The 144,179-nt window shown below is 43.8% G+C and overlaps 1 protein-coding gene across 4 annotated transcripts; it reads left to right on the forward strand.

The window, feature by feature from the left end:
• The first annotated feature begins 5,782 nt into the window (after positions 1–5,782).
• LOC137545859 (signal transducer and activator of transcription 2-like) lies at positions 5,783–105,172 on the forward strand. 4 transcript variants are annotated; one of them, XM_068267579.1, is made up of 24 exons: positions 5,783–5,847; positions 14,991–15,141; positions 22,543–22,684; positions 30,860–30,955; positions 33,103–33,195; positions 36,504–36,582; positions 45,344–45,429; positions 47,524–47,672; positions 50,846–51,004; positions 55,626–55,718; positions 59,019–59,078; positions 62,653–62,673; positions 63,492–63,579; positions 68,593–68,649; positions 70,728–70,811; positions 71,385–71,486; positions 73,886–74,021; positions 80,083–80,132; positions 83,657–83,751; positions 85,354–85,490; positions 87,808–87,996; positions 92,386–92,440; positions 94,640–94,857; positions 104,375–105,172. In XM_068267579.1, exons 2-24 carry the CDS (start codon positions 15,011–15,013, stop codon positions 104,476–104,478), a joined length of 2,424 nt encoding a protein of 807 aa, XP_068123680.1. In that variant the 5' UTR covers positions 5,783–5,847; positions 14,991–15,010; the 3' UTR covers positions 104,479–105,172. The 4 variants fall into 4 exon arrangements, with proteins under 4 accessions (XP_068123680.1, XP_068123677.1, XP_068123679.1 ...); XM_068267576.1 differs by lacking the exon at positions 5,783–5,847 and adding an exon at positions 5,947–6,026; XM_068267578.1 differs by lacking the exon at positions 5,783–5,847 and adding an exon at positions 6,045–6,253.
• Positions 105,173–144,179: the final 39,007 nt, after the last annotated feature.

Genomic DNA, 144,179 nt, shown 5'->3' on the forward strand with positions numbered 1-144,179 from the left:
AACAGAACAGGTATACAGTGGCGGGTCCACTGAACAGAACAGGTATGCAGTGGCGGGTTCACTAAACAGAACAGGTATGCAGTGGCGGGTCCACTGAACAGAACAGGTATGCAGTGGCGGGTTCACTAAACAGAACAGGTATACAGTGGCGGTTCACTAAACAGAACAGGTATACAGTGGCGGTTCACTAAACAGAACAGGTATGCAGTGGCGGGTCCACTGAACAGAACAGGTATGCGCACTGATGCGGTGGGTTCACTGAACAGAACAGGTATGCAGTGGCGGGTTCACTAAACAGAACAGGTATACAGTGGCGGTTCACTAAACAGAACAGGTATACAGTGGCGGTTCACTAAACAGAACAGGTATGCAGTGGCGGGTCCACTGAACAGAACAGGTATGCGCACTGATGCGGTGGGTTCACTGAACAGAACAGGTATGCAGTGGCGGGTTCACTAAACAGAACAGGTATACAGTGGCAGGTCCACTGAACAGAACAGGTATGCAGTGGTGGGTTCACAGCACAGGTATGCAGTGGTGGGTTCACAGCACAGGTATGCAGTGGTGGGTTCACAGCACAGGTATGCAGTGGTGGGTTCAATGAACAGGTATACAGTGGCGGTTCCACTGAACAGAACAGGTATGCAGTGGTGGGTTCACAGCACAGGTATGCAGTGGTGGGTTCACAGCACAGGTATGCAGTGGTGGGTTCACAGAACAGGTATGCAGCCAGACAGGAACAAGCTAAGCCTAACTAATCTTTCCCTGAGAGACAGTCTGCAGCAGCTCGCCCTACTCTGACTAATGCAGGCACACGAGTGGCCTTAATGGCCGCCGCTGCCTGCCTTATATAAGGGGGGGTGGGGCTCCAGGGGCTAGTGTAGCCTAATTGGCTACACTGGGCCTGCTGACTGTGATGTAGAGGGTCAAAGTTGACCCTCCATGTGCATTATGGGGCGAACCGAACTTCCGCAAAGGTTCGCCTGCGGGACGCGAACGCGAACCACTGAAGTTCGCATGGAACCGTTCGCAGGCGAACCGTTCGGCCCAACTCTAGTCTGGTTTCCCTATGACCCAAATTTCACCGCTGCAGTCCGTTATGAATGTGGCAGCCAGAATTATCCACTCCTCCCATTGCTCCACCACAGCGGCTCCCCTCTGTGAATCCCTCCACTGGCTTCATATCCAGTCCAGAATCCGATTAATGATACTGTGTCTGGCCTACAAATCTGTCCACCAAACCTGTCCAACCTACATTTCTTACTCAGAGGTACACACCTAGCCGCGCACCCCGCTCCTCCAATTAACTGCCCCCGCATCACCCAATCCCATGCACGCCTCCAGGACTTCTCAAAAGATGCTCCAACACTATGGAAATCCCTGCCTCCCCATTAAGGTTTCCCCCTCCTTCAACATCTTCAAAAATGCCCTCAAAACCCACCTTTTTCCCTCTGGCCTACCCCCCCCCCCCCCCTCACTAGTGCTCTAAACCCGCATCTGAACTCTGGCCCCCTACCTTTTGTATCCCTACCCTCTCTCTCTCGATTGTAAGCCTTTGGGCAGGGCCCTCCTCCTTATGTCTCCTACCTGATCAAGCACATACATCACCGTATACCCATCCTATGGATCTGAGTGAACTCTTGAGTGAACTTGACTTGCCTAATCTCCATGCTCTCATCCAGTGACTGACTAAGCATTACCTTGTACTCACACTGTGCTGCGTGATCTGGTTTGCATGTATTCCTGTATTGTCTTATTGCTGTATGTCATTCTTAAAAATTGTCTGTAACCTTAACTAATGTATAGCGCTGCGTAATATGTTGGCGCTTTATAAATGCAATAAATAAATAAATGTCAATAATGATTGACAATGATCTCAAGATCAGAAAAATACACTTTTGTAATCCATGAGACTGGGCATGATTGCAAAATGACAGAAACCACTAGTTAGAACCCTGAATTGGAAACACTTCCTGTGAGGAAAAAAAATAGATAAACGGAACACAGGCCAGTTCGATGTAGGATTGGAACTGTACATACACATTTTACCCTTCATGTTGTATATGCCACTTCAGATGCCCTTTAAAGGGAAGGTTCAGGGAGGGTGGGGAAAAAATAAAAATCAATTTCCACTTACCTGGGGCTTCCTCCAGCCCGTGGCAGGCAGGAGGTGCCCTCGCCGCCGCTACGCAGGCTCCCGGTGGTCTCCGGTGGCCGACCCGACCTGGCCAGGCCGGCTGCCAGGTCGGGCTCTTCTGCGCTCCAAGTCCTTGTACTTCTGCGTCCCACGCCGGCGCTCTGACGTCATCGGACGTCCGCCGGGCTGTACTGCGCATGCGCAGTAGTTCTGCGCATGCGCAGTACAGCCCGGCGGACGTCCGATGACGTCAGAGCGCCGGCGTGGGACGCAGAAGTACAAGGACTTGGAGTGCAGAAGAGCCCACCCTCCCTGAACCTTCCCTTTAAATATACTGTACCTCTGGAGTGTCTGAACTATTATAGGATTTGAGACTCTGGCATACGTTCTCTCTGTTGTGGATGGGACGTATTTCAGCAAGCAAAATGACACTTTTACCTAAGCTGACTTATTACTTTAGGGTTTTGCTTTTAGCACTTAACAGGGGCTTGGACCCCTTGGCTTTCCAGTGGTGAATGATCAATGATTTGGTCACAATAGAGTCTATGGCTATTAGTGGTAAAATCAGTAATATGCAAATGTTCATTAAAGAGAACCAGAGATGAAGCACCCTCATGTATTTTATTACATTTATCAGTGGGAACATGACAGTAAACACCTACCCTGCTTTTAGTTTCATTGTTATCTGCTTAATTAGTCTATTAACAACTGTGATAAGAATCCACCAACTATTCAGTCGAGGTTTGACCTGGAATCATTATAGCTGAGTCACTCTTCTGTGGAGTCCTTTCAAGCCCAAGCCTTCCCCCTCCTGGCTTAGATCTTCTGCTTTGCATACTGAGAGCTGTGATGACTGGGAGGGGCTGCTGCTCCTGAGAGAGAAGCTCTGTGGCTGTAATATGATCCCTGTGTGCTCTAGATTCTCATAGGAATGAAACTGCAGTTATTATCAGTGACACTTCCTACAGGCAGATCATACCAATATGAAAGCACATAGATGAAAGGCTGCATTTAGCCTAGATAGCAGCCTAGTCTCATATAGCCTAGACAGCACATCCAGAACAACTCATATAACCCGGAAGGAGAAGGGATATGAGCCGGCGGCCATATTTGATTTTTCCTAGAGCAATAATGGATAAAAACACTAAAAAAGGCACACCAGAGCGGCAAAATTATCAGGTAGAGCATTTATTCTTTACAAGCTATCAACTGATATGTTTATTTTGTGTGAAACGTTCATCTCTGGTTCCCTTTAACCACTTTAGTACTTGGCGTCTCTGGGTCCTTATGGGCCAGACACTTTTTTCCCTCAAAAACGAGCTGTGATCCTTGTGATTGGCTCACAGTAATCATGGAGTCAGAAATCACTTAAATTAGCTCCTGTGCAAGATACGGAGCTCTGCTGTCAGCATGGAGGAAATTATGGCTGCACTTGTCACTTGGGGGAGATGATGGCTGCGTTTGTTATGTGGGGGTAACAATGATCGCACTTATTAAATGTAAATAATGATGGTTGCATTTGTTGTATGGTGGTTTTCATGCCTGTATATATTTATATATACCTGCACTTGTCATAGGTGTATACATGCCTGTACTTACAGTAGATTATGTTGCATGTGTGTGTACGGGCCACACCTGGGCAATAGCACAAAGCTGCTCATGCATGGAGAAAAAACAGTGCACGAGCGGCTTCATGCTATTCACAGGCACATGCACAGTACGCCTGCGCTCTTATATATCCCATATAATTGCATTGTTCCCTGGGCTGCTAGAAGAACTAACCAGTCCATACTTCAAGGACAACTGAAGAGAGAGGGATATGGAGGCTGCCATATATATTTCCCTTTAAGCAATACCAGTTGCCTGGCTGTCCTGCTGATCCACTGCCTCTAATACTTTTAGCCATAGACCCTGAACAAGCATGCAGCAGATCAGGTGTTTCTGACTGACTGGATTAGGTGCATGCTTGTTTCTGGTGTGATTCAGAGACTACTGCAGGCAAATATATCAGCAGGGCTGCCAGGCAACTGGTATTGTTTAACAGGAAATAAATATGGCAGCCTCCATATTGAGCCGCGTTAGACTGCTTGCACATGCTCAGAAATGTTGGGGAGGAGCGGAGAGCGGCCAGGCACATGGCTAATTAATATGCACTGCACGTTATGACGTGCAGTGTTTACTTCCTGGAGCAGCCGCTCTGTGCGGCGATTGGCCGGCGGGACCACGTGATGCCGCATGCGCACAAGAGTGCGCATCACGGCATCACTGACGCCAGAGTGAGCTGCACAACGCGGCTCACTCTGACGTCCAGATCTAGCACCACCAGGCGTTCCGTTAGGGGGACGTTATGCGACCTTAACGCCCCCTCTAACGCAACGTCCTGGTGTGAAATTAGCCTTATGCTTGGAAAAACTGAAGGCAAAAGAAGAGGATGACAGAGGCTAAGATGGATAGACATACGTGAAGCTATGAACATGCCTATGCAACAGCTGAAAGAAGCCGTGATTGACAAAGACATTTGGCATGCAGAAGTACATATGGTCACGGGTTAATACAAGCAAGTGCACGATACACGCGGTCCTGACAGCGTAGCATGCACTCTTAACTTACAAGCGATCCTTTGAAGTTCCATGCAATGTGTTGGTAGCATGATTATGACCGCGATACTTCAGAAAGTAGTTGTGGTAGTGGCCGCACTAGTGAAGTATCGCAATCATGCTACCATCACATAGCGTGGCACTTCAAAGGATTGCACGCAAGAGCACACGCTACCTCACAGGATCGCGCATAGCGTGTGCTCGCTTGTATTAGCCAGTGATGCTTGAGCGCGTTATCGTTAGTGAATCAAACCTCAAAGACTCGGGAGTCGATTGAACGAATGAGGAGTTGCAATGCAATTACAATGTCCATTGTGCCGTAACGCAATAGAAGCAGCGTAAAAGTACCCTAAAGAATAAGTAAAAATTATAAAAGTAAATCCATCTACAGTATCTTCCCTGCTAGAGATGCTCCAGTAAGAGTCCCCAGCACTGCGGTTGGTATGCATATTATGGTAACTAACATGATAAGTGAATACATCAATATGATTTGAAAGTGAAAATATGCTTTCTACTTCAGACTGCTTTAGTGGGAGGTAAGTCTTTTGAAATTATTTTTTTAAAAGGATGTCTGGCCAGCAGGGAGAGGCTGTACAGATACATCGCTAGCCTGCAGTCTAGCAACTTGTAGACTTGGTCATTTTAAGTCTGCAAGCATTTTGCCTCAAAATACAATAGACTCATAAAATTAGAATTTCATTGTCATTGATGTAAAAGTAAAACCAATGAGGCACAAAGAGAAGAGAATAAATCTGAATAGTTCTGCTGTTGCTTTGGTTTCCTAAGCCGCAAGACTGCAGACTAAATTTGAAAGATTGTTTTTAACTCATACAGCTACAAAATAGCTAGTCTAGTAAGTAACTATAAATATAATAGGTATCCCTTTCTCAGAACAACTCCAAGCTGACATGAAGTTCCGCGCAAGCGCTTTTCCTTGTTTGAACTCATGACAAATAAATCCCCAAATGACCGCCCACTTCGTGACATCACTCCGGGGAAATGGGCTCGTGAAGGCATCAGATCCCGCCTACTGCTTGATACAACATAGCAGTCTCCCTCTGCGTGTGTCTAGTTGCAGCTACCCAAAGGGGGCGGGTCTAGCTTACTTCTACGGTATGCCGTGCTGTTTATTGCACTATGGCTGTTTGTGTCAGATTGATTGACGCCTCTTGCAGCCAATCCCTGTGGAGTGTGGCTGCAGCTCTATGGAGAGGAAGCGCAGCTCAGCTGGTCTGGACTGGAGCTTGTGGGCATAGAGCTCGTGAACTGGGCACTTCTGACCAGTTGTGGCTGTGAGTTGTTGCTCGGATGGAATATAGTGCATAAAAGGCTGGATGAATGTGTCACGTGATCGCAGGACAGTGCAGTGATTATTATTTTTCTAAACGTTTGCAAGCTTGCTTTATGTGAGACCGATGTGCTGAGATGAACCTGTTCCTGATCCGTTCTCTTCTATAACATTGGAAGCACTGTTGCATTGCTGAGTATGGCAGTTTTGCATATTTATTTCTTTACCAAGGTGCTTTTAGCTTCTGTTGCAAAATAATCTATTCTTCACTTTTTATGATTTTTTTTTTTCATTTCTTTTCTTTTTTTTTTTTATTTCTGACATATAAAAGGTGTCTTGTACTACACAGTCATACACTGTCCTCTATGGCAAGTTGCAAAATATGATGGGTAGGAAAAAATTTTCACTACACCTGCACTGTGCAGATGTTGTTATTGGGCTATTTACTTTTATATATGTATAGTAATATGCATGCATAGCAAGAGGCCTTGTTTACAAGTTGTCCACTTCTGGTTTCTGCATGTCTCCTATCACCCCTGTTCACAGTGATCTGTTGTGTATCAGAATAATTCTGCATGTCAACCCACTGCCCATGCAATTCTATGAACCTGTTCATGTCTCCGCTTTGTAATGGATTATGTTATTTTAACCTGCTGCATGCAGGCTTTGTATTAAATTCTATGTTAAGTTTCCATCGACTCTTATTATAACTCCGTGCATTATGCAACGCGCACACTGTGAACCCAGCCTTAAATTAATATACACATGGGCCTAGTGCACACCAGAGCGTTTCGGCTGCGGTTTGCAATCCGCTTGCGGGTGCGGATCCGCTTGGGTAATGTATTTCAAAGGGCTGGTGCACACCAGAGCGGGAGGCGTTTTGCAGAAACGCATACTCCCGGGCTGCTGCAGATTTTGGATTGCGGATGCGTTTCTGCCTCAATGTTAAGTATAGGAAAAACGCAAACCGCTCTGAAAAACGACACTTCAGAGTGGTTTGCCAGGCGGTTTTTGTTACAGTAGCTGTTCAGTAACCGCTTTACTGTAACAATATATGAAATCTACTACACCAAAACCGCTACACAAAACCGCAAAATGCTAGCTGAAACGCTACAGAAAAAGAAGAAAAAGCGTTTCAAAATCTGCTAGCATTTTGCGGATCTGCTAGCGGTTTTTGGTGTGCACCAGGCCTAAGGGTCCGTTTCCACTACAGCGAATCTGCATGTGTTTTCTGCATGCAGATTCACATAACCCATTAAAAATATATGGGACTGTTTCCACTTGTGCGGGATTCTGTGCGGTTTGTCGTGCAGGAAAAATCTGCAAGACAGAACCATCAGAATTTGCACGCTGCACAACCGCACGCGAATCTTCGGTAATGTAACTAAATCGGAAAACCGCAAGCGTTTTAGTCTTGCGGTTTTCCCCGGCGTTTCCGCATACGTTTTCGCTGAAAAACCCATATCAATGCTTGCAGGCATTGACAAGGTTAAAATCGCATAGCCCAAATCGCGAGCAATTCTGCGTGAAAATCCGCATAGAAACGGCAACCGCATGCGGATTCGTTGCTGTGATTTTTCACGTCAAAAACGCAACGCACAAGTGAAAACGTACCCTTAGGCTGGTTTCACAGTGGGACGTGAAAGTCCCACGGTACAGCAGCCAGTAGCAGCCTAACTCACAGCACTGTAAAATCAATGGGCTGTTCACAGTGCACACGTTGCGTTACTATGAGCACATTTAAACAAAGTGCTGCATGCTGTACATTATACTGGGCTAAGCCAGGTTAGACTGCTTGCACATGCTCAGTAATGTTGGAGGAGGAGGTCTCCCCTCCTCTTCTGCGGCCAGCCACATGGCTAATTAATATTCACTGCACTGCAGAAACTCCTGGTAGGACTGTAGTGTTGTCCGGATCATGAACGAATCGTTCATTTGATCCGGATCTTTTTTGAGAGTCGAATCATCTGGATCATCACAATGAAAGATTCGGTTCACAGTGGATGTCTGTCCAGAAGAAACAGGAACATACAGAATTTACAGTGCAGGGAAAGTCCTGTCCTGCTAGTCATTTCACCCCCAGTCTGCTTCCCTAGTAAAATGATTCAAATGATTCGGTTCAAAGATCCGGATCTTTTCAATGATCCGAATCCTTAAAAAGATCTGGACTTCCTATTACTAACCTGGAGCAGCTGCTTACAGAGCTGCATAACGCAGCTCAATCTGACGTCCAACTTCAACACCACCATGTGTTGCGTTAGGGGTACGTTATGCGACTATAACGTCCCCTAAAACGCAACGTCTTGGTGGGAAAGTAGCCTTAAAGAATATCTGTAATTTTAAAAATGTAAAAAATCAAATACTTTGGGAGGGGGAAGCCTCTGGATCCTAAAGAGGTTTCGCAGTCCTCCTCAGGCTGGGATTTATAAAAGTACATTAACATGGAATATGTTGGTGCATTATTAAAGAGGGCTTGAATGCTTTCCTTGCATTGAAGGGCATCCGCGGCATATTTATTAGGTAATTCCCAGAAGAGTTGATCCAGGGATTTATCTGACTGCCATCTGGAGTCAGGAAGGAATTTTCCCAATTGGCCCAGGCCTTGTAAGGTTTTTCGCCTTCCCCAACATAAACTGGGATATGTGCAGGTTCAGGGTGGCGTTTTAAAAAAAAAAAATTCTGGTTGGACGTGATGGACCGTTGTGTTTTTTCAATCAAACTAACTATGAAACTATGTAAAAGAAAATGGTATTTCAAAGACGAATTACAATAAGTGATTTTTCATATACTTTAATATTTTGGAGTGCTCCTTTTAATATAAAAAAAAAGTACGACCACTAAAACTGCTTGCATCTATGTGTTAGGGCCCATTTCCACTTGTGATCGCTCTGCCCTAGGGGGTTAGGATGTTGCAGTGGGACAATTTAGTCACACAGGTGGAGAGCGATTGTGCACAGACGGCTGGCAATAGGGATGCACAACAGGCGATCAATACAGGTTTTAGGAAATTAGAACGACTGTACGAAAGGAAATCACGCCTTTGGTGGAATATAAAATACAACAAGGAATATATAGCAGACCATCATTCTCCTCTATGGTTGAGAGTTCAAATTTTTCCCCACAGAAAGAATTTAACAGCAGAATTTAAAAGGAAGTGGGAGGCTAATCTAGAGAATTGTGCGCATGTGTGCCTTTCTCTGATGAATGATTTAGACGAGGCAGATTTAACCCTAGTGGATGAGGAAATTAACAAAATTACAGCGGAGTTGAAGTCTCACTCTGGTGAGGATTTATATAAAAAACGGAACGAGCAATTAGAATTACACACCAAAAAATACAATAAGGATTTGGTATTTTTACGTGATAAAAAATTGTTCAACGATCGTCTGGCTTACAAGTTGGGCCAGGCATATCGTTGGGAAAGTAAGCCTACCCCCTCTAAACCTCGAGGGGTACGGCCTAAGCCTAACTCTAAACCTAAGAGTGTTGGGGCTGAGGATTCAGACTCCTCAGTAGTGAGTATCAGCTCCGCTACTTCAGAATCAAGCCAGGACTCTGTATCTCAAACCAAAAAAGGTAAATATCAGACTAGATCACAGGACAAAATAACCAAAAAGTCCAAACAACAGCAGGGATGTGGGGGTGGCGAGGGGACACCCGGCGCGTCGGGGCAGGCACAGCCTTCCTCATCATCATCGTCAGTTCCTTTTTTAGAGTAACTGAACCCAAATTATCAAAAAGAAATGACTGTTCTGTAGACATGTGCCTGCAGTCTCAAAATGATCTACAAGTGATTAATCTCACAGGGGAGACATTACCCGACAATGTCCAACAATTATTGGGCAAGGGTTTAGGCTTCTGTCCTCTACAACATATGGATAGGTTTGATTTTACCGTGGATTTGCATCTGTTCTGTAGGAAGCTTTTCCTCCAGTCCACGGTCACTAAAGCAAGAAATGTCTCCAATCCTTCCGGTGCTACCTCAATTGCCCCCTCTCTGATGTTGACTCAGGGGGATCAGGAGGCTCTTGAGGATCTCAATTTTCTACATGCTCTGAATCAGAGCGATGATGGGTTTGGTTTGGGGCCTGTCTCTGCTGCTGACGGCCCGGGTCCTCCGCCACCTCGCTACATCAGTGTCAATAGACAATTCAAAAGCCGGTCCACGCGGTTTCCACCCCTTTCCACAAATGTAGGGATTAGATGTTTCATCCAGGCAGTTGAAGGAGATGTTGCCAAATTGGATGTTGCCAATGATGGCGGGTCCGAGTTGATTGGCACTGATTGCGAGGCCTTTGATTTTTTGGCTTCTCACACTCACTGGGTTATTAAACCCTCTGATAAGGGGGGAAACGTTGTGGTTATGACCGTTCATGACTATAGGGCCATGTGTCTGGACCTTCTGGGTCAGCGGGGATGCTACGAGAGGGTCTCGGCGTCGAGGGTAGACCGCTGCCAGGGTGAGCTCTTTGACCTCATTGAGAATGCCCGCAGTACGGGTCTGATTGATGAGGAGGTGGCAGCTTATCTTAAGGTCAACGACCCCATTCTGCCCACCTTTTATGCGTTACCTAAAGTTCATAAACGTCTGCACAAACCCCCGGGACGCCCGATTATCTCGGGTAGGGGTTCCTTGACGGAAAAGATAAGTGTTTATGTGGACAAACACCTACAGCCTCATGTTCAGGGGTTGCCCTCGTACATAAAGGACACTACACATCTGTTACGGGTATTGGATGATATTACTGTCCCACCGAACACCATTTTGGTGTCCCTCGACGTCGAGTCCCTATATTCATGCATCCCCCATGGCCCCGGGGTCCAGGCGGTGGCCGGTTTCCTGGGTGAGCTGGGGGTGCAGGATGCTGCGCACAATTGTTTTGTCCTGGACTTATTAAAGTTCTTGTTAACTAACAACGTTTTTACTTTTGACGGTGACCGGTACCTCCAGGTGCAGGGTGCGGCGATGGGCACGACTTGTGCCCCGTCGTACGCAAACCTGTACCTGGGGGACTGGGAGCGACTCGTCTTTTCCGACGACGGTTTGTCGGGGTACCTGTGCCACGTGTTGACGTGGCACAGGTACATTGACGATATTTTGATTTTATGGACCGGTACGCCTGCGCAGGTGACAGATTTCGTCTCCAAGCTCAATTGTAACAACAAGAACCTCAGGTTCACATTAGAGGTTCAGTTGCGATCAATCGCATTTCTTGATATTTGTATTTCGATTGAACAGTGTGGACGGTTGTCTACGACCCTCCATCGTAAGGCCACAGCAACCAACGCGTTACTATGCGCGGATAGTTTCCATCCCGCGCATACTATTAGAGGTATACCAGTTGGCCAGTATTTACGAGTACGTCGGAATTGCTCGGGAGATGATTCTTTCCTTACCGAAGCAGGCGACCTACGACGTAGATTCAGATCCAGAGGATATGGTGACGGTTACCTGCGTAGGGCATTTAACCGTGCCTGGAGGAGTAGACGGGCTGATCTCCTTCGACCACGTAGAAAGCCACTTGGGGGTGCATCATCTGCACCACTACGTTTTTTTACTAGATACTGTGCGCAGCATCCTGCACTTAAGGGTATCCTCAGGAAACACTGGTACCTGCTACGGAATGATCCTGTGGTTGGTCCTTTGACACCGGCATCCCCCAGTCTCACGTTCCGGAGGGCTAGATCCCTTAGGGACGCGTTCGTTCAGAGCCACTTTACTGGCATTGCCCCCAAAAGACACTGCCTAACCACGGGGATTTATACCTGTGGCGGCTGTGACTTTTGTCAGTTTATACAGGTAGGCAGGGTTGTACCTATGCCTTATGGCAGGAGAATCACACTGTCCCACTTCTTTAATTGCAAGACTAAATTAGTTGTATATATTCTCTTATGCCATTGTGGCGCTTTTTATGTCGGTAAGACTAAGCGGCCACTTAGAGAACGTATGTCTGAGCATATTAAGAGTATTGAGAGTCGGGACGCAAGTTCTCCTGTCGCGAGGCATTTTGAGTTAGAACATGGTGGCAGTACTAGGGGCGTTAAATTTATGGCTCTTGATCGGATACACCCCACGATCAGAGGTGGCAATCCTGATAGACTCCTATTACGATGTGAATCCCGTTGGATTTATAATCTTCAGGCCTGCTCCACTCCTGGTCTAAATGAACAAATCAGCTATGCTCACTTTTTGCCCCTTTAGATCCTGGTTTCCGCGTTGATATGTGCATCCCTTTTGCCCTAGGCCTGAGTGTGTGACCTCTCTAACATGTGTTGGCGGGGTTGTTCTGTTGTAATGTTTCCCTTTTCCCTCTTTACTAGCCCTTTTGCCCTTTTGTATAGTGTCCTAGATTTTGGACAGTTACTTTTGGGCCTTTTTGGTTCTTATAAATAGATCTATCTGAGGCACCATCACGTCTCAGTTTATTGTATATGTATGGGCTATTTTTTCTGCGATCAATTTATCTAATTACAATTAGTTAATATAAATAACAATATTGTATGATCGCCACTAATATGGCGTATATGCTTTGAGTGCGGTGCATATGTGTGCGCTCGCGGTGAGCCTTTGCATATGGGCGCCTTTGCAGCGGTGTGCCAGTTGTGCTCCCCACGCAGTGTCTCTCTTCCCTTCCTTTTCCTCCCCCTTGGACCCAGTTTCTATTTTTGTCTGTTGAGGGGCTGGCTTTAGGTGGTACCAGCTCTGACACCTACGATGCAGTTTTTGGGATCTGCTCCATCCTCCTTGTTCCCTTATGTTTGTTCTTGTTTTCTTTTTTGTCCTTTGGATGGGATTGAGCCTGCGTGGCCAATACGGCCACCTTTTGGGCACACACACTGCGGTTGCAGTCTTTTGGTCCACCGCTGCTCGGCCGCCTGCATTGGCTTTCCCTCTCTGCGGTCGCGCACATTGCATACGTGTTGTCACGAATGGGTGGAGTAAGAGGCGTGTCTGTTGGTGATTTTTAGCTTAAGTAATGTCGGAACTCACGTGCTGGCAACCACGCCCCCTTGAGAAAGCCGGAAGCCGGCGAAACGTCGGGGGAGCCGTACGTTTCCTGCATGGGACGCCACGCCGTCCCAATCTCCACTCTGTCGAACTCCACCGGTCTGACTGAGGACCACTCTGCCAGGCTTTCTGCCCGGCTGAGCCAACCACCAGCCACATTGCTCGGACCTTGAGTACAGCTGTGCATTTACGGAGCTCATGAGGACTTTGTTCAACATCCGGCAATCAACCTTGGCTGATACCAGGAGTTCGCCACAGTTTTCAGGTTCATCCAGCAGACAGTCCATCCACAGTGAGCGTCCATGGATCTGGTGAGCTAAGTCTGGATTGACGGTATCAGTTTATCTCTGGCGCTTTTGATGCGCTTTTGCAGTGGGAGCCCTTGACGCTTGATGCTTGCTATATCTGCTTTCTATGCTCATGCTGTCGCTGTGATATACTCTGCTGCTGACATTGATACTGCTCCACACCAGCCTGCATATGTCTGTCAGCCCCCTCCCCTGATATCAACAGTCTGCATATCTGTGGTTTAAAGCACCGATGTTTTCTCCGTTTTCCATCTGAATTTTAGATGCCGGCGTGTAGCTGTGGTTGTATGTGGACTGCCTGAGTGGATGAGTTGTGACGGGGTGGCCATCCCATGTGTTTTTAATATTTCTAAACAAATTCTTTAATAAATTTGGATATGATTATTTGGTACACTAGTGTATTGTTTAGTGTTTATTCATAATTTCTTGAGTCTTCTCGAGCAACCTATGTCCTGCTCTTTCCAATTTCACTGCCACTCTATTGATTATTAAAAAATCAAATACTTTGGGAGGGGGAAGCCTCTGGATCCTAAAGAGGTTTCGCAGTCCTCCTCAGGCTGGGATTTATAAACGTACATTAACATGGAATATGTTGGTGCATTATTAAAGAGGGCTTGAATGCTTTCCTTGCATTGAAGGGCATCCGCGGCATATTTATTAGGTAATTCCCAGAAGAGTTGATCCAGGGATTTATCTGACTGCCATCTGGAGTCAGGAAGGAATTTTCCCAATTGGCCCAGGCCTTGTAAGGTTTTTCGCCTTCCCCAACATAAACTGGGATATGTGCAGGTTCAGGGTGGCGTTTTAAAAAAAAAAAAATTCTGGTTGGACGTGATGGACCGTTGTGTTTTTTCAATCAAACTAACTATGAAACTATGTAAAAGAAAATGGTATTTCAAAGACGAATTACAATAAGTGATTTTTCATATACTTTAATATTTTGGAGTGCTCCTTTTAATATAAAAAAAAAGTACGACCACTAAAACTGCTTGCATCTATGTGTTAGGGCCCATTTCCACTTGTGTGGTGCGAACTAGTTGCGGAAAACGCAAAAACGAATTCACACGTGCATGCGAATTTTACCACAAATTCGTGGGCGTTTCCGCAACCATGTCAGTGCCTGTGTGCTTTTACATTGATTTTATGCGAAAACGCCAGCGAATTCGTGGTAAAATTTGCATACAAAAACGCATGCGAAGTTCCTATTAAATACATTGTATGTGAATCGCACACCGCCTCTGCACAGAAAAACGCTCAGAAATCCTGATAAGTGGAAACAGTCCCATCCACTTGTATTGTCTATGCGAATCTGGCGCATGCGCCGTTTTCGTTCGATAGTATGCGTCAAAAAGTACGCATCACGTACGCATCAAGAGACGCATAATGCGGCTCTATATAACGTCCAACTTCAAAGCTAACATGCGTTGCGTTAGGGGCACGTTATGCGACCTTAACGTCTTGGTGTGAAAGAGCCCTTAGTCTTCTGTTGTCCCATGGGGTAGCTACACACATTGGGTAACCTGAGATTATGTGTGTGCAAAGACCCCATATTGAGTCTCAGAAGACATCCTAGGGTGGTGTACTTTTTGTACATTTTTTTTTTTGGTCAGATTTCATGGTTATAGTAATATTTTCTGGTCCCCTTGTGTAGGCATATTTCTAGATTGCACCATGAGCCAGTGGGAGGCGCTTTTGAAGCTAAATGGACAATCCCAGGAAAACCTTCTTGGCCTCTACAATGAAGACTTTCTACCAGTGGTGGTGCGACAGTACCTGGCGCCATGGATTGAATCACAGGACTGGTGAGACAGCACTCCTCTGATCAAAGGCTTACTCTTTAACAAAAATGTGTTTCCTTTTTTATCCAGTTAGCGTGTAACCTTGTTAACGTTAAGGGCTTAATCACACTGATGGTTGTTACAAATGCCTGGAAATCACTTGTGGTTGTTTCTTGGCATTGGTAAAACGATTTTCACTGGTTACGATTTGGTGGCTACACATAAGGGCTTGATTCACAAAAGGGTGCTAAGTGTTAGCACTCCTGTGCAAAGCCAGTTAGGACGCGAAAACGGCCGCTTCGCGTGTTAAAACGCGCCTAGCAAAAGTTTCCACACAAAGTTTTAAGTTTGATGCAATGTCGCATCAGGTGCGACCACAATGTCGCATTGGATGCCCCTAAAACGTCGCACCAGGTGCGCCCAAAACTGCCAAAACTTTACGCGAAGAAACTTTTTTTTTTTTACGCGATCTGTACCAGCTTTGGATGTGCAAACTACTTAGCACCCTAGTTTGCACGTCCAAAGCTTTTAGGCGTGCTAACTAGGTTGGCACCCTTTTGTGAATCAAGTCCTAGTTGTTTAGCTCCTCTCTACCAATACTTCTGCACATTTTATTCTCACCACTGCTGCTCTAGCTTTCACTTCAATATAATGCTTTGATTTATAAGGACGGTGGCTTACGGGCCAGAAAAACCTTCAGCTGAATTTTGGACGATGCCATTCCTATTTACTGAATAAGGCTGTGCAGTAATGCAGACTATCCCAGCCAGCAGAGGAGCTGTGTGTCAGGCCCAGATTTACAACACTGGAGCCTATAGGCACAGATGTCCTGGCACCCCAGATTTTGCTGTCCATGAACCTTCAAACACCTGCTGAACCACGCTGCAAGTGTTCTGGCTGGACCAGCTCTCACTTCTCCCTTAGTTCCCTTGCCTGTCACAGGTAGCTACAGGTGCCCCTCAGTATTGGTTAACCAGAGCTATCCTTGGTATTAGTATTAAATCCTTATCTAGAGGTTTCCCCAAGTATTAGGAAGCTAGAGGTGCCTCAGACTGAAGGGAGATCTGGTCAGTGGAATTCCAGGACCCGGGTGAGAACCTCACATTTACACTCTGCTTGGGACTTTGCATAGGGAAGCAGGGAGGGATACACTCGGGGAGGGGAGTGAGCTGCCTTTCCATCATCAGGCACCTATAGGCACGTGCCTACTGTGCCTTATGGTAAATCCAGCCCTATTTGTGCCACTCAGCATCCCAAATAGTTTGAGTGGCCATTAAAACTGAACTGAAGAACTAAACTGTGCTTATATCACTAGCAGACAGCAGAACAAAATGTTACCCCGCATATATTCAGTTTTCTTTCATGGTGAAAGTTGATTCTAAACAATAATATATTATTAACTAGCTGGCAGTGAAAATGGGGCCATGAATAAGAAAAGAAAGCAACATGAGACTGTAGGTACTCTTTGTCCCCCTACTTGGTAACCTTATCCATATTAGATGCATCAGGAAGATTATTATTGTGACTGATCGATTTGCAACATCTTCCTTCCTGCTAAACAAATGAATGGCCCATAACAATGACAACCCCTAATCATTCCCAGAGTCTACCTCAAAACCTTTGGAGCCAGAGCCTTCTATCATGTGGCCCCTACACTTTGGGTGTGGCAGATAGTTCCAATCAGGACATCTCCATCCCTGGAAGCATTTAACCAGCTGAGCGGTCTGGACGAGCTCAGCTCGTCCAACACCGCCAGCGGCTGCCGCTCAGGCCCTGCTGGGCCGATTTTGATGAAATAAAAAGCAGCACACGCAGCCGGCACTTTGCCAGCCGCGTGTGCTGCCTGATCGCCGCCGCTCTGCGGCGATTCGCCGCGAGCAGCGGCGAAAGAGGGCCCCCCTAGCCGCCTGAGCCCTGCGCAGCCGGAACAAAAAGTTCCGGCCAGCGCTAAGGGCTGGATCGGAGGCGGCTGACGTCAGGACGTCGGCTGACGTCGATGACGTCACTCCGCTCGTCGCTATGGCGACGATATAAGCAAAACAAGGAAGGCCGCTCATTGCGGCCTTCCTTGTTTATTCTGGGCGCCGGAGGCGATCGGAAGATCGCCTCCGGAGCGCCCTCTAGTGGGCTTTCATGCAGCCAACTTTCAGTTGGCTGCATGAAATAGTTTTTTTTTTATTTAAAAAAAACCCTCCCGCAGCCACCCTGGCGATTTAATCAGAACGCCAGGGTGGTTAAGTCCAAACTGAAAAGCCACCTATTTAATCTGGCATTTATGAACACCTGACTTTCCTCTGTAACACAGTCCAGCCTGCAACCCTTCATTGATCTGAGACATATCTATGCGCTTTGAGTCCTATGGGAGAAAAGCGCTTTACAAATGTTATTGTTATTGTATCGTACAATGTGATCCCTGCCTGTATGAGCTTATATTCTGTGGCTCCTATACTTATTTACTGCTATGGAAAGGACTTACAAGCATGTGTGGTTAGAACAATGTGTGTGATGCACATTTCATACCTGAGCCTGGGTGTATATATACAGTACGTATGGTACATTTGTCTGCTACGCATTTACTTTATTTTCTGGGGAAGTGTCTTATCTTTCTTCTCAAGGAAAGAGATTCCAATCAAGACGTACAAAATCATGTTTTACAACTGGAACATATTAATATCAACATTTCCTGACAAACCTGTCCCAGGAGGCACATGTTGCTTTATAATTTACACATATCCAAATTCACACAGCTTTGTCTTACTCATCTTCGTTTATGCAAATCATGGATGCAGATTGCTGCGCGCCATTCAGTGATGACCTGAGTATGCTCTAAAGCCTATATTACATAAGTTATTCCCTAGCATGAATACTGTGCCATTCAGTGATGACCTGCGTATGCTCCAAAGCCTATATTACATAAGTTATTCCCTAGCCCGAATACTGTGCCATTCAGTGATGACATGAGTATGCTCCAAAGCCTATATTACATAAGTTATTCCCTAGCATGAATACTGTGCCATTCAGTGATGACCTGTGTATGCTCTAAATCCTATATTACATAAGTTATTCCCTAGCCCGAATACTGTGCCATTCAGTGATGACATGAGTATGCTCCAAAGCCTATATTACATAAGTTATTCCCTAGCATGAATACTGTGCCATTCAGTGATGACCTGCGTATGCTCTAAAGCCTATATTACATAAGTTATTCCCTAGCACGAATACTGTGCCATTCAGTGATTACCTGCATATGCTCTAAAGCCTATATTACATAAGTTATTCCCTAGCCCGAATACTGTGCCATTCAGTGATTACATGAGCATGCTCTAAAGCCTATATTACATAAGTTATTCCCTAGCACGAATACTGTGCCATTCAGTGATTACATGAGCATGCTCTAAAGCCTATATTACATAAGTTATTCCCTAGCACGAATACTGTGCCATTCAGTGATTACCTGCATATGCTCTAAAGCAGGGGTCCCCAAACTTTTTTTAGTCAAGGTCCAATATAGTCAAGGTGATATAGAAAAATATTACATTGAACCTAGGTAGTAAAAACCGCCCCTGACACACAACCCCCCCACACGCCAAGCAATCAGTGTTCAAAATACATATTTTCAAAAGTCCCCCAAAACAACCCCCTTTCCCCAGTAATTGCAAGGACTGCAAATTTTCCACCCCTACACACACGCGCGAACACATGTCTTTTATATTACCTCTAAGTAGCCCACCACCACTACCACAATGTTTTTTGCGAACCAGACAGTGAAGCATACCCAGGTGACAACCTGCCATAAAATTGGACAGCTGTGCCACCTAATGTGGAATTGGATTGGAAGCCAGCGAATGACTTCTTCCTGGTTTCCATGTGGAAACATGGTGCCAGCACTGCTGCCGCATCTCTAAGTAATACATTTTGTGTGTGGAGGGCCAGTAAAAAAGCCTCGGGCCACATTTGGCCCGCAGGCCTTAGTTTGAGGACCACTGCTCTAAAGCATATGTTACAAAAGTTATTGCCTAGCCTGAATACTGTGCCATTCAATGATAACCTAAGGATGCTCTAATGCCTCCGTTACAAAAGTGATTGCCTAGCCTCAATGCCTTATAAATAAGCAAAGTAAATGATCAGCAAAACATTCCCTTAACATGCATGTTTTCAGCAATCCAGATATGGATGAGCAGCTGCCAATGAAATAGCTAGTTAATCAACAGCTAGACTCTTAGTTTAAAAGACCACTATCAAAATTTTTATAAAAATTAAACCAACCAATAACCTGTAACTTATACAAAAAATAGATACTTCGGGAGGGTGAAGCCTCTGGATCCTAATGATGCTTCCCCATCTTCCTCCAGCCCCGGTCCAGCGCTGAGAGCCCCGCACACAGTGAAACACTAATACCCATAGCCAATATCAGGTTTACTAGCGACACTCTGATCGGGCTCTGGCAGAAATAGCCAAGCCTGATCGGGCCTGGTGTACTGCACAGGCGCAGACCACTTGCACCTGCACACTAAAGCAGACCCAATCTGACTTGGCTATTTCTGCTGGAGCCCGTGGGAAAGCCACTAGTGCACCTGCGCAGAAGCGGGGACAAGTGGACTTTTGGGGGAGCCAGAACTGGATCCCCTCTGCTGAGGAGGAAGGGGGAATCCTCTTTAGAATACACTACACTTTTTACAATACATGTATATACATACTTCTAGTCATTGCTGGTTCCATTGGCAACAGGAAAGGGTCAGAAAGATGGTAGTAATTCAGTTGATGCAAATTTTATGATAATGAAATGTAGGGCCACTTCCGAGTCGCATAGAATTAGAACCAACTCTGAGAAATTGGCATCTTACTTTCCTTAACTACTAATATCAAAATGTTATGTGAACCCATCCAAAACGTTGCTGACCCTTCCTATAGAAGCACAAAATGGGTGAAGACACGGCTCAAGCACAGCAGCCACACACACAGCAGTGCAGACCACCACAAGTGTGAGAAGAGCAATTGTGTAGACCACAGCACTGTGGGGACGGTAACAAAATATGTAAATTGAATTAAACAGGAACAAAGCAGCTGAACTGTTAAGGTGCTTTGCGCGGCAACCATGTGGGACATGAATGAGGAAAAAGGAGCAGCTGGACTTGTAGCGGCCCGGCAGATTAGAGATTTTAGTGTACAGGTACTAGGGAGGGGGAAAGAAAAATCAGCATTTGGGGGAACAGCGAGTGGGGGTTCGGTTACATTCATCGCTTGTTCCGATATCGCACTGTTACTGATGCGCACCCGTTTGACCATGTTGGCCCGAGATTTTCCAGCTTGCCCAATTGATGCATTAGACTGATTGCGGGCTGAAATCTGTTGAATCGTTGATTGGGCATACCTGTTGCGTCAGCAGTTTTCATCCCAGACTGTAGCTTCAAGATGAGAGAAAAAAAAAAGAAAACACAGCAATTGATGATAAGGTTGAGAAATGATATACATATTATCCAAGAGCAAATAAAATACTGTCAAATTTTCAGATGCACAGGAACTGAACAAAATGTTCTTGTAGGTGTCTGAACATGTATGGTAAATAGTGTTCCTTGACGTACGTAATATGGGGTTGGTGTGCTAAATTTCCTAAGTTCCTTTTGGCTGGATTTACACTGAATCAGTTGCTGTCAGCTATAATGCAATGGATATCAGATGAGAAGGCATTTCCAGTGCTTCCTTATGGTTCAATTTGCATCTATGTTATAACGCATAAACTGACACATATAGAAGCATGGAAAATCATTAGTTGTCTGTTGCATTAGAGCTGACAGCGACTTCTTCAGTGTAAACCCAGCCTTACAAGGAAGTTTCTGTAGCGGCAATAGCTCTCAGACGAGGGTGATTCATCCTGCTGGATTGTTGAAAGGGAGGTTAAAAATGTCAAGTGATAGCTGTACATGTAATAGATGTTCAGCTATGACTATTGTGAACGATCATTTTGTTTGGGATTTGCTTTTTTTTTTTTTTTAGCTGCACAATAAGGGGAGAGAGAGAAAAAGAGGCATGCGCAGGATATATCGGAGGATTTGGTGGCTAGTGGAGTGATTTCTAATGACAGTGTTTCTCAAACCTGACCTCGTGACTCCCCAACGCTGCATGTTTTGCAGGTGTGGTAATTAGTGTCTCTGCTAGGTGGATTCCATGTAGCTGAGACACCGATTACCCCACCTGTGAATAGATGAGGTTGACTGCAAAACATGCATCGGGAAGTCACGAGAACAGGTTTGAGAAACACTGCTTATGAGATTCCATAGCCATTCTTACCCATAAAACAGACCCTACATATCAGCACATAAACCAAAGCAGACAGCACTGATAAATTAGCAATACAAAAACCGCTGGAAAAAATTCACATATTGGCCTCAGGTCACAAAAGGCAGTTCCTTAAAGTACTACTGTAGGGGAGTAGAGGGAAAAAGAGTTGAACTTACCTGGGTCTTCTAATAATTATTATTATTATTTATATAGCGCCAACATATTCCGCAGCGCTTTACAAAGCACAGTAAGACAACACGGGGAACATAGGTACAACCAAAAAATGTACAGCAGAGTCTCAAGCAGCACAAATATTGCAAAAAAACAGTAAACATTAGGAGGATGACCCTGCCCTTTCAAGCTTACAATCTAAAGGCATAGTCCCCCGCAGACATCCTGTGCCCGCGCAGCCACTCACCGATGCTCCGGTCCCGCCTCCGGTTCACTTTTGGAATATCTGACTTTAAAGTGGGAGAACCACTGCGCCTGCGCAGCCATGTCCTCGCTCCTGCTGATGTCAACCGGAGGCGGGGACCGGAGCATCGGTGAGTGGCTGCGTGGGCACAGGACGTCTGTGGGGGACCATTAGAAGCCCCGGGTAAGTTTAACTCTTTCTTCCCCCTACCCACCTACAGAAGTACTTTAAAATCATTTTGGTTGGTAAAATAGCCCATTCAGTATTTTACACTTTTTTTTTTCCAAACTCACTAAAACTCTCACAGAGAGAGTGAGCCATATGCTGGTAAGAGCTGGAGAAAAATACAAACACTTTTGCCTTGGTGAATTGTAATTTCTCAACATTTCTTCAGGCAATTACTGCACAAGTCCGTAATTTACCTCACTAGTCGGTAATTCAAATTTTCTGTGCGGAAATGGGTTTAGTGAATTGGAATTTGGGAAGGTGTTCGTGTAAAATCATCTGTTTTCTGCAGTGCCGAATGCGGTAATGCTTAGTGAATTGAGGCAATAGTGTTCTGTTTTCAGCTACGCATTCAGTCAAATATTTTCCAGCTGTGGCCGGCATAAAATTGGGTTGTGTGGGAAGGACTGCTTTGTAACTGCTCTTTCATGTGACTTGTACTGACTTCTGCCCATAAAAATGTTTGGAAACTAATCTGAATGTGTTTTATTTTGTATCACTCTTAGGAAACTGGCAGCACGAGATCGGTCACTGGCCTGTGTTCAGTTTCAGAACCTCCTGGAATATCTGGACATGCAATACTGCCGTTTTACTGAGGTGGAAATAGTGCATAAACACAACTTCCGCAAGTTCAAGTTCAGCGTACAGGTATTGACTTGCGGGGGTTTGGGGGGGTTTTCCACTTTCCGCCCTGTACACTTTTTGATACGTCATTGATGCTCAAAAATACAGACATTTATCAGGCTAATAAGGCAACGTACAAGACTTTATAACACCCAGTTAATGTATATCGTTTTCTCCTCTGACAGTTATTTTTAGTTTCTGTGTGTACATATTAGTTTTTTTTTTTTAATTATAAAAAAAACAAATATATATATATATATATATATATATATATATATATATATATATATATATATATATATATATATATATATATATATATATATATATATATATATATATATTTCAAACAGTGGCACTAACCTGGATTGCTTGTTGTGGTATGTTATCTGTTGTAAACTAAAGTTCAATGGCAAACATCAGACTGTTGTTCCTTTCCTTCTACGCTTCTTGTATAGTTGATGCATACAGATTGTAGGTAATGGTATACTTTATTTCAAGTTATGACTTTTTAAAGCACTTTATTAACCACTTGAGGACCGCCCCCAGCCGATGGGCGGCGGCAAAGTCCGGGCCCAAACGACCGCAATACGCCCATCGGCGGGGGCGGCTGCGGGAGTGGCTATGCGGCGATCGCGTCATTCGTGACGCGATCAGCCGCCGGGGACTGGCTCCGCCCACCGCTCGTAGTAACCCGCCGGCCGTTCGGAAGCGCCGGCGGGTTACTACCACCCGGATCGCCGCTGCACATATGTATAATAGGCTTTGTAATGTATACAAAGCCTATTATACTGGCTGCCTCCTGCCCTGGTGGTCCCAGTGTCCGAGGGACCACCAGGGCAGGCTGCAGCCACCCTAGTCTGCACCCAAGCACACTGATTTCCCCCCCCCTGCCCCCTGATCGCCCACAGCACCCCTCAGACCCCCCCCTGCCCACCCCCCAGACCACTGTTTGCACCCAGTCACCCCCCTAATCACCCATCAATCACTCCCTGTCACTATCTGTCAACGCTATTTTTTTTTTATCCCCCCCCCCCCCCTGCCCACTGCCCCCTCCTGATCACCCCCCCACCCCTCAGATTCTCCCCAGACCCCCCCCCAGACCCCCCCCCCCCCCCCCCGTGTACTATATGCATCTATCCCCCCTGATCACCTGTCAATCACCCGTCAATCACCTGTCAATCACCCGTCAATCACCCCCTGTCACTGCCACCCATCAATCAGCCCCTAACCTGCCCCTTGCGGGCAATCTGATCACCCCCCCACACCAATAGATCGCCCGCAGATCCGACATCAGATCACCTCCCAAATCCATTGTTTACATCTATTCTCTCCTCTAAACACCCACTAATTACCCATCAATCACCCATCAATCACCCCCTATCACCACCTGTCACTGTTACCCATCAGATTAGACCCTAATCTACCCCTTGCGGGCACCCAATCACCCGCCCACACGCTCAGATTGCCCTCAGACCCCCCCTTATCAATTCGCCAGTGCAATATTTACATCTGTTATTCCCTGTAATAACCCACTGATCACCTGTCAATCACCTATCAATCACCCCCTGTCACTGCCACCCATCAATCACCCCCTGTCACTGCCACCCATCAATCAGCCCCTAACCTGCCCCTTGCGGGCAATCTGATCACCCACCCACACCAATAGATCGCCCGCAGATCCGACATCAGATCACCTCCCAAATCCATTGTTTACATCTATTCTCTCCTCTAAACACCCACTAATTACCCATCAATCACCCATCAATCACCCCCTATCACCACCTGTCACTGTTACCCATCAGATTAGACCCTAATCTACCCCTTGCGGGCACCCAATCACCCGCCCACACGCTCAGATTGCCCTCAGACCCCCCCTTATCAATTCGCCAGTGCAATATTTACATCTGTTATTCCCTGTAATAACCCACTGATCACCTGTCAATCACCTATCAATCACCCCCTGTCACTGCCACCCATCAATCACCCCCTGTCACTGCCACCCATCAATCAGCCCCTAACCTGCCCCTTGCGGGCAATCTGATCACCCACCCACACCAATAGATCGCCCGCAGATCCGACATCAGATCACCTCCCAAGTGCAGTGTATACATCTCTTCTCTCCTCTAAACACCCACTAATTACCCATCAATCACCCCCTATCACCACCTGTCACTGTTACCCATCAGATTAGACCCTAATCTGCCCCTTGCGGGCACTCAATCACCCGCCCACACGCTCAGATTGCCCTCAGACCCCCCCTTATCAATTCGCCAGTGCAATATTTACATCTGTTATTCCCTGTAATAACCCACTGATCACCTGTCAATCACCTATCAATCACCCCCTGTCACTGCCACCCATCAATCACCCCCTGTCACTGCCACCCATCAATCACCCCCTGTCACTGCCACCCATCAATCAGCCCCTAACCTGCCCCTTGCGGGCAATCTGATCACCCACCCACACCAATAGATCGCCCGCAGATCCGACATCAGATCACCTCCCAAGTGCAGTGTTTACATCTCTTCTCTCCTCTAAACACCCACTAATTACCCATCAATCACCCCCTATCACCACCTGTCACGGTTACCCATCAGATTAGACCCTAATCTGCCCCTTGCGGGCACCCAATCACCCGCCCACACCTCAGAACGTCCTCAGACCCCAGCCCTGATCACCTCGCTAGTGCATTGCTTGCATCTATTTCCCCCCTCTAATCACACCTTGAGAAACCCATCAATCACCTCCTGTCACCCCCTAGCACACCTACCCATCAGATCAGGCCCTAATTTTCCCTGTGTGGGCTCCTGATCACTCGGCCAAACCCTCAGATCCCCCTCAGACCCCCTTCCGATCACCTCCCCAGTGCATTGATTGCATCTATTTTCCCCTCTAACCGCCCCCTGAGACACCCATCAATCACCTCCTGTCACCCCCCTAGCACTCCTATCCATCAGATCAGGCCCAAAACATCCTGTCATCTAAGAGGCCACCCTGCTTATGAAAGGTTCCACAAAATTTGCCCCCTCATAGACCACCTGTCATCAAAATTTGCAGATGCTTATACCCCTGAACAGTCATTTTGAGAAATTTGGTTTCCAGACTACTCACAGTTTTGGGCCCGTAAAATGCCAGGGCAGTATAGGAACCCCACAAGTGACCCCATTTTAGAAAGAAGACACCCCAAGGTATTCTGTTAGGTGTATGATGAGTTCATAGAAGATTTTATTTTTTGTCAAAAGTTAGCGGAAATTGGATTTTTATTGTTTTTTTCACAAAGTGTCATTTTTCACTAACTTGTGACAAAAAATAAAATCTTCTATGAACTCACCATACCCCTAACGGAATACCTTGGGGTGTCTTCTTTCTAAAATGGGGTCACTTGTGGGGTTCCTATACTGCCCTGGCATTTTAGGGGCCCTAAACCGTGAGGAGTAGTCTAGAAAACAAATGCCTCAAAATGACCTGTGAATAGGACGTTGGGCCCCTTAGCGCACCTAGGCTGCAAAAAAGTGTCACACATGTGGTATCGCCATACTCAGGAGAAGTAGTATAATGTGTTTTGTGGTGTATTTTTACACATATCCATGCTGGGTGGGAGAAATCTCTCTGTAAATGGACAATTGTGTGTAAAAAAAATCAAAAATGTGTCATTTACAGAGATATTTCTCCCACCCAGCATGGTTATATGTAAAAATACACCACAAAACACATTATACTACTTCTTCTGAGTACGGCGATACCACATGTGTGACACTTTTTTGCAGCCTAACTGTGCTAAGGGGCCCAAAGTCCAATGAGTACCTTTAGGATTTCACAGGTCATTTTGAGACATTTGGGTTCAAGACTACTCCTCACGGTTTAGGGCCCCTAAAATGCCAGGGCAGTATAGGAACCCCACAAGTGACCCCATTTTAGAAAGAAGACACCCAAGGTATTCTGTTAGGTGTATGATAAGTTCATAGAAGATTTTATTTTTTGTCACAAGTTAGCGGAAATTGATATGTATTGTTTTTTTTTTCACAAAGTGTCATTTTCCGCTAACTTGTGACAAAAAAAAAAATCTTCTATGAACTCACCATACTCCTAACAGAATACCTTGGGGTGTCTTCTTTCTAAAATGGGGTCACTTGTGGGGTTCCTATACTGCCCTGGCATTTTAGGGGCCCTAAACCGTGAGCAGTAGTCTAGAATCCAAATGCCTCAAAATGACCTGTGAATAGGACGTTAGGCCCCTTAGCGCACCTAGGTTGCAAAAAAGTGTCACACGTGTGGTATCGCCGTACTCAGAAGAAGTAGTATATTGTGTTTTGGGGTGTATTTTTACACATACCCATGCTGGGTGGGAGAAATCTCTCTGTAAATGGACAATTGTGTGTAAAAAAAAATCAAACAATTGTCATTTACAGAGATATTTCTCCCACCCAGCATGGGTATGTGTAAAAATACACCCCAAAACACATTATACTACTTCTCCTGAGTACGGCGGTACCACATGTGTGGCACTTTTTTGCACCCTAAGTGCGCTAAGAGGCCCAAAGTCCAATGAGTACCTTTAGGATTTCACAGGTCATTTTGCGACATTTGGTTTCAAGACTACTCCTCACGGTTTAGGGCCCCTAAAATGCCAGGGCAGTATAGGAACCCCACAAATGACCCCATTTTAGAAAGAAGACACCCCAAGGTATTCCGTTAGGAGTATGGTGAGTTCATAGAAGATTTTATTTTTTGTCACAAGTTAGCGGAAAATGACACTTTGTGAAAAAAAACAATTAAAATCAATTTCCGCTAACTTGTGACAAAAAAAAAAAATCTTCTATGAACTCACCATCCTCCTAACGGAATACCTTGGGGTGTCTTCTTTCTAAAATGGGGTAATTTGTGGGGTTCCTATACTGTCCTGGCATTTTAGGGGCCCTAAACCGTGAGGAGTAGTCTTGAAACGAAATTTCTCAAAATGACCTGTGAAATCCTAAAGGTACTCATTGAACTTTGGGCCCCTTAGCGCAGTTAGGGTGCAAAAAAGTGCCACACATGTGGTATCGCCGTACTCAGGAGAAGTAGTATAATGTGTTTTGGGGTGTATTTTTACACATACCCATGCTGAGTGGGAGAAATATCTCTATAAATAGACAATTGTGTGTAAAAAAAATTAAACAATTGTCATTTACGGAGATATTTCTCCCACCCAGCATGGGTATGTGTAAAAATACACCCCAAAACACATTATACTACTTCTCCTGAGTATGGCAATACCACATGTGTGGCACTTTTTTACAGCCTAACTGCGCTAAGGGGCCAAAAGTCCAATGAGCATCTTTAGGCTTTACAGGGGTGCTTACAATTAGGCACCCCCCAAAATGCCAGGACAGTGAACACACCCCACAAATGACCCCATTTTGGAAAGTAGACACTTCAAGGTATTCAGAGAGGAGCATAGTGAGTCTGTGGCAGATTTCATTTTTTTTTGTCGCAAGTTAGAAGAAATGGAAACTTTTTTTTTTTCTTTTTTTTGTCAGAAAGTGTCATTTTCCGCTAACTTGTGACAAAAAATAAAATCTTCTATGAACTCACCATGCCTCTCACTGAATACTTTGGGATGTCTTCTTTCCAAAATGGGGTCATTTGGGGGGTATTTGTACTATCCTGGAATTTTAGCCCCTCATGAAACCTGACAGGTGCGCAGAAAAGTCAGAGATGCTTGAAAATGGGAAAATTCACTTTTGGCACCATAGTTTGTAAACGCTATAACTTTTACCCAATCCAATAAATATACACTGAATGGTTTTTTTTTTATCAAAGACATGTAGCAGAATAACTTTCGCGCTCAAATGTATAGGAAATTTTACTTTATTTGAAAAATGTCAGCACAGCAAGTTAAAAAAGTCATTTTTTTGCCAAAATTCATGTCTTTTTTGATGAATATAATAAAAACTAAAACTCGCAGCAGCAAACAAATAGCAGCAAAAGAAAGCTGTATTAGTGACAAGAAAAGGAGGTAAAATTCATTTAGGTGGTAGGTTGTATGACCGAGCAATAAACCGTGAAAGCTGCAGTGGTCTGAATGGAGAAAAAGGCTCTGGTCCTTAAGGGGCGAAAAGACTGTGGTCCTGAAGTGGTTAAAGTGTACTTAGACCCACCTCTACCTTTCTCCCTGTTAGACATTCCAATGCCTCATTTCCTGATTTCTAGAGTTTAATCTTTGGTTTTGAACATTTATTGATATAAATTGTATGCCTAAGGGTCCTATCACTCTGCAGGGACCATAGAAACGATAAAAAATAAATTATGTAAATACAGTAATCAATGTAATAAGCAAGTTGAAATTATAAAACATATTGGCTGGGACATAACCTGGCCTGTAAGATGGTTTTATTATCCTAGATTTTATACCTGTTTAAGATGCTACCTACCACTTTCCTCAAGAAAGCCCTGGTCCCGCTCCAGGTGCATATTAATCGTTCTATCTGATAGGGTCAGAGCCCAGGTTCTTTGCAGGAGCAGGAGGGTATTGCCCTACCTAGCCTGTGGCATTATATTCTAGCTGCCAAACTCTGTCAAATTTTGGAATGGGGTCTTTCTGCTACCCCGCCTCCTTGATGGAGATTTGATGCTAGATCTATCTACCCCTTCTGCCTGTCCTCCGTAATCTCAGTTGTGAATAACTGATACCGCAACTGAATTATGAGTGGTGGAGGGACCAGAATCTCTTCATTGCCTCAAAATTCTGGCTGGGTGTCAGATTTATCTCCTTTCACCAATTTCATTTTTTCTAGGGAAATCCTCTATGGCACAGGTGTCGAGGAATGTGTTCTACCTGATGGACCACACCTTTCCTGACTCAGACCCATTCATTAATTTGAGCTGTATCAAAAAATGTGTGAAGACCCCTATGGGGAGGCCTTCCACTATTGCCAAATCAGGGACTTCTTTACCAAGCAATTCCCTTCTCCACCTGAAACTTGTGCTATGGTTTTACTAGAAAAAAGGGTGCCCTATCTCTTATGAATAATATGCTGGTTTATGTGAATAGTGAAGCCAAACATGAGAGCCTGGGAGCAGGACAGTCCCAGGAGCCTTCCTTGTCAATTGCATTTAAATGGAAGGCCCCAGACCTACACCTTCAGTTGTTTAAAGATAGACTTGATGTGGTCATGCTGACAGATAGGATTTTCTAAGCTGGCAAAACCTTGACAAAATGTATAAAGCCATATGGAAGAAATGAATTGCCTACAGTGGGATTTGACAGACTGTTGCTCTTTAATTTTCCCTACAGATTAAATAACATGACTGTTATTTAATCTGTATCTCCACACTTTGTGTATCTGTTCTTATTCGAAGGTCTTGCTGCCTGTTGTTGTTTGATCATCGTTGTTTTATCATTTTTATTAGTCTGACTGTATTATATAAATAATCTATCCATTCATAAAGTCAGACACGTAAAGCAACAGTGCAAAGTGAATGATTTAATGTACTGAGAGAGGAAGGAAAAAGAGAGTACAGCAAAGTCCCTGGGATCCGGCATCGGCGGGGATCACCTGATGCCGGATAAATGTGCTTGCCGGTTGCTTGAGTAACCAGCCAAAAAAAGCACAAAGCCAGAGTGTCAGCGGACCCACGTTGGGTCATGTGACTTGCTGATTTGCATGTACAGAAGCCGCTAGGAGCCCGGGAGGTGATGCGGGACGCTGCTGTAGGATCGGTGGAGGCTCTGTATTTTCTGGCCAGGAAAACGCCCCAGAACACCAAAAAAAAGGTCCTCATTATCCATCAGGCAGGCTGGTTAGTTGAGACGGTTTCCTGAATTCCAGATAATGGGGGTTCTGCTGTAGAAGTGTCTGTCTCCTGGGTGGGGAGATGGCGGGAAGACAATTGCCTTTCTTGGAAATCAATTTCCTGTTTGGGGAATCAATGTTACATTGTGATCTTATGATGCAATTTCTATTTCCTTATTCTTTGACTTTCTGTTATGAATGTAGACTAGAAAATTCGCCTCAACCTTCTGCTGTAATGTGGCCGTTAAGCTGTACAACCCTACACAGGTTCACTGTTATCATCTAGAACCCTGGAGACTGCATTTGTATTTTTATCCTACTCAGTTGCTGCCAAATTCAAAGGCATAATAACTAATTGTTACAATAAATTAATGAATGGCTTTGATCAATGATGTAATCATTCTGTTTTCTTTTCCTGCAGGAGAAGTACCAGGAAGAACCACAAAGACTAGCAGAACTAATCCGAGATATTCTACAGCAAGAGAGGCAGATTCTCTTAGAAGTCCAAGAAATGGAGGTTTGACATTAAATATGCTGTAGAAAAATACTAAATGGCTAAAATCTTCATGTTTTGTTTCTGCTAAATATCAGAAATGGGTTTGTACTTGTTATGCATGATTTGCACACCCTATTATTTACTGAACAATACAGACTAATATATTGGCTTCGTGATGATGAGTAGTAATGATGATAACGTGTAGTTGATGCCAGCTGAATCATGTGCCGGTTTTTATGCGTGAAAGAGACTGCATTGGTGAGAAACCCTGGTACCGACCAGTTGCCATGACCATTAGTCCTCTTTTCTATGAGCAGCTCAAAGCACCAGTTGTCAGCTGCTCCTGTTCACTGTCCGGGCAGTGGACAGACTAACCTTTCCCCCCATGTAATTACACCTGAGCATGCCGGTTGAGGCCCGGTTCACACTTGCGGTGGCCCTCCGGAATCGCCGTGCCGGAGCCGCACCGCTTGCAGAACGGACGGAACGGACGCACGGCATAGCAATGAAAGCCTATGCGTCCGTTCACATGCGTCCGTTCTGCCGAACCGGAGCCGGACCGGATCCGGGACGGATCCGGACTCCGGCCTCCGTTCCAACATGCGCTATTTTTTCATCCGGCTCCTCCGGCAGCCGTATCCGGGGCGGAGCCGGACTGCACCATCCGGCCAATACAAACCAATGGGAACCGGAGAGCGCACAACACACTGGCTGAGAAATCCGGATGTTCTACCCCACTTCCTATGGGGATTGTTGCGGCGATATTGGATGGGGACACATGGGCAAGCATTTTGGAGTGGAGCAGCACAGCTGGATCCGGATCCGGAGATGTTGGCAGCATGTCGCAGGTGGAGGTGAGTGCTAAACAGCAGAGGGCCTGATTCCACAGGTCCCCCTTCTGCTGACCTCCCAGACCCCAACATTTTTTTTGTTTTTAACGTTACTTTTGCCAAACGGATCCGGATCGCATCCTGATGGACACCTGATGCAACCTGACCGGATCCGGATCGGATCCGGATCAGAACCGCAAGTGTGAACGGGGCCTGAGGGAAAAAAAATGTCTAAACTCGCGTTTATAGTGAATATAACATTTTTAGTAAGTTGGTTTCCCAAGTGGTCTTCATTTACAATGCAGAAGACAAAACAAGACACAGAACATTTATATTGCCTTTTTCTCCTGGCGCACTCAAAGTGGGAGAGCTGCAGCCACTAGAAAGCACTCTATAGGCAGTAGCAGTGTTAGGGAGTCTTGCCCAAAGTCTCCTCACTGAATAGGTGATGGCTTACTGAACAGGAAGAGCTGAGATTAGAACCCTGGTTGCTTGTGTTAGAGGCAGAGCCCTTAACTAGTACACTATCCAGCCACTAACTGGAACTTCAGGATCATTGGCTCCTCCCATCTGGCCGTAAAGTGTCTGTCTTGGAGATGGTGAAAAGAAGAGAATGTAGGCGTGCTCCAGTAGTGTGACACAGTTTTATTATAATAAACACTTACTATTAAAAATGCATTTACTAGAAGTACCCGAATACATGCTTTGACAAGGGTGCAAGCCTGCTAGGTCACTCAGCAGGCTCCTGGAGTACTATCGCCAGCAGCGCTAGTGAACCCTTTTAAGGACCATCTGCCGCACGAGCTACGGCCCGTAACAACGGGGATCACCAGTGCTGCTGGCGGCAACATTCCGGGAGGCTGCAGAGAAACCTAGTGGGCTTGCACCCTTGTCAAAGTGTTTGTCAAAATACTTCATGTTTTTTCAAAATAGAACTGTGTCACACTATTTGGTTCCTTGCAAAGTAACCAAGGAACCCTGGTTGGTGTACTGTATATCCAGAGAGAAGAGTTGAGAACGATTGCAGAGGTTTCAGTGGTTCTGATCTTTGCCCTCTGTAAAGATGTGCCTGGTCATCTGATGGAGGTCTGGAGGCATGGAACAGTGACAGAAACAGGCATGCTCACCAGATGTTTAAGTATAATAACCTTACAGTGTACATAAGAACTCCTGTGACTTTGCCAAATCCCTGGTTACTTTATTTTAGTCTAGCTCTCCCAAGTTTGCAGTTTTGGATGGTAAGCGAATGCCATGTGGGTAATGCATCTGCATTGCTGATCTGTTTTTCCATGCATTGCTTTAATTTTAATTATTTACTTTTCCCCTCCTTCCTTACAGTCCCAAAATGAGCAACCAGTGCAGGTACCAGTGGGGCAAGCACAGCAGTATGAAATTGAGCTGCGTATTAATAAAATCAAAGAATGTATCCAGGTCAGTAATAATTACAGTATATTCTCTTTATGCAATTCTCTGTTAATCCACAATCAGACATTAATAACTACATGGTTTTAAAAAGAATATAATTCTCGAACTGAGATGAGCTGAATTTAATTTTTGGGGGGCTGAAAGGGCTTGTAACTGAACCCTGCACATGGTTTTTACCATTTCACAATAAATTGCAGCACAGTCTGCCAGATCCACAGTAGCACATTTAATGCCTGGTTTATAATTCAAGCATTTACTCATTCAGTACAAGAAGCATTTCACTTCTAGTTACTATTTACTATTGCCCTAATCTTTGAGGATGAGTTGCTCTTTGCCTCCAGCACACATACTTACTACCAGGCATGTAACAAAAGCTGGGGCTATCGGGGCCGCTCCTCCTGCTCTCCTTCCCCTTGCAGAGCGCAGTGGAGCTGTGTAAATATATTTACCTGCTCTTGTTGCGTCGAGTCTCCTCTTTCTTGCTCTTGGCAGCAATTTGTTCTGCTGCCACCTCCAGCTCCGGATCACATGACATGCATCGTGAGCCGGATGACACGTAGCAGAGTGCGTGGCACCGGGAGGAATAAAAGACCCAGCAAGAGCAGGTGAATGTATTTGCACAGCTCCACTGTACTCTGCAAGGGGAAAGGAGGAGGAGATGAAGAGCAGGCCTCCATAGCCCGGGTGTGGGTCTGTTTCCTGCAGGGGGGCCATGATGGTTGTGTTTGCTGTTGTGGGCCCAGAGGGGTGTAGTTACACTTACTGCCAGGGCTGGATTTGTACTTTTTAACACCCAAGGCCCGCTATCACTAGCTGCCCTCAGACCTACAGCATCCTATACACCCCAACATGGCTGTAGGCTACTCTGAGCACAATTAGTGAAGTGATGGCAGGGATTACATTATAAGCTTCTCTGAGGACAGTTAGTGACATGATGGCAGGTATTCGATTGTTAGCTCCTTGGCACGGCACATTCGGGGAGTGACAGGCAAGCTAAGAGATCATTGTAAGTTTGCTGCCCCTTCATTTCCCGAGTGCCAGATGCGGCTCTTGGCAGCCACCCACTGCTATGTGCAAACTTTTTGTAGCAGTATGAATGTTCGGCAAGCTAAATGCTACTGCCTCCCTGCCCCCCACAACTGCCCCTTGCTTTTCTGGTGTCCTAGGCCATGGCCTTTGTAGCCTTGCCAGAAATCCTGCCATGCTTACTGCACTAAATCTATGTGGCAATGGCTAAAGGCACGCCACACCAGAACATGCAGTGGAAGTCTTGTGAACCCTCTCTTTTTCTGTTATCTGTTTTCCATTTAAACCTAGAACTAAAACATTTAAATCCAATGAGTGCAAATAATGTATTACTTGCAGTAATTGGTGCCCCACCCCCCTTTGGGGCAAAAATAGCTGCAACTACAACACTGTATTCAGTTAGCTGTTTATCAGTCATGGACATTTGCTTAGAGGTATAATGATGGCTCATTCCTTCTTGCACAACAGCTTCAGCTCAAGGATGTTGGTCGTTTCCTCCCATAAATTGCTAATTTCAGGTGCTTTCCAAACCTGTCATTAGCCTTAAAGGACCACAATCACAAAACATTGTGAAATGCATGTGTATGCATATAATTGAAATGTACATTTGTTTCTGTGTAAAATGCTCTATAAATTGCTTTTTTTCTTACATCGCTGTCACTTACATAAGGCAGTAAAAATATCACACGTTTTGGATTAACCCATCTCTTTATGTGCGATTGTCATTCTTTCCGTTATTTTCAAAAGCACGAAGATTCGGTTCCCATAAAATCCATGCAGAGCAAGCCAGTTCTGTGTCAGCTCCGTTTTTATGTCACGTCCGGGGATGGTTGCGTTTTGCAACACAGCCGGTCGGGACTTCTAAACACTACAGTACACAGTAATGGTGGCCATACATGGTACATTTTTTTTTCATCCAATCTTACCATTTCTATGTAATATAAGGGGACTGCCTAAATTATCCTTTCAGTATATTCACTTAAAGGGACAGTGTAGGGTGGTCGGGGGAAAATGAGTTGAACTTACCCAGGGCTTCAAATGGTCCCCCGTAGACATCCTGTGCCTGCGCAGCCACTCACTGATGCTCTGGCCCCGCCTTCAGTTCACTTCTGGAATTTCAGACTTTAAAATCTGAAAACCACTGCGCCTGCGTTGCCGTGTCCTCGATCCCGCTGATGTCACCAGGAGCATACTGCACAGGCCCAGTATGGTCTGTGTCTGCGCAGTACGCTCCTGGTGACATCAGCGGGATTGAGGACATGGCAAAGCAGGCGCAGCGGTTTTCAGACTTTAAAGTCTGAAATTCCAGAAGTGGACTGGAGGCGGGGCTGGAGCATCGGTAAGTGGCTGCACGGGCACAGGATGTCTGCGGGGGACCGTTAGAAGCCCCGGGTAAGTTCTACTCATTTTCCCCCGACCCCCTACAGTATCCCTTTAATTTACCCTTATACTACATAGAAATGGTAAGATTTGATGAAAAAAGTGTACCATGTATGGCCACCATTAGAATATACAGGCTAAGCATGTCATTTATTATTGTAGACAAGGCAAAATCTTAAATCTGCACCAGAATCAGTAATGCCAGTATATTTCATTATCATTCAAAACCACAGTCTTTAAAGTGAACCAGAGACGAAGCACCCTTGTGTATTTTACCATAGAAATCAGTGGGAACATTAGAGAAAACATTTACCATGCTCTCTGTTCCATCCTCACTGCTAAAAGTGTCTGTTATCTAGCTGAGATAAGAATCCCGGACTGAGCATTGATTCTGGCTTTGCTATAATGACTCAGCTATAATGATTCCTGAGCAAAGCCAGCAGGGGGCAGGCTTGGACTTGAAGACAGCAAAGAACACAGTCTCAGCTATAATTATTCTGTAGCAAAGCCAGATCGACTGCTTAGTCAGGATTCTTATCTTAGAGGTGATAACAGGCAAATTAAACAGAGAACAATGTAACAAAGAGCAGATTAGGTGTTTACTGTCATGTTCCCACTGATTTATAAGGTAAAATACATGAGGTTGCTTCATCTCTGGTTCTCTTTAACAAGACTTGGGCACATAAAAGCTTTAACTGCAGCAGTGGTGCAACTGCCACAGCACCTTACTATAGAAAAATTGTATTCAAACGATCAGTGTTAAATTTAAGAAACCTCTGCAGGAAGATGGAACCAGCTACCTTTGACACTTTTACACTTTTAATTCATTGCACAAATTACATGGCAAGGGCAATACCAATTAGTGGTTGTGCATTATGTGACTTGCAATTTATGTATGTGTTTTTTAGTCTGTAGATCAAGAGGTGAAATTTTTAGAAGAGCAGCAAGAGATGTTTCACTTCAGATACAAGATGTTCCAAATGGAATGTAAGTATTGTGCACGCCCCCTCCCCCTTATGACAACACATTTTTGTTAAAAGCAGAGACAGGTTTTTTTTGCCTAAAGGCATTACTCTGTTCAACTCTTTAGCTGCTTACTATATTCTGCCAGTGGCATGCATCAAAAAAGGGCGCCTGGAAAAAAGGGCGCGGGATATAGCCGAAATTATAAGTTGTAATGTAAAACAATATTTTTCGTTTATAGCTTATAAACGAAAATGTAGTGCAAAATAGGTTGAATAAACGGAAACGAAACGGCAAAATACCGTCTATAACAATAAACGAATTCGGAAATTAAACATCAAATAGCACCTAGAACAAAAACGATATTTACACTTGTATTAAGCATAGTAATACAATGGTAGATTTTACAGGTATTTTACTGCAATTATACCTAACTGTAGGCCCACACAGATCTCTCCCTATCCCTAACCCCTAGACCCCCCTTTGTGTAAATATACATAATTTAATAAATTGTATATATTACAAATATTGTACTGTAACTATACCTAACCCTACTCTCACACAGAACCTTCCCTGTACCTATCCCTAATCCCTAGACCCCCCTGGCGGCGCCTAACCCTAACCACCCCCCCCCCCCCCCCCCGGTGGTGTATATTGTACTGTAACTATGTGCCTAATCCTAAATCTCCCCTGGTGGTGCCTAACCCTAACCATCCCCCTGGTGGTTCTTAACCCTAACCATCTCCACTGCACAAACACCCTTACACACATATAAACAATAATATATTTAACCTCCCTAGCAAGCTCCCGAGCTGAGCTCGTCCAGTGACGCCGATTTGAATAATTTTTCTTTGAAACACGCCGCTAGCGCCTCTGCGCTCACTTCTGCATTTAGACCCATTGAGTTATACTCCTGTTTGCCTGATGAAGCGGGACCACACCTGCGAAACACGTTGCACTAAGTGGAGTTAAATAAAATATTTGTATTGATATATTGTGACTCAATTGAGTTTTATATTTTCGAGGGAGGTAAGTCCACCTGAACATCCCCCTCTTTTAGACGGTTTTTAAACAATTTTATTCTACTCTGGCGCCTCTGTACACCAAGCCTTGCTGAAATCAGGTAGCTAGCGATAAGCTAGCTACATGATAAAAAAAAAAAAAAATTAGGTTTAAAAAAACCACGCGCGGCCATGCGGCTGTGCAGAATCATAACGCCAGGGAGGTTAATCCTTAAAATACTTCACTATAAATAACATGAATAGAATAATGTACATATTTGTAATAGAATAAATAGCCTTCAAATCACGTACACATTAACAATATTATAAATAGAAAAAGGTGTGTGTGTGTGTGTGTGTGTGTGTGTGTGTGTGTGTGTGTGTGTGTGTGTGTGTGTGTGTGTGTATGCGCACATCAGAGCCTAAGCGAGAGGCAGGAAGAGGTAGGGAGGACGGAAAACGCTGCAGAGCCCACGCAGCACAGATCTCTAAAACACAGCCCGGTCCTTAAGTGGACATATTGTATATGTGGTGTATATGTGGGGGATATATATGTATATATATATAGATAGATAGATAGATAGATAGATAGATAGATAGATAGATAGATAGATAGATAGATAGATAGATAGATAGATAGATAGATATAGATATAGATATAGATATAGATAGATAGATAGATATAGAGATAGATAGATAGATAGATATAGATAGATATAGAAAAGTAGATATATAGATATATACATATACAGTGGTGTGAAAAACTATTTGCCCCCTTCCTGATTTCTTATTCTTTTGCATGTTTGTCACACTTAAATGTTTCTGCTCATCAAAAACCGTTAACTATTAGTCAAAGATAACATAATTGAACACAAAATGCAGTTTTAAATGATGGTTTTTATTATTTAGTGAGAAAAAAACCTCAAAACCTACATGACCCTGTGTGAAAAAGAAATTTGCCCCCTGAACCTAAAAACTGGTTGGGCCACCCTTGGCAGCAATAACTGCAATCAAGCGTTTGTGATAACTTGCAACAAGTCTTTTACAGCGCTCTGGAGGAATTCTGGCCCACTCATCTTTGCAGAATTGTTGTAATTCAGGTTTATTTGAGGGTTTTCTAGCATGAACCGCCTTTTTAAGGTCATGCCACAACATCTCAATAGGATTCAGGTCAGGACTTTGACTAGGCCACTCCAAAGTCTTCATTTTGTTTTTCTTCAGCCATTCAGAGGTGAATTTGCTGGTGTGCTTTGGGTCATTGTCCCGCTGCAGCACCCAAGATCGCTTCAGCTTGAGTTGACGAACAGAAGGCCGGACATTCTCCTTCACGATTTTTTGGTAGACAGTAGAATTCATGGTTCCATCTATCACAGCAAGCCTTCCAGGTCCTGAAGCAGCAAAACAACCCCAGACCATCACACTACCACCACCATATTTTACTGTTGGTATGATGTTCTTTTGCTGAAATGCTGTGTTACTTCTACGCCAGATGTAATAGGACACGCACCTTCCAAAAAGTTCAACTTTTGTCTCGCCGGTCCACAAGGTATTTTCCCAAAAGTCTTGGCAATCATTAAGATGTTTTTTAGCAAAATTGAGACGAGCCTTAATGTTCTTTTTGCTTAAAAGTGGTTTGCACCTTGGATATCTGCCATGCAGGCCGTTTTTGCCCAGTCTCTTTCTTATGGTGGAGTCGTGAACACTGACCTTAACTGAGGCAAGTGAGGCCTGCAGTTCTTAGATGTTGTCCTGGGGTCTTTTGTGGCCTCTCGGATGAGTTTTCTTTGCGCTCTTGGGGTAATTTTGGTCGGCCGTCCACTCCTGGGAAGGTTCATCACTGTTCCATGTTTTTGCCATTTGTGGATAATGGCTCTCACTGTGGTTCGCTGGAGTCCCAAAGCTTTAGAAATGGCTTTATAACCTTTACCAGACTGATAGATCTCAATTACTTTTGTTTTCTCATTTGTTCCTGAATTTCTTTGGATCTTGGCATATATATATCTTGGTATATACAGTATATATATATATATATATATATATATATATATATATATATATATATATATATATATATATATATATATATATTAGATAGCCTTACAATCACGTACGCATTAAAAATCTTAAAATAGCGATAATATTAATAGCGATATATTAGTAAGTTAATAAAACTATAATCGACGCATTATACGTGTAAAAATTTTTTTTTAATACCACAAGCGATGTATTTCTAATAGAATAAGGTTGAAAACGATATTTAAGCAGTATACGTATGAAAATGAATTTTAACCACTTAAGCCTTCAGTCGTTTTCACTTTATGCATCCGAGCAATGTTCACCTCCCATTCATTAGCCTATAACTTTATCACTACTTATCACAATGAACTGATCTATATCTTGTTTTTTTCCGCCACCAATTAGGCTTTCTTTGGGTGGTACATTTTGCTAAGAGCTACCTTACTGTAAATGCATTTTAACAGTAAGAATAAGAAAAAAACTGAAAAAAATCATTATTTCTCAGTTTTCAAATAATGCATGCCTTCATAATTAAAACCCATGTATTGTATTTGCCCATTTGTCCCGGGTTTTTCACCGTTTAAATTATGTCCCTATCACAATGTATGGTGACAATATTTTATTTGGAAATAAAAGAGCATTTTTTCCGTTTTGCATTCATCACTATTCACAAGCTTATAAAAAAAAAATAAAAAAATAGAAATATTTCATCTTTACATAAATATTTAAAAAGTTTAGACCCTTAGGTAAATATTTGTGTTTTTTTTTTTATTGTAAGGTTTTATGTTTGTTTGTTTTGTTTTTTTAAATTATTAAACATTTTATGTGGCTATTTTTGGGAGGGTGGGATGTAAATAGTATTTGTTTGGGGTAAATATATGTGTATTTTTTTTATTTCTTTTTACATTTAGATGTAGTTTTACTTTTTAGCCACAAGATGGCAACCTTGAGTTTGTTTACATGACGTCACTCTAAGCATACAATGTATGCTTAGAGGGACATAGGAGGCAGAAAAAGCGAAGCTTCCGAGAGAAGCTGACGCTTTTTCTGCGGGGGAGAGAAATCAGTGTTCGGGCACCATGGCCCGATTAATTGATTCCTGGGCTAACAATCCGCGGCCGGGAGCGTGTGTGCACGCGCGTGATCGCACATGTCCTCCTTGACATAGAACTACATCAAGGAGGACAAAGTGGTTAAATGATAAAATAAGTGTAAACGAAAATTTACTTGTTACAGTTCTGAAATCGAAATTTAAAAACGGAAAAATAAGTGAGCTCCTATAAGCGAAATTTAAAAACGAAAAAAATAAGTAAACCACAAAGTCGAAACGAACTTGTAAACGATATTTGTAATAAACCTTATTCTGTAAATAAAAACTTTAATCACGATCCCTGAAACCACTATTTCTTGGGCGCCCAAATTTCCTGTCGGGTGCCCAATAGCCGATATTTTGCATTGCAGTCTATGGCTGCGCCCTTTTTGTCCATTAGCCATATGCACCCTTTTTTACTGCTTCCCTGCCAGTGAGTTGTCTTTAAGCATTGTACACATTGTTGTGCTGTCTGAGGAGACACGTTCTGTTAGGTACACTATTTTCAGGGGAAGCATAGGGGCACAGAAGTATGGTAATTCTTGGCACAACTTTTGGCTTAACTTTTCATTAGTAATTGGTTTCAGATTTCGTTGTTGTTGTTTCAAAGGGTTGATGTGAAGGAAAAGTGAAAGTTTGGTTTCACTTGCAAATACTGGAAGGCTAGGCATCAATAAGGGGATAGAGTATGAAAATATTAAGGTGCGCACTAATTGTACAATCATGATTGTAATATGAGGGTCTACCTAAAATATCCATTCAAAGTATGTTCACTCCATTTACCCTTCTACTACATGGATTTATTGAGATCGTGCGATCAATATTTTAATTATTAGTGGGCACCTTCAGTCTTCTCACCAAATAAAGGGATGAAGAAAAGGTCCATACACAAGCTGGATGGATGATGCCCGATTAGGGTCATGACCTGATCCCTCCGGTGACATCACTTGGCTGAGGCTGTACAGATGTGAAGTTAGCCTGGAGATTAACGACACATTCTGTTGCAATGTGGGAGGGGCGGAGGACCATCAGAGTGGCACCGATGTGGTGTTGAGCAGGGAGAGAAAAGCTATTGGCCATTGCTCAGCAGAATTGATCTGCCTGTCAGATAACTAGCAGATCGGGGGCTGCTGTACACATGTATGCTGGATTATTGTTAGTCGGTCATTATCGGCCGTCTCATCTGACTTTAATCCAGTGTATGTACAGGCTTTTATGCATTAAAGGAGAGTAAGGGCCCATTCACACCGGGTCGGTGCAGTATTTTTACCGCACCCCACCATCGGGCTATGAAAGTCTATGGAGACTTTCATACTTCTGCGGTACGTAGCGATGGAAGTGACGTTTTCTCCACATCCCCGACGCAGTTCAAAACTACGGTACCACGCAGCTTCTGCGTCAACTTGCGTCAATCTGCATCGGCCCGTCATGTTAGTCTATGACAATGTGTGGATTTTAAAATAATTACCAAGGCGGCGTTGTGGTGTGCATGCACAGAAGCGTATTTTTACAATACGCTTCTGTGAACTTCTGCATACCCCGAAGCAGGAAGTGACTGCAAGCGGGCATCCCTCTTGCTTGGCCAAGCGGGCATCACTTCCTGCTTGGCCAAGCGGGTATCGCTTCCTGCTTGGCCTAATGCCAGATGGGGAATACTGCGTAGAAAAGGAGAGCTACCGTTAGATGTCCATTAAGAAAGTTGGGCACCAGTAAGTTACGGGTGGGTGTCAGGAAGGCTAGTCACCAGTAAGGAGGATTACTGGTAGGCATCAATATGGAGCGCTGCGTAATATGTTGGCGCTTTATAAATACAATAAATAAATGGAGCTTTAGGCACTGGTAAAAAGGTCTACTGTTTAGGTGCTAATGAGGCTTTGGCTGAAAGTATAGGCTCCAGTAAAACTAGCCATACATTTGAGATTTGATTGATAATTATTTTTAATTAAAAAATATCTATCAAGAAGAAATCAATCAAAGCCCCACATCCTGGTAGCCATGTATGTTGGATTTCACCCAAATTATTAAATGAATGTGTTTCACACACTCAAAGTTGTAATGAGATCTATGTCAAAACATGTGGTCAGATACACTGAAAAAATATACAAACAATTAAAAACTCACAAAATTACAGCCGATTCCAATGTAATCGACTAAAATTCTCCCATCTGCTGAATCAACTGAATTTTGATTGAATATTGAGCCCAATACAAAAGTGTATTTTTATTCACCCTCAATTTGAGAATTGAATCTAAAGGTCAATGGAACATCAAAATGGATAAGTATATAGCTACCCTATTGCCTAGTACACACAATGAGATTTTTTTAGGCAGATCGATTATTTTCAACATGTCCGATTTGATTTCGATGGATTTTATGATGGATTTTCCGTTCACTTCTACGGAAAATCAATCGGAAAATTTTGATCGATTTTGTGATGGATTTTCCATTCACTTCTACGGAAAATCAATAGGAGAATTATTTGAAATCAGATCGCACATGTTGAAAATAGTCGATCTGGCAGGAAATGTGCCTGAAAATCTCTTTGTGTGTATTAGGCATTAGGGGAGTTACTGTTGGGTGTGGATAAGGAGCGTTACCATCAGGTATCAATACATAGGTTTAGGCACAGATAAGAAAGGCTACCATTAGGTGCTGATAAGGTTTAGACCCCAGTAAGGAGAAGTTACCAGGGGCCCATGCACTGGTCGATTTCAGCCATCGATTGCTCGATCAATTCCATGGAATCAATCAGAAATCGATTCTTTTAAATATATTGAATGATCGATGTGCGGCCGATTTTGAGTGATTTGATCTATCTGACAAGATAGAAAATCTAGGTCGATCTGATCGATGGCTCATAGTTTTACATTGGTATCTAATGGTCCAATAATGCATCTAGATCGATTTCCAATAGATTTCATTCTGAAATCTATTGGAAATCTGTTCCTAGTGTGTGGCACACATCAGATTCTCGTCAGATTTGAATTGACAGGCATCTGACAGAAATCTATCTGATGGTCGAATCTGCTGCAAATCTATGTGTATGGCCACCTTTAGGTGTTGTTAGGGCCCATTCACACTAGAAATCGTAAAACACTAGTGCACAGAGCGGTAGAATCACTGGACACTTCAGAACGATCGTGGTCAGCGCGTTGTAAGCACTATACAGTGATCGTTCCAGAATCACTCCAAACATGCTGCAGATAACGCGTTTGTGGTTAACGCTAATCGCCAATCTCTCGCCAATCGTCGTTGCCGCCAATCGCAGCAGTGAGAATGCTGCCATAGCGCTTTGGCGATTAGTGGGAATCACCCGCTAAGCGCCCTAGTGTGAATGGGTCATTAAGGAGGGCTAGGATTAGTCACCAATATCATATGACAAGAAAAGTGCAAAAACTTTTGCAGCTGGCATCAGAAAATTACATTCTCAGAGGACTGCTTGCACCTTTTTGAGAAATAAAAAAAAAAAGCTAAAAGGTGTTTATATATATATATATATATATATATATATATATATATATATATATATATATATATATATATATATATATATATATATATATATATATATATATATATATATATATATATATATATATATATATATATATATTATTATTATTTTTTTTTTTTTTTTTTTTTTTTTTTTTTTTTTTTTTTTTTTTAGATAGAAATACACCATACACTTTTGAAAATTTCTTTTCAATGCAAGAATTGCAATATATTTTTCTGATTAATTGTACAATTTCACAAATCCGATCAATGTGTGTGTTCAATTTTTCCTCAGTAATGAAGAAAAGATTGAAAACTCAGAAAAAAATGCTTGGGTCTATAAATCAAGAAATTGACAACTACACCATTCAATTTTCATAAAACATGATCAGAAAAATCCACCACTCTTTTTTTTTTTTTTTTTTTTTTTTTAAATTGTAATAAATTAAACATTTGATCGAATTTTTTTCGAAGACATTTAAAAAAAAAAAAAACATTTTCAGTTTTTCTGTATCACCGATCGTTTTTATTGAATTGCAGCAAAAATGTATACTTTTATTGCATCGTGTGTGGCCATTCCTGTCTCCTGGACAGGTGGTTACAGGACCACTACAGCGAAAAAAGAACCAACATGGTTTGGACTACGCCATTTCCTCATGTGTGATTCTCAGGGTTTTTTGTTTTTCAAAAGTATTTCCTGAATCGCAGTTGCTCATTCTGCCACAATAGTGTGCTTACTATTTTTGCAGTTATGCTGGATACACACAATGCGTTTTTTCGTCGATTTTTCTGTCCAATCAATTTCCAATTCAATTCTGTTATCTTTTCTTATCTATTTCCATTCACTCCTATGAGAAATCGATCAGAAAAACGATCGAAAAGAAGATCGGACATGTCAAATTATCTATCAACCCATCTATCTAACACAAAATTGTATGGTGTGTTCCTAGCATTAGACTGAGCAACTGCCGTTCAAGAATTGAAGAGATAGACTAGTCCAAAACCTGTTGGGTCTGTCAGATTTTAAATTTTAACTGCTTACTTTTTTTTGCTGTAGTGGTCCTCTAAGAAAAAAATTTCAACAGGGACACAGAACCTTTTTGGAGGTGCTAGGAATGTTTGTGCCCCCCCCCCCCCCCCTTCACTTGCTCGAAACATACACAACCTTTTTTTCCCCTCTTTACAGCCCCTGCAAATCAACCACCTAAAACTTTCCAGAAGAAAAAAGACGACCTCCAAACCCAACTGAATGATCTGGACCGAAAACGCAGGGTAATAAAGACATGAGCTGAAAGTCCAAATAAATACTTTTAGGATTTCATAATAATATGTAATCTGCTACAAACGATATTCTCCTCTCTTCCCCTCTAGTCACCTCTTCCCACTCCTGCCTACAAGACTTCTCTCAATCCTCTCCCCTCCTCTGGAACACCCTCAACACACCCACTACTCACCCAAACTTACCTTTTTTACGTGCAATCTCAAAACTCACCTCTTCAGGCAAGCATACTCTCTCTCTTAGGACACTCTGGCAACTGACCACTATTTTACCATCCCATACACAGCTTCCATTCACCTACTGTCTTATTCCTTAACCCCCTAGACTGTAATGCTGATTGGCCAGGGCTCTCTTTCTCTTTTGTCTCTTAATCCTGTGTAATGTGCATGCATATCTTCCACCATTATGTAAAAATCTGTTATTGATGTGTTCACTGCAATGGCTGTAAAACACCCTTGTCTTGTACTCATAACTGCAACTGTACATATTGTTTATATTGTATTGTTATACCTTTGATTCTGTTGAACAGGGCCACAGAAGATGCTGGCACTATATCAATCAATAATATATTCATATTCTAATGAAGCATATCACTAGGCAGCTGTGAAGTACAGATAATCCATCTACTCAAGCCAACAGTCAACCTTATGGTGCGCACACACTTCCAATTTAGATTTGCCAATGCCGGGCCAATTTACCTCCTTTATGTAGTTTGATAGCTTACCTAAACATCTGCTCAGACTAGTCAAAATATGTTGACCCTTCTACTACATGGAAATGGTAAAGTTGGCCAGTCATAACCCAATTAAAATTGGATGTGTATAAAACAAAACAAACAAACACAGAACAATTATATCGCGCTTTTCTCCTGGCGGACTCAAAGCACCAGAGCTGCAGCCACTAGGACATGCACTATAGGCAGCAGCAGTGTTAGGGAGACTTGCCCAAGGACTCTGTACTGAATAGGTGCTGGCTTACTGAACAGGCAGAGCCGAGATTCGAACCCAGATCTCCTGTGTCAGAGGCAGAGCCCTTAACCATTACACTATCCAGCACCCAAAATGACACTAATTATGTAAAAGTGTATGTGCCAGGCTAATGGTACGTATTGACCTTTTGATAAATGGTATAGGACCACCTCCTATATTTAATGATTGTTTCAACGTGACACTTATGAACCCTTTCTCATCTCTTGCTAACCGTTTTTTACATTCTGTCCAAAATATGCACCATTCCATTGCCCCCCCCCCCTCCTCAGGTATGGGTAGACCAAGGATTCCTGTGTAGTAGAGCTAGCCTTTCTGTGCTGGTCTGTGTACATACTCAGGGACTGCTTGGCTTCTTCAGTGCCCACTTAAAGTCGTCTTCATACACTAAGCTGCTTTTGCTTGTGTTCAATATTGGATCCTTTTGATGTACAGTTGTCTGCCTCAGCAGGTTGCTTAGTGTGAAGAAAATCACTGTGGTGGGGGACCCCAACGTCTTACCATCCCTCTCTACAGTAGAGGCACTCCCCTCCTAGAACAAGTGGTGTTATGGCCACACTTTTTATTGGTGAGGGGAGTCATGGGGGTCACACTTGTTAGGATGCCTGTCAGATAGTCATCCTGGTCATGAGGGTTACAAAAGAGAGAGACAAGTGAACTTGGGGAGGGGCGTGGGCAATTTATCTGGGGTCCTGCATGTTTTGTAGTGATGCCTCGGTTTTGCATCCTCCATACATGTTTGCTATAATGGGAGACACAAATGATCCATGGCACAGCCCTGTTTCTGACTGTAGAAGTTAACTTCAAAAGGTGGGTAGTTATGTCTATAGACAAATTGTTGGGATAACAGTACTTAAAAATTATACTTTTTTTTTGTTTTGAGGGGACTGAAATCTATAATATTTACATGGCTGGAAGTACTAAGTCGAATATTTTTACACGGAGGCTTTTTCAGTTTTTCACTTTTTAGCACTGTTTCTACATGTTTCTACTTCTTGCCTTAGTAGTAGCTCCCATACGTTTTGCCTCGTAATTGTATGAAATGTTCAGCCTACCCCTGATCATCCAATATCTTCTTCTTGCTATCGCCATGCACCACAGGAAATCTTGGATCAGATAAAGGAGCTGCTTGGGCTTTGTGAGACCCTTCTTGGTTTTCTTCTGCAAGAATTTACAGAATGGCTTCAGAGGCAAAAGTTGGCGTGCATTGGTGCTTCTACAGATACTAGTCTGGGAAAGATGGAAAGCTGGTAAGTCCATTGTGTACTGAGTGAATTTAAAAATGGATTTGTTTTTTACAGGGTCCTCTGTGAAGTCAGGCTGAAACAGAACCATTAAAATTGTATAAAGGTGCTTAAAAGATTTGTAAAATAAAACCTTGCTCTGTGAGTCTGTATGCCGGGTTCCTTTATTTTTTTGAAAAGCCAGGCATACTTGGTTATCTGTACATTTCTTTCTCCCTAAGTCCTAACCATAGAGTCACAGCAATTTATATCGAGGACAGTGTTCAAACTGTGCCTGAAACAGCTGTCTGCAAGGTGGATTATATTACTCTGTAAAAAATAATCTGCAATACACCACCAGTAGATGAATGCATAGTCTCTATCTGAGCAGAACTCTCACAATGGTGAGATTACATTTGTGCTTAAAGGACTACTGTAGGGGGGTGGGAAAGAGTTGAACTTACCCGGGGCTTCTAATGGTCCCCCCGCAGACATCCTGTGCCCGCGCAGCCACTCACCAATGCTCCGGTCCCCGCCGCCAGTTCACTTCTGGAATTTCTGACTTTAAAGTCGGAAAACCACTGCGCCTGCATGGCCGTGTCCTCGCTCCTGCTGATGTCACCAGGAGCGTACTGAGCAGGCCCAGACTGTACTGGGCCTGTGCTATACACTCCTGGTGACATCAGTGGGAGCGAGGGCGTGGCTGCGCAGGCACAGTGGTTTTCCGACTTTAATTCCAGAAGTGAACCAGAGGTGGGGACTGGAGCATCGGTGAATGGCTGCGTGGGCACAGGACGTCTGCGGGGGACCATTAGAAGCCCCAGGTAAGTGTGGCTGGATAGTGTACTGTGTGGCTGGATTGTGTAATGGTTAAGGGCTCTGCCTCTGACACAGGAGACCAGAGTTTGAATCTCGGCTCTGCCTGTTCAGTAAGCCAGCATCTATTCAGTAGGAGACCTTAGGCAAGTCTCCTTAACACTGCTACTGCCTATAGAGCGCTCCCTAGTGGCTGCAGCTCTGGCGCTTTGAGTCCGCCCGAAGAAAAGAGCAATATAAATGTTATTTGTCGTGTCTTGTCTTGTAAGTTTAACTCTTCCAGTACACCTTTTAAAGCAAACTTGAAGATGAATAAAAATAAGTTTCACCCACCTGGGGCTTCTGCCATCCTCCTGCAGCTTTCCTGTGCCCGCAACTTTATCAAACATTTGTCGGTTCCCCCACCGCAGCTTCTTTCGCTTCTGGCAGTCGCCGTCCACTGCGCCTCCACAGCCCTGGCCATGCACATCTTCATTCGCACTCTCGTAGCTGGTAGCGTACTGTGTAGAGATTTTCTCGTACTGCACCTGCGCAGGATGCTCCTGGTCACGAGAGCGCGTACGAGGATGCGTGTGTTCAGTCGCAGTGGACGTCAACTTACTAGTCAGCGTGAATGAAAGTGAGCTGCGGCAGGGGAATAGACGATCGTTTGAAAATGGCGTGGGCACAGTTAGGTTGCAGGGGGCTGGCATAGAGAAATGCCCCCTGTAAGTAATTAGAGATTTTAGCCTAATTTCCCCTCATTTGTGACTAAGCCCAAGTTGTAATTGGATCCCTCAGCTGTGTCAGCTGACTTTCACGGCAGAGATCTCATTTGTAAGCACAGGATGTTAATATGTCTGCTTCCATGAAAGTAGGAAGTGGAGAACTGCAGATTTATTATAAGATTTGTATAAGCTCTAACAAAGAAATGTTTTTTATGTAAAGGTTATTATGCTGTTGCCTATCTTTTAGTGAGAAAGTTTTGAGTTCAGGTCCGATTTAAAGGAATACTGTAGGGGGGTTGGGGGAAAATGAGTGAGGAGCGAGGACACGGCTGTGCAGGCGCAGTGGTTTTCAGACTTTAAATTCTGAAATTCCAGAAGTTAACTGGCAGCGGGGACCGGAGCATTGGTGAGTGGCTGCGTGGGCACAGGACGTCTGTGGGGGACCATTAGAAGCCCCGGGTAAGTTCAAACTCATTCCCCCCCACCCCCTACAGTATTCCTCTAAATAAGTACTCTGTAAATGGTCTACTTCCCAGTTCCTATTATTATCATTACTGTATGTATTTTATATAGTGCTGACATCTTCCGCAGCACTGTACAGAGTATATTGTCTTGTCAATTAACTGTCCCTAAGGGCTAGTTCACTCTCAGCACTTGGAGCACCGCTAGCCCGCGATCGCGTTCGGCTCTGCAATCGCGATTTTTAAACAAAATCTCGCGATTCAGCACGATTTGCGCTTGTAATTCCAGTTCAATAGAATGAGAGTCACAGCACAATCACCCCTGAAACGCTGCAAGCAGCGCGTTTGCGATTGATCGAGATCGCATCCGTGGCAGTGTGAATGTATCGATAGGGATACATTAGTAGCAGCGCTTTGCTGAAGAATCGCCAAGTGTGAACAGCCCTAAGAAAAAATCTATTACCTACCATAGCCATATGCATGTATCTGGTCTAGGGCCAATTTAGGGAGAAGCCAAATAACTTAACTATAGAGCCAAGTTAATTCTTGCCTTGCACTGATAACAGCTGACTCATTTCAGACACTTGTATGCCGCTCTATGCAGCTCAGGTGACTGAAAGCTGACTCTGCCTGCTACATCTTTGTTTCAAGTGTGTGCTGCAGGCACGGATCAGGACAGCCAACTAGCATTGTTTAAAAGGAAATCTGCATAGCTGCCTATATCACCCTCTCATTACTGTGTTCTAGTTCTACATGTGCTTCAGAAAACTTTGCCAAGATGATGATTCTATGCTGTCTTGCTCAATAATCTAGTGTGTGTACAGCACACAAGGTCCTTTAGCATTCTGCCACAGTGGATCACTGAGCAACAAAAAAAAAAAATGCATGCGTCTTAAAATCCTCCCACCCCCACAAAGGGATGCTGCTTACTTGTTCACAACTTGTTGCACCTCTCTCTCTCTCTTTTGAACTGTGCATGCTGCTTGGCTATAGCTGAACATTGTGTTTGTACAATGCTTACCGGTAATCTCCAAAATGTGCCTCTTAACAATTGGTCAACGATGGTTAAGGGTGACATTGGTTGACATTGTGTACATGGCTTTAGATGCCATGATTAAAATTGCCCAAAATATCCCCCCCCCGCTCCCCTTCCAAAATCGTAAGCAGCTAATGAAAACTTTAAGAAGTGATGCAGACCTTTTTTTTTTCTGTTTAGGGTTACAAGCACAGTGGGGGTGTTTTTCCTTCTAAGACATCACCTCTGTGTTCTTGCTGAGCTGTCAACTCAGGTGTCTTATGAAGGAGACCCTCTGAAGACTGACCTGCAGACGCTGCAGAATAAACTGAATGAAATGCTCTGTACTCTTCTGCACAAGTAAGTCTCCCCATTCTATTTGTCTTCTGCTTGCAATTCTTAAAGGATCACTGCCTAAAAATGTTTTGTGTACTAGTAAATGCTTATGAGTTGAGCCCTTATTAATAATATTATTATGATTAAACATTCTTTCATAAGATCCTGTTTTTTATAACCAGCTTTAGGCCAGAAACCCACTGGGAGCGATTTCTAATTGCTAGTGAGTTGAAAAAGCTTTTGCTAATGCAATGCTATGGGGATTTTTTATCAAATCAAATCGCTCAGGATCACACTCATAGCATTACATTAGCAAGAGTTTTCAAATCGCAAAACGCTCAGAAAATCGCTCCTAGTGGGTTTCTAGCCTCACATCAGCACAGACCAGTAGTTGTGGGTTTTTTTGGGGTTTATTTAAAAGGATGTTTAAAAATGAGTTGTGCATGTACTGTATTTTTTGCACTATAAGCTGCAGCTGATCAAAAGCCAATTTGTTCAATGTATATCACAATTTATTTAAAGAGACTCTGTAACATTAAAAACGTCCCCTGGGGGGTACTCACCTCGGGTGGGGGAAGCCTCCGGATCCTAATGAGGCTTCCCACGCCGTCCTCTGCCCCATGGGGGTCTCGCTGCAGCCCTCCGAACAGCCGGCGACAGGCCCGACTGTTCAATTCAATATTTACCTTTGCAGGCTCCAGCGGGGGCGCTGTGGCTGCTTTCGCTCCGAAGGAGGCGGAAATACCCGATCTCAGTCGGGTCCACTCTACTGCGCAGGTGCTGGAGACTTGCGCCTGCGCAGTAGAGCGGACCCGACGGCGATCGGGTATTTCCGCCTCCTTCGGAGCGAAAGCAGCCAGAGCGCCTGCGCAGGAGCCAGGAAGGTAAATATTACGTCACCGCTGTACGGAGGGCTACAGCAAGACCCCCGAGGGACGGCAGACGGCGTGGGAAGCCTCATTAGGATCCAGAGGCTTCCCCCATCCGAGGTGAGTACCCCCCAGGGGACGTTTTGTCGTTACAGATCCTCTTTTAAGGGACGTATCCAGTTAAACCCAATTTAAAAACTGCAGCAGAAGGAGATGGGTTTGTAATACTGAGTAATTTGATATGATAATGGTTCCAAAGAGCAGGGCTGTGGAGTCAGGAGTCAGAGCAATTTTGGGTACCTGGAGTCTGAGTCGGTGGTTTCCATAAACAGAGGAGTCGGATGATTTTTGAATGAAATCCATAGCCTTTGTAAAAATTAGACTAAGGAGTAGAGGAGTCGGAGTTGGAGCTATTTTGGATACCTGGAGTCTGTGGTTTCATTAACTGAGGAGTCTGAGGGTGCGTTTCCACTAGTGCGGTGGGGAATCACAGTGGATTCTCTGCAGACGAATTCGCATGCAGGAGCGAAATCGCATGCGGTTGTATGCAAATTTTACCGCAAATTCGCATACGATTTCGCATGGATGATGCTGTGTGCGAATTTAACCATGTCAGTGCCTGTGTGCTTTTTCATTGTTTTCATGCTAAATCGTATGCGAATTTGTATGAAAATTTGCATACAAAACCACCATGCTAATTCCCTATGAAATATATTGTATGCGAATCGCATGCGGTATGTGCGGTGTCCTAATTCGGATGGCTCTGCTGTGTAGATTTTTCCTGCACAAGAAAACGCTCCGTTTTCCTGACAAGTGGACACAGGCTCATTTACTTCTATTGGTTATGCGGGGAACGCATGCGAATTCGCATTAGTGGAAACGCACCCTGAGTCAGGGGATTTTTGTTCCGACTCCACAGCCCTGCCAAAGGGGGATAATGAAAAACAAATGCTGTATTATTATTATTATTATTATTAATATTATTTAGTATTTATATAGCACCAACATCTTCCGCAGCGCTGTACGGAGTATATTGACTTGTCACTTACCTGTCCCTCAGATGGGCTCACAATCTATTCCCTACCATAGTCCTATGTTTATGTATGTATCTGACAAATGGATATAGATAGGTAATCAAACAACACATATGCTGGATATATTATGGTAAAAAAAATCTCCACCTGGCATTCCAGAGAGCTAATAACACAATCTACTGCGCTCACATGTGCATCCAATCTTCTTGAATTGTGTAACTCAGAAAAAAGAAAAGACAGACCATCGCGTGATACTGCATTAAAACATTGCCTCTTCCCACAACACCCAGTGCTGCAAGCAATATCTTTTGTGTATCCACCACGACTCTCAGGGCCCGTTTCCACTTGTGCGGTGCGAATCGCCGCGGTTAAAATTCGCATGCGGATGCGAATTTCTCATGCGGCTGTATGCGAATTTTCGTGCGAATTCGCATGAAAATTCGCATGGATGACGCTATATGCGAATTTAACCATGGCAGTGCCGGTGTGTTTTTCCATTGATTTCCATGCGAATTCGCATGAAAATTCGCATGCCAAAGCCGCAGGCGATTTCCCTATTAAATACATTAGCGGCGATTTGCATGCATTCCACACGCAGGCGAATTCTGAGGGCTCTGCCGTGCAGAAAAATCCTGCACAGAAAAACGCTCAGGAAAACTGACAAGTGGAAACAGGCACATCCACTTGTATTGGCTGTGCGAATCTGCATGCAGGAAACGCATGCAGATTCGCGATAGTGGAAACGGGCCCACAGGGTTATACAGGTCCTCACCATGTGAAATAGCTGCCAAGCCACAGCACCTCCAAGTTTCTAACCATATACACTCTCCCAGATGCATGCAAATATCCACAGGAACATACGTGGCCTCTCACCTTATTCTCTGCCGTCCATATTATAAGACAGCAGAAGCGCTTAGTGTATCCACGTAGATATTTTCAGCCAATCCTCAGCAAGTAAATCACCACAGGAGCAGAACCTTCATATCAGCCTATCAACTGAAGGACTCCACATAGCGTAAAACCATACAATTTATTAAAATATATCAAAATCCAGTGCACTCACATGTTCAAAGTAAAAACAAGCATGTATCAGCATGAGCTCCACCACACCAGCTTCCTTCGCCTGTAGCTCCGTGGAGTGTGAGAGTGTATATGGTTAGAAACTTGGAGGTGCTGGTATTGCTGTCTGTGACCTGGCAGCTATTTCACATGGTGAGGACCTGTATGACCCTGTGAGTCGTGGTGGATACACAAAAGATATTGCTTGCAGCACTGGGTGGGGGAAGAGGCAATGTTTTAATGCAGTATGTCTGTTTTTTCTTTTTTTCTGAGTTACACAATTATAAGAAGATTGACTGCACATGTGAGCGCAGCATCTTGAAGGAGAACTGGAATTACATCATGTGCTTGGTGCCTGATGCAGCGATCCATGGACACGTAAATGAGTCATTGGACTGTGGTTTGAGGACTTTATTATTATGTTTGAAGTTTTTATTCACTTTGCATAATCTTCACGTTTTTCAGTAATACTACTGTTGTTATATCAGGGAGCGCACAGTAACATAGGTTTTTTTGTAATAACACAATCTACACCAGGAAGGCTGAGTAAACCGGCAAAGAAAAAATGAGCTTACAAATCAGTCACAGAGTGCAAGTATGCAAGTACCCAAAGATCCAACGGCATATCTGGGTAATACGGCGCATATTACTTCCCCCCCCCCCCCACCCACATGACCTGCCCCTGTTAAAAAAACAAAACAAGAAGCTGGGCGCTTTGCAGGGCCGGGCGCTGCACTTCACTCGCAGGGATTGACTAATGACGTCACTTCCACATTGAAGTGTCCATTTCGTGCGGATAGCGTGCACCCTGCTCTGCCTCTCTCCGCCTATACAGTCGCCCTGATCTGAGGTCTCTGATTAGGAGAGGCAGCGGGGACCAGGAGGAAGTGGAGGTGCAATGGTGATGGGATGGCAGGCATGGCGCCCATGGCACAAGCCATGCCTGTATGCCTCCAGATATGCCACTGCCGACTGCTGCATGTTTCTCATGTGATCTGCAGTACAGCTGCTTCCTCGGAGATAAGCTTGTGGGGATCCCTTAAGTACCCCCAGCCACTGGGGAGAATCGCGGTGGAACACCGTGCACATGTCTGGGTGGGCATGTGCATTTTTCAAGCTACCCTCCCTGGCCCCTTGCAGGGTTATGTCCCTGGTGTTCTCCCCTCTCTCAGAGATTGGCACAAGAAGTGTCTGTCACTGTATCACTCACACTCCCTGTAGTGACGGCGGGTCTCCTGTGACCGGCAGTGTACTTCTCTATAACTTCAGGGTCCTCACTCGAAGTTACTGTAAAGAAGTACACTGCCAGTCACAGGAGAGCCGCTGTCCCTACAGGCAGGGTGAATAATACATTAACAGATGCTTCCTGCATCTAAGGGAGGGAGGGGAAAACCCCAGGGACATAATGATGCAAAGGGGAGGGAGGAAAACAGAACCAGAAGACGTTCAGACAATGGAAGGGAGCCACAGTCTGGCCAGAATTGCATCATAAACACTAATCTTTCCCCCAGTTTTGGGGGGATAGAAAGTGCGGTCTTATGGTGCAAAAAATACGCTATGTAATGGAGTTAGTGTGTAAGATGACTCCACCCATTTTACCAGCAATGCTACTAAATACAGGTTTGCAGCAGCAGTCTGTGGCTTCCTTGTTTTATGACAGTTTTGATAAATTCTTCCCATCAGATCGTTTGTGGTGGATAAGCAACCAATGATGCCATACCCTTGCAAGAGAGCCTTGGTGTTAAAGACCAGCATACAGTTCTCTGTGAGAGCCAGGTGAGTCTGAGCTAAGTCCACTGAAAACTTGTGTAATTTTCTGTTAAAGGTAACTGTAAGGAGAGGGACATGGAGGCTGCCATATTTATTTCCTTTTAAAGGGAACCTAAACTGTGAAGGATATGGATTTTTCCTTTTAAAATAATATCAGTTGCCTGCCTCTCCTGCTGATCCTGTGTCTCTAATACTTTTAGCCACAGCCCCTCAACAAACATGCAGATCAGACTGAAGTCACACTGGATTAGCTGCATGCTTGTTTCAGGTCGGTGATTCAGCCCCTACTCCGTCCAAAGAGATCAGCAGGACTGCCAGGCAACTGCTATTATTTAAAAGGAAACATCCATATCCCTCTCAGTTAAGGCTCCCTTTAAACAATACAAGTTGCATGGCTATCCTGTTGATCCTCTGCCACCAATACTTTTAGCCATAGATCCTGAACAACCATGCTACAGATTAGGTGTTTCTGACATTGTCAGATCTGATAAGATTAGCTGCATGCTTGTTTCTGGTGTGTAATTCAGACACCACTGCAGCTAAATAGACCAGCATGGCTGCCAGGCAACTGGTATTGTTCAAGCACTTAAGGACCACGGGCTTAAAGCGGATCTGAGATGAAAAACTAACTATAACAAGTTACTTGTCTATATATCTTATCTAAAGTTTAGATAGTTTACACAGCAAATATAGCTGCAAACAGCTTTAATAGAAAATGATTATTTCTTCCTATGATACAATGACAGCAGCCATGTTGTTTGTAAACATTACACAGAGGCAGACTTATCTGTATCTTGATCACTAAGCCTGTGAAAAAAACCTAATCCTCCCTCCTCCCCTCTGCGTCTGAAATCAATGGCTAGTAACACCTCATCCTCCTCCTGCCCAGACTGAGCTCCTATGAGCCCTTGCTACTGCCAAGGCTCTCTGAAAACCTGTGGGTGTGGCTTCCTTAGTTTATAGGGAATTAGAGTATTAAAAAAAAAACAAAAAAGTATTTGGCTTGAGGAATGCCCAATAAACAATAGGAAAGGAACACAATTATGCAATGTGTAAAAGTTCACCTCGGATCCACTTTAAACCCCCCCCTAGTGACCAGACCATTTTTTACAAAATAGGTCACTGCAGTTTTAAGGCCTCGCTGCAGAGCCGTACAACTCAGCACACTAGTGATGGCACTCTTACACCTTGCCAGATGGATAGTGCTGCTTCAAGTGTGCTGAATGTAATCCATTTTCATTTTTCCCCTGAACTGTTACCCATTAGTTTTAAGACATGAAGCAACATAAGTTTATATTTTAGCACCGGGGCCCAGTGACAGCTGTCCAACATTTCCATTTGCCTTTAGTTAGAAGAGCCCATAGTGAGAACAGTATGGAGGCTCTCATCCAGTCAGCCATATGTGAAAAAATTGCATCACTTTTAGACTCTAAAGCCTGGCAATAATCATACCACCAGCGAGGCAAAAGAGAACCCAAGGTGTACCTTGAGTCAAAAACCAAACACTTACATAAGGAGAGGGAAGCTTCTTCATCTTCCAGAAGCTCCCCACAACCTCCTCTGGGCCTCCGCCGCTGCCTGGGACCCTCCTGCACATCGCAACCCCACTCCTCTTCCTGTGCGGCCGCACCTGCGCAGTAGCACGGAGATGCTCGTGCACCGGTGGTTTACTGCATAGGCACAGTACAGCCACGCTCATGCGGTCGCAAGCTTGGAGTCTTTTGGGAGGTCCACACTCAGCAAAAGTGGAGCGGAGGATGGCGTGGAAAACCTCTACAGGATCTAGAGGTTTCCCTCTTCATAGGAATGAATGTCTTTGAACTGAGGTTAGCCTCAGGTACACTTTAAAGGCCCTTTTCAGGCACTTTTAACTGTAAATGCGTTTAATAGAATATTTTAAAAAACTGCTCCACTATTTAAAAAAATCCTCAGCAACTGACAGTCAGTCAGTCAGCCAGCCGTAACACCTTCCCTATATCCACATGGGCATGCCGAGGGTGCGTGATTTCTCTGTTAGCTGAAACTATTCCTTCCTGACTCCACCTATCCTATCATGAGGCAAGGCATCAGACTGAGGGAGGGTTCACACTTGTCTGCAGAAAACAAGGACGTTTTTTCAAATGGGAATTTTTCTGGCACTATGTGTGTCCATCTGCATTGCATCGTGTGTATTTTTGCCATAGTACCTACATTGCATGTTTTCTATACGAAGCAATGCATACAGTGCAGCAATCTTGTCTATAGGTTTGTGCTTGCACTGTGCACGTCCCTACTCTTCACACCGCACTGCAGCACTACCAGTGTGAAAGCCTCATTGAAATATAATTGCATCACACTTTGATGTAATTACTTTGTCTGTTTTGGAGTGATGCAATGGACATGGTGTGAAAGGAGCCTAAGGGCTCATTTACACTGGGGCGATTTGCGGGCGATTACCGCCGATCACTAGTGCTTTGAAGAGCGCTAGTGTAATTAAAAGTATATGGCAGTGATCTCACTGCATCGACCACTGGCGTTTTGAAGTAAACAAAAGGTGGTGCATGCAGTGCTTTTTGCGATTTTAGAGTGATCGCGATTGAAATGTTAAAAAAAAAAAAGTGAATCAAGATCACTAAAAAATCCCGGAATTGTCCAGTAAAAAAGACGCAAAAAAAAATCCTGTCGTAAAAACCCTTGTGAACGGGGGCCTTAGGGGCAATTGAACAGGATCATGGAGTTTTCTGAGGCTTTCTGAACTTGTGGAGCATATTTTCCATGTTTTTACAAAACTTTTGAATGCACAATTAAAGTAATGATCTATTATATTTATTCAAACTGCATGCCTAAACTTTTAGCATATCTTCATTAGCTGCACTATCCTTTCCATAAAACAGTGGAGCTTTCTTTTGGCACAGGTAGATGTATTTGTGCTTGCAGTCAGTAGGAGGCTCCCTGCGCATGCTGCTGCCCCCAGAGGTCATCTATAATAGTCCAGATGTAGAGATGGTAATGAGATGCAAATAGTTGTGGCAAGTGTGCAAATCTACTGCAGATTTGCAGCTTGGAATACAGCCAATCAAAACACAGGAATTTCACTAATTGGCATACGTGAATTCCAAGCTGCATATGATTTTTATTAAATGCGCATCCAAACCCTAATAATAGCAATAATATGTATTTAGATGTTTCATCTGTCTCTCAACCCCCCCCCCCCCCCACACACACACACACACACACACACATGAACGATATTTTATGTATTGTTTTTATAAAGCGTCAACATATTACGCTGTGCGGAATTAATGTGAAGTTCTTTATTTTTGCCAGGTTTCTAGTAAATCTGCCAGGACTTGGCTGCACCATGAAGGTTGTTTCCAAAATTGATAAGTAAGTTGTTTGATGCTCTAGCTTTTCACACCCCCTGTTAGCTTCTGCTTTATAATGTGTATGACCAGTAGTCTGCCCCATAGAGATCTATATGGGCCCATTTACAGCAACAGCAGTGCATAGCCATGCTCGCTGCTCTTTTACCCTGATCGGACACGACCTGTTTCTCACCAGCCGTAGTACAATGCAGTGCCGTGTATAAAAAGCATATAACTTCATTAGCGGTGGAGATGGGCTGCCCCATTTTCCATACTTTGCCATGGGCAGCAGTGCTGCCTGATGGTGTGCCCTGCTCAGCAGTGCTGCCTATGTAAAATGGCCCTTAAGGATTCATTGACTACCAGCAAAATGCAGGGGGGGCACACACAATGGCTTTTGAATTGTGCTGTGACTATGAAAAAGCAGTAGTTATTTCAAAATATAAGGAAAGACGCCGAGAGCCCAGTATAGTGTAGTATGTACTGTAAATTGGGTATGGAAGGTAAGTATAGGTAGGTTATACTCACAAACAAGGGTTACCGTCCAGGTAACCACTATGAAGGCAGGTGAGGAGATTAGAACTGTCCCCACTCAGGATTAAGAAGTCGCTCTCTGTAGATCGGGAAAAAAGAAGCATTCCCCTCCACCAGGGGTGGAAACAACTGCAAAAGTAGTACAGAGGCGCCAACAGGGTAAAAACAATATTTCTTTAAAATGGATAAAATGAAGTAGGTAGCGGTGGACTTACCCCTCCAAAACAGACACAAAAATTGCTGTTTTAAGCAAAAATCAGTTTATTTACATACTCCGAACAAGGTGCAACGCGTTTCGCGGGTATATCCCACTTCCTCAGGCAATAAATAGGAGCATATCACCAATGCGGTCCGGTACATAGCCTGGCGCCAGGCTATGTACTGGACCGCATTGGTGATATGCTCCTATTTATTGCCTGAGGAAGTGGGATATACCCGCGAAACGCGTTGCACCTTGTTCGGAGTATGTAAATAAACTGATTTTTGCTTAAAACAGCAATTTTTGTGTCTGTTTTGGAGGGGTAAGTCCACCGCTACCTACTTCATTTTATCCATTTTAAAGAAATATTGTTTTTACCCTGTTGGCGCCTCTGTACTACTTTTGCAGTAGTTATTTGTTTCATTGCTACCCAGGCAAGAGTCATTTTTACCGCATTCCATTATCCTCACACAAACCAGAGAGATCTGCTTATACAGTATAAATATAACAATGAGAAAGAGAAAGACTGGCACTAGGTGCAGGTAGGGAGGTCCTGGGTTTTACCGGATTGTGTACTCCATATTGCAGCGTGCTCTCAGAAACAAACAGTGGTCATGTGAAGTGAAGAAAGCCGAGGCACTGTTGCAGTAGAAAAAGAGGTACCTTTAATCCACGGTATGCAGACACAGCGGGGTATACAGTGGGGGTGAGGGGGTGCCTAACACTATTGACTATTTTGAATGAAACGCTTGATTGTTCGATGATCACGCTTCAAGAGACTCTGAAGCGAGAATAAATCTCGCTTCAGAGCTCATAGTTAGCAGGGACATGTGTGCCCCTGCTAAAACGCCGCTATCCCGCGGCTAAACGGGGGTCCCTTCACCCCCAAACCCCCCCCCTGCAAAATCAACGACCAACTTGGTCGTAAATTTTGCTCTTCCTGGAGGCAGGGCTAACGGCTGCAGCCCTGCCTCTCAGCGCGTCTATCAGACGCGCATCGCCGCCTCTCCCCCGCACCTCTCAGTGAAGGAAGACTGAGAGGGGCGGGGGAGAGGCGGAGGTACGCATCTGATAGACGCGCGGGAGGCAGGGCTGCGGCGGTTAGCCCTGCCCCAATGCGGAAGCGCTCCCCCGCTGCACGGAGGGGATTTGGGGGATCAGGGACCCCCGTTAAGCCGCGGGATAGCGGCGTTATGCCCCTGCTATCTATGAGGTCTGAAGCGAGATTTATTCTCGCTTCAGACTCTCTTTCAGAAGCTTTGCAATTTTAAGAGTGCTGCATCCCTCTGCAAGATATCTCACTATTTTTGACTTTAATGAGCCTGTCAAGTCCTTCTTTTGACCCATTTTGCGAAAAGGAAAGGAAGTTGCCTAATAATTATGCACACCTGATATAGGGTGTTGATGTCATTAGACCACACCCCTTCTCATTACAGAGATGCACATCACCTAATATGCTTAATTGGTAGTAGGCTTTCGAACCTATACAGCTTGGAGTAAGACAACATGCATAAAGAGGATGATGTGGTCAAAATACTCATTTGCCTAATAATTCTGCACTCCCTGTATGTGTGTGTGTGTGTAGTGTAGTGTTTCCGTTGTGTAACATCACTGGGCTGTATGGACTAAAATTAAAGGTTAAGCAGTGTGTGAATGGGCCAGAGAACTAAGAAACAATCCAGAGGAGATCTAAGATATCCCTGCAATGTCCTATTAAAAAGCACAGCAAAGAAAAAATTGTATTGTTTTCCACAATCCAGGTAAATAGGCATGTCCATTTCCACAGATTCAATGTTCTTTACAGAACCCATTCAGACCTGTCCATTTTCACCACAGCCATTGTCTGGGTTGAAGTAGTGTAACGCAAAGTCCCTCCCTACATGACACTGTCCATTATACTTTTTTTCGTTTTTGTAAAAGATTGTATTTCAACAAAAAAGAAGGAACGTGCTTTATTCAAGATTTCGAACCATACAGTCCTGAGCAACAGAAGGGCTCTGAAGGTCTGTGTTACAACAGACACCACCGGAGTCCAGAACAGAAGAGGACAGTCACAGCGGGTCATATATCCGATGCCCTATTTCTGTCCATGTTGTGCCTGTGGTCTAGATGATTAAATGGGGACTGTCGCTTGCAGGGATTAGGACTCTATTCCTTGCGTGACAGTACAAGGCAGAGTTCAGAAAGCTAGTGATACGTTCTGTTGCTATGCGTGGGGTTGTGCTGATCAGGGCCGGGCTGAGGCAGAGGTGAGAGAGGCTCCAGTCTCAAGGTGCAGAGTAGGAGGGGGCACACAGTTCACTCAGCTATCATTCCCCCATTGTGTTTGAGGCAGAGAGAAATAAGAAAAGTGGATACAAGGCAGTGTGCGGGGGGGGGGGGGGGGGGGCGGTTTGACGACCCTGGGGTTCCCCTTAGTCTTATAGCAATCCGTGTGTGATGGCTGGGGTGGGAGGGATGGGGGGTGCACTTTGGTGTCTCAGCTTTGGGTGCTGGAGGACCTTGCCCCAGCTCTGGTGTTGATGTCATGTACATGAGGGAGCGGCATGGAGCGGGCGGGGTGAGTAGCAGAACAATGTCCTTCTCCTACATTCTACCAGTCTAATCTCTTGCCGACACGTTAATGGGGATCAGGTGCAGCTGTACAGTTGCTAGATTGTTGGCAGAGGCGACCCTGACCAGCCGCCTTAGCAGAGAACCGTGTGTATACAATGCTTTACACACAATTAGTATTTTCAATGAAGCTGGTCTCCATGTCATGCTCTTTGTGTATAATACGCTATGCATCCTTTCTCCTTGTGTTTGGTAATATTTCCGATTTAGAAAATTTACACTTAAAATGTTGTTTTGTTTTTTCTTACAGAAATTTACCCGACATCAAAGGGTAAGATGCCATGTCACATCCACATTATGTTTTTGCTGTTTTGTAAGTCACTAAGGGCCTAAGCACACGTTCAGGTTGTAAATACGATTTCTGTAAAATGGCACCTATGTTTTTTCTCCATTGCAGGAAAATTGTTTGTGGAGGCGGGCCATAGCAAGGGGGGGTATTTGCCTTGCTCACTGTCTCTAGTCACTGCGCTCTATGCTCCTCTACATTTTTGCAATACTCCTTCCTTCCATCTGTGAAGGAGGAAGTATCAGGAGGATGGAGTGCAGCATGGCAGCCAAGCTAAGTTGACCCTTTTTGAGTGGTCCACTTGCACAAATGCTCAGTGTGGCACACTGCATTTCTTATATGCCTTCTCATCCTAACTCCTGCACATCACATAGTGCTGTCTATGTTTTGTCTGATGTCCCTGTGTACTGCACACTGGTACACATTGCTAAAATCAGCTCAGCAACGTGGCATTGTGTCCAGGCCCTAAAAAATGTGTTTATAAACCCACTTAAAACCAGTTATATTTTTGCTTTTTTAATGCTACTTTAATTCATTTCACCAGCTTTACCTTTTTAGAAAGTAGTGGTTAACAGGAGAAGGTGAATAGATTCACTGCTTTATCACTGTATGCAGACTTCTCCTGTCAGAGGGGACACTGAAGAAAGGCTATTGCAATAAAGTAACAGAAACTACGTTTTGATTTTTCAATTCTCTTTAAACAAGACATAAAGGACAATGTGCATCAGAATTTTAAGGTAGCATTAAGAAATGTGCCCCTAAATCTGGTAAAACTTTATGAGAATTTGTTTCCTTTTTTTAAGATACCGCAGATTTAATTTACTTGGAACTCAAGAAAAAACTTTAGAGAATGTACAACGAGATGGTTTGGTGGTAGACTACAAACATCTGGTATGTGGTGTGTTTGTGTTTGTTTGCATCATTTTGTCATATTTGCATTTTACAAACCACGCTCTATTTTAAACTATAAGACAAAGCATAGCTAATGACCCTTTGAACTTTCCTGCAGTAAAGCCTTATCTGAAGCTGTCTCTCACTATTTCTTTGAGTTGTAAGTGCTTCAGAAAACAGAACTGTCTTCCACCCAGGTTGGGTCAAAGAGCTCAGAGACACTCTTTTGCAAGGATACAGTGGGATGCGAAAGTTTGGGCAACCTTATTAATCGTCATGATTTTCCTGTATAAATCATTGGTTGTTACGATAAAAAATATAATTTAAATATATCATATAGGAGACACACTCCGTGATATTTGAGAAGTGAAATTAAGTTTACTTGGTTTACAGAAAGTGTGCAATAATTGTTTAAACAAAATTAGGCAGGTGCATAAAATTGGGCACCACAAAAAAGAAATGAAATCAATATTTAGTAGCTCCTCCTTTTGCAGAAATTAAAGCCTCTGAACGCTTCCTATGGGTTCCAATGAGAGTCTGGATTCTGGTTGAAGCTATTTTGGACCATTCCTCTTTACAAAACATCTCAGGATTGATGGCTTCCGAACATGGACAGCTCTCTTTAACTTACACCACAGATTTTCAATTATCTTCAGGTCTGGGGACTGAGATGGCCATTCCAGAATGTTGTACTTGTTCCTCTGCATTAATGCCTTAGTGGATCTTGAGCAGTGTTTAGGGTCGTCATCTTGTTGAAAGATCCAGCCCCGGTGCATCTTCAGCTTTGTCACTGATTCATGGACTTTGGTCTCCAGAATCTGCTGATACTGAGTGGAATCCATGCGTCCCTTGACTTTGAAAAGATTTCCGGTCCCTGCAAAAGCCATACAGCCCAACAGCATGATGGAACCACCACCATATTTTACTGTAGGTAGCAGGTGTTTTTCTAGGAATGCTGTTTTTTTCCTCCATGCATTACACCCCTTGTTATGTCCAAATAACTCAATTTTAGTTTTATCAGTTCACAGCACCTTATTTCAAAATTAAGCTGGCTTGTCCAAATGTGCTTTATCATACCTCAAGTGGCTCTGTTTGTGCTGTGGGCAGAGAAAACGCTTCCTCTGCATCACTCTCGCATGCAGCATTTACTTGTGTAAAGTGTGTCAAATGGTTGAACTATGCACATTGACTCCATCCGCAGCAAGATGATGCTGTAGGTATTTGGTGCTGGCCTGTGGGTTGACTCTAACTGTTCTCACCATTCATTGCTTCTGTCTATCCAAGACTTTTCTTGGTCTGCCACTTCGAGCCTTAACTTGAACTGAGCCTGTGGTATTCCATTTCCTCAATATGTTCCTAACTGTGGAAACTGACAGCTGAAATCTCTGAGACAGCTTTTTTGTATCGTTCCTCTAAAAACCATGATGGTGAACAATCTTTGTCTTCAGGTCATTTGAGAGTTGTTTTGAGACCCCCATATTGCTACTCTTCAGAGAAAATTAATAGAGGAGGCAAACTTATATTTGGCCCCCTTAAATACTATTTCTCATAATTGGATTCACTTGTGTATGTAGGTCAGGGGTCACTGAGCTTACCAAGCCAATTTAATTTCAATTAGTTCTAAAGGTTTTGAAATCAATAAAATGACAACAGTGCCTAAATGTATGCACCTACCTAATTTTATTTAAACAATTATTGTGCAGTTTCTGTAGATCCAATAAACTTAATTTCACTTCTCAGATATCACTGTGCTAATTACAACAGAGAGAGAACATGTGTGCATCAACCAAGTGAACCTGACAAATCTGTCTTTGCAAATTTGGCCTATTGGCTAATCACGAGACATTGCTCATGCAAATAAGCATTTGCTTTCGCATGCCTAAATATGCAGGGTCAAAAACCAAAAACCGCAAAACAATCGCCCTGCGGGAATTAGTTCATGCTATATAGCACTATCCAGGGGCGCCACGAGGAGGCTTCCCATTGCCCCCATACAACCGGGGGGCCGCGGGGGTCTCGGGCACTCTCACCGCCTGGAACCCACACAGCGGCACCCCGGAGGTGGAGGCTGGGGGGTGCAGACGATCTCCCCAGCGTGGCCAGCGCCGGGAAGAGCCGCCCGCACACACCTCCCAAGATTAAAAACAGGCACTTACCTCAACGTCCATTGCGTTCTGCTATGTGCGCATAACCTGGGCGCGACACATAAGGGGCGGACAGGCGCAAATAGCCTGCTCCAGGGCTCTCACCTCCTAAAACAAGCCACTCACTACCTGCCCTCAGAAAAAAAGAAATGCAATGCTAAGATATCACTGTGTGTGTCTCCTATATGATATATTTAACTGACATTTTTTATCGTAACATCCAACGATTTATACAGGAAAACCATGACGCTTAACAAGGTTGCCCAAACTTTCACATCCCAATGTAACTGAAGTTTCTTAACTCTTCCTGTATGTAACAATATGAGATTTTCTTTGTTACTAATGTTCTATTTCTTAGCTGTACTACACATACAATTTATATCATAAGTTGTTTTTTTCGTCTTAGGGCCCTTTTCCACTAGCAATCGCTAGCGTTCACGCTGAACGCTAGCGATTGCTGAATCGCAATTAGCGGCGATTCCCCGACGTTCGCGGCCGCGATTTTGCTATATCGCGGCAAAAGTCGCTCCGCGGCGCGATCGCAATCAAGTTAAAAACGAATCGCGGTAGTGGAAATGACCTACCGCGATTCCTATGTTAAAAAGCAAACCGTAGCGATTGTAAAATCGCTAGCGGTTTGCGTTTTTGCGATTCAGCCAGCGCAAACGCGCTGGTGGAAAAGGGCCCTTAGTGTGAGTTTAAGGAGCTAGAGGCCCTGAAGCACTCTGATGCAGAGGTGCCCACACTTTTTCGGCTTGTGAGCTACTTTTTAAAATTAGCAAGTCAAAATGATCTACCTATGTGCTATTTTCAGAGCTTAATTGTATATACAGAATGGAAAATGTAGTGTAGTCGGGATCTAGTATGAAGTCCTTCGCGATCTACCAAGGACAGGTGCAGTGTCAGAGAGGTGTAATCAGAGACGGGAATCATTTTTGTTATTGATTACCGTTATTCAATGAACATGTAGAGTTGATCATTACCAGAAAAGCACCAATGAAAAACGGAGAGGGAAGAAAGCCCCCCTAGTGGGCCCTTCTGGTCTAGGGGCCATGGTGTTGTCACAACCTCTGCATCCCCTATTGCTACACTGGAAGGCTTTTAATATTTGTGTCCATAAGGTTTGGGGCACAATCAAAATTTTTCTATGGGGCACGATTGTTCTGTATTATATTCGAGAACAGAGGCGCCAAAAGGATAAAAACAATATTTAAAAGTTTTAAAATTGCTTAGGAGACAGTGATGGACTTACCTCTTACAAGCAGGCACAACAAGCTGTGTATTCAAAAAGGGGGTATATTTATTGGCACACTCCAAAGGTAGATCGCAACGCGTTTCGCAGGTCAAGCCCGCTTCATCAGGCAAATACAGGATAGGAGTACATGACAGCAGTATGTCCGGGTAGCACCTGGCGCCAGGTGCTACCCGGACATTAAATACATTGTTCTGCTGCAGGAATGTGGCGTTAAAGGGATACTGTAGGGGGGTCAGGGGAAATGAGTTGAACTTACCCGGGGCTTCTAACGGTCCCCCACAGACATCCTGTGTTGGCGCAGCCACTCACCGATGCTCCGGCCCCGCCTCCGGTTCACTTCTAGAATTTCAGACTTTAAAGTCTGAAAACCACTTCGCCTGTGTTGCCGTGTCCTCGATCCCGCTGATGTCACCAAGAGTGCACAGCGCAGGCCCAGTATGGTCTGTGTCTGCGCAGTACACTCCTGGTGACATCAGCGGGAGTGAGGACATGGCAACGCAGGTGCAGTGGTTTTCTGACTTTAAAGTCTGAAATTCTAGAAGTGAACCGGAGGCGGGGCCGGAGCATCGGTGAGTGGCTGCGCCAACACAGGATGTCTGCGGGGGACCGTTAGAAGCCCCGGGTAAGTTCAACTCATTTCCCCTCAACCCCCTACAGTATCCCTGTAAGCTATGATCTCATTTCTTAAGATAACTGGCCAGTAAAGAGGTTTTTTTTTATGGCTTCAGGCTCTTTTTAAAAGGATCCTGAACAGAAGAATACAATGGAAATCTGAACTCACCTGGAGCTTCCTCCAGCCCCCCCAGCATCCTCTGGGTCCCCTCCATGGTCCCGCTGGCAGCTCTGTTAGGCCGAAGTCCTGTGCAACTACTCGTGCATGTGTTGACGCACCCAGCTTGATCACGTGCCCGTTGCAGTAAATGTCCGACGTGGTTCATTCTTCAGTTGTGCACAACTTTGGCTGAAGTTGCGCACCTAACTGAGCCGTGAGCGGGATCACAGAGGGGACCCAGAGGATGCTGAGGTTGCTCTTGGGCTACAGGGGGCTGGTGGATGAAGCTTCAGGTAAGTTCAGATTTCCACTTTATTCCTCTGCTCAGGGTCCTTTAATGTGCGCTGACCTCCCAGTAAATATGTAAGCTACTGTGTAATCGTACTCTGCGTGTCCCCACTTTTCCAACACCAATCACATTTTTGTTTTTCCAGCCCTTCAGGAGTCTAAAACTCTTAAAGCAAACCTGAAGTGAAAATATACTGAGATTAAAAAAATGTATATGTAGTTCTGATCCTAAACCAGGCTTTCCATGGAATATTTTTGTATCCAAAAGTTTAAAAATGAAGGTTTGAAGTTTGAATTGTCTCAGGTGAATGTTCCCTGCACTCAGATTCCACACAAGACTTTTATCAGCTCTAATAAATCCTCAGTGAGAGTACACACATCCAGTTCTGATTGGCCAATTTCACCACCTATTTTTAGCATGAGAGCTTGCCTACACAATCTGTTCATCGTATTCAAAATCTGTTGGCTGTGACCTTTGGCTATCATCTAAATGAGTGATATCAACAATATTATCACATTTTGCATAACATTTAATAATATTTATTTTCCTTTAGACTGTGAGAGAACAAAAGGCTAGAGTTGGAGGAAAAAGTGGTAAAGGAATAAATGATGTGAGTATTGGAGGAGCCTTAACAAACGCTCTTAGTTAATTTGCACCTTTGTGTGTTGATATTGTCTCCTGCTGCCTCCTAGCATATTTTGCCTTTCATGGTGGTCACAATAAGAAATAAAATATATCCTGGACCAGCCCCCTTCCCCCAAGTATTGCCAGAAATCACAGGGGCCCCACAGAAAAGTTTTGGTTGCCCTCCCCACCCCCAAAAATGTTTAAGGCACCTTTGTGCCCTACCCCCCCCCCTTTATTTTAGGTAGTCAGTATTAAGTAGCTTTTAACTCATAGTAACCAGAGGTACCCCCCAAGTATTACATAGCCCCCAAGTATAGGTCAGCAAAGCCCCTCAAAAATAGGTAGACTGAATTAGCTCCATACCAGTATCGGTAGCCAGAGATGACTCCCAGTATAGGTAGTCTGAAGAAGCCCCCTATATGCCAGTATAGGGAGCCACAAGGGTCCCCATATAGGTAGCCAGAAGTATTCCCCCCATAGGCTCACCCCCAGTTCAGTTGGTCAGAAGAAGCCCTCTCAGGGTAGGTAGCCAGAGGTCTCCAGTATAGGTAGCCAGCCATGGCTGCCTCCCCCCCACCAAAGTATAGGTAGCAAGAAGGACCCCCCCCCTCCCCCAGAGTGTATGTAGCCAGTAGTAGTCCCTATCTGTATAGGCCACCAGGAGTATCTTTTCTCAGTATAGGTAGCCAGAAGTAGCCCCTTTCTGTCCCAGTCCAAGCACACATCAGATGACTAATACCTGCTCCATCGCCACTGGATTCTCTTGTCTTTTCCATGCAGCCTGTCAGCGTTTGGAAGCTTCCCTATGTAGGCTCCCAATGTCACATCGCATGACTTCAGGAGCCTATAGAGGAATGATGGCAAATCATATGACATCAGGAGCCTACAGAGGAATGATAGCGCATCATGTGAAATCTGGAGGCGATGGAGGAATGCTGCCACACAGACTGCATTGAAAAGACCAGAGGACCCAGAGCTGATGAAGCTCGTATTAGTCTTCCACTGTGCGCCGCTCTACAATTTTGGATGTGGGACAGAGAGGCGGGACACCATGGTTTGCTTTTATTTGGTTCCTTTGCTAGATAAAATAGAGTACAACTAAGATTAGAAAATTATCAGTAGTAATGAACTCAGTGTTGTAGGCCAACGAAAGCCAAAATCAAGCAACGCTAAATCCTAAAGCAGTCATGTTGATTAGTGTAAATCATAAGTATTGCCCTCAGAAATTAACTTTTCAATTCAAAAATGCATTGTGTTACTGTGCTTGCCTGTAGCCGTACGCTTAGCCAAAGAGGTTTCACAACTGTAGAGCCTGTTATTTCCTGTTAGCAGATTGGTCGTCCTATAATGGCTCACCACCTACATTCTCGGTTACCCTCCTGACATACACAACACACAGTTTTTACACTGTGTGTACAATCATTTTCAGTATTCTGATCATATCATAATTTTGTATGTACTGTATATATTACAACTCCATGATGTATAAACTTGAATGCTTATCAGATATCCGCATATCAGGGGATGTGAATTTATGTAATGTGAGAGGGCCTAAGGAGGTCAATACTCTGTCACAGTCTGTGTAAATATTAGACAGCTTTCTTTCCCCCCTCTGGAACAATTTGGACAAAAAATGGATATAACTGATTTGGAGGAGGAGGGGGGGGGGGGAGAGAGAGAGTCAATACCTTAAACCTACAAAGTGTTTCAGAGGGATGCACAAGACATGTTGCAGAATGAAGATGTAAATCAAGTGCTAACGTTTTGAGCAGACTATCTATAAATAACTTACTCTTTTGTGTGCATATTGTCCACCTATTAAGGACTAATGAGACAAGAGCTGCATTCCAGCTTTATAAGCTTATTTGGCCTATTAAACAATTTTTGTGCCCTTCACATTGCTTCCGTATACAGATTATATTCACCAGTAAACCTGATTGCTGTTAGAATTTGCCTTATTCAGTTTTGAGGTTAGTTGTCTTTTAAATTTAAAGGATGGAAGATTTCTGTCTCTTGTTACAGCCACCTTGTCTTGCTGATGCTGCATTTTCTGTGTTTTAGGGATCACTTTGTGTCCTTGAGGAGCTTCATAATATAACCTTTACAACACAGTTTAACTATGAAGGTCTGAACTTGAATTTAGAGGTAATCATTGGTGTTATCTGTCTTAAAGGGAATGTTCACCTTTGCTATAAAACATGCCATACACAACGGTGTGTGTGTACATATAAATAAGTAAAAAATATATATATTTATATTATTATATTTTTTTATTAATATGTGTGTGTGTGTGTGTGTGTGTGTGTGTGTGTGTGTGTGTGTGTGTGTGTGTGTTTACTCCTTGTTCCAAAGCCAGCAGAAATAATAGCTGGTCTCCCAGAGTGCACTAGGAGGTGGAGGGTGCATAGCTATACAGCCTAGGCTGTGATATCACTGGGAAGACCATGCTACATGTAAATATACAGCTATACATAAATAAAGGAAATGTTTCTGATGCTAAAATCAAGATAATTAACGTAATAGAGTGTATCTTGAATAGTTTACTGCATCTACTAAAATAACACACTATGGTGCCTCTTTAACTCATTATGATTGGAAGCATGTGTTGAACCAAGAATATTAAGCGTATATTGGCTTCTGTGTTTTTTTTTCTCCTGGGTGTATCATCAGGCTTGTTAACAATGCTGTTTGTTTTCTGTTGTGCCTCTTGCCTTTTAGGCAGTTACGTTACCATTTGTGATCATCTCCAACAACGTCACTCAGTTCACAGGAGCCTGGGCCTCAGTTCTATGGTTTAATTTGCTGAGCACGGACCCGCAGGTAAGAGCAGAGCTGTAGAAAAATAGAATGAAACTATTTTTACTATTATTCTTCATTTGTTTGTCAAAGACACACACTTTTTAGTAGCACTTTAAAGAAAACAGTGAACAATTTATGTCACTAATTGTCTTTCAGAGAAGTATACAACCTTTTGCCTCTACCATAAACTAGGGACGTTTTTTTTTTATTTGTATGTTTAGCCATTACAAGGTCAGCATGTTTTGGGATTATGGTGGTATCTGGAGTGCCAGGAGGAAACCCATGTAAACACTGAGAATTTGGGACATAGACAGAGATTTATCAATAATGTCTGAGGTTAAATAAATCGGCGCAGAACAGTCTCTGATTCTAAATCTACCACAAGAGGGTGCATTTTCCATGTCATTTTAGGGTCCAAAAGCGGTGCAATTTTGTTTGCATGCTTTTAGACCCTAAAACCAGGAAAAAAATCATGCTGCTAAGGAGCAGCCCAGCACTTACTCACCTTCCAGGGATCCAGTGCTGCAGCTTTCCCTCCGTCCTCCAGGTGGCGCTGTAACCCTGTAGTGAGATCACCACCACCACCATCATCATTATTATTATTTACAGAGTAAGAAACAAACATGAGATACATTGCATGCACAAATTATTATAGACATTGGTACATAAGACAAAAATTGGTATATGGCTCTCCTATTTCACAGTATAGCTGCTGGCCAGGCTTAAAGCAAGCATGAAGCATTATTAAAAATACATTTACTTCCCTAAGTAGAGGGAAGGCTCTGGGTCTCATAGAGCATTCCCGTTCTCGTCCCGGTCCCCTCGTTCCCCCGCAGTCTTCTCGGTTTTAAACTCCGCGTCGGGAAACTTTGGAAGTCTTGGGAAGCACTCGGGCTCCCAAAGATTGTAGCTCAGTAGTGCAAGAGAGGGCGCTAGCACGTGTGCAGTACAGATCGGCCCATTTTCAGAATCCCAAGTGTTTCCAAAGACTGCTGAAGCTTCCCCGAAGCAGAAGAAAGCACTCTACAACCCATGGGTCTTAGACTTCTAACGGGGGAGACTGTGGTGGGATGTGGCGTCCGTGAGGAGAACGGGAAGGCTCTATAGGATCGAGAGCCTTCTCTTACCTTGGGTATTTTTTTTTACTACGCTTCAAACTCCTTTTAAGGCCTTGTTCTCACTAGGAATGTTGCTATACGCATTGCACGGCGCATTGCTCTGTGCGTTTGATAGGTACAGCTTTTTCCATTGATTCCATCTATGCGCTGCGTTCATGTCTGTTTGAGAAACCTGGTATTGCACATATTTCTGTGCATTACGCTGTGAAGAGCACAGCAATGCAAGTGAATGGGTGCGCTTTTTTTAGTGTATAGAAGCGCATAGCAATGCACCTTGGAGGTGCGTTTTTTTACCCCTAATTAAAAGAATAGCCAAAAAACATGCTGAACAAAACTTGCTTCAACACCTCCCTAGCGGTATTGACAGATATACACGTCCATACAAAACATGCTGTGAACAGTATTGATGTGCATACACGTTAATACTCTCCTGCACTGTATACTAGACCCTTACTTGACACATTTTGACAAGTTACAGGAAAAAAAAGGTTATCAAAATTAATTGTATCACTTTAATCACAGAAATCCTGGGGACATTGAACGCCAGGGAGGTTATTAAGCGCATGTAAAACACATGGGTCCACTTAAAAAAGCGCATTGCAACACACTGAAACTCGCATCAACGCATGTGGTTTTTGTCATGTGCTTAAATTCATTTCTGTACGCACCCAATGTGAACAGGGCCGGGCCGAGGCATAGGCTGGAGAGGCTCCAGCCTCAGGGCGCAGTGTAGGAGGGGGCGCACAATTCATTCAGCTGTCATTCCTAATTGTGTTTGAAGCAGAAAGAAATAAGAAAAGGGGATACATAGCAGTGACTGCAAGCCAGATAACTAGATATTAAGGTGTTGGGGAGGTTGTGGGCCCTGTGGCACCTCTTAGTCTAATAGCAATCAGTGTGTGACGGCTGGGGCAGCAGGGATGGAGGGGCGCACTTTGGTGTCTCAGCCTTGGGTGCTGGAGGACCTTGTCCCACCTCTGAATGTGAATGAGGTATTAAAAGGAAGTGACTGATTGATGTGGAAAAAAAAAACCTTGCATCATTTGTGGTAAACAAAACAGCATTTTCCATACAAGAGGACAGTTAAGTACTGCATTGAGGCAACTTTAGAAGTGGTATTGACCACCTTCTTATTTTTGTGATGTTTTTGCACGGTTTTATCAGTATGACTTTCTGGTAATGCTTGCAAGAGTAGCGCTGTGTCTCCTTGCTTTAGCAGTAATGAATTTACTCTCAGAGCACATGCAGATTACTATTTCCTTGTTGGACCTTTCATTTAAGTGTTTTTCCTCCCCCTCCTAGGATCTGACCTTTTTTTGCCACCCTCCAGTTGCCCCCTGGACTCTCCTGGCTAACGCCCTCAGCTGGCAGTTTTCATGCTGTACAAAGCGGGATTTAAACCATGACCAACTGCAAATGCTTGGAAAGAAACTTTGTGGTATATTTTTATTTGTTCTTCACTTTCAGAATTGTAATCAATATCTCTTCATGGGAGTCTTTTCCTGATGTGACTGTATTTTGAAATTATTTGTATTAAAATAAGAGCAAAACTGATGTTTTTAGGATGCAAATCCATTAGCATAACAAGGCAGTGCATATATACCACACACAGTAATACCTAGATGTGTACAGACACCAGGGCCTGTTTTTACTTGCACTTTTAGCAGACCTTCTGGGTTTTGCGACTTCTAATACCCAGAGCCTAAGCAAGCAAATCCTTACTTGGAACTGGACAATTATTATTATTATTTAGTATTTATATACCGCAGACATTGTCCGCAGCGCTGTACAGAGTATATCGTCCCTTAACTGTCTCTTGGAGGGTCTCGCAGTCTAATCTCTACCTTAGTCATATGGCTATGTATGTATTGTGTAGTGTATGAATCATAGTTTAGGGCCAATTTTTAGGGGAAGCCAATTAACTTATCTGTATGTTTTTGGGATGTGGAAGGAAATTGTAGTGCCCAGAGGAAACCCACGCAGACACAGGGTCCGTCACATGCTGGAAATCAGTACAAACGTTTTAGGGACCATTTACACTTTTTAGAATTAACCAGCGTCGTGCAGAATAGCGGTTTCTCTTTTGTTGCACATCTATTGTGTTTCAGTGGCTTTGCATTTGACATGCAGTTTTATATTTTTCATGCGTCTTTTAAGTCCTACTGCGGTGATGTAAGTCGATGGAAAATGGCATGCAGGATTGCCTTGCATAAGTGTGATTGCTGCCTTAAAATGAACTTGAAGGGAAAACGGTGCCCCTAGGGCATACATGTCAAACTCCACCCCATGGGCCAAATCTGGCCCTCAGAGCCATTACATTTAGCCCCAGAGTGGTTTCCCCACTTTACATTATGTTTGGCCCACTCTAGACCACCAGGCAAGCTATATTGGAGGTGAAGCCCTAGATCACCAGGAAAGCCATATGTGATAGGTAGGGGAATGCATTAAACACTAGGTAACTGTATAGTAAGGTAGGGGGCCACTAGATACCAGGGAACTGTACAGGGGAGGGAGAACCACTAGACACCAGTGAACTGTATAGAGGAGAAAGGAGGATTTCTAGACATCGGGGAACTGTATTGTGGTTGGTGGAGAGCCGTTAGACACCAGGGACCTTACAAGGGATGAAGGTGGACAGTAGACATTGAGGTTGGCCCGCGACTAAGTCCCAGTGTTCAATCTCGACCTACTTTGTATTTGAGTTTGACACCCCTGCCCTAGGGGGTACAAAACTCAGTAGGGGAAGCCTCTGGATCCTGAAGAGGCTTCCCTCATTATCCTCTGCGGCCCCGTTCCAGCGGTGGGACCCCCGAAAGTCTGCCAACAAGGGCTTGTCAGCATCTTGCGCAGTAGCAGATACAGGTCCTTCTCAAAAAATTAGCATATTGTGATAAAGTTCATTATTTTCTGTAATGGACTGATAAACATTAGACTTTCATATATTTTAGATTCATTACACACAACTGAAGTAGTTCAAGCCTTTTATTATTTTAATATTGATGATTTTGATGATTTGGGCATACAGCTCATGAAAACCCAAAATTCCTATCTCAAAAAATGAGCATATTTCATCCGACCAATAAAAGAAAAGTGTTTTTAAAACAAAAAAAAGTCAACCTTCAAATAATTATGTTCAGTTATGCACTCAATACTTGGTGGGGAATCCTTTTGCAGAAATGACTGCTTCAATGCAGCGTGGCATGGTGGCAATCAGCCTGTGGCACTGCTTAGGTGTTATGGAGGCCCAGGATGCTTCGATAGCGGCCTTAAGCTCATCCAGAGTGTTGGGTCTTGCGTCTCTCAACTTTCTCTTCACAATATCCCACAGATTCTCTATGGGGTTCAGGTCAGGAGGCCAATTGAGCACAGTAATACCATGGTCAGTAAACCATTTACCAGTGGGTTTGGCACTGTGAGCAGGTGCCAGATCCTGCTGAAAAATGAAATCTTCATCTCCATAAAGCTTTTCAGCAGATGGAAGCATGAAGTGCTCCAAAATCTCCTGATAGCTAGCTGCATTGACCCTGTCCTTGCTAAAACTCAGTGGACCAGCAGCTGACATGGCACCCCAGACCATCACTGACTGTGGGTACTTGACACTGGACTTCAGGCATTTTGGCATTTCCCTCTCCCCAGTCTTCCTCCAGACTTGATTTCCAAATGACATGCAAAAGTTGCTTTCATCAAGCGCTTCTGCCGCTGTTTCTGGTGCCCATTTCCTGCACACGCCTGTACACGGTGGCTCTGAATGTTTCTACTCCAGACTCAGTCCACTGCTTGCGCAGGTCCCCCAAGGTCTGGATTCGGTCCTTCTCCACAATCTTTCTCAGGGTCCGGTCACCTCTTCTCGTTGTGCAGCGTTTTCTGCCACACTTTTTTCTTCCCACAGACTTCCCACTGAGGTGCCTTGATACAGCACTCTGGGAACAGCCTATTCGTTCAGAAATGTATTTCTGTGTCTTACCCTCTTGCTTTCAGGGTGTCAATGATGGCCTTCTGGACAGCAGTCAGGTCGGCAGTCTTACCCATGATAAGGCGATTGGTTGCTGCCATCCAGCCCGCTGACCTCCAACCCATAGGCGGTGACGTGCTGGGAATCCCGCTACAGCGCGTGGAGTCTGGCGTCTCATGCTTGAAGCAATTCGCCCTTTGGAAGAAGGCCCAGCGCGAGACGGCTGTGCTGGTGGATCTTTGGACATATGGTGAACTGTGCACAGCAGAGGCTGACACCGTGCGCTAGATGAGAAGGCGCACACGTGTTGTACCGGCTCTCCAGCAGAACGAGCTGGGTCCGCAGCGGCAATAGGTCTCACGCCGGAACACATCCCGTAGCGGGGGGCCCCTATTGGACTACAGCATCTGCAGCCCGCCTGAGCGGCTGGCATAATATAGCCAGGTGAAGCCTCAAAGTGTACTGCCTACGACGGACATTTGGGAGGTCGTGAGTATAATCACTTGTTGAGTGAATGCAAGGTTTAAGGCATGCCGGTTCTCTTGAATGAGACTTTACTACGTCTGTTTGGATGACACTGGACAAGCCGCTCTTGACATCTGCTTTTTTATGTTGCTTCTCCTTCGCTATTGCCATCTGCCATTTGCTTAAGCTCTTTATAGGTGGACTGCCTTTTGCTGCTTATGGGGTACCCCAGTGCTTTGGTTTGTGTGTGTGGAATGGTGTGTCAGTGTGGTTTGATTGACAGCTATGGTTTTTAATGACAACAGCGCTGTTGCTTTTATAGCTCCGTTGTGTATTGTTTAATTGGTCTCGCTTTCATGTATAGCCAATAAAGTTTTTCTATTTTGCATACACCGGTGTGTCCTTAGGAGCCCTTTGTTCAAAAAATGTTTGTGACACAAATAAGGTTCAGGACACTAACCCTCATTTGGAAAGGTGATGCACATGAATATTACTTATGTTCCTATATTTCCCTTACCCTAGTCCCCTGTCTATAAGCATTGACCCTGCCCTTGCTAAAACTCAGTGGACCAGCAGCTGACATGGCACCCCAGACCATCACTGACTGTGGGTACTTGACACTGGACTTCAGGCATTTTGGCATTTCCCTCTCCCCAGTCTTCCTCCAGACTTGATTTCCAAATGACATGCAAAAGTTGCTTTCATCAAGCGCTTCTGCCGCTGTTTCTGGTGCCCATTTCCTGCACACGCCTGTACACAGTGGCTCTGGATGTTTCTAGTCCAGACTCAGTCCACTGCTTGCGCAGGTCCCCCAATGTCTGGATTCGGTCCTTCTCCACAATCTTCCTCAGGGTCCGGTCACCTCTTCTCGTTGTGCAGCGTTTTCTGCCACACTTTTTTCTTCCCACAGACTTCCCACTGAGGTGCCTTGATACAGCACTCTGGGAACAGCCTATTCGTTCAGAAATGTATCTCTGTGTCTTACCCTCTTGCTTTCAGGGTGTCAATGATGGCCTTCTGGACAGCAGTCAGGTCGGCAGTCTTACCCATGATTGCGGTAATGAACCAGGCTGGGAGTTTTTAAAAGCCTCAGGAATCTTTTGCAGGTGTTTACAGTTAATTAGTTGATTCAGATGATTAGGTTAATAACTCGTTTAGAGAACCTTTTCATGATATGCTAATTTTTTGAGATAGGAATTTTGGGTTTTTATGAGCTGTATGCCAAAATCATCAATATTAAAACAATAAAAGGCTTGAACTTCTTCAGTTGTGTGTGATAAATCTAAAATATATGAAAGTCTTATGTTTATCAGTACATTACAGAAAATAAGGAACTTTATCACAATAAGCTAATTTTTTGAGAAGGACCTGTATATGGAGACTTCCACTCTTTACATCTTACTAAAATAACTCTTTGCCTTGCTAAGATTCTGGGCCTCTACTATAATATTTTTGTCTGCAATACCAGAACACCTGATTGGCCCATTTCTTCCAGGGGTGACTTATTTAGCTAGTATTCTAGGCAGAGAATGCACTCGGCAGCCAGAAAACACATTTTAGGAGTGTCAGCAATGGCTTTATTTTTCTCTGACAGTCCGAAACAAGAGGGCTGATTGTAACGATTGCGGAATAGTTTTCGTTGGTCAGCGCACAAGATGCGCACTGGCACAACGAAAACCCTCCACAAGCGTATGAAGGGGGGAACCCAGCTTTGGTGCAAGCACCAGTAGAGGGCAATTCCCACCGGCAGATGGCGCTGTGGAGTGCAGACGAGTACAACCGCTGCACGGCCACAGATGCCAGATGGGGATTGTACAGATCAAGACAATGCGGGGCTGAACAGCCCTTAAAGAGAAAGAGCACAGGTACAAGATGAATGTGTGTTCACCAATCTAGTTGCGACCCTGCGACGGTGAACACACATCAGCAGAAACAAAAGTAGGAACGCGATCGCGAGAAGGGCGATCGCCAGAAGTGACACAAGACAGATCAGAACAGAACACGAGAGGAGCAAAGGCACAGCAAACGACAATGAGAAGTAACGAAAATAACAAACGCTAACTAAACGCGAACACCGCACTCATTCGCAACAGCGAACTCGTTTACAGCGCGGTCTCCGCGTGTTAAGCACAACAGAGACAAGCACGCCTAACTAACCACCGACATACAAGCACGAAACAGAGAACGCGAGCACTTGCTTAACGGTTACCTCACCGAGCCTACAGCAAGCGTTCGTATCACACAAGACAGACAAACGGAAAACAGGAATAAGCTAGGAAGGATCCACATTCGCTACCGCTAGGGGCTAGTGCGATCCAAGCAAGACAGGCAGATGAGATAGCTGGTAGCAACCGCTGCTCCAGCTATACTCCAGGAAAACAGAACAGAAGGATCCACAGCACTAGTGCAAGGCTAGTGCGATTCAGGCAAGACAGATCAGAAGGATCCACAGCACTACCGCTAGAGGCTAGTGCGATCCAGGAAAACAGAACAGAAGGATCCACAGCGCAAGACTAGTGCGATCCAAGCAAGACAGATCAGAAGGGGCTACCGGTAGCAACCGCTGCCCCAGTTAGCACCCAGACAAACAGAACGATTTCCTGTCGACCACCGCTGGGACAGGACAATCGCAACAGACAGACAAAACAGATAGGCAATCTAACTGCACTAGGAAACTGCCTAGTACAGTTCCAAGAATTACTCTAAGATAACTTTAACAAGAAATAGCATGGCTGACACTCTAGGAGTGTATACAACAAACCCTGAAGGAATGACCAGCAAAGGATTGTGGGTGATCCCAACCTTTATACTGCCAGCAGCTAGATGATTTGCATAACCAATGTATGCAAATCCCTCAGCAGCAGAGCAGGTTTGGAACTTGCAAGACAAAGCCAGGTCTCTTATCCAGAGACCTGCATCCCTCAGACACAAGGAATGGTCAAACAGCTGTCTGCCTGTGCAGCCAGCTGAGCGGATCCTTACACTGATGTTGTGAAAGTTGTAATTTTTTATGTCTTTTATGTTCCTTTGTGTGGTTTTGAATTCTCTGGCTGAGCTGCTGCTTCTTTTTTTATACTTGAAGGTGCAGTACCCACACGGGACAGTGTTGTGACATGGAGTAAATTCTCAAAGGTGAGATCCCCATAATGCATGCATTGTAAGTTTTTGTTTATTATTTTTTTTTCTTACGGTGAAATGCAAGGCTTAGTTCACACTGCAAAACGCAATCGATAAGTGCTTGAGGATAGTGATTTTGCATTGCAATTTGCAGAGCAGTTTTTAAAGGAATACAAGCTTTTTGCCCATTTCTTCAAAGTGAGCCTGAAACGATTTTTAAATAAAAAAAAAAAAAAAAAAAAAAATTAAAGCGGATCTGAGATGAAAAACTAACTATAACAAGTACCGTATTTTTCGGACCATAAAACGCACTTTTTCTCCCCCAAAATTAAGGGGGAAAAGTCAGTGCGTCTTATAGTCCGAATGTATGTATTCGGACTATGCTTAGCAGGTTGCAGAGTGGCCAGGTTTACCTAGCTGCTGACCGCATGCTCAAAGTCCCTTCCTCTGTCTCAATACATGACATGCGTGGTGCACAGGACAGCACTCTTTCGCTAGGTGACCTCCGGGTGGGATTATGAAGCGGTTAGATCTGATGAAGCGGTTAGATCCGTGAAACGGCAGTTAGACCCACCCCTCCCTCTGCCTAAACTGTATTTTGTACCTGTATCTGTCCAATAAATGCACTGGAAGCAGATGTCCTGGTGCCCAGTGCTTTTTGTCTCTTTACCATTGCTGCTGTGAGTTGCTACTGCTGGAGCACATTACATCTCCAGGGGGACAGATTGCTGGAGGCTAGCCTTGTGTGCCAGCCCTCTTTTCATCCTTCTCTTCATATGGGCGAGATTATGCATGTCGGCAGTGAAAGGACCAAAAGCATGGTGGCCTCTCTGCCAGGAACTCCGAGGACCACGGGATGATGGTGGAAGGCACCGGATACAGCAGGATCTGCTCAGGACACACTCCATCCTCTGTCCTATCGCACTCTCCCTCTGTGACCTGGCGGCGCATGTGCGCGGAGGACACGCACATCAGCAGTGAGAAGGCTGGAAGCAGCGTGGTGGCCTCTGCCAGGAACTCCGAGGACTGTGGGATGCTGATGGAAGTCACCAGACACAGCAGGATCTGCTCTGGAGACACTCCCTCCTCGGTCCTGATGCTCTCTCACTCCGAGACCTGATCATGCACATCAGCAATGAGAGGGCAGATGCGGCATGGTACATCTCTCATAGTGTACTCCGTGTGGGCACTGAAGACATGGGCTGCAGTATCCTGGCAGGACACCATCCCAGACACTGCAAGATATACTCAGTAACCAGCTGAGTGGGCATTGCTGGGTGCATCGTGGTACTTAAACTAGCGGGCGGGAAGCCACAGGCTAAAGCTGCAGCACCTGTTCTGGACATCGGGAACACTGCTGGATGCTTTATTGTCCAGGTAATAACACATCACAAGGTATTGAAACTAGATGTACTGTGCCAGCTGATACATGAAGGGGAATAGTGGGGTTAGAATAAGAACCTTCATTAGGCACTTCCTACAGATGTGACAGTTTCTGTGGTAAATTGGTCTCAGACTTTAACTTGCCATCCATTGTGAGGGAAATGTAAGAGAACATGCATGCTTTATCTGCACTACTAAAGCAGATGGATTTCTTGCAGCCTTGTTTGATAAATGTACCCTGATGAATCTTATTGACAGTAGCTACTCTTGTACTTATAAGCAATTTAACTGTACTTGCATGGAGGGGTGGGGGAACTTCATAAGACGCCCCTGGACTATGGATGCACTAGGTTTGGCATATTATTTTTTTTTTACCCTGATTTTTGTCTACTAAACCTAGGTGTGTCTTATGGTCCGGTGCGTCTTATAGTCCGAAAAATACGATAACTTGTCTAAATATCTTATCTAAAATTTAGATAGTTTGCACAGCAAATCTAGCTGCAAACGGCTTCAACAGTTTGATTATTTCTTCCTGTGATACAATTACAGCAGCCATGTTCTGCTTGTCACATTACACAGGCAAGCTGATATCATCTCTAGCCCTCAGTCTGTGAAAAGTCCACTCCCATCTCCTCCTCCCCTCTGCCTCTGAAATCTCTGGCTAGTAACACCTCCTCCTCCTGCCCAGACTGATCTCCTATAATCCCTTGCTACATTGCTCTAAGAGTGCCAAGGCACAAAAGGAGCTGTGGGCGAGGCTTGTTTAGCTTATAGGGAATTTGAGTATTAAAACAACAACAAAAGTATGTGGCTTGAGGAATGGCCCTATAAGCTATATGAAAGGAACACAACTATGCATGAGTAAAAGTTTAACTCGGATCCACTTTAAAGTCTAAACAAACATACTGTCATTAAGTTACATTAGTTATGTTAATTAGAATAGATAGGTAATATAATCTTTTACCCACCCTGTTTTAAAAGAACAGGCAAATGTTTGTGATTCATGGGGGCTGCCATCTTTGTCATGGGGGCAGCCATCTTTTTGGTTGAAAGGAGGTGACAGGGAGCATGAGACACATTTCCAACTGTCCTGTGTCCTGATAACCCCTCCAAGCTGCGCGCACTAGGCTTCAAATGTCAAATTCAAAATGTAAAAAAAAAAAAATTTGCACCAAAACAGCAGAACGAGAATAACAATGTCAGAAATTCCACCATGCTTTGCACAGCATCAGGGGGAAAATGCCCAGGCAGTTTTCTTCTGTGCAGCTAAAAATGAGGCTTGTATAAGAGAAACAAAGTTCTGATGCTGTGAAACTGTTAAAGAAACACCAGGCCTTTTCAGTGCTGCTGAGTCGATTTTTAGTCTGGAGGTTCACTTTAAGGTGGGGAAAGGCTCTGGGTACTATAGAGCCTTCCAGTTCCTCTCCTAAACCTCCCTTTCCAGCTCTGGCACTCCATTATCAGTCTCCGACCAATAGGTCAAAGACTGCTATCTTCCGCCGCAGGAGGCTTCAGAAGTCTTTGGGAGCCCAAGTACTCCCGCAGATGGGCAGCAGTGCGCATGCGTTCTCTCACGGACACTCGTGCAGTACAGAGTCACCTGTCTTGGGGAGCACTCTGGCTCCTGAAGACTTCCAAAGCCTCCTATGGGGGAGACAGTGCTAGAATGAGGGAACCGTGAAAGGAGTGGGAAGGCGCAATAGGACCCAGAGCCTTCTCTCTCTATAGGTAAGTATCTGTTTTTTTTATTTTAAAATTGATTCAGGTTTGCATTAAGCTGAAAAATTGTACGTGGAACAAGATTTCGATTTGTCTAAAAACTGAAAAGCTGCTGTGAGAGCACCCTTCTATGGTGATACTGCACTAGGGCTTTGCCGATCGGTAGGGATCGACAAGTGCAGCGCAATCTCCCCCCAAGTGTGAACCCAGGTTAATAAGTTAAACCTCTCTTACTGCTTCATCAGTGACTGTAAACTGCAAATGAGTTGCTTATATTGCACAGCATCATCTGGCTCAGTCACTACATCCGTACTGGACAAGAATTTTCTGAAGTATTCACTGAGAGCAGGTTATGCAATATAAAATAAAGCTAATCTACTCGCTGTCTCCTGTGTGTGTGCGTAACTTAATCATTTATTGAGCCTTTCATTCTACAGGAAAGCATGCCCAAAGTTCAGTTCACCTTCTGGGTATGGTTTGATGCCATTGTTGGGCTGGTGAAAGCACACCTCGAGGACATCTGGAATGATGGGTAATTATGGTGTTTCACAATTTCACACATCTGAGTGGAACATGAGGCATGCTGATTTAAATGTAAAAGTGCAGGAAGGGCCTATACTTTTTTTTTTTTTCTTGCTTTTGAATCGGCAATAAGAGTAAGAATAAGCCCACTCAAAAGGGACCAATGCCAAGGAATTGGTCTTCAAATGTTACTGTTTCCTTCTGTAGCTCCCAGTTCTGCCCACATATGGCGTTCTGGGCTGTTAATTCATTTAGACCGCCACTTCCCGAGACTCTTCATCTTCCTGCCACTTTCACCTTCACAGAGGAAGTTTTGGTTTAGAAGGTCGGAAGTGTCAGAAGGTAGAGAGCGGCATGGAGCACATCTGAAGGGAGGCGGTGGCCTAGGTGAGGTAACCCCTGCGGACTCGGCCCTGTTCAATGTGCAAGCTCTGGGACAATTTTGCTTTTCATGAAATTGAGCTTAGTCATCCTTTTTCTCAACTACCTATGTGTTCTTTTGCCAGCTAAATTTTTCTAAATAGAAAATGATTCCAACAGAACAATTCACCCCCCTCACAATGCTTGGGCAGGTTTGCAGTCCAGAGATATGGAAAATGTTCGGAGATTGCAGTATCCAGCATGAACAAACAAACAAAACACCCAGAAATGTCAACCTTGTGTAGACTAATCCTATTCAATAATACAAACATGTTTATTTGTTTGCTAGCAACAGTATATGGCTTTGTGTGAAAGATGCACATAATTCTCCTGTTTCATTGGTTTAAGAGTTTGCACAAGAAGAGGTAAAATGTGTGGCATATCTTTTTACCCCAACAGCTTTACTGGCTCTACTGCAATGACACCTACATTCTACAGAGTGTGTTGCACTCCTCAACAATTAACCAGCTACACATTTAAGGAGATTGCAGTTAAAAAACAAAACAAAACTGTGAACCCACAAAATATATCTCCAGGGGAGACGGGCTTTACTGCTGACATTTGTCCCTCTGCCCTGGTTACAGCATCTTCACCCCAATCCTCTCCCTCTTCTCCAACTCCCCCCCCCCTTCCTGTACCTTCCTGCTCCCTTCTCCCACTGACTTACTGACTTAAAAGAAATAACGACACCAGGTGCGGCCGATGGCACAGAAAAATGACAGCCACCTTCCCCTCACCCCAAATGGGATGCTATACTGCTGAACTAAAGACGACAGGTGCGGCTGGTAGCACCGAAGTATGGCAGTTGTGTTCTCTGGCTCTCAGTCCTTTCCCCCCTGATCCTACCCCCTTGCCCCCCCCCACCCATTTACCCATTTCCTCTTTTATGACCATTGTATTTTTTTGCACCCAATGTTGTTTAATTGGTATTGTCTACTCTGTGCCTAGCCTATATGTATTCTACTGTATCTAATCCGTATGCTTATATTGTACTATCACCGAACCTGTATGTGCCAAACGCAATTCTGCGTACAACCCATTGCGAAATAAATTGGACTATGATTCTGAACCACAGACCCATATGCCAGTTTATAAATGTTTTCCATCTTTAAGCCATATTTGTATAGCTAAGAAACATCGAGTATTTCATATTCCAAATAAAATTCTCCTGATTTTTTTTTTTTTACTTCAGTTATGTGATGGGTTTTGTAAGCCGAAGTGTGGAGGACTCCCTTCTGAAGACCATGCAGCAGGGTACCTTCCTTCTGCGCTTTAGTGAGAGTACTCGAGATGGCGGCATCACGTGTTCCTGGGTGGACCACCAAGATGGTATAGAAGACCATTGCACAAGTCAACAACTCAGATCATATTTATTATTATTTATTGTATTTATAAAGCGCCAACATATTACACAACGCTATTTAATTAGATATGTATTCGCCAGAAATTAGATATGTATTCGCCAGAAATTGCTTTTGGTTTGGCCAGTTTATAAGCTACATGAAACTAACCAGATATTTGCAACAAAACCTGAAAATGAAGCCTGGTACACACCTTCAGTTTATATTGGCCAATTTTACCACCTCCTTGTAGCATGAGGGTTAACAGATATTGAATACTATGAGCAGATTGTGTAGGTAAACCCTCATACTACATGGAGATCGTAAAATTAATCAGTAATTGGCCAATCATAATTGTGTACCAGGTTTTAAATATTTCTCATTGGCAAACAAGGAAGCCACATCATGATTTAAAACTTTATTTTTGTATTGGGCATGTGCTGTTCTTTAGAATGCCAGTGACAAAATAATTATTTTGAGAACACAACAAGAAGGGCTACCACAAATCGTGGACCTCTGTAGTAATTTGTTGATAGGACTCCATACCCTAGGCACACACTGATACAACATTTAACTGCAGATATATGGCTCAATCCACCCACCTACAGCAAGGAGCCTCCCTTGCAATATATTGTAATGAGTGAATTTTTTCATTTCCTGCTGGGGAATCCTTGCAGACACTGCACCACTGCTCAATTTACATAGACTGACTAACTGTTGTGGGGGATGACTGGAATTTAAGGCTTGAGATTGTCCTAGGAAGTGGTTTCCCTGCATTTTTTGCAAAATGCAAATCATAAGCCAGATTTTTCGGAATCTGGACTTAATATTACATATCCATTTCTAATTATTTAAATAGGAGACACGAGAGCCCAATATAGTGTAGTATGTATTGGAAACCGTGGATAAATGTAAGTGTGAGATGAATATACTCACAAACATGGGTTACCTCTTAGGCAACCACTGTAGATGCAGGTGAGGAGATTAGACCTGTCCTCACAGGATTAAGATGTCGCTCTCTGTAGATCAGGAAAGTAGGGGTAGGTCACCCCTCCACCAGGGGTGGACACAGTATTATCGTAAGAGAAACAGAGGCGCCAGCAGGATAAAAGGTAATAAAAATTTAAAAATTTGCTGGGAGGCAGTGGTGGACTTACCTCCGGAAGGCAGACTCAAAATACTGTCTGAATTAAACAAATACATTTATTATTGGTACCCCAAAAGATGCAACGCGTTTCGCAGGCACAGCCCGCTTCATCAGGCAATAAGATAGGGGACAAACAGTAGCTCGTCAGTAGCACGAATGGCACCTCTGTCTTATTGCCTGATGAAGCGGGCTGTGCCTGCGAAACGCGTTGCATCTTTTGGGGTACCAATAATACATTTATTTGTTTAATTCAGACAGTATTTTGAGTCTGCCTTCCGGAGGTAAGTTCACCACTGCCTCCCAGCAAATTTTAAAATTTTTATTACCTTTTATCCTGCTGGCGCCTCTGTTTCTCTTACGATAATATTTCTAATTATTTCTTAGTTTTGCTTGAACTGATAAAGCCACTTAGACAAGACACAGGACATTACCACCAGGAGGCTTTTCTCCTGGTGGACTCAAAGCGCCAGAGCTGCAGCCACTAGAGCGTGCTTACTGAACAGGAAGAGACGAAATTCGAACCCTGGTTTCCTGTGTCAAAGGCAAAGCCCTCAAACAGTACACTATCCAGCCACTAGTTGGTGGTGAAACCAGGATTTTTTTTCTTACATTAAGAGTTACATTATATATATTTTTGGGTGCTTCCTGCTTTTGTACAAAGTTTACCTGAATTACCCTACATTGGTAGGGGACTCATCCCACAACTTGGCTGTGGCGTGTACCTTTTGGAGCTGCGACCTATACATCTTTTCCAAAGGCATAGTGAGGATGGTATCTCCCCCCCCCCCCCATGCCCTTATGGTTGCCTCTGGGAGTAACCCACACTTGTGAGTATATTTATAACCTACTTTCCTTTATCCTATACCTGGCAATAATACACCAGAACAGGCTCCCGGTGTACTTTTTTTTTTTTTTTCCTGTTTCTACTAGTACTGGAAATCATTTGGGAAGTTCAACCCATTATTTTTACTGTGCATTTATATAACCCTTACACATTTTCAGCAGAACTCTATGGAGTGCATTTAACAGTTCATGGAACATGAGACTGGAACTCCAACACTTCAAAGCATTAATGCTGACGCCACTGACTTGCCTTATAATATTAGGAGGTGAAATATATTTCCCAGCCTGATGTGTTATTTTTGTCTTCCCCGTATAGGTACCTCCACGATCCGTTCTGTGGTGCCATACACAAAGAAAGAATTATCGTATATACCCCTCACTGAGATTATCCGCAACTACCAACTTTTAGCAGAGGAAAATATCCCAGAGAACCCATTGAGCTATCTGTACCCTAACATCCCTAAAGATGAGGCATTCGGGAAGTACTATGAGCAGAGAAGTGATGGTAAGTCTGGTCCTTTTACATGTTAGTGAAGTACCAACACGTTAGCGTAAGTGGTGCTGGATTGTAGGTCACAACAATACCTCTCTCATATGGTATCTCTCTCAACAATACCTCTCTCAAATCAAGTACCATCCTGCATACTTTGACTATACAAATCTTAATTGAAATAACTTTATAGTATGGTCCACTAATCAAGATATAGGTGTTTTACGATTCTTGGAGTGCAAGGTACAATACAATGAAGTGTGGTGCCTAACTTTTATCACAGGGTTCAAACAAGATTCCTCCTGATCCACAAGCACATAGCAAGAACTAAAGAATACTACTCATATCTTGACTAATGGAGCGCGTGATGTATACAACACTTCTTGCACTTTTGGCTCTTTCTCGTCTATATGCTGTTCCACCGAATGACCTTTTTAAGGATAATTAGTACCAGTTTTCTAGGTACTTATAGATTAGATTTGATTGTATAGTACAATTGATGATGTGGTTTGGAAGTGTATATTTCAGTCACTAATATATTGCATTGTAATTGCTCATATATTGCACATTTAGTCACTGAAGCAATTCGTACAATGGAACCCGGGTTTCACACTATAATGTGAACATCTACAATTATAATATATTAACAATATCTACAATTTAACGAAAAACATGAAGATAAAGAGACCGGGCACTGTCCTGTTGTTGCAAATTGTTCACTGCTTGCAGCCAGATGACATGCGGTAATGAATATAATCAAAGCATCAAACCTGTCAGGTGTCTTGCATCATAATTTCATGGATACATACAGTGAGGCTTGCGGGGGGGTGTGGTGACCAGGGGGTGGTGGATGTGCACAACAGCCGTTTTTCCGGGTGCCCAGCCTCCATAGTTCCTTTTCTTTTTCCACCACATATCTACAATTTAGCAAGGAAAACAGAGAAGTCAGAATGTACATAATGTTGTTTTCTGAATTATGTAAATATTACAATTAGCACTAGGTGATTTATCTAATGAGCTGCACGTTATATGAGGGAATCCCTTCAACCCCCCAAAAACAATTCACAAACTATAAAATCAATAATAACATGCGCTAAAAAGCAAAAATGCTTCACTGAGTGAGTGTCTGAATGGAAGGAGTGATGTGATCAGATAGCTGGAACTGGTGTTTTGTATTTTAAGATTTTAAAATATTTGAATAAACCGTGAAGTATTTTTGCTTTTTAGCGCATGTTATTATTGATTTTATATTTTCTGAATTAACAGATCTGCTCTGCGTATTTAAGTTTTATAGCATTTTTCTGTGTTTCAGTTAGCAAATCTGGGCTCGTAGAAAATCACTCTATAAACATTCCAAACCATCCTCTGATACCTTCAAATGTATTCTTTAATGTTCGAATGGCATCTTTCTATAGCCCCATGGCTGTATACTAGTAGCAAGGAGGGGTTGAACATGCCTCCTGCATCAACTGCTTGTTGGACTCATGATAAGTAATCTCATCAGCTAAAAAAGAAAGCTGAAACATTTTACTTTATTTTTCAATATTATGCAAAAAAGATGGTTAATAGCAAATCATGTGCAATAAGGCAATTTAGGCATCTTTGGTATAAATTGTCTGAGCTGTACACAACCCACCAGATTGCTGTGGATGAAATTTGTTCATATAAACTGGGTGTAAGCACCAAATCATAGGAACAAAGACCATGCTGCTATAGGTTTAAAATATCCACGCTAGATCCTTAATCGCAGATGAACTGGCCAGTAAAAAGTTGTAATCATAAAACTCCTTTTGATTGAAAAAAAATACCCCAATCGGTCATCTAAAGAATTTAGGGCATTGGGGAAACTAGATGAAAGAGAATACCTCATAAGAAAAAAGGATTGATGAGTTAGGAAATGTAGTCTTGATGCCTGCTGATAACATTTCTATAGCGCTTTTCTCCCATTGGACTCAAAGCGCTTAGGGTCTCTCAGATTCAGTAATTTGTAGTAGGATGAAGTATTCACACAACAAAAATTATATTTCTGCAAATGCCAAACTGAACAGGTGGGTTTTCAGTCAGGGTTTCCAGAGATGGAGATGGTCTGTGGATCTATTACACACAGAATGATTTGTGCGCTCCACCCACAATGCAAAACAACCCAACACAAAATGAAATTGATAGTAAATAGCAGCTCAAGCAATTGGATTTGGATTGTTACAAGAATTAGGTGGTATCACCTCCTTCAAATATATTATAGCAGTTTCTTGTAGCGCTCACAACCGTCAATAGTCACTAGTCTTCAAAGACAAATTAGGTGATTGTGTCACGTCCACTAAGTATTTCTCAGTTCACCAGTGTGTAATCCTCTTCGTATTAGATCAGTCCTCAGAGAGAGAGAGCCAGTACAACATAGTGTGATACTGCTATAATCACTTAGAACCCCTAATACATCAAACCATTAAGATTGCTCTCAGTGATGACAATGGCTGATTTATCAACAGATCAGCATAATAGGCTCAGCCACTTATTCCACCGCAATCTTTGTGCAGTCTTCACCTTGCGCCATGGGATAAGTAATCACTCAGGGAAAGCATAACATACAAGCAAACATAGCATAATCGGGTTTCAAAACAACTGTCCATCCACCAGCTTCACCCGTGAGATTAAGATTGTGCTTCACTGCAATCCTCGTGCCTCCACCAGTATGCTTATATAGTAAAGGTTCACCAGATATGGCCGCTGACAGATCACAGACCAGCATATATGACTTAAGTTGTTATATCCACCGAGATATTTGAATACAGCTTCAAAGATTTCACAGGGAGAATTGGAATCTTCCACTCACTCTTTGAGGTAGGTAATCACTCAGGGAAAGCATAAATACAAACAGACATAGCATAATCCAATATCAGAGGTACTGTCCATCCACCAGCTTCAGTCCTGAATCCCCCCGTGCCCCCCCCCCCCCCCTTCCCCCCCGATACACCCATGAAAATAATCGTAATGTGGCAGCATTTTACCAAAAATAATCGTATTTCACCAGAAAAAGTAAATGCGGCAGCATTTCACCAGAGCATACGCAATGGAGGCAACGTTAAAATATGCGTGATGTGGGCAGCGTTTCACCAGAAAATACACATAGGCAGGGCTCCACATTCATGAAGCACAAAGGGGGACAGAAGGAGGCACACAGGGGCACAGAAGGAGGCACGCAGGGACAGAAGGAAGCAAAATGGAGGACAGAAGGAGGCATAGGAGGGCAGAAGGAGGTACACAGAGGGGCAGTGGGAGGTACAGGGGGACAGAAGAAGGCATGAGGGCCTGAACGAGGCACACAAGAGGACAGAAGGAGGCACAAAAGAGGACAGTAGGAGGCACACAGTGGGGCAAAAGAAGGCACAATGGGGGACAGATAGAGGCACAAAGGGGTACAAAGGAGGCACACAGGGTACAGAAGGAGGCACAAATGGGGCAGAAGGAGGCACAATGGGGGACAGAAGAAGGCAGAGGGGGACAGACAGAGCCACAGGGAGACAGAAGAAGACACACAAGGGCACAGAATGGAGGCATGGGGGACAGAGGAAGGTGCAGGGGACAGAGGTGGCACATAGGGACTGAAGAGGCACATGAAGAAAGAATGAGGCACAAGAGGACAGAAGGAGGCAGAGAGAGAGACTGAAGGGGGAACGGGGCAGAGGTAGCACAATGGGATAAAGAAAGAAACAAGGGGGACATAAGGAGGCACATGGGGACAGAAGGAGGCTTAAAGGCCACAGAAGGAAGCAGAGGTGGCGCAGGGGGACTGAAGGAGGCACATGGAGACAGGAGGCATAAAGGGAGACAGAAGGACAAACAGGGTTAGACATGGCACAAGAGACTGAATAACTGGGCATTTTTGGAAAGCATTATTTTGGAGAGAGAAATAATGTTTTTGGCAGTTAGATTACAACCGCACCAAAAACACACAAGAGTTTTTTTAGAACTACCCGTTCTCCCTATTTTATCAGTAAATGGACGCTCCTTGGAGAGCATCTCCTAAGTATATGGCTACAGAACTGAAGTGCCAACACTTCACTATGTTGATGACCTCGTCTCCACTTCCCATGATCCCTAGTAGTGACTCTTAGGTGGTGGCCATCATGTGGCAATGGAAGAAGTAGAATTCACATAATTGCATAACTACCGGCAGTTCCTATTCTCATTTCAATCCAGAAGGTGCAGCAGTGTTGTTTTTTTTTCTCTGTTAGTTCTGCAGGAAAATGCGACAATGGGCAAGTAAATGTACAGCATGTAAACTGACACATTTTACCCATCATCTTTATCTCTGTAGTAAAAAGAACAAAGATGAACTTTGACAAACTGTGTTTTCTTCTGGGTCCTTTGCTGTGTCTACTAGTTTATTCTTTTTTGTTTTTGCAGTATCGCTGGAATATCAGAAATACATGAAGCGCAGGCTGATTATTGTTTCTAAGAGGTAAAGTAGCAAACTAGAACAGACCTACAAACATGGCAGTAATCATCTATGCAAGTGCTGCAAGGATGGTTACTGTCTGGCTGTCTTCATCCCACCCTTCCTGAAGCTTATGAAGGGCATTTGGTGAATGAATTACAAACCTCGGGAACTGGGATGAAAAAGTGGGAAAAAAAGCAACTGAGAACACCAGGTAAACCAAATAGTGTAATATGTTTAGGCAACGGGATAACAAATGAGACATAATACTGACAAAACTGGGTTACTGATGGGCAACCATAGTATCAGGCATGTGTAGAATACCATCTCCTCTTGCATAGGAAATCTTCTCTGGATGGGTTGGGTCGCACTCCAAAAAAAACCCCAAAAACCTGCTGGGTAATCTCACAGGGGACACCCCTGGGGAGGAGGGAAGAACTGTACACAAATTGTGACGAGGCGCACCAAAGGATGCATGAGTAATGAAACCTCTTGCCTCAGACGAAGTCTAGAGAAATGTATTTTTCTTATTATTGTCTCCAGAATGGACATGTTCTGCGGGACTAGTGAGGTTCCACAAGCAGGCAGAATCTTCAGGTCTATAGTACAGTGTGTTAACACAGCTGTCACATGGACTTGAAGCACCAATTATCTACGCAAGGTGGCCACACGTTGCCTATCCAATAGTTTTTGTTTTCTTTTGTTTTTTTTTAGAAATTGTTAGATTTAACGTATTTGAAATTGTTACAATTTCAGGAAAAAGGTAGTAAATGTCAAGAAAGTTGGTTGGATAAAAAAAACCCTTCCTGCATGACAACCTTTCACTCAATAATTCACAATCACAATAACTTTTTTTTTTGCATTTTTAACTACTCAAAGACCGCCCCACGCCAATGGGCGTGGTCGCGGCGGCAGCCCCAGGACCACCTAACGCCAGTTGGCATCAAGTCCTGGGGCTGGGATTTGCAGGAGATCGCGCGCAGGCTGCGCGCGCATCTCCTGCTTGAGGGGCGGAGCTCCGCCCCGACTACAGTCTGAGCAGCGATTGCCGCTCAGGAGACTGTTAGACGGCGAAACCGCCGTCTCTACACATTGTACAGCGCTGCAATCAGCAGCAGTGCTGTACTGGGGACAGACGTGTGACACTGCTGTTCCCTCCTGACTGGCGGCGGTGATTGGCTGTCATAGGCTGAAGCCTATGACAGCTGATCACATGGATTGGCCAGCGGGGAAAGGGAGGGAGGGGGGAATATAAACACATTTAAAAAAAATAGCAACATTTATTTAAAAAATAAACATTTATCGAAAAATAAGTAAACAAATAAATAAACATCCAGGGGGCGATCTGACCCCACCAACAGAGAGCCCTGTTGGTGGGAAGAAAAGGAGGGGGGAATCACTTGTGTGCTGTGTTGTGCGGCCCTGCAGCTGGGCCTTAAAGCTGCAGTGGCCATTTTCACAAAATTGTGCCTGGTCTTTAGGGGGGTTTTCCACTGTGGTCCTCAAGTGGTTCAAGAACTACGTTTTCCACTGGCATTTATAATTGTGGCTTTCAACATTGCTGTCTATTGCGACAAAAATATTGGGGTTAGGAGCAGGGGTGCTGCTGATGATTTTGTGGCTCAAAGCAGCACATAATTTGTGGTCATTCCTCGCCCTGTCACACAGTAACCGTGCGGCACACTTCAAATGTAGAAAGTGACTAATGACTTCACTTCCGCATCTGAAGGCTACTCCATAGTCACTCTCCCCTCTGTTCTCATTGCCATTGATCTGAGGTCTGTGTATGAGTGATGGTGTGGCAGCAATGTCCAAGCAAGCCACAGATAAGGCAACCCTGACAGCATGGGAGACCCCTGTTGTGGGTGCGGCCTCAAGCGACTGCTTAGTTTGTCTAGGCCAAGCTGCACACCTGGTTAGGAGGTGAGGGTCCTAAGTGTTAGGCACGCGTGCGTGCGTGTGTGTGTGTGTGTAGGGGAGGGGGTGTTAAGGTTAGTTATCACCTCAGGGGGGGGGGGGGTTAAGGTTAGGCACCACCACACCAGGGGTGTTTAAGGGTTTGATGTCGGTAGAGGGAGGGTTCTGTGTGAGAGTAGGAAGAGTATAAAGAAAAGTTATGAGTGTCTACCTGTGCGGAATGTACTCAAATTTGTTTCAGTCCATGAAGCGTAATAACGTACATCCTTTAATTAAGCAACCCACATTTTTTCTCTTTAAACCTAGAACTGACGATGATTCAGACATCAGCATTGCTTCAGGAACACCAAGCTATTTCCCTGAAACACCACAGTATGACCCGGGGACCCCCCAGAATGATCCTGTGATGGGTCTGAGCCACATCATTGCTTCGGGAACACCAAGCTATTTCTCTGAAACACCACAGTATTCCCCGGGGACCCCTCAGAATGATCCTGAGATGGGTCTGAGCCACATCATGAATGGTAAGTGTGTGAAAAGTGTATAGAGTACTGTACAGTGGCGTATCTGGGTAATATGGTGCCTATGTCAAACACTGAAATTTTGCCTTCTTCCCCTATAAAAACAGCATCCTTTCTCACATACATTTGTTTTCTTTGTCTGTGTTTTTACGGTGCTGGATAGTGGAGGTTTTTCTGAAACTATCTTATTATGTTAGAATTAAAAACCATGTGCCTCAAAATTAAAGAAATTAAGTCACATGCCTCCAAATAATCAAGTAGTCACATGCCGCCAAATAAAAATATTTGGTCACAAGCATCCAGATAAAATAATTAAGTAGTCACACACCTCCAAGATAAACAAATTAAATAGTTAAGTTAAATTAAGTAGCCATGTTTCCCAGATAACAGTATTATCTGTGCCCCTATACTGTGTATCCGTATTAGGTAGCCATAGCTGCCCCCTGATGAGCAGTATTAATTTGGCATGTGAGTCCCCCATTTACTAGTATTAGGTAGATACCGGTAGATGTGTCCCTCAAATAGTATCAGGTAAAGTACCCCCAAAAGTATTGGGTAAACCGTCCCAATACTAATAACAATAGTGGTAGCAAAAGTGGGCCCCAGTATAGTTTGCCATAGTTAACCCCCCAGTATAAGTATCCAGTGGTAGCTCCCTAGTATAGGTAGCCCTCCCACTATAGGTTGTCCCTGGTTTAGGTTGCTGCCCCCCAGGATGGATAGCTCCCCTTAGTCAGCTGCCTCTCTATTATTCAGATCAGCGGCGCCCAAAGAGAGGAGAAGCTGGAACAGTACCCGTGCAGTCGCACTTCACATGCAGGAAGTGACCAATGAGCTCACTTCCTGTACTGTGTGCGTTCTTCTATCTTTGGTCACTGCTGATCTGATGTCTGATGGGAAGTAGTGGTGGCGGCTCAGCAAGGGGCAGGCATCAGCGTTGTACTGTACAAATAAGCACAGAGAAGCCTCAGTGATGTCACCTCAGAGTCCTCAACTTTCAAGATGAGATTGTTTCTACCACTGTCTGCCCTTCACTCTTTTTACAATTTGGTACAATATTTTAGGCTCAGTTGCCACTGCAAGAGCTTTTTTTTAGATGTAGATTTGAAAAGCTCTTGCTAATGCAATGCAATGCAATACAATACCAAAAGTTTAAAGTGGATTGAAAAACGAACTGACATATGTGCCATTGCCATAGCGACAAAAAAGATACAAAAAAAACTGATTTCTAAATGCAAAAATATTATTTATTTAAATTACATATAGTGACAAATTAAAAACTCATGGGATGGCCACCCCGCCTCACACAGCACAGACATATCAAATAAAGGTGCACCATTCATTCAGCCCTAAGGTAAATGATGGATTAATAAGCTTGCGTCTCTTAAGGCAGTGTTTCTCAACATTTTATTGGTATGTACCCCTTTTAAAACACTGTACTTACCAAGTACCCCTTGGCATAGTAAACATTATACATTATCTCAAGTACCCCTTGACAAATATATATTTAGTGTACATGATGATTGGTTCTAAACGATGACCAATCATTTACTATTACTTTTAATTAGCTAAAATACTAATCTAATGTTGTTTAAATAAGATTTATAATTTTCTAAAACTCTAAATTTGTTATTCTTGGTTAAGTAAATCAAGCCCAAGCACCCCCTGTAACCATCAGAAGTACCCCCTGGGGTACACGTACCACACGTTGAGAACCTAGGTCTTAAGGGCAATCATTAGACTTGCTGAAGTGTGTTAAATGATCTCATTGGTCGAGTTCCTCATGCACAGTCACAGCATAGCATTGTTAGTAATCGCAAAGATCACAAGTCATAAAGCTGGGGTCGTCAAGCAGCATTTGCAGCATAATACACCTCGCCAAACATCACACAGCTGCAGCACTTCGATGTAAGTCGCAAGGCAAGCTGTCTGTATGACCATCTAAGCAGTTCCAAAATAAATCAAATTGTGCAGATCTCACCATGTATGTTATCGCAGTTAATGTCCACCATTCCTTGTATGTCGCACTGCCATGAGGTGATATGGACCCAAGTGGCTCAGCGTGGATCCAGCCTATAATGTCCCCATGGCACGCTGTGTAAGTGTGGCGGCCCATGAGGGGGAGCGTGCAACTCCCTACTGCAGTTTCGTTGGCTTCTGGCTTCCTCAGGGGGCGTGGCCTAACACTCTCACTCCAGCGCTTACAAGCCAGTCAGCCACCAATCATCGCATGACCCATGGGAGGAGTGTTGTGACGTCAGCGAGGGCAGCCCGGCCAGACAGATATGGAGCGAATCTGGATGTTAACTCTGGCTGGCAATTTATCAAGCTCGACTCCCTGCATTCAAATGCATTCAATGTCCAAAAGGATGCTTAAATGAGCAACACATAAACAAATGGCCGCGCTGTCCAAATGGCTGCCACACACACCACTCCCACAGGCAGATTGGGCAGATTGGTCAGGACTGCCCTAATACATATTAACTGTACTGTATTAATCTTAAATACTCTTGCAGGCAGGGGGAAAGAAATAAATCACTGGAAAAAATAAATATACCCAGTATTAGCGAATAACAAAATCTAGTTCATAAACTATCGCAACAGTAATTAACTGTATTAGCTTACCAACTCCTCACCTGTACATCATTAAAAGGAAGGGAGGATGAGGGGGGATATACAGACATCACTAACTATCATCATAGTATCATAGCAATATATGCATACAAAAGCATGTATCCCTTGCAAAAGGCAGAAGAGCGGTACAGTGGGCACGAGAAGGCACAATTGCATGCTAGGAATCCGTGATGACAGCACTTCCCCCACAAATCCTAAATTAAGTTGGCAGGAAGTGTGCAAACTGTAATTGTTCATTCAGACCCGGAGGCACACATACCTGTAGGTCATATATCCAACGAGACTCGCGGCGTAATAAGAGGCGGTTAATGCAATGCTGTGGTTGAATGTTGCAATCACATTGCTCAGGTGAGAATAAACTCATAGCATTACATTAAAAAGAGCTTTTAAAATCATAAAATCGCAAGCGCTTAGAAAAAGCTCTTGCTGTGTTGTTGGGTTATAAAAACCACGGTGGGTTAATCTCGAGACTCCAGTCACACAATACTTGCATACACCATAGTCGGCCTCGGTAATCGGTCAAATCGGTGGGACTGGAAGTAAGAAAAGAACACACAAGGCAGTGCGTTCAAGATTCAGATTTTTTTTTATCTTTCTGTTGGTCATAAAGGAGAAAATCAAGTATTTTGCATCATAAAACATCATAGTGGAAAAACAGCCAATGAATGCTATTAATATAATGAGCAGAGAATAATTAATGAGCACTAAACCTCAAAACAAAAACTATCCATCGTTCTTGGCCAGATGGTGTTATTCAGCCTTGGTGAACTAGACAAAGAACCACCACTGTGGAAAGCACAAATAGCTGTTTAAAGGGAACCTGCCATTTCATACATCTTGAGATTTCACATAAAAATTGCTTCACAATGGCTTTCTTAAAATATAAAATACAGTATTTACAATTTGATGTAATATAAAAAGTTACAATATAAAGAAAATAGCATCTAAAGAAACAAAATGGCCGCTCAGCACAAAATGGTTCCTAGGAGGTTCAAATTATCTTATCAAATGTGAACCAGGTACTAGGCAACACACTCATAAAAAGTACACTTAAAAGGAACCTGGAGCAAGTAAAATTATTTAAAATAAACACATGACGTTGCTGCAAATCAATATTACATACTAACTTCACCATCAGTTCCTCTCAAAAGCTCACCATTTTCTTCTTACAGTGATCCCTTACAGTTCTGACAATATTTTGTCAGAACTGAAATATACTAGTTGCTGTCAGTTATATATCAGCAGCTGTCAGTTACAACTGATTGTGCAAGATAATGTCCACGTTTCCCTATGGCTCCAGTGGGTGATATTACAGTTTAACAGTGTGCTGACCAGGAAGCTGTTATGGGGTAACAGCCAATTTTAAAATGGAGAACGCAGAATTCCATTGATCACAGTAGACAAATGGGACGCAGGAGAGGAGAAAAAGATTGAGAAATAGACTACACAGGAGGCAAGTATGACCTGTGTATGGTTATTTTGACTTTTTATTTTCAGTTCAGGTTCTCTTTAAAGGAGAATTCTTCCTAATGTTGTTAGATAAGGAATTAAACCCGAATAACATCTGTATGGATATTAAATGGCGGCACCTAGGAGAATCTCAAGGTTAACATTTAAGAAATTAGTGTAAATAACAGAAACAGATACTTGTACAACATGTTTCAGAGGTCAAAGCCATTTCACCAGGTAGCAGTGCCGAGTGGCTGTGTGCTCACCCTATAGACACAGGCACTCATCTGTGTTACCTGATAAAGCTAGAAGCACAAAACACATTGTTGTTGAGCCAAGTAAATATTCTGACTGTAGTTTTTCTGGAGTTATGTGCACTACGTACACTTCTGTTTAGTTTTTCAACCTTTTAGGCAAGTGTGAAGAGGCAAGAAATAGTAGCTCCTTGTTCCTGCGTCTTTGTTTTCCTGCACATTATTCTGCGCAACCTCCTGCTCGCTCACACTGCCAGTTAAGGTGGCCAGTGTTGCAGATGTCCAATGAGACGCTCTGCTGTTAGACGGCTGCTGCAGAGGCAGTATTACTTTGACCTGAAGGGACCGTTCTGCGCATTCACAGTAGCCATTTTACTTGCTGCGCAAGTGCAGAACACTCACAGCCACGGGAGCGCAATGGAGAAGGCGTGCATCGCAGGGCCACACATCCAGTGTTTGGAGGGGGACAGTGAAGGTACCGAGCAGCGTGGAATGACGGTGAGGGGGCAGGAGGTCTTTAGGGGGCTGGACGAAGCCCCAATTAAAGGACAACTGAAGAGAGAGGGATATGGAGGCTGCCATATTTATTTCCATCTAAGCAATGCCAGTTGCCAGGCCCTCCTGCTGGTCCTCTGCCTCTAATACTATTAGCCATGGCCCCTGAACAAGCATGCAGCAGATCAGGTGTTTCTGACATTAATGTCAGATCTGATAAGACTAGCTGCATGCTTGTTTCTGGTGTTATTCAGATACTACTGCAGAGAAATAGACCAGCAGGGCTGCCAGGCAACTGGTATTGATTAAAAAGAAATAAATATGGCAGCCTCCGTATACCTCTTACTTCAGTTCCCCTTTAACCTCCCCGGCGTTCTATTGAGATCGCCAGGGAGGCTGCGGGAGGGTTTTTTTTAAATTAAAAAAAAACTATTTCATGCAGCCAACTGAAAGTTGGCTGCATGAAAGCCCACTAGAGGGCGCTCCGGAGGCGTTCTTCCGATCACCTCTGGCGCCCAGAATAAACAAGGAAGGCCGCAATGAGCGGCCTTCCTTGTTTTGCTTAGATCGTCGCCATAGCGACGAGCGGAGTGACGTCATGGACGTCAGCCGACGTCCTGACGTCAGCCGCCTCCGATCCAGCCCTTAGCGCTGGCCGGAACTTTTTGTTCCGGCTGCGCAGGGCTCAGGCGGCTGGGGGGACCCTCTTTCGCCGCTACTCGCGGCGAATCGCCGCAGAGCGGCGGCGATCAGGCAGCACACGCGGCTGGCAAAGTGCCGGCTGCGTGTGCTGCACTTTATTTGAAGAAAATCGGCCCACCAGGGCCTGAGCGGCAGCCTCCGGCGGTGATGGACGAGCTGAGCTCGTCCATACCGCTCAGGAGGTTAAGTAACTGGTGACTACAGTTTTAACTTTAAAATTTCCTTTAAAGTTGCATGTAGAAATTCTTTATATATTCATGTTTGAATGTTATTGTTACACTACTGTCATGTATGGGGCTTTCTTTGCCCAAATTGTTTTTATTTTTTAGTGCAAAATACAAAAAAAAGTTAACTGTTAAAAAAAAAAAATTAAATCCTTTAAAGCGGACCCAAACCAAACATTTTTTTAATTCAAAATATTTAGTTGTACCACTCTGACACAAAGATAAATAAACACTCCTTCAAGCCTATGAGCATTTCAGTGCATGCTTTTCACCCTTCTCTTTTCATAAGTAGGGTTATACAGGTGGCAGCCATTAGCAATTCCTCCTTTGCTGGACACCTCCTACTCCACCAGTCTGCCGGATTGTGTCCCGGCAATATGAAAGGAAGGGAGGGGTTCCTCCAATAAATGTAAAATATTTTTTATTTGTCATCATGCAGCTGAAAAAAGGCTGCTATTTATTATTATAATTTAGAAAATAGATTTTATTTCTAAAATCTTGTATTTTTAATTTGGGTCCACTTTAATTGCGATGCATGAATTTAGATACGTACCTTGGAAGGGGGAAGCCTCTGGATCCTCTAGATAGAGGCTTTTCCCATCCTCCTCCATTGTGCTTTTCCAGCCCTAAGGCCCCCGAAGCGTGGCCTCACTGTGCCTGTGCAGTAGCATGGACCCGCTTGGGCTTTGGTGGAAAAATTTGATGCCTCTTCCAAGGCAGTGCACTTCTTTCCCTATATACACCTGAACTGAGAGGAATATGGAAGCTGACTTATTGATTTCCTTTTAAACAATGCCGATTGCCTAGCTAATCCTGTATTATTATTATTATTATTATTATTGTTATTATTGATTTATAAAGTGCCAACATATTCCGTGACACTGTACAAAGTAAGAAACAAACATGGGGTACATAATAATACAGACAATGGTGTACACCAATATACAAGATACATAATTAGTGACAAAATACAAAAACAATACAAAGTACAGAATACAAAATACAGAATTGGTAATGGCAGTTATAAAAGGAACATGATAAATAAAATGTATAATGATTTCCAAGACACGAAAGGGGGAGAGAGCCCTGCCCTTGCAAGCTTACAATCTAAAATATCTCTAATGCTGGGTACACACTAAGAGATTTTTTGGGCCGATTTACTGTCAGATCGATTATTTCCAACATGTCAGATTTGCTTTCCGATCGATTTCCAAGCATTTTCCGAGCGATTTCCTATTAAAGTGAACGGAAATCGATCGGAAAATGCTGGGAAGTCGATCGGAAAGCAAATTGGACATGTTGGAAATAATCGATCTGACAGTAAATCGGTCAGAAAATCTCATAGTGTGTACCTAGCATTATATTCTCAGCAATAGACCAAGCATGCAGATCAGATGTTTCTCACTGGACTAACCACATACTGGTTTCAGATATCCGAGTTCAGAACAACAGGACTGCCAGGCAACTGGTATTATTTATAAGGAAATAAATATAGCCGCCTCCATTTTAGTTCAGGTGTATTTTAACAATCAGTATGACCATCTACCATTTTTAAGAAATTTATTTGACTTAAAGGACTTCCGAGGTGAGGGGGCTTAAACAAATTGTACTCACCTGGGGCTTCTTCCAGCCCATAGCAGCTGACTCGGCTGGTAGGGTCTCCTTCCCCTGCACAAATGCTTGCGCGTCCATGTCATTTGCTCCTGCGCAGTAGTTTTGCGCAGTATGCGCCAGATAACGTGGATGCACAGGCATGAATGCCCATGCAGGCACAGAACACCGGATGTGCTGGCGGGTCGCGATCTTCATGGCGGCCAGCAGGACAACTGGGAGTACCCAGGCTGCGACGAGGGCACAAGTCGGCTGATATGGACTGGAAGAAGCTCCAGGTGAGTAAAAAAAGTGCCTTCGCCTCGGAAGTCCGGCTAGCCGCCGGGAGCTGTATGCAGAGCTCCTGGGGGATCCAGACGTCGGTAGCCATTCTCCTTCCTGTCCTCCAATGCTCTGAATCACAGTCTGGTGAGACTGAGTGATCTTACTATAGAATTACGACGACACCCAGAGAAGGAAAATTGCAGCGCTGGAGCCCAGGCAGTTGAGTGAGTGCTGGGGCTGCTACTGCCTTTCTGGCAGCATGATTTTCCCCTGATTTTAGGCTCTAAAACATGCTGAAAAGACCCTAAAATCCAGAAATAATTATACCGCCAGGGGGGTTAAAGGATACTTTACCGCTAATTTAAATCTAAAAATGACGCCCCGTGTGAGTGGGGAGGTGCACATAGGCTTACCGCACCTCCCGTGGTCTGGCATCTTTTATTGTTCGCCCGCTGTGCCTCCCGGTTTGTATATTCTTTTCGGCATGCACAGTATGTCCTATTGGGCTGCCTGTGACTCTGCTCGGCGGTGGAGTGTGCACATGCTGGGTACGTCCTCCCGCTGGCATGTGTGCGTACAGTATACTGGTTCCCGGTGAGCGTACTCGCACACACATTTTTAGATTTAAATTAGCACTAAGCTATGTATTGTTAAAAAAGATAGCACTAAGGTATCCTTTAATCTGTTGAGGACTGCAGTGTTAACCCCCCCCCCCCCCCCCCACAAGACCAGGCCATGTGTTGCTAAATCGGCCTCTGCAGCTTTAAAGGACTTGCGAGGCCAAAATGAAGAAAATGACACTATACCTTTTTATTAGCAGAATCCACGGAGGACATCCCCCCCGCTCCTTTCCGCCGTCAGTGCAGGCCTTTCCGTTCCCCCAGGGCATGGCCCGAACCCACCGAACGGGTTGCGTCAATTCCACCTCTAAGATGGCCGCCGCCTTAATCCGGGGCTGCGCAGTACGCTTTGCCGCGAGTGCGACTGCACAGTGATGTGAGCGCGCCCGATGTACACTTGGGGAGCATGCCGGGACCCACGACGCGGCGGGAGGCGGGCTAAAGGCTGCGCAGTCGCACTCGCGACAAGGCGTACTGCGCAGCCGCGGATTAAGGCGGCGGCCATCTTAGAGGTGGAATCGATGCGACCCGTTCGGTGGGGTCGGGCCATGCCCTGAGGGAACGGAAAGGCCTGCATTGACGGCGGAACGGAGCGGGGGACGCGCAGGACGTCCTCCGTGGTTTCTGCTAATAAAAAGGTATAGTGTCATTTTCTTCATTTTGGCCTCGGAAGTCCTTTAAGGCCTTGCTGCAGGGCCGCACATGTCAGCACAAGTGATTCCCCTTTCTCCCCACCAACAGAGCTCTCTGTTGGTTGGGTCAGATTGCCACCAGGTGTGTTTATTTTTTATTTTAAAAAAAAATTTTTTATCCAATTTTGCTATTTTTTTTATTTTTACAGCCCTCCCTCCCCCTATCAGTCTATCACTGCCGATCGCTCCTGTGTCCCCCAGGGAGACACCCAGTACAGCGCTGCCTTAGATCGCAGCGCTGTACAGCCTCATTATACAGCGGTTTCGGCGTCTAACAGTCTCCAAGTGGCTATCGCCACTGGGAGACTGAATGGGAGCAGAGCTCCGCCTACGAAGCGTAGATGCGCGCGCAGCGGCGCACGCGATCTCCTGCAAAAGCAAGCACCAGGACTTGACGCCAATTGGCGTTTGGCGGTCCTGGGGCTGCCTCCGCAGTCATGCCCATTGGTGTGACGTGGTCTTTAGGTAGTTAAATAAGCCATTTTGTTTCCTTTTTTTCCCCAGCCTTCATAATTACTGTACATATTTCTCTGTTATTTATCACCTGCTTAATATCTATTAATTTCTCCCTTTAGACCTCGACAGCCTCCTCATAAATCCCAGCAGTGATCCCGTGATGCCAAACTTGCCAATGGATTCTCATGATCTGCAGTTAGAATATCTTCATTCTTACCAATGATGCAAGATCTGTATTGCCTTCATGGTGTTTAGGAAAAGAACTGCATTGTTATCGTCGGTGACTTCCTACATGCCATCTATTCACAGGCCCGGATTTACATCACAGGAGCCTATAGCCACAGATGTCCTGGCACCCCAGACCTCGCCCTCCAGAAACCCACAAATCTCAGCTGAACCGCGCTGCAAGTGTGCTGGCTGCCCCAGCTGTCACTACTCCCTTACCAGTCATATGTAGCTACAGGTGCCATGACTGAAGGGAGATCTTGTCAGTGAAATGCCGAGAGCCAGGTGACTAAACTCTCATTTATGCTCTGCTCAGGATTCTGCATAGGGAGGGAGGCGAATGAGCCGCCCCTTCATCATCAAGCACCTATAGGCGCGTGCCTACAGTGCCTTATGGTAAATCCGGCCCTGTCTATTCACCTTCATTCCCCCAGCTGATGTGCTGTGTGTTTTTCATCTCCTATTCTAGGCAATCCAGTGAATTTTACTACACTATTAGAGAAGACTAAAACAAACTAATATAAATAAAAAGCTCAACAAGGAAAGAGCACAGATAATAGGACTTGCTTTAAAAGGACCTGAACTCAGAACTTCCTCTCTGCTCTAAAACATGCACATCAGCATAATAACCTATAAAGAAAAAACATGTTACAGCTGATACAAATCCTGCAATAAATCTACAGTTTATCTTCTTCCTGCAGCATGGAAGCAGACATTGGCCTCGATTCATAAAGCATTTCCGCATGAGGAAATGCAGAAAGCCGCTCGCTTTACCGACCACACAGCAAAATATGTATTCATAAAGGCTTTTTCCGCATGAAAAGCCGACATCCACAAGCAGAGTGATCAATCACCGCCTTGCGCGGTGATTATCACAGCAAAAGTAACAAATGTCAATTCATAAAGATTAGAGGTAGCGGTATGCGGACGGGTATTACCGCTACCTCTGATGTGGCGAGAAGCGTGCGGAATCCGTTGCAGTGAATGGGACAGACCTCCCAAGCAGCTGCAGAGAGAACACCGCACGGAGGGATTCCGCCTGCTTCTCCTGTTTCCGCATGCGTAGGACAGCCTAACGCCTGCCTACAGCGGAGTATCTCCGCACGCCTGTCACAACAGGCAACATTTTTATGAATTACCTCCCTGAAGGCGGAAATACCGACAGCGGTGTTTCCCCGCTCGACTTTCCCCGCTCGCAGGCACTTTTATGAATCGAGGCCATAGTGTTAACATCCAGTGTTTACACATTAGCTGCTCTGCCATGGCAGTCAGCGGACACAGGTGAGAGATCAAATTACATCTTGTGATTAGTCACAAATAAGTGGGGATTAGACAGTCTAAACTCCCTAAATCCATAGAGGGTGCATTCCTCTCTGTCTTCCTTTTGTCCTGTACAAGCGTTCAGGTCCACTTTAAAGCGGAATGAAACCTAGCATTTCTTCTTTGCAGCATATTATATACAACCAGAATTTGTTTTTTTTTACTAGAACAGCATTCAAAGGGTTACACACAGGCCTTAGAAGCTCCCCTGCAGGGAAAGCTGGGCCAAACCAAACTAGAGATCATGTTATCTTGTGCTTAATTGTATCAAGTGAGAAATGTAAACAAACCCTTCTCTGACATGGTAAACTCTCCTGAAGACAGTGAGACAATCAGAAAGCATCCGAAAGCATTTGTGCTGATGAATAAAGCAGTTCTGAATAAAAGGCAAAGTCAGCTTTCAGAGCAAAAAAGTGTACATTGGGAACGTATAATTTCTAAATGAATAATAATACTTCTGCACAAAAGCAAATATGATAACCGTATGGCATATAAAAAGTAGGTAAACATGTTTTTATTGAATATTATGTCACAGTTTTATACCGCTTTAACAACATTGTGCAATAGCTATTGGAGCCAATAAGTTATCAACAGTAATTGCAATGTGGAATGACTAATGAATGTTGCTTTCTGGTTAGTTTCTGATTATAACTGCACATAGCTGCACAAATTAGATAAGGATGGCTGCAGAATGTTACTTTATATTAAAGCTGGTGGTGTGTCAGCTTCTTCTCCCTGCCCTGTTGTACAGGGCTCTGGATGGCAAGCATGTCCTGGGAAGTGTGTTAGCTGGCCAGCTAGGTTTGAACAGAGCTGGTGTTTTATCAGGTTATATTATGTGTGTTTTCATTTTACATGAAGCATGTAAGCATCTGTTCCTTGAACACAACTTGCTTGAATCAGCATGTACACACTCTGCACAAAGTATTGGTGTGCAGGCTTATAACTGTCACTGGTATATACACACATAAGTAAGTGTGTAGCCTCATTCATGGCTTAATTATCCTTTTACAAAACAGATTAAACGAAGTCTGGAACCTCCATACTTGTTCTGTAGTTCTGAAAATAAACGTATGTGGTAAGGAATTGTATGTGTAGTATGGATAATAAATAGAACATTAGTAGCAAAGAAAAGAGTCTCATTTTTTTTATTTCCAGTTATATAGCTTTATTTATAACATTGCATCATACTGTCATAGTTGAAGTTTAGAATCCATAGTAAAACTAGCTGGGCTAATGACTATTTGAACTTCCCTGCAGTAAAACCTTATCTCAAGCTGGCTCTCACTGTTTTTCGGCTGTTTAAGCTCTTCCGAAAAACAGGACAGAGTTCCAACAAGTTGGTCTATTAGCTCAGGGGAGCTGTTTTGCATAGTTAACAACCCACATTTTTAGCTCTTTCTGTACTGGAAAACAATATGAGACCCTTTTCTTTGCTACTAATTTTCTATTTATGATCCGTACCGTATGTACAATTCAGTATCTCGTAAGTTTATTTTTCTACAGATTTGCTTTAAGCTTGCGCATGGCTCCTCTAAAAATATTATATGCTTTAATATTGCTTTCCCTACAAAAGCAAGTCTGGTACAGGATACAGATAATAATCAGACTCCCGAAGTATAATGTTACAGACTCCTTTCTGTGATTTTATTTTTTGCTTGAGGAAGGTGTAGAGAGGAGCAGGAGTGTTCCTGGCTCAGAGGAATACTAGAACTAACTGAGGAAATGTCATGCAGACAAGTGCTGTAATTCCCCCTAATAGGATCAGCTGTAGAAGACTGGAGATGGCTGTATTGACGGGCTCATTGCCTTATCTGACCATAAACCATATTCTAATATGTTCTTATCTAATAGCATTCTATCCCTTGTAGAGCCGTACGCACATCATGAGTGTGCACACTAATCTTTCCTCAGAATTGCACACCGACCTCATCCATGTAACCATTTTAAGTACGCTTTATTTTTTAGGATTGGGCCTTTACGTTCATGTGCCTGTGAATATAAGAAGGCGATATTATTAAGCCTTGATTTTTCTGCAAATTATTCACACTTGCAAATCACAAACCGCTAGCTCTTTTGCTAGCGTTTTGCTCTGGCAATTTTTTGCGTTGTGATCGCGTATAGCACTGAAACGCGATCGCCGGGAAATCACCTGAAAATGGTGCAGGCTACACGTTTGCGTTTGGCGATTTGTGTTAATCGCCGGCGATTAAGGCAAATCGCCCAAGTGAGAACGGGCCCATGGGATATTATTGCACTAGCGCTTTAAAAAGCGCTATCGCTTGAGCGTTTTGCTGAAATTGCCGGCAAAACGTTCTAGTGTGAATGGGCCCGAATAGGAAATCCAACACCTGATTTGTTGTTATGAACAATGGACAAAATTCCCTGTTTTGTAGTATTTACACATTGTGTATACTTACCTATGCACCACTTGATTGCCAAAACTTTCCTTCAATATAGTCAGTGGCCAATAAAAAATATGATGACTGTAAAAATCTATGTAAATTACAATTGTGTGTGCGAATGCATATGTAGAATGGAGGTGCAAAGCTGTTAAACCTTTATCACAAAGTACCGTATATACTCGCATATAAGCCGACCCATGTATAAGCCGAGGTACCTACTTTCCCCTCAGAAACCAGGAAAAAGTGATTGACTCGCGTATAAGCCCCCTCCCCAATATAGCCCCCTCCATCGTAGCCAGATGTTTCTCCAGTACAACTCCGCCCCCTCCCCATAGCCAGATGTGCCCCAGGATCATACAGATGTGTCTCAAGAAACCACTAGATGGCATCATAGATAATGAGTCGCACAGGAAGAATCCACGATCATTGCACCGCTGACATGTTGCTGGCAGGCTCTGAGCCAGGGGACACAGGTAGCACACTCTGCACACCATGTTGCAGGGGATGGAGGGCACAGACACAGCAGGGAGCCAGCTGGCAAGAGCAGGATCACTAGTGCAAGATCCTTACACTCTTCTGCCAGTAACAAAACCTGCTCCATCATCTGTTTTGCTCCACTGACCCGTATATAAGCCAAGGGGGCAACTTTTCAGCACATTTTTCATACTGAAAAATTAGGCTTATACACGAGTATATACAGTAATACGTGTAATAGTAATTATACACCTTAGTTTCAGGAAATATACCACTTTTTGAAGTCCATATTAACTATTCATTCTGTCATTGTAAGTTTGAAGTTGTATTTATATAAAATATGTATAAATGTAAACAGCTTGGGTTTATTTATTTTACTTTTTTATATGCATAAATCAGTTTTTAGTAGTTTTACATGCCCTGATTGGGATCAAGTTTATATGGCCAACTATTCTAAATGTGTTACTTGTTTTCTTCAATGTGTACTTCAACCAGAGTCACTAATGCTATTCATTCAAAATACATTTTCCGATTTCTCTGGATTCTCTTTAAAGGCTATCTGCAGGAACCAATCTGTTTTTCGCTTCTACCTTCTTCTTTTTTTTCCACCAACACAGCTACCACCCTGCTCATGACACAGATCCTTTACCATCTGAGCCAGTCTTATGTCTGTGGTGAAATAATGACTTACTGGATCCAGGGCTTTTCAGTGCAGGATGAGCTGACTGACGGCTCAACCTGCTGCTGCACAAATTCGGGAAGGGTGGGGGGAAGAAGTGTATTAAATTCTATTCCCCCCCCCCCCCCCCCTTCGAGTCATCGCAACTTGGAGGGAGAAGTAATTTGGCTCTGCGCGGTCTCACCTTCAGGCACCAAAAAGCCCTGCTTTGGAATAACGGCCCAAAGGATTGTATTTGTCAGGGGAGGAGTAAAAAAAAAAAATGTTCTTCCTACACAGTGTAGGATTCTGAGAAAGTAAGAGACCACACTTGACAGGAAACAGGCTAAGGATGGGAAGCAGGGTAGGTACTGCATGCTGTTGGTGAAAATGCCTTTAGACTAAGTATGGGTGCTTCATAGTTGGAGGGTACATGGCCCCACCATATAATACATATCAATCAGTAGAATTCCAGAAAGCACACCAATATACATCCTTCAGTATTTATTGGGAGTAAATAATACAGTCCGGTGTTTCAAGATAGTTTAGGACCCCCTTTCTCAAGAAAAACTAATTGCATAAAGAAATCCCATTAGGGCCTCTGCACTTGCCACAATGTGTGCTCTCCTGGCAGTTCATGCAGTACTTCTAGCAAAGAATTTACTGTATATTGGTACGTGTGCTGGAATTCATCCGGCTGATATGAAACCGAAACACAGTTTCCTGAACTAGGACAGACCGGGATCTTTATGCCAGAGAAAGGGGGCTAAGCACCTTTACTTACTATCCGCTTGCTGGTTTTAGCAGAACTAGCATTGTGAAAAAAAGGCCTATTCTTGGCTGTAATTCCTATCTAAAGCAATGTATCGGGGAAAAACAATCACAAACAACTTATCCAAGAGTTCCCACCATAGGGACGTTTACTGTGAATATTGTTTCACGGAGGGGCACACCTGGTTGGATTATAATACACAGAGGAGAAACCACTGATCTGGCCATTGTTGCCCCTCTAAACAGAGTTTTGTCATTGCTCTTTTAATTATTGTCTCACTTTATGCAATACGGGGGCTTCGTAACTTGCTACAAAAATATTCACCCTGACAGAATTTTATACAGGAGCATTTACACACACACATGGGGGAAGGGGGAGAGAGTGCCCCCTAGGCGAATAACGTAATAGAAATACTTGAGGGAGGCCACAGCAGATTTTACATATTTATGTACATTTTTATGCAAATATATGCAGCTTAAAAATGGACCAATCACGTCCCACCTAGGTTTAAATTGATTGGTCCATTTTCAAGCTGCATATATTTGCATAAAAGTGTACATAAATCTGCATGAACTCTGAAATATTTGCATCTCATTGATCATCCTTTGTACTGAGTGATGGGTAGAGAGCTACACTAATATGGAGGCCCAGTCCAAGACCCTGATAAATTCCTGAGAAAGGGCCCGTTTCCACTAAGTACAAATTCATAAAGCGATTTTTCGCATTAAAAAAATGAAACCAGTGCATGTCAGTGGAGTCCTTTCCATTGAATGTGAATGTTTGCATGTGTTGCGATGCAGAAAACAATATAGCTTGCATACTGCAGATTTCTGCACCACACATCCGTTTCCCATGTAATGATTGTTAGACGGAATTCGACCTTTTGCCATGAATATTATCCTTTGTCATTACACAGCTGAGCTCTGGCCCGATGTCTAATAACACTAAGGATAATATTCCTGGCTTTGAGTCATGTACTTTCGACAGAAGTTGCGATCTTGGGTACAGCACAGTTCCTCAGAGATACTAAAATATGGTTGGTGTTTCAGACCATTAAGGCTAAGTACACACCTGAGATAAAAGTCTTTGGAAAATGAAAGATCACAGACCAATTTTACCACTTTCCCTGTAGTATGAGAGCAAACCTACACAGTCTATTCTATTAAGCTGAGTACCCCCATCAGATAAAAATCTTTGCAAGATGCTGTACACAAAAACTGGACAAAACCACCACAGATGCTGGACAAAACCACAAGCAAATTATATGCAAAATTGAGGGGTAAAAAATATGTTATGTGTGTGACATGTAATCACACAACAAAAGTACATGCAGGAAAACGTGCTGGTGCTTGGTAAGAATGAGTCAGGTCTATAAAAAAAATCCCTCCAAAAATGAAAGTGCAAAAAAGAAGCATTCATAAATACACATTTGAAACTACTAAAAATAAAGAATATATATGTTACGGCCAGAACCCGAAGTGTGGCCACTTCTAGTTCTGGCCGGCCACTTCGGGTTCTGGCCGGCCAATGCGCGAAGTGGCCGCAGCGCAGCGGCCACTGTTAGAAATGGAATGTTTCCTTTTAATATGAATGTAGTTTTCCTGGCCGTCTCTGTAGCAAAAAAAAAAACGTTCATTGAATGAAATGAAGCCGCCCGGCTTCTGCTCCGCCTCCTCTCCTCCGCCCCTGCCTCTCTCTCTCTCTCTCTCTTCTTCGGGCAGCCGGCGGGGACACGCGTGTCCCCGAGAGTCGTTCGTGGCGCCAGGAAAGCAGAGCGGGGAGGCTGCAGACATTGCTTCTGCCAGCCCCCGCTCTGCAGGGACGAACGACAGGATTGCCTGCCGCGACGAACGACTCTGGAGGGGACACGCATGTCCCCCGCTGCCAGTGTCGGGGAGAAGAGAGAGAGAGAGAGGCAGGGGCGGAGGAGAGGAGGCGGAGCAGAAGCCGGGCGGCTTCATCTCATTCAATGAACAAACTGGTTTTTTTTTTGCTACATTTGGCCAGAGACGGCCAGGACAACTACATTCATATTAGTGCAAGGAAACATTCCATTTCTAACATTGGCCGCTGCGCTGCGGCCACTTCGCGCATTGGCCGGCCAGAACCCGAAGTGGCCGGCCAGAACTAGAAGTGGCCACACTTTGGGTTCTGGCCGTAACATATACATTAAATACATTATACACACACCTTTGAGGGGATATCAGATACTGCAATTATTGGCGGATGAACTGTGGCTGGACACATCGGGAGACTGCATTTGACACTAGCGGAGTAAGGTCTTCACCATTCAGCCATTATTGATTGGGTATGCCAGCATGGTGCTGGGTTACTGCTTGGCTATCTGATATCCCCTCACAGGGAGTGTATGATTTCTGGTCATATGTGTTGCATTAAAGTAAACCTCCAGACTAAAAATCTACTCCGCAACACTGAAAAGGCTTGGTGTTTCTTTAACAGTTTCACAGCATCAGAACTTTGTTTTTCTTACCCAGGCCTCATTTTTAGCTGCACAGAAGAAAACTGCCCGAGCATTTTTCCCTTGATGCTGTGCAAAGCATGATGGGATTTCTGATGTTGTTGCTCTCATTCTGCTGTTTTGGTGCAATTTTTTTATTTTAAATTCTAAATTTGAGATTTGAAGCCTAGTGTGTGTGCAGCTGGGAGGGGTGATCAGGACACAGGACAGTTGGAACTATGTCTCATGCTCCCTGTCACCTCCTTTCATCCAAAAAGATGGCTGCTCCAGGAAATCACAAACATTTGCCTTTTCTTTTAAAACAGGGTGGATAAGAGATTATATTACCTATTTTAATTAACACAACTAATGTAATTTATGACAGTATGTTTGTTTAGGCTGAAGTTCGCCTTTAGTAGTGGATGGTAATCTTCACAGCACATCATGTCTGCTATAAGACTGTATACCTCTATCTATTCGTCCTTTATTTGGTACGATTCATTGTTTTGGATTCCTTTTAGAAGAGGGATTTATATTTATTTTTTTTCTCTTTTATAAACATGATTTTAGCCTACCCACAGGGCAATTTATAAATCTTTATTTTTGTAGTTTCAAATGTGCTTTAACCACCTTAGCGGCAATGACGAGCTCAGCTCGTCCATTACCACCTAGGTGGATTTCTCAGGCCCTGCTGGGCCGATTTTCACAATTTTTTTTAAACACTTTGCTAGCTGCGTGTTGGATGCGCTCGGCGCCGGTCCGCCGCTACCCGACGCATAAGAGACCCCTGCGCAGCCTGGCCAATTAGTGCCAGGCAGCGCTGAGGGGTGGATTGGGACTCCCTATGACTCCGGTGACGTCATCACGATCGTCGCCATGGCGACGGGGGAAGCCAAACAGGAAAACCCATTCTGAACGGGATTTCCTGTTTGCTCTGATCGCTGGAGGCGATCGGAAGGGGCGGGGGAATGCGCTAGGCTAGCTACATGATTTAAAAATTTTTTTTAAAAAATAGCGCTGTGCAGCCACCCTGGCACAATCCATAGAACGCCAGGGTGGTTAAACCTAATTGACAGTGTATTTACTGAAACATAGGCTTATGCATCAATGTGCCTATCCATCAGTTAGGACCAGATTACCCAATAAACAAAAATGCCAAACTGTGAAGACATCTTTTAATAATACACAGCATAAAGTGTACAAACAAATGTCAGCTTCAAATACATAATAGCTTAAAATCAATAATTAAATAATCAAATAAATAAATATATAAATAATAAATATAACACCTCAATAGCATAGCTTAGTCTGTTTTGTCTTTGCATGCACCATTTGTATTTTACAATACAAGTATTCATTATAGCCTGCATTGGAGGCATAGGTATGGAATTAAGACTGTTATCTTAAATATATAATATTTAGCAATGTAAAATTTCATTCTTTACAAAGTGATGTCATTTCATATGATTGGCTGGATTCCCGGCTGCAAAGACTCTTGCGATCACTGTTGTGGCCGAGGCAAGAGGTGTTCCAAACCTCCTTTTCACAAAAGAACTGGTTACATTAAACTTGTGGTGGACTGTAATCTCGCCTCTATCACCCTTTTTGGAAAAAGAAAAAAGGCAAAATTTAGACCATTGCCAAAATTATTTAATCATCTTTAAAGACTCCAGAATGATTCCTAAATAAAGTAACGTTGACCTTTTTTTTAACATAAGTGGTAAGTAATGCTGGATCACGTTTCCAGTTTGGGGGGGTAAATGTCTCTGCTCTTTCCCAAATACACAAGGGTAAGATTTTCTAGCTGCTATACACCCACATTTGGTTTTACATTCATTACAGGTGGCGCCTGACTTACAAACCGGTTCTGTTCCTGTCACACGGCTGTCCCCAATACAGCGATGCCTTAGATCGCAGTGCTGTACTGTGTTAAAGACGAAACGTCTAACAGTCTCCGAACAGCGATCGCCGCTGGGAGACTGAAGACAGAGCTCCGCCAACCAAGCAGGGATGCGCTCGCATCAGCGCACACAATCTGCAAACCACGCCCCAAGGACTTTACGCCATTAGGCGGTCTTGGGGCTAGCGCCGTGTTCACGCCCATCGGCGTGATGCAGTCATCTAGTGGTTAAACTACTTACAAGATATATACTGTCACAATTAAAAACAAAAATATGTAATAAAACACAGTATTGTATATATTATCTACAAGAAGAATGTTTGTATCTCTAAAATGTTGTAACTCGAGTCGTTTGTAAGTGGGGACACTATGTATATTCAAAACCATGTTTCCTGTCTTATCATAGCTAGGGGAAGGTGAATGACGTAAAGCATCTTTCTGTCTTTTATAATTTTTTAGATATTCAAGTTTTTATAAAGGTCATAAGTTCACTCAGCCCTTACATTCCAAAGTCTCAGTGCACTTTTGGCCTTTATAAGAATTTGAATATATCAAAATCTATAAAAGATAGAAAGATGATTTTTGAAGCACAAATGAGCACACAGCACTGCCCACCCATTCCTGTCCTATAGGTTGTTGTATGGGGGCTGGGTCATGTTGTAGTTTGGGAGAAAATAAGTGCTATCTTCAAAACGAGAAAGCAGCACAAATCCTAATTTTTGCAGCACAAATGGGCACAAAAGTAGCACTAACCAAACATGATGGATTTTTTATTTGTGCTGATTGTAGGGGAGCCAGCTTCACAAAGCCGGTATATTGAGCTTATTTACTATCAGGGCTGGAACCCACAGGAGCGCTTTTGGCAGCGTTTTGGCAGCACTGCGATATGCTAGCAGTTTGCCAAAACGCTGGGCTAATGTTAATGGATGGGGCAACTTCCACAGGAGCGTTTGCGTTTCCCAGAAACGCAAACGCAGGACCTGCAGCATTTTGGAAGCGTTAGCGCTTCAATGTAAAGTATTGAAACGCTAGCAGAAACGCTCAGCAAAACCTAAACTGAGCGGTTTTGCTAGCGTTTTGCGGTTCAGCACACTGTAACAAAATGAAAAATAATTCACAGGACCAATCAGGATAAAAACGCAAAACGCAAAACGCTAGGCACCCGCTGGGGAAAAAAATACAATGTTGCAAAACACGACCAAAAACGCGCATGAATCCGCTTGCAAACCGCTCAGACAAAATGCTAGCGGGTGCGTTTTGCGTTTGCGGTTTTCAGTGGGTTCCAGGCCTAAATTTGTTTATAAACAAAATTAAGCTACTATTTTTCTAAAACCAATATAAGAATAAAACAAATTTCCATGAATGTTGTTCTTACCAAGCAGTGTAACTCTTGTAGTAATTTTGATATGATTTGCTTAATGATGTCAATATCACTCTTCTCACTGTTCTTTATGTCGCGGTCATCTATAATTCCCAGAAGGATCTGGTAAGAGGACAGAACGTGGTGGATATGCTGTAGGCAGGTCTGTGGAAGAGAAGGTGGAGGAATATATTATTTTATCAATCTATCTTGTATTAGAGAGCTAAACCCATCTGCTCCAGACCAGATCACACTGTCCTATAAAATACTCTTAGCAGAAGAAGTTGCAAGTAGACAACCATCTCCTACATAAATGAATGCCAAATCAGAACAATAAATGTGAATACATGGATATAACTTGCTTGCCAAGACACCGTGGGCTACTATTTACTAATATGGAATTTCCTAGCTTGCTAACTTACGTATGTCATTATAACAGGTACATGTTTACATCATGAATATACGGTTCTATTTCTGGAACATTTTAATGCAGTACTTTTCTAAACAGACGGCCTACTCATTATCTGTCGTCCTCTAGTTCTCACTGCCAAGACTTGACCACTAGATGGCACCATTAATGCCTTTATAAGCGCCAGCAATTAAAGAGGAATTCTAACAGAAGATAGCTGGAGAGGTGTAACCATGGCAATGCCAGCATTTCTTTGAATTTTTTTTTAATTGAGATTAACTATTTTAAAGATCATCTGCAGGCACCGATCAAAACAAAAAAAAGATTTGAAAGCCTGGTAGTCAAATATTTTTTATTTTTTGTGGGACATGCGGCTTCTACGATTAGAGTTCTGCTGAAGTTTGACTTTTTTAATGATGTATTTATATAGCAGTGACATCTTCTGCAGTACTTTGTAATGCCACTAACTGTACTCACAGCAGCGCAAAATCTAATTCTACTATAATCACCATCTAATATGTACCTAACATAGTCTAAAAGTGGCCATATATAATGTATTGTCTATGGGTGGGAATCTGGCTGGATCCCCTGGTGGAGCGATCAGGAAACCTGCATGGGCAGCTCTTTACAACCACTGTATGATAAATAAAAACAAAGAAGAACGCTCTCAGTGGAGAATGTGTGGGGTTTTTTTTTGGGGGGGGGGGGGGAGAGAAAATATTTGAATGTATTGGAAAAGAATCAGAAAAAAAGACTAAAGTAATTTTTTACTTAAATGTTTTTTTAAAACAGCTTTTCTTAAAAATAACAAGTGGAAAATCAGATTTCTCTGGTTGAAGAAACACCCCCAAAATTGAATTGTGTATGGTACCTAAAATTATTTTTGGCAAGCAAACCAATTCTGTTAAGTGATAGCCTAAGCCAGCCAATAACATCTGTTTGTTTATATCATGGCTGCACATTTCTGCATAACAGGGTGACTACAATAGAACCCCCTCCCTCTGGCATATGTATTTACTGAGAGGAACAGGATGTGAAGAGGGAATCCTAGCAGAAACACACAGAGCAGCATTTGTAGGCAGAATATAACTGCATGTCCCATCTAGCAACCAGACTCTCCTTTCATTGTCCAGGTTTGGAAGCAAATCCTATAAAGCAGAATAGCCACCTCTAAGTGCCAAGTTGTTAGCAATGTGGCTGGAATGTTAAAGGGAACCTGAAGCGATTGGTATAAGGAGGCTGCCATATTTATTTCCTTTTAAACAATACCAGTTGCCTGGCAGTCCTGCTGATCACCCTGGTCAGTAATCTCTGAATCACCCACCTGAAACAAGCGTGCAGCTAATCTTGTCAGATTTTTGGCAGTGACATCTGATCTGCATGCTTGTTCAGGGTCTGTGGCTAAAAGTATTAGAGACAGTAGATCAGCAGGACTTCCAAGGCAACTGCTATTATTAAAAATTAAATATATATCCCTCTCACTTCAGGTTCTCTTGAAACGCCTGTTTGACTTTGGCATGTGTAGAGGTAAATTAAAGGACTGATTACTCGAGTCCACTGCTGAAGATGCTAGGTTGTTTCTGCTGGAAATTTTACTTCCTGGATGTGTGGGAAATTCTGAAATGAAAACATTGACATTATGCTAATGAGGAGAGTTCCTGGATAAACACTGAAGGCTGCGTAGATGCCTCAGTGATGTCATTCCACAGTATGTGCTAAATGAGAAAATGACTTCCTCTCTGTGTAGGAAACTTGCTGAGCTGCCGACACACATGGCTCCCCACACGCTGATCTGATCCACTGAGCACTTCATACCTTGTTATTTGATGAAAGGTTTTGCGGTCCACAGTGATGTTCACATCGAATCCTGGGGATGTCCAGATGGAGACCATCCTTGGCTTGCTGTTAGGGGACAGAAAGGGGTAAATTAAATTTTAATATTTACACTACACTTTACACACGGTACAAAACATCAGGCATCGCTTATCAAGTCTTTGTACTATAGTGGGCTACAAAGAAATTCAAGTTTTCACAGCTCTAATCACAGCAATAAGCAGGTCATGAAAATGTTGCTTTCATGTTACATACAGCTATTTGTTTAATAAATCAATAGATTACTCCTAAAGAATCCTTTCTGGTAGATCATATTCTGTTTTTTTTTTTACAGAAGATTGAACTGAACTTTAGGCCAATATAATAAATGTACTGTTTAGGTAAACCTATTATTACACCATTTAATAGTGGTGTAGACCATAATAAAATGTTGAGGGACCATTTCTCAAACGCTTGCCAATTTGGCATTTATTTCCACTCTCTGGCTACTTCAAAGCAAGTCAAAGCATCTTCTGTTTGCCACTTTCGTGGCACTTGTTTGCTAATTTTATACTACTTTTTTGGCACTTTTTCATCTGCCGTTAGTTTCAGTGTTACTTATTTCCTTCACGCCTGGTTCTCCAATTAAAAATGGCTGTTCTCTCTTTTATAAATGGTGTGTTAAAAAAAATAAATAAATAACAATAATGAATAGTAAATATCTGCTCATTTTTTTTTTTGATGTAAAAATTAGTCATTCCATGTAGAGGTGAAAAACAAGTATATTTAATGTGCTAAATAAATGCCTAGCAATTGCCTAGAAAACATATATTGCAAAATTCAGCATCTGTAAGGTACCCTGAGATGACATGTCTCAGACTGGCTGGATTGAGTAATAGTCATGTCAGTGGGTTGCAGTTGTCACAGCTGGTCTTCATCTCTAATGCATCATAAAAGTTGGACATGCTGAGCACGTTTATGTAATGAAAGGTGATGCCAGAAGTGTGCTCCCCATAGAGAGAACCAAGTGAAGATGTTTGTTTAAATTTGCTAATAGAGCACCCTGATGGTGATTAGACACATAAGTTTGAGTCCCAAGGGTAAGATTAGAGATCATAAGTGATCATGGACTATTAAAATATTCCCAGAGGCACTTTTCATGTTCCTGACCAGATTCTGTCTATATATAGGGCTTCCGAAAAGCTAGTGAGAATATTTCATAACTCTTAAACTGTGCTGGATTTCTTTAAAATGCAGGCTGCTGCCATCTCACACCTACGAGTTCATTGACTTTTCAGAAACTCTTCCATACACTTTGATATGACCCACACAAGGCTTGAAAACCCCCTTATCACTAACAGCAAACCATTTTTAATAAAAAATGAAGGCTGTTTTTTTTGCTCATATGTGATTGCCAATTTATCTACCATGGAGGGGTGCCTTAGTAAATCAGGCCCTAAGAATTGAGATATGTTTATGTAAAAAAACTTTTAAAAAGAGTAAGCTATGTGTGTGATCTCACTTGAGCAATATGATTTTATAAACATCACCCATAGCATTGCATTAGCAAGAGCTTTTCATATCACTAGCGCTTAAAAAGCTCTTGCAGTGTGAACCAGCCCTATGAAGTAAAAAAAAAATCTTATAATCAGATGCTAGTTTGGAATAGTCGGCATGAGTTATCTAGCTGCACACTTGGCAAAATATTCATGTTCTCTGTTGTTCTCCTCATAAGCTGATTTGTATATTTCTTAGGATACATTAAAATACATAAACATAGGACTGCCTGTCATACAGTCTTCTAAATGACAACCAGTTATCTGATTCTTACAATTTCTGCTTAATTTAAAATAAAAAAATGAATAAAAATGTAGCATAAAAAAAAGCACATACCGTAGCATTGTAGAACTTCATGGCATACGTATTTAGCTTCTGTGTTTGATTCTTGATAACGTCCCATTTACATTCAGGGGTGGGAGATGAGATAGCCATGTTCTGGACCAGGGGTAGCAGGATCAGTAACAGACCAATGTAACTGGAATGCATTGTTACTTCTTTCTTTCTGTGCTGTGTCTAAGCTTCTTGTTGAGCAGTAGCTTATAAAGACATTTATGAGTCAGATTCAGCATGGGGCATCCCCATGTGTTTATGTCCCAGGTGTGGGGCATACCCAAGCATGGTACACTCACGTCTGTCAGAGGCAGGGGGAGGAGGCTACATCACTCACTTGTTTGATGGGGATGCTCTATTGCACAACAGTCCAGAAATTCCATCTATACAGGTCCTTCCGAGACTTTCAGTTTCATGGCCTTTTTTCTCTATCAGGTATTGTGAGGCAAGTCTGCATCCATCTACCCACCCACCCACCCACCCAGAAACTCCAGATACGTCCTGGGGCTCCTCTTGTTCTATCACTTACTCAGCAAATGTTCTGTCTGTCGAAGTGAACATATACCTATATTACAATGAATAGTACATATTTAAAAAAAAAACACAAAAACGTATGAATAAATTTTTGTTTTTTTATTATACATTGATTTCAAATATCTGTTTTATATTTTAAGATTTGTAGTTCATTCTTCCCACGGAAAACTTTCCTTCGAATGAAGTAGAATTTCGTGTACAGATAGCCCCTACTTACTAAATAACTCGAGTTACAACGTTTCAGAGATACAAACAAAGTTGTCTGCATGTACAAAATCTACTGTACTGTTTTTTTTTTTTTATATAACATATTTTTGTTGTTAAATGTTACAGTATTGTATAAACTATTATAAGTAGTTTAAAACACAAGTGATGAAAACAACCAAAAAGAATAGTTATAGTACATGTCCAAATCTGGAGTTGTCCATGTCACCATGTTTAACACAGGACTCTTACCAACAAATTCACCTTACAACAAAAACTCCCGGAACGGAACCTGTTTGTACACAGGGGACCACCTATATTCCTAAATATGCATAGCTGAAATGCCGCCGCACATATTCACCTCATGTGGATCCATAGAAACGGGATTTCATGAAATGTACAACTTGTACAAAAAGTTAACTTAAACCTTCACAGTTTTCAGTTAAGTGGATTTATTTGACATACTGTATATTGTGTCTTTGATGGATTATATTACAAGAAAAAACAAATAGCAATATTTGGCATGTATGGATTTTATTCAGATTAATAATACTGTATGTTCAGTAAACTCATATTATAACCACTAATCATAATAAACCTGCAACTGTAAATTCCATAGGTGTTATCAACATATTATGCTTATATTACACCGTAGCATGTGTGAACCCCTGCTGTATACAATTTCTACTAAATGGGGATTGCTAGTGGCATCCCATGTGTGAAACCCATGTTTAGGATAATGGCGACTTGTGCATTAACAGTGTATAAAACCAACGCACGCATGCACACACTCACTCACTCACTCACTCACACACTCACACACTCACACACAGTCACTCACACAATACAAATGTACATACAAATAAAACAGTATGATTTGCAGAGCTACAGTATATTATTAATTACTGCACCTGTTAACATTGATTGTGATGTAACAACATATAACAGTGTTATAATGCACAGTAGCACAATAAACCGTGAAATGTGTAAAGGTGCCCGTTAATGATACAATCTTGATTGTACAATCCTATCATATCCATATAATATGGGGGCTACCTTAAGTATACATTAAAAGTATATTCACTCAGTTTATACTTCTACTATATGGATTTGGTGAGGCTGGACAATCAAGATTGTAAAATTGATGGGTCCCTTCAAAAAAAAACCATGGTGTGAGACCTATGGAAGCTGCCATATGTATTTCCTTTTAAACAATACCAGTTGCCTGGCAGTCCTGCTGATCTTTCTGGTCAGTAGTGTCTGAATAATACACCTGAAACAAGCATGCAGCTAATCTTTTCAATTTTGTCATAGACATCTGATCTGCATGCTTATTCAGGGTCTGTGGCTAAAGTATTAGAGAATCAGCAAAAGCCAGGCATTGTGCATTATTTAAAAGGAAATAAACATGTCAGCCTCCTTATCCCTCTCACCTTGGGTTTCCTTTAAGTAAATATCTGTTAGATTGAGCAAGCATTAAGCAAGAAGGGATATGATTGTCGTGAATTGTAGATGTCACAGACTGGGCACACACTTGAGTGTGTAAAAGAGTGGTTGCTTTTTCTTTTTTGCATTGCACTGCAATTGTGGTTTCGTTTTCAGCTACCATTGCCTCTAACTGTTTCATCTACCATTGCCTGTAACTGTTTTCAGCTACCATTACCTCTAACTGTTTCATCTACTATTGCCTGTAACTGGTTTCAGCTACCATTGCCTCTAACTGTTTCATCTACCATTGCCTGTAACTGTTTCATCTACCATTGCCTGTAACTGTTTCATCTACTATTGCCTGTAACTGGTTTCAGCTACCATTGCCTCTAACTGTTTCATCTACCATTGCCTCTAACTGGTTTCATCTACCATTTCCTGTAACTGGTTCCATCTATCATTGCCTGTAACTGGTTTCATCTACCATTGCCTGTAACTGGTTCCAGCATTAATTTACTTTTTTTCTAGTTTAAATGTATACAATCATTTTTTACAAAGAAAACCTGAACTTTTTTGTAGTATATTTTATGACTTAAATGCATTTGGCAAATTTGATACATTTTCTGTGACAGATTGAAAAATGATCAGTTCATTATGATTATATTTCTGGGAAATTATCATTGTACTTTTACTATTATAGTTAATTTGAATTACCTGATTGATTAAAGTATGAATTGTGATTAGTTCTTGAATATATATATCTCAGTCTATTCATTTTCTTTTTCTATTCTTTCTTTTGGAATAATAGAGCCGCTGTGTCCTTTGCGTGCATGCGTGGAGTGAGGGTTCCTGGGAACAACTACTTCAGGCTTTAGAGATTAGCCAGATAACTCGCAGGCATGGGAGTTCTTTTGTGGAAAGGAGACAGAGAAATGCCTGGCTAAACACTTAGTGCCTATACAGAAAGAGAACCATTCTAAGGTGTCACAGAGGACTGAGATTGGTTTTCTGTTTCCATGCCTTAAAGTGTGCCTGAGATGGCAATAATGTGTGTATTTATACTTACTTGGGGCTTCCTCCAATCCTATGAGGTGCGAGGGCTTCCTCTCCGGCCGCTCGGTTCACTTGTTATCCTCCCCGTTAATCTGGCCAATGGCAGCTAGTCATGCACTTCTGCACATGCCCCGCTGCGAGCGCACCCCTGCTGTGCTCACATACCCGGGAGCACTCTACACCTGCGTAGTGCTACAAATAAATACAGTCATTATTAACATCTTTGGTATCTTTTAAAGTGTACCTTAGATTACAAAAATACATACCTGGGACTTCCTTCCCCTTCAGGCGAATCGGGCCCTCGACGGTGTCCTCCGCCACCTAGATCATACGGTAGATGCCACGTTATCTTCGCCAGTCGGGGCGAATTGGCGCAGGTGCAGCTCCAGCTGTGCGCACTCCCACGTCACGCTCCCATGGCTGGGAGCTTTCTGCGTCTGGCCACATGGGTCACTCATGCGCAGTACATCTCAATTGGTGAAGATAACTGGGTTTCTACAGGAGGATCTAGGTGACGGAGGTGGCCATTTTAAATGTTTTTTTTTTTATACCCACATCGGTCACAAGGGAATATTATGGTGCAGAGTGAAATTCAAAATCTGCCAACGAGGATCAAACTTGCCATCCAGAATGACTAATGCAAATGAGTATACTTGAACTCAAGCAATCAGGAAGTTTTGGGGCATTTTTGTGGGCAATCTAATCTGAGAAATATAACTGGGCTACAAAAATAACCACACAGAATACAAGGGCACCATGCAGGCCAAATTCTGAAATCCCACTATGGACTGACCAATGTAGATGAGTATATTTTAGCAATCGGCAATATTTTCTACATTTTTGTAGGTAGTTTGATATGAGAAAACTGATATGATCAGACCTCAGATGGCGCACAAGTCAGTTGGACTTAGGAAAACCTGAGTTGGGGACGTGAAGTAAAAAAAAAATAGGCTACCTGACCCAGGGGGCTGAATGGATCAGGTAGCCTCCAAAACTGCTGCTTCCCGCCGCTCCTGTGGGCCGCACTGGCCCACTTTATCTTTTGTGAGCTCTGGGTTACGACGCTGGAATTAGAGATTCATTCTCTCATTCACAGCATGCAGGGAGGTGGGGGAGTTGCAGAGGGCATGGTCAGGGGGGGTGAGCTGCCCAATGGCAGCTCTGGAAACCCTGCAGGGCGTTTTGAACAGGGAATCCCTCTCCCACATATTTACCTCAGAGATAGCAACAAATATTGTCGCTAATCTTGGGGTGCTATAGCGCTGCAGTGGGGGGACACAGAGGCATGTCATGAGGCAGAGAACATGCCTCTATGTTCCATTTGCCCCCCAAAAAACAACCTCGGGTTCTCTTTAATATACATATATGATTCACAACGTTGAATGGAATGTCACCTGGGTACCCAAAAGTAGAAGAATAAAGTATATGAATTTCCTTTAGCTGTGTTTTTTTGTTATCTCCTTTTAGCTTGAAGTAGATTGTCATTGAACTTCAAACTGGCCAAATTAATTTGTTTTGTATTTTATTTTTTGCCAGTGCAATTATTTTCTTTATTGACAGTAATATGATTAAAGGTCAGGTTTGGGGAAACAAATCTAGTTACTCGAGGCTTCCTCCAGTCCCTGGCAGCCGGTATGTCCCTCGACGCATCTCTAGTGTCCCGGGATCCACTCCGTTGCAGATGCCGACCTCTGCGTAAGAACACGCTCCAGGCCACATGAGCACGATCGTGGGCGGCGCAGCCGGGCACTCGCGCAGGTGCAGAAGATGCCAGCCTGGCGAGGTCGGCATCTGCAATGGAGGGGACACCGGATCTGCGGCGAGGGACATATCGGCTGCCAAGGGCAAGAGGAACCCTCGGGTAAGTAGATTTTTTTTTCTCGCATCTGTCCTTAAAGTATTACCGTCTGTTAGCTGACCTTTTGATGTGCAATGCAAATTAGTAACAATAGGGGGGCTCCTCTGCTCCTTTACTGCTACTGCTCTCCAGCTCTTTTACCTGCAGGACAACTGAGGGATATGGAGGCCGTGATATTTAACCCCCTTGCCGTTACAATTCTGGCGGCAAGGGGGCAGCGCAGCACTTTTTTTTAATTTTTTTTTTTTTTTAAATCATGTAGCGAGCCGAGGGCTCGCTACATGATAGCTGTTGACAAGCGGCATCTCCCTATCCACTCTGATCACCTTCGGCGATCAGAGTAAGCAGGAAATCTCGTTCAGAACGGGATTTCCTGCTGGGCTTCCCCGGTTGCCATGGGGAATCGTCGTCAGAGGGAATTCCGATCCACCCCTCAGCGCTGCCTGGCACTGATTGGCCAGGCTGCGCAAGGGGTCTGGAGGGGGGGGCGGCGTGGCAGGTAGCAAAGTGCTAGCTGCGTGCAGGAAAAAAAAATTGTGAAAATCGGCCCAGCGGGGCCTGAGAAATCCTCCTACGCAGGTTACCCCGAGCTGAGCTCGGGATAACCGGCAAGGAGGTTAATTCCTTTTATGCAATACCAGTTGCCTGGCTAGCCTGCTGATCCTATACCTCTAATACTTTTAGCCATAGACCCGGAACAAGCAAATGCAGCAGATCAGGTGTTTCTGACATTATTAGATCTGACAAGATTAGCTGCATGCTTGTTTCTGGTGTTATTCAGACGGTACTGCAGCTAAATAGATCAGCAGGGCTGCCAGGCAACTGGTATTGTTTAAAAGCAAATAAATATGACAGCCTCCATATTCTTTTCACTGCAGTTGACCTTTTTTTTAAAAAAATAAATAAATAATATTAGGCTACAACTCTGAATTTGATTATAATATTGCAGTTTATGACGACACTTAACCTCCTTAGCGGTATGCCCGACAGTCTGTCGGGCATACCACTTGCTGTCCCCAGGAGTCCCCCATGCATAATAAATGTGATCCACTGGCTTTAAAACCTTTAGCTAACACTAGGCTAGCTAGTACAAGTGTCCAGCTCCCCCCTGATTGCCTGCGATCCCCCCCCCCCCCCCCGATCCCCCTGTTCATACATTAACCAGCCTGGATCCAGCGATCGCGCAGCCTCCCTGCACAGCTTCGGTCTTTCTATGGGGAGGATCGGATTTGCACATGACATCATGGCGTCGGCGACGTCATGTGCGATCCTCAGTGAAGACCAGAGCTGTGCGGAGAGGCGGAGCCGATCGCTGGACCCAGGCTGGGTAATGTATAAACGGGGGAGCGGGCGGTGCCGGACACTTGTACTAGCTAGCCTAGTGCTAGCTAAAGGTTTTACAGCCATTCGATCACATTAATTATACTGGGGGACACAAACTGGCAAAACCTCCTGCGCAGCGTAAGGCCCCGTTCACACTTGCGTTTCTCTGCCAAACAGACCGGATGACCTGACCGGATCCGGATCGGAACCGTACGGTTCTGATCCGGATCGGATCCGGTCAGGTTGCATCAGGTGTACATCAGGCTGCGATCCGGATCCGTTTGGCAAAAGAGAGTACAAATAAATAAAAATTTTGGGGTCTGGGAGGTCAGCAGAAGGTGCACCTGTGGAATCAGGTCCTCCGCTGTTTAGGCCTCACCTCCACCTCCGACATACTGCCAAACAGCTCCAGCACGTAATAAAGTCACTGCTGCTCCACTCCAAAATGCTTCCCATGTGTCCCCATCCAAAATCGCCGCTAGAATACGCATAGGAAGTGGGGTAGAACGTCAGGTGTTTGTAGCCAGTGTGTTCTGTGCTTCCGTTTCCCATTGCTTTCATATTTCCAGATGGTGCAGTCAGGCTCCGGTCCGGGTGCGTGGGCCGGATGATCCGGACCGCAAAATAGCGCATGTTGGAAAAGTGTCCGGAGTCCGGATCCGGTCCGGCTCCGTACTGTACGGAACGGACGCGTGTGAACATCCGCATAGCCTTTGCATTGCTATGCGGAACGTACGTTCCGTTTGTACAGTATACGGTCCGGATCCGATCAGGCGAATCCGGACAGGGAACGCTAATGTGAACCGGGCCTTACGCTCAGGAGGTTAAAGAGGAACTTCAGCCTAAACACACATGCTGTCATCAAGTTACATTAGTTATGTTAATTAAAATAGATAGGTAATATAATTGCTTACCCACCCTGTTTTAAGAGAACAGGCAAATGTTTGTGATTTCATGAGGGCAGCCATCTTTTTGGTTGAAAGGAGGTGACAGGGAGCATGAGACAAAGTTCCAACTGTCCTATGTCCTGATCACCCCTCCCAGTTGCTAGGCAACGAGAACATCATCATCAGAAATCGCATCATGGGAAAAATGCCCGGGAAGTTTTCTTTGATGGGGCGGAGCTTATCTTCTGTGCAGCTAAAAATTAGGCTTCGGTAAGAAAAACAAAGTTCTGATGTTTTGAAACCCCAAGCCGAGTAGACTTTTAGTCTGGAGGTTCACTTTAACCACTTGAGGACCGCAGTGTTAGAACCCCCTAAAGACCAGCCTGTTTCTTCCTTAATTGGCCACTGCAGCTTTAAGGCCAAGCTGCAGGACCACACAACACGGCACCCCCCCCCCCCCCCCCCCCCCCCCCCCCCCCAACAGAGCTCTCTGTTGGAGGGGTTTGATCGCTCCACATTTGTTTATTTTTTTTTTAAATAAATATTTATTTCCTTTTTTTTAAAATAAAAATTGCACTTTTTTATATTTGGTCCCCTGCTCCCTCCCTCCCACTGCCAGCCAATCAGGGTGATCAGCTGTCATAGGCTTCAGCCTATGACAGCCGATCACTGTCCAGCCTATGGAGGGGACAGCCGTGTCACACGGCTGTCCCCAGTACAGCGCTGCTGCCGATCGCAGCGCTGTACATGTAAATAGATGGCGATTACGCCGTCTAACAGTCTTCCGAGCGGCGATCGCCGCTCGGAGACTGAAGAGGGGGTGGAGCTCCGCCCCCCCCCCCCCCCGAGCAGGAGATGCGCGTGCATCTTGCGCGCGATCTCCTGCAAAGTGCAGCCCCAGGACTTGACGCCAATTGGCGTTAGGCGGTCCTGGGTCTGCCGCCGTGGCCACGCCCACGGGCGGGGAGCGGTCTTAAAGTAGTTAAAGAAGCATCCCACAAGGAGAAGGTTTGCTGCAGAAGAGGACAAAAGCTTTTGTAGACATTTTTTTTTAAAACATGCTAATATTTATGCAGGAGACCCATCTAGCCTCATTGTTCTCATCTGCAGTTAAATAATGAGGAATGCACCAACTTGTGCTCTATGCTTTGTTCCATCAATGTGCTCACAGCAAAACTGAAAGTTTGCTTGCTTACAGCTTTTGGAGATATGGACAGGAAGGGCAAAGATGCCATGCTTTTAAACATGTGCCATCCATTTCCATGGAGATGTCAGATGCTGTCAGTACAAGCGCCCTACTCTATTGCATATATACAGTACAGGTTTGTTTAAAGGGAAGGTCAGAGGGAAAAAAAAATTAAAGATCTACCTAACCCAGGGCTTCCTCCAGCCCTGACAGCCGATATGTCCCTCGCTGCAGCTCTGGTGTCCCAGGGTCCCCTCCGTTGCAGATGCTGACCGCGCCAGGTCAATATCTTCTGCGTCTCAGTGAGACGCGCTCACATTCGTGCTCACATGGCCTGGAGTGTTCTGCACAGGCACAAAACTACTGTGCTTCAGCAGAACACTCCCAGCCATTGGGCACTGCAAGCAGCGCGGCCGTGCAGTTGCGCAGGCACAGAAGAGTCTGACCTGGCGAGGTAGGCATCTGCGACGGAGGGGACCCCATGACACCAGAGCTGCAGCGAGGGACATATTGGCTGCCAGGAGCTGGATATAGCCCCGGGTAAGTAGATCTTGATTTTTTATTTTCCCTAAGAAGTGTCCTTTAAGTCACTATACCAACTGCAATTAACTGAGAGTTGGAGAACACTTATTTTTCCGGTATGTGGCTAATACATACCAGGAACATAATAACTGTAACTCACTGGGCCCCAACTAGCTATAATCTAGCTGCTACTACATATAGCTTTCTCTGGTGCCCCTCCTTATATCAATTTCCCTGTTAGTCTAGTGATACCTCCCACATAGCTTTCCCTGGAGGTCCAGGCAGAGCTGGGACAAGGTCCTCCAGTACCCAAGGCTGAGACACCAAAGTGCGCCCCTCCATCCCTCAACCCCAGCCGTCACACACTGATTGCTCTTAGACTAAGAGGCACCCCAAGGCCCCCAACACCTTAATCTCTAATTATCTGGCTTGTAGTTACTTCCATGTATCTCCTTTTCTGATTTCTTTCTGCTTCAAACACAATTAAGAATGACAGCTAAATGAATTGTGCGCCCCCTCCTACACTGCGCCCTGAGGCTGGAGCCTCTCCAGCCTATGCCTCGGCCCGGCCCTGGGTCCAGGGGTCCTCCCCTCTCTGTGGGTAGAGCAAGAGTGTCGGCAAGGAAGGGGCAAACAATAAAGAATACATTTAAATTTGAAAGAAAAAAAATTCCACAGGATTCCTACTCCAGATTGGATAACTTATTTCTCACATTAGTATTGCTGGCAAGTGTAACAGAAGCACATATACGTATAAGCTGGTTGCCATGGTCAGACCATGAATGGGTTTAAATATTTCTAAAACATTTTGGGTTACCTTACTCAGTAGGAAACTTAACAATGAATGCTGTACTCCAGAATGATTCTACGATACTTAACCAAATTAACATTATGATGGATTTAAAAAGCAAACAAACAACGGTGTTGACAGGAGTGTTATGGGTGGACCCTAAACCTACAATAAGAGGGGTCATATTAAAAATATCTATCCATAGTAAAAAAAAATAAATGTGTGTGAATAATTGAATTAAATATTCCCAGGAACTGAACACACTGTATGTGTTGGAGTGCACGCAGGAACTCTTGATCTCAATACTTCAACCAAAATTCATAAAAAGTGGATACTGATGATTCATCAAATGGCAGTGGAAATGGTAATGGCCTATTTTTTTGTGTAACATTATCACAACTTATAATGTTGGTGCTCAAGATGAGAAATTTAGGCTCACTTGGGCTAATCATAGGCATGCAATTCATCAGTCTTAAACAAAAAAAAATATAGAAAAAGATAAATATTGTCAATATGATATTGTTGCAAGCGCCTAAAATGTCTTCTGAGCACCCTTCATGCCAGTGTTAACTCAGCCACACTGAGTTATGACCTATTTCTTGATTTACAACTGATAAAATAATTGTTACCAAAACGACTGCACTCCCCAAGGTTTTATTCCAATATAGATCATTGTCAATATGACTATATTAGTTTCAAAAACTAAACATATTTGAAGCAAATCTTTGGACCAACACAAAATAGGTCCTGTAGTATAAATATAAATATGAGAAATGATCACACATATCCACACTGAACATGAGGTCACTACAACATTTTCATATGGATTAAATGTTTTAGGGTTATCATATAAAACATATAAACCACAACGTTAAAGAGGAAGAATTAACAAAATAAGTAAACCGTTATGCAGCCACTTTATCAATCATATTTCCATACCTCTATTCGATCCAATGAGACCAAATATGACTCTGGTTTAAAGCGGTATTGTCACCATAAAAATCAAATTTCAACAGCAACTGGTCTGAGTATTTTAAGTGATAAAGATGCTAATCCTGCTGTGATGATATATAACATAGGACACTGGCAAAGGCTAATATGGAAAAGATTCGGGTGTTTTATTATTCCACTAAAACGACTTGGATTTCTGCAACCTCGATATTCCAGCAAAACAGAACTGAAATAACAGCAGCATAAGCAGAACTACCGGCATACAGGATCTTCTCAAAAAATTTGCATATTGTGATAAAGTTCATTATTTTCTGTAATGTACTTATAAACATTAGACTTTCATATATTTTAGATTCAAATACACACAACTTAAGTAGTTCAAACCTTTTATGTTTTAATATTGATGATTTTGGCATACAGCTCATGCAAACCCAAATTTCCTATCTCAAAAAATTAGCATATTTCATCCGACCAATAAAAGAAAAGTGTTTTTAAAACAAAAAAAGTCAACCTTCAAATAATTATGTTCAGTTATGCACTCAATACTTGGTCGGGAATCCTTTTGCAGAAATGACTGCTTCAATGCGGCGTGGCATGGAGGCAATCAGCCTGTGGCGCTGCTCAGGTGTTATGGAGGCCCAGGATGCTTCAATAGCGGCCTTAAGCTCATCCAGAGTGTTGGGTCTTGCGTCTCTCAACTTTCTCCTCACAATATCCCACAGATTCTCTATGGGGCTCACAGTGCCAAAACCACTTGTAAATGGTTTACTGACCATGGTATTACTGTGCTCAATTGGCCTGCCAACTCTCCTGACCTGAACCCCATAGAGAATCTGTGGGATATTGTGAAGCGAAAGTTGAGAGACGCAAGACCCAATAGTCTGGATGAGCTTAAGGCCGCTATCGAAGCATCCTGGGCCTCCATAACACCTGAGCAGTGCCACAGGCTGATTGCCTCCATGCCATGCCGCATTGAAGCAGTCATTTCTGCAAAAGGATTCCCGACCAAGTATTGAGTGCATAACTGAACATAATTATTTGAAGGTCGACTTTTTTTGTTTTAAAAAACACTTTTCTTTTATTGGTCGGATGAAATATGCAAATTTTTTGAGACAGGAATTTTGGGTTTTCATGAGCTGTATGCCAAAATCATCAATATTAAAACAATAAAAGGCTTGAACTACTTCAGTTGTGTGTATTTGAATCTAAAAATATATGAAAGTCTAATGTTTATCAGTACATTACAGAAAATAATGAACTTTATCACAATATGCTAATTTTTCGAGAAGATCCTGTATGTAGTGTCCACCGATAACTACATACATTACAAAAAGTCCAAGGGGAAAGTCCAGGCAATTAGTCCAGTATTCCATATGCAGGCAATGCAATGCTTCAGGAAGCTTCTTCAATCCCATAACTACTGGTTCCAAGGGTTTAGAGAACAAGTGCCACAGCTTGCTGTTTACATCACTAAAGGTGCCCATACACTCGTCAGATTGGCAGCAGATAGATAAGAAATGCATCTGATGATCTATCTGATGCGTTTTTAGAACATTTTTTACCAGGAAAGAATTCCAATAGATTTCATTTTGAAATCTATTGAAATTCGATCTGATGGCATTTTTTTGCCATCAGATTTCCATTAAGGCCAATGCAAACTGATAAGCAATCTCATCAGATCGACCTAAATTTTCCACCCTGCAAGTTCGATGGAAATCCATCGAAATCGATCGAAATCGGCCGTCGATCGGTCGATTGGCCAACCGATTTGCAATCGATTGATCGATCGATCGGGATCGATCGGTCGGCCAGAAAATCGGCTGAGTGTATGGGTTGCTTTACTCACCCCAACAGCCCCAAGTACCTGACCTTATATTGCATATCCAGGATCATGTCTACCTGTGGCCACCTTGCTCCCAGACTATTCAGTAGATACAGATAATCCCCTTCTCCAGGAGCTGTGTGGTCCAGCAGAAAGGAGTCAGACCATTGTCTATTGGTAAACATGAGCAGATAAGGACAAGTCTGCCAACAGCCAGTAGAACAATAGAAATTCCATCTCACCCCAGCAAGCTAAAATCAACACAAGACAACATGCAGATCACAGCAAGCACTCTATGCAGGAAAAAAAATACATTTTGCAAGAATAAAAAGCATACATCACACCTGCATTCAAAACTTCTTTCTGCTGTTATGGTTTGGAGTTATTACATACTATAGGAGCACTGGCCCTAGTGCCAAACAGTGGCAAAAAGTTGAATGCTGGGAGTTTTTTTTAATGCTGGGAGTTCTTTTGAATGCTGGGAGTTCTTTTTATCTATAATATATTCCTCCTCTTCCTTTTATTTCCCTGCCTAGCTGATCACTTGTGTTTACAAGCAAGGCTGAGGTGACTCAGTGATTGGATGTGTAAATAAAAAAAAAAGACTCTGGGAGGAGGCAGGGGAGGACTGGGACCTTTTGGCCTGGGGGGAAAACACAAACTAGAGGCCCGTTTTCACGGCAGCCCCAGCCCAAATGACATCACACACGTGCCCCACGTGCTATATGTCGGTAGTCACGTGGGAAATACTGCAAGGACACTTGAGGGACAGCGTGACAGGTAAAGTATAAATGCACTGGCACCGGGAGGCACATAATACATTTTTAGTTACAACGGTTAGGGTTTCTATCACTTACACAAGTCCTGCAAGCAGCCCTTCTGGAGTCTAGGGACTGTCTGCAAGCAGCCCTTCTGGAGTCTAGGGACTGTCGAAAACTATTTAACCTAGACAACATCTTATGTAGCTGTGCACATGCAGTTAACAATGGTGAGAGACCAGACAGGTTTTTTTCCCACGGACCCTGCAGGCAAGCCTCTGCTCTGTATCATGCTGTTTATACTTACTAGCTTGCCCGTCCTGCAATTGCTCTGTAATTGGGCATTTATTTCCCTCATTCAGCCTAGTGTTTCACATTGCCTTATACAAAAACCTGAATTCACCAGGCACAGTACCAGCCCTAAATCATTAAATGAGAGGCAGCCTGGGGGGAAATCTCCCCCCGTCCCCCCTGGCCAGTCCTCCCCTGGGAGGAGGGCAGCTAATGAATAAACAATGAGCAAGAGAAGGGAGGGGGGAAAACAAGAGTCAGGGAGGATATGATGTCAGCATTAGCTTGGCAAGATGGCCACTGCCTAGAAAAGGATTTTCTGCTTTTCCGTTATAAAATTCACAGGAATCAGTACGTGGATTGCACAATACATCTGTTGTGTAAGTAGAACTAGTATGTATCTACTTATATATGTAGTTTTTATTTCTAGGTTAGCATGGGTGTCGCTTGTTCTTAAAAGTTTTACAGGGAATGGGAAGAGTGGATGGATACTGGGGGATTTGAAATTAAATTATTTGATGTTACCTGACTACCCCATGCAATTGTTTTGCTGTGTTATGATATAGAAATGGGTAATATACTGTATTTTGGATAACATGATCCATTGGTTAAAAGTAAAATTGTTTTACTACTGAAGGCAATTCTGTCATGCTAGGAAAAATGTCTTAAATTCAATTAAATGGCTAACAATTTTTATGTTGTACAATTTAATTGATCTTTATTGTTTTTGCTTATGATGAAAGCTGATGTTATATAGGGTCATATGCAATTAACTTTTTCTCCTGAGTTTTTTTTCTAGGTGATAAGTTCACACCTTGTCAATGAAATACCTTTTTAAACCACCAGTAAACGCGAAAGTACTAAAACTAATTTTGATAGTACCTTTTCACCTACTTTTTGGTACTCTTAATCACTGCAAAGTGCTGAAAAGTTATTTAAAAGAGAATAGGAAAAATTGTCTGTTAGGAGAAAATGCAACAGAAAAAGTTGATTGCATAGTTCAAAATGAAATTAAGCTTTGTTGTAAATGAAATAAATACTCCCTATATTACATGTAATGTTCTTGCACTTGTAGCTCTACCTGGAAAGAGTATACACTAATTTTCTAATTTTCCAAGAAAAAATCAGCAGTAATTTGCTGTGAGCAGTTTTTGATTTACAGTAACTCATTAAAAAAAAAGCAAGCCAAGTGTAACGATTGTGGAATTCTCTCCGTGATCAGCGCACAAGACGTGTGCGCTGACACTGCGGAAATCCTCCACAAACGTATAATTTGCAGAAACCCAGCAGAAGGTGCTACGCACCCGTAGAGGGAAATTCCTGTCGGCAGATGGCGCTGGGGAGTGCAGAGGAACCAATCCTCTGTACCTCCACAAATGCCAGACAGGAATTGTACGAAGCGCAGAATGCAATCGCAAGAGAAGCGATTGCGAATGAGAACGAACAAAGGGACAGGTTGTATGTGTGTGCGCCAATCTAGTCGCCACCCCGCAACAGCGCACACACAACAGCAGGTATGAAACAGAAACGCAACCGCAAGAAAGGCGATTGCCAGAAGTGACATAAGGCAGATCAGAACAGAATACGAGGATAGCAAAGGCACAGCAAATCATACAATGAGAAGGTAAAGAAAACAACAAACACTAACTGAACGCGAATACCACACTCATTCGCAACAGTGCACGTGTTCGTGCGCGCTCCCCGCGTGATAAGCACAACAGGGACAAGCACGCCTAACTAACCACCGACAGACAAACATAAAACAGAGGACGCGAGCGCTTGCTTAATGGTTACCTCACCGAGCCTCCAGCAAGCATTCGTAGCAGACAAGACAGACACACGAAAACAGGAACAAGCGAGAGACAGGATCCACAGCACTAGCGAAAAGAGGCCAGTGCGATCCAGGGAGACAGAACAGAAGGATCCACAGCACTAGCGCAGGATGCTAGTGCAATCCAGGTACAGAGTAGCAGAACAGAAGGATCCACAGCACTAGCGCAGGCTGCTAGTGCGATCCAGGTACAGAGTAGCAGAACAGAAGGATCCACAGCACTAGTGAAAGTGGCTAGCGCGATCCAGGTACAGAATAGCAGAACAGAAGGATCCACAGTACTAGTGAAAGTGGCTAGCGCGATCCAGGAAGACAGAACAGAAGGGGCTACCAGTAACAACCGCTGTTCCGGTTAGCACCCAGACACACAGAACGATTTCCTGTCGACCACCGCTGGGACAGGACAATCGCAACAGACAAACAAAACAGATAAGCAATCCTAACTGCACTAAGGAAACCTGCCCAGTGCAGTTTTCAGGGATTACTCTAAGCTGATCTTCAAACAGAGAGTAAGGCTGACACTCCTCCAGGAGTGTTTCACAGCAAGGAATCCTTATGACCAGCGAAGCATTGTGGGAAACATATAGTACTTATAGTACACGCCTCCAATGAATGTGGCCAGGCAATTTTCATGACAACGTATGCAAATTCCTCAGCAAGCACAAGCTGCAAAACTGACAGAAGGTCTCCTTTCCAGAGTCCTGCAGCATGCAAACCTAAACAATGGTCAAAAGGCTGCCTGCCTGCGCAGGCAGCTAAGCGGATTCTCACAGTACCCCCTCCCTCTAGGGTCGAATTCCAGACGACCCTCAAAACTGATATCTCCAAACCACTTTAACAGAAGACTCATGAAGGTCGGGACAGCCCGACAAGGTCCAATTCCAGAGTCAGTCCACCCGAAACCAACCTCATTGGAAACAGAAGCCACCAAAACATGCCCATCAGCACTACAAGTCTCAGCGTAACACCCATCAGGACTGTGGATACCAGAGAAGAAGCCATCGACACCCTCCAGACAATACCCACCACCTTCCAAGGAGCGTCCGAAAATACCAAATCTGCCACAAACCTGTTCGAAGTGTCTCTTTCAAAACAAAAGCCGCTGTTGATCGTATTCAGGGTACCAAGCAAGACTTCTCTCGAAATCTCCCAGAACGCCTTGAAGCTCCGCAGAGATTCCAAGAAGCCAGAACGCTCACCAGGCTCACATGGAGAGCTACCAAGCACCCCCATGGAACCTATGACAGTTCCAGATTCAGAATTAGCAGGACACCCATCGAGATCAGGACTTTCAGGGACCACTTCTGGGCATGCAAGCAGGCAGGCTAAAGCAGAACATGTCTCCACCGAGGAAGCATCTGAGTACGCTGGTAACCGAGGCACACTTGGGCTTTCTGGGTCACAGAGCACACTGGGGTACACCAGCACAGGAGAAACCTCAGGATATGTCAGGGAACTGCCAACCTCAGAGTCCGGCACGACAAGACCAAAACCAGGATCGGGCAGAAAATCATCACGAGTAGAGGTCACAGGTACTGGTCTTTCAAAAGAAGACTCGGTCTCAGGCTTAGAAATTTCAATGACTGTAATGGTATCTGACAGAAATTCATCATTGACTACACATGACTGATGCTCCACCAGAGCTGAAAAGGTAGCCAGCAAGGCAGCAATGCCTACGGAAGAGGGCAACACCTCAAAAGGACTTGGGGGGCAGGAGACATCTCCTACAAGTTCTGCACCCTTTGGGAGGAACTCGGAGACCTCCAGAACATCAAACAAGACCTCAGGAACATCATTTTCCAGGTTTTCTAAGAAGGATTCTGAACTATCCATGTTATAGGGCTGAACATTAAATACCTCCTGCAGGCAGGGCAGATGTCCCAGGAATGGTTCCACCATAACCTGAGACTGAACTTCATCATAATTAGCGGGATGTACAGGAATATTTACTGGAGCACACACTGACTCCCTAACTTCATTCTCACTGTATCCAGAATTCTGTGTGGCAGTTAAACTAGCTTGTAACTCCAAAACTGCAGAAAAACAGGTGAGTATGGTGGCAATACCTAGACGAGCCTCTAGGGACACTGTAGGAGATTCTGAGCAAGGCCACATTGACTCATCCAGAGTACAGGGTGCAGAATCAGCACTTCCCTCAGAGCAAGAAAGGGGCTCACAAACGTCAGTGGGAAAGGAAAACATGTTTTCATTCATGGTACAGGGCAGGTTCAGAGAAAGCATCTCTGAACAAGGCAAAGAAGGTTCAGCATCAGATTCGCAAAACCGAAGCGCTGTCTCACTCTTAGATTCGGCTAACAATGTCGAATCCGAAGAGTCAGAACGCAAAACCTGCGAATCAAAAATCACTTTAGGTTGTGAAAGTGATGCTTCCATAGCGCAAACCTCCGCGATCTGCGGAGCAGACTGCAAGGCATCTAGGACCGAAACACTCGAGCAACTGTCATCAGGCAACGGGCCCCTACAGGTGTGAACAGGGTGAGACAGAGACTCATTTGCAGAAGAAATAGCGACATCAACAGGATAAACTTTATTAGGCATAATAATTTTACTTTTGACGCTGCATAGTCGAGAAATTTTCCCCATATCAGGGTCACAGACGGAAGATCTCAAAGATCTGTTTCTAAACGACAAAGGATCCCACACCTCCTTGAGGAAACCGGCAGACTCATGCCGATCACAATCTGCAGGAACATCCGAGAAACAGGCATCAGATCGCACAGATTCAAACTGCACACTGTCAGGAGGGAATCCTTCAGGATTCGCACAGGAATCAACCACAGCGACACACTCATTCATTTCAGATTGCACAAAGTCAAGACTCACATGCTTTACCCCAGAAAGGCAGGAACAATCATCCGACAACAATGTCTCTTTATTGGAATCAATTGGTTGGTGTGTGTGCAACTCTTCCAAACTCGTCTGCCACACATAAATCACCAGATCCACATCACCCTCGTCACATTCATCGGAATCAATCAAAAGGTACATAGAATTGAGACAATCATTCAAGACATCCTTGCTTTTTGCGATGTAAAAATCGCAAAAAGCTTTCCAATCAAAATCGAATTCCTCCAGCAAGGCCCCAATATCCCAGGAAGCAAATGGGGGTTCAAACAGGCCAGTATCCAGATAATCTCCATAGGGGTGGAGTTCAGGAACAAGAACAGATTTTTTAACTGCTTTAATATAGTGTGCGATCCTACCTATAGTAGGATCCACATAAGCTTTGGATTGGGGCAAAAAACCTGGAAACTGATCAGCAGATGCATACTCAACAGAATCGTACAAATCGGAAATTCCGTCTACACTGGGGTTTTGGGTTGGGCTGGTCATACTGTAACAATTGTGGAATTCTCTCCGTGATCAGCGCACAAGACGTGTGCGCTGACACTGCGGAAATCCTCCACAAACGTATAATTTGCGGAAACCCAGCAGAAGGTGCTACGCACCCGTAGAGGGAAATTCCTGTCAGCAGATGGCGCTGGGGAGTGCAGAGGAACCAATCCTCTGTACCTCCACAAATGCCAGACAGGAATTGTACGAAGCAACGCAATCGCAAGAGAAGCGATTGCGAATGAGAACGAGCAAAGGGACAGGTTGTATGTGTGTGCGTCAATCTAGTCGCCACCCCGCGACAGCGCACACACAACAGCAGATATGAAACAGAAACGCAACCGCAAGAAAGGCGATTGCCAGAAGTGACACAAGGCAGATCAGAACAGAATACGAGGATAGCAAAGGCACAGCAAATCATACAACGAGAAGGTAAAGAAAACAACAAACGCTAACTGAACGCGAACACCGCACTCATTCGCAACAGTGCACGCGTTCGTGCGCGCTCCCCGCGTGATAAGCACAACAGGGACAAGCACGCCTAACTAACCACCGAAAGACAAACATAAAACAGAGGTTTTTTTCTAGGTGATAAGTTCACACCTTGTCAATGAAATACCTTTTTAAACCACCAGTAAACGCGAAAGTACTAAAACTAATTTTGATAGTACCTTTTCACCTACTTTTTGGTACTCTTAATCACTGCAAAGTGCTGAAAAGTTATTTAAAAGAGAATAGGAAAAATTGTCTGTTAGGAGAAAATGCAACAGAAAAAGTTGATTGCATAGTTCAAAATGAAATTAAGCTTTGTTGTAAATGAAATAAATACTCCCTATATTACATGTAATGTTCTTGCACTTGTAGCTCTACCTGGAAAGAGTATACACTCATTTTCTAATTTTCCAAAAAAAAATCAGCAGTAATTTGCTGTGAGCAGTTTTTGATTTACAGTAACTCATTAAAAAAAAAAGCAAGCCAAGTGTAACGATTGTGGAATTCTCTCCGTGATCAGCGCACAAGACGTGTGCGCTGACACTGCGGAAATCCTCCACAAACGTATAATTTGCGGAAACCTAGCAGAAGGTGCTACGCACCCGTAGAGGGAAATTCCTGTCGGCAGATGGCGCTGGGGAGTGCAGAGGAACCAATCCTCTGTACCTTCACAAATGCCAGACAGGAATTGTACGAAGCGCAGAATGCAATCGCAAGAGAAGCGATTGCGAATGAGAACGAGCAAAGGGACAGGTTGTATGTGTGTGCGCCAATCTAGTCGCCACCCCGCGACAGCGCACACACAACAGCAGATATGAAACAGAAACGCAACCGCAAGAAAGGTGATTGCCAGAAGTGACACAAGGCAGATCAGAACAGAATACGAGGATAGCAAAGGCACAGCAAATCATACAATGAGAAGGTAAAGAAAACAACAAACGCTAACTGAACGCGAATACCGCACTCATTCGCAACAGTGCACGTGTTCGTGCGCGCTCCCCGCGTGATAAGCACAACAGGGACAAGCACGCCTAACTAACCACCGACAGACAAACATAAAACAGAGGACGCGAGCGCTTGCTTAATGGTTACCTCACCGAGCCTCCAGCAAGCATTCGTAGCAGACAAGACAGACACACGAAAACAGGAACAAGCGAGAGACAGGATCCACAGCACTAGCGAAAAGAGGCCAGTGCGATCCAGGGAGACAGAACAGAAGGATCCACAGCACTAGCGCAGGATGCTAGTGCAATCCAGGTACAGAGTAGCAGAACAGAAGGATCCACAGCACTAGCGCAGGCTGCTAGTGCGATCCAGGTACAGAGTAGCAGAACAGAAGGATCCACAGCACTAGTGAAAGTGGCTAGCGCGATCCAGGTACAGAATAGCAGAACAGAAGGATCCACAGTACTAGTGAAAGTGGCTAGCGCGATCCAGGAAGACAGAACAGAAGGGGCTACCAGTAACAACCGCTGTTCCGGTTAGCACCCAGACACACAGAACGATTTCCTGTCGACCACCGCTGGGACAGGACAATCGCAACAGACAAACAAAACAGATAAGCAATCCTAACTGCACTAAGGAAACCTGCCCAGTGCAGTTTTCAGGGATTACTCTAAGCTGATCTTCAAACAGAGAGTAAGGCTGACACTCCTCCAGGAGTGTTTCACAGCAAGGAATCCTTATGACCAGCGAAGCATTGTGGGAAACATATAGTACTTATAGTACACGCCTCCAATGAATGTGGCCAGGCAATTTTCATGACAACGTATGCAAATTCCTCAGCAAGCACAAGCTGCAAAACTGACAGAAGGTCTCCTTTCCAGAGTCCTGCAGCATGCAAACCTAAACAATGGTCAAAAGGCTGCCTGCCTGCGCAGGCAGCTAAGCGGATTCTCACAGTACCCCCTCCCTCTAGGGTCGAATTCCAGACGACCCTCAAAACTGATATCTCCAAACCACTTTAACAGAAGACTCATGAAGGTCGGGACAGCCCGACAAGGTCCAATTCCAGAGTCAGTCCACCCGAAACCAACCTCATTGGAAACAGAAGCCACCAAAACATGCCCATCAGCACTACAAGTCTCAGCGTAACACCCATCAGGACTGTGGATACCAGAGAAGAAGCCATCGACACCCTCCAGACAATACCCACCACCTTCCAAGGAGCGTCCGAAAATACCAAATCTGCCACAAACCTGTTCGAAGTGTCTCTTTCAAAACAAAAGCCGCTGTTGATCGTATTCAGGGTACCAAGCAAGACTTCTCTCGAAATCTCCCAGAACGCCTTGAAGCTCCGCAGAGATTCCAAGAAGCCAGAACGCTCACCAGGCTCACATGGAGAGCTACCAAGCACCCCCATGGAACCTATGACAGTTCCAGATTCAGAATTAGCAGGACACCCATCGAGATCAGGACTTTCAGGGACCACTTCTGGGCATGCAAGCAGGCAGGCTAAAGCAGAACATGTCTCCACCGAGGAAGCATCTGAGTACGCTGGTAACCGAGGCACACTTGGGCTTTCTGGGTCACAGAGCACACTGGGGTACACCAGCACAGGAGAAACCTCAGGATATGTCAGGGAACTGCCAACCTCAGAGTCCGGCACGACAAGACCAAAACCAGGATCGGGCAGAAAATCATCACGAGTAGAGGTCACAGGTACTGGTCTTTCAAAAGAAGACTCGGTCTCAGGCTTAGAAATTTCAATGACTGTAATGGTATCTGACAGAAATTCATCATTGACTACACATGACTGATGCTCCACCAGAGCTGAAAAGGTAGCCAGCAAGGCAGCAATGCCTACGGAAGAGGGCAACACCTCAAAAGGACTTGGGGGGCAGGAGACATCTCCTACAAGTTCTGCACCCTTTGGGAGGAACTCGGAGACCTCCAGAACATCAAACAAGACCTCAGGAACATCATTTTCCAGGTTTTCTAAGAAGGATTCTGAACTATCCATGTTATAGGGCTGAACATTAAATACCTCCTGCAGGCAGGGCAGATGTCCCAGGAATGGTTCCACCATAACCTGAGACTGAACTTCATCATAATTAGCGGGATGTACAGGAATATTTACTGGAGCACACACTGACTCCCTAACTTCATTCTCACTGTATCCAGAATTCTGTGTGGCAGTTAAACTAGCTTGTAACTCCAAAACTGCAGAAAAACAGGTGAGTATGGTGGCAATACCTAGACGAGCCTCTAGGGACACTGTAGGAGATTCTGAGCAAGGCCACATTGACTCATCCAGAGTACAGGGTGCAGAATCAGCACTTCCCTCAGAGCAAGAAAGGGGCTCACAAACGTCAGTGGGAAAGGAAAACATGTTTTCATTCATGGTACAGGGCAGGTTCAGAGAAAGCATCTCTGAACAAGGCAAAGAAGGTTCAGCATCAGATTCGCAAAACCGAAGCGCTGTCTCACTCTTAGATTCGGCTAACAATGTCGAATCCGAAGAGTCAGAACGCAAAACCTGCGAATCAAAAATCACTTTAGGTTGTGAAAGTGATGCTTCCATAGCGCAAACCTCCGCGATCTGCGGAGCAGACTGCAAGGCATCTAGGACCGAAACACTCGAGCAACTGTCATCAGGCAACGGGCCCCTACAGGTGTGAACAGGGTGAGACAGAGACTCATTTGCAGAAGAAATAGCGACATCAACAGGATAAACTTTATTAGGCATAATAATTTTACTTTTGACGCTGCATAGTCGAGAAATTTTCCCCATATCAGGGTCACAGACGGAAGATCTCAAAGATCTGTTTCTAAACGACAAAGGATCCCACACCTCCTTGAGGAAACCGGCAGACTCATGCCGATCACAATCTGCAGGAACATCCGAGAAACAGGCATCAGATCGCACAGATTCAAACTGCACACTGTCAGGAGGGAATCCTTCAGGATTCGCACAGGAATCAACCACAGCGACACACTCATTCATTTCAGATTGCACAAAGTCAAGACTCACATGCTTTACCCCAGAAAGGCAGGAACAATCATCCGACAACAATGTCTCTTTATTGGAATCAATTGGTTGGTGTGTGTGCAACTCTTCCAAACTCGTCTGCCACACATAAATCACCAGATCCACATCACCCTCGTCACATTCATCGGAATCAATCAAAAGGTACATAGAATTGAGACAATCATTCAAGACATCCTTGCTTTTTGCGATGTAAAAATCGCAAAAAGCTTTCCAATCAAAATCGAATTCCTCCAGCAAGGCCCCAATATCCCAGGAAGCAAATGGGGGTTCAAACAGGCCAGTATCCAGATAATCTCCATAGGGGTGGAGTTCAGGAACAAGAACAGATTTTTTAACTGCTTTAATATAGTGTGCGATCCTACCTATAGTAGGATCCACATAAGCTTTGGATTGGGGCAAAAAACCTGGAAACTGATCAGCAGATGCATACTCAACAGAATCGTACAAATCGGAAATTCCGTCTACACTGGGGTTTTGGGTTGGGCTGGTCATACTGTAACAATTGTGGAATTCTCTCCGTGATCAGCGCACAAGACGTGTGCGCTGACACTGCGGAAATCCTCCACAAACGTATAATTTGCGGAAACCCAGCAGAAGGTGCTACGCACCCGTAGAGGGAAATTCCTGTCAGCAGATGGCGCTGGGGAGTGCAGAGGAACCAATCCTCTGTACCTCCACAAATGCCAGACAGGAATTGTACGAAGCAACGCAATCGCAAGAGAAGCGATTGCGAATGAGAACGAGCAAAGGGACAGGTTGTATGTGTGTGCGTCAATCTAGTCGCCACCCCGCGACAGCGCACACACAACAGCAGATATGAAACAGAAACGCAACCGCAAGAAAGGCGATTGCCAGAAGTGACACAAGGCAGATCAGAACAGAATACGAGGATAGCAAAGGCACAGCAAATCATACAACGAGAAGGTAAAGAAAACAACAAACGCTAACTGAACGCGAACACCGCAC

Source organism: Hyperolius riggenbachi, chromosome 2, assembly GCF_040937935.1.
Source record: "Hyperolius riggenbachi isolate aHypRig1 chromosome 2, aHypRig1.pri, whole genome shotgun sequence".
In the NCBI taxonomy this organism is placed as follows: domain Eukaryota; kingdom Metazoa; phylum Chordata; class Amphibia; order Anura; family Hyperoliidae; genus Hyperolius; species Hyperolius riggenbachi.

Coding starts and splice junctions, on each gene's coding strand:
- LOC137545859 (XM_068267579.1), top strand. CDS start 15,011: ATGAGCCAGTGGGAGGCGCTTTTGAAGCTAAATGGACAATCCCAGGAA. Junction 62,674..63,491: donor AATTTACCCGACATCAAAGG/GTAAGATGCCAT, acceptor CCTTTTTTTAAG/ATACCGCAGATTTAATTTAC. Junction 63,580..68,592: donor TGGTAGACTACAAACATCTG/GTATGTGGTGTG, acceptor ATTTTCCTTTAG/ACTGTGAGAGAACAAAAGGC.